The sequence below is a fragment of the Platalea leucorodia genome (genome assembly GCF_965183815.1).
Source record: "Platalea leucorodia genome assembly, chromosome: 1".
In the NCBI taxonomy this organism is placed as follows: Eukaryota; Metazoa; Chordata; class Aves; order Pelecaniformes; family Threskiornithidae; genus Platalea; species Platalea leucorodia.
The window spans coordinates 73,025,644-73,169,822 of NC_138823.1; the positions used below are offsets into that span (position 1 = coordinate 73,025,644).

The 144,179-nt window shown below is 40.0% G+C and overlaps 1 protein-coding gene across 4 annotated transcripts; it reads left to right on the forward strand.

Moving 5' to 3' along the window:
• The first annotated feature begins 6,862 nt into the window (after nt 1–6,862).
• On the forward strand, nt 6,863–97,715 carry GALNT1 (polypeptide N-acetylgalactosaminyltransferase 1). 4 transcript variants are annotated; one of them, XM_082323987.1, is made up of 13 exons: nt 6,864–7,317; nt 32,919–33,093; nt 51,362–51,590; nt 58,735–58,909; nt 72,742–72,908; nt 79,152–79,359; nt 80,972–81,142; nt 82,596–82,713; nt 83,656–83,836; nt 91,392–91,531; nt 92,673–92,771; nt 93,522–93,656; nt 96,590–97,715. In XM_082323987.1, exons 3-13 carry the CDS (start codon nt 51,452–51,454, stop codon nt 96,734–96,736), a joined length of 1,680 nt encoding a protein of 559 aa, XP_082180113.1. In that variant the 5' UTR covers nt 6,864–7,317; nt 32,919–33,093; nt 51,362–51,451; the 3' UTR covers nt 96,737–97,715. The 4 variants fall into 4 exon arrangements, with proteins under 4 accessions (XP_082180115.1, XP_082180113.1, XP_082180114.1 ...); XM_082323988.1 differs by lacking the exon at nt 6,864–7,317 and adding an exon at nt 9,387–9,430; XM_082323989.1 differs by lacking the exon at nt 32,919–33,093 and having other exon boundaries at nt 6,863–7,317.
• The last annotated feature ends 46,464 nt before the right edge of the window (nt 97,716–144,179 follow it).

The following is a 144,179-nucleotide window of genomic DNA, read 5'->3' on the forward strand; positions in this document are numbered from 1 at the left end:
ACCTTAATTGGGCAATAAAACTGGAATCTAGGTTATGGGTGGAGTCCTTTGGCTGGAAATAACATGTGGGAATGCTAATTAATGCACACTTTACTTTTTCTGGTAGGAACACCAGACTAATGGGAAAACCTACGAAATACTTATTAAGGGTTTGTCCTACTTGAAAAGTGAGTGGTAAGTAGTGTATTTTCATCACATCAATCCACTTCCTTTACCTGCCAGTAATTTCTTGTGATGCTTGTAACTAAAAAGAGAATGTTCCTGCATTCTTCTGCTGCTTGTGCTTCACAAGCCATATATGTAACAAATAGTGCTTTTCTAACACAACTGTTTATTAAGTTCCAATCACTGCCTCCACTAGAAACCTGCTGAAGGCAAATGGACTATTCAGTTGTCACTGAAGGCGTAATTTAATGATGCAGCGTATCTCTACACTGATGAATTCAGCCTTTTTATTGTGGTTAATCTATGATGTGTGGAGCAAACAGTACCTTTGTTTTGCAGACCTGACTGGGAAGCTCGCTTCCTCTCTTTTGCTCTTCTGTATATGATAAACAGAGCCTATTTATTGAAGGAGCCATCAAGGTACAAAGTTGAAGCCCTCTGGTGCCACTTTTACAGTCCCTTTTCAGAAGGTACCTCCTCCTTCAAGCAATTGGTTTCCAAGTGGCCTCTGGCATCCCCTACAAAATTGCCTTGTTTCACATTTGGCAAAAAATTATATTGCTGACCCACTGTGTTAACAGGGATGGTAAATAGTGAAGGATAAATGGAAGCATTTGGGTGAGAAATCTGTCACGGGCTTTTATGTGAAAACATTTAGTATCTGCTCTCGCTTTAATCACTTATTGTTTTTAAGTCAGTGACAAAAACATCCTGCTGAAATAGGAACACTGGGATCCCATCTGCAGGGAGAACGAATGGTGTTAGACAGGCCTTACTATCATGTAGACGCGACAGTATATCAGGCAAACATATTAGTTGCTAGTTTTACTGTTGTTTTTAAGGCTGCTTGAGAAAAGTTGCTTTAACCAGGCTTATGAACTTTCAAATGGCTACATAAAATTATATCTTGTCTTTGTTTATCCATAACATAAAGCTACTCTGGTAAAAATAAAATAGAAACTTCATCTTTTAGAGGTTTACTATACCTTTATGTTGCCCTCAGGCTGCTTCTATTTTTCTTGAGAGAAAGCTCATTCATATTTCTTCCAGAATAGGACCAGTCATTTTCACTTTCTAAAGGCTAGAGCTGTTTGTGATAAATCCTCAGTCCTTTCGGTCACATGTATGTTTGAATGAAGTGTAATAGTTATTTCTCTTTTGTGGTTAAAACATCCACATTTTGTAGTTGTGGATATTCTTGCTGGATCAAATGTTTTGTAATATATTGAAACATGTCGTTGCTGCGCCAGAAATATCCTAGAAACACAGTGCTCTTCTTTTTTCCTGTGACAGAACTTAGAAATAAGTATCAAAACAAATGATGACATATGGAATAACAACAGGCTATGTAAGAATGATGAATATGCTCCAGGTTTAATGTAGATGGAAATGGAAGCACTTTCATACCTGCCAAAACCTTTTAACAACATTTTGAAAACTGGTGTTTACATTCTTTGAAATGTTTATATCTAGAAGCAAACTCCTTCTTTGGCAAACTTGGTTTAAATCATCTTGGACCTCTGACAACCAAACTGACGAATATACCAATACGCTTTGATGTTGTCCTAAAGCTTGTTTTCAATAGGAGAGTTACAGAAGTAAAAATTAAGGACTGGGATTTGAGAAAGTAGCTCCTGATGAGGAACTAACACTCTGAAAATGTTGGCCTCTGGTGGTTTGGTCCAGTAGGCCCAATAGGAAAAGTTACAGTATCAGTCAAGATGGATTTTAGGAATATTATTATTTAGGAAAAAAAGAAAGTGCAAGTGTTGCCAATAGCGTTCTCTTTTACCGAACACTTTCTGTAGTGATTCACGGTCTGCTGCAACTCCTGACCTTTGTGTTGTACAATATGCAGCGTAGATGGCAGCAGCACGGTGTGGCTGCTATTCTGCTTGCACGTGGTACCAAATGATTCAATAACTATTAGGTCATCAAACTTGCAGGATATCTGTAGGGCTAGGCTTACCCCGTCCAGTTTTGCTGGCCCAGTCTCACTGTTTTTCTGTCCTTAACTTTCTCCTCAGATGCAGGATGGTGTCCTAGTTCCAGTCCAATACAGGGGAAGGACTGGGGTGAAGGAGGCCTGTTCTCCCTCTTACGCCTCCCCAGCAAGGGAGCAGAGCAGACAAGAGCCATGCCCTTGTGGGCTCAGGGAGCACCCGTGGGAAAGGAGAGTGCTGGGACCCGTGTGCCCTGGGAGATGAGAACGTGCTCTACCCTCCCCTCCAGGGTACCAGCACAGATCCCAGCTGTTCCCTCCTCCTGTCCTGACAAGCGAGGTGAGATCAGATCGGCCAGAGCGGGCGGGATGAAAGAAAGACAAGTTCTCGTGGTGCTCTCTCTTTCTTACTTGCCATTTTCCCAAACGGGTATTTTTACTGTTATCAAGAAAAAATGACCCAGTACAGCTGCAAATCAGTGGTATAGGTGAGGAGTACAGAGATTACCCACTCCTCTTTGCTCGGTTTGAGAAAATGAGCTTTGCCCATCTTTATTCACTGCATGTCACCGGAACAAATGGAGGACATAAAGCGCTTTGTTCTTGCCCAGGCTGGAGGGGAAAAAAAAAAGAAGTTGCATTTAATAGACAGAAGTCTTGGATTCTGGAGTAGAAGCTGTGCATGACTACCTCTCAGATGACACTCTAATTCAGGAAAAGTGGTGAAAGGACATCTGTTGGCAAATTGCCTTTTTGGGCTATTGAGAGCAGCAAGTTGAAAAACAGAAGAGATGAGGATACGTGGGATCCCAGCTGACCATAAGAAATCAAATTGCACTCTTTAAAAGAAAACTGATTACCAGACATATTAAGCTTTAATCTTATTTGCAGTTAGTAGCCCCAAAGAGAATGCTTTGTTGGAGACCTTCCAAGAACAGCTATTGCAGACAGTTTGTAAAACAAAGAAAATGTGATGGAAATAATGCAAATACAGTTCAACATTTGCTATAATAAAGTTAGTTTATGATGCCCTTTGTAACAACCTCAACAATAAATGCCAATTTCTTCATTGGCAATTAGGTCTGGTGGGAAAAACACTTCCCCAAAGTTGACGTGAAGACAATATTTGCATATTTCTTTCTTTTTACAAAGCGGATTGTATCTGGCATGTAAATATACTTTTTATTTCTACGGTTTTCTTTTAAAAACACCATTCAAACACCAAATGCGTGCAAAATGACCTCCGTTAAGGTACTGCTTGTTTGCGTTCGATTCAAATGGGACGCTGCTTCAGATTCCAAGGCAGCAAACTGCCAAACCCTGACACAGTGACCTGCCGCAGCTAGGGAACACGTTAATCCTGGTTCTGTGAGGATTCTTTGCCAAGGCTGCTCCTGGCCACCGTCCTCACAACGCGAAGCCACGCTGCTGACGTGAACGACGGTTACCCATATCCTGTCTGTGGGATCTGGCCCCGGCTGCCTCTCTTTACTTGTAGGGAGCCTGAACTTCAGTTCCTCATCTGCCCTGGGCCTGGCAGCGCTGGCGCTCATCTGGTCAGTTCACCTCGCTGCAGCTGCAGGTGGGCCGCACGTGGAGGAGGGAGACCTAGGCGGGCAACTGTGCCCATCGGTGCCTGCTACAGCAGGAGCTGCACGGGGGGTTCCCCTCTGCAGTGTAGTAGCTGTCTGCCCCCGACCTGGTGTTCTGTGGGGTTCTGGGCACATCAGAGGAGTGGCACAGCTTGGACAAACATGTAACCAAAGCAAGAAAAATGCCATTTTTTTTTGTTTCCCCCCTCCAGGCATTCTCCAGTATGTATGTTAGAATAACTTCAGAGTCTCAGGAAATCAGAAGGATAGCATTGACTATAATTAGAAACCATCACATAGATTTTTTAAATCTATTTATTTGTTCTCATGACTTGGAGATGTACATATTTTAAAAGATCCCTCCAATAATAATTTTACAAAGTTGACTTAGTAGTGCTCCACAATCCATAAACCTGAATCTCAATATACTTCTCTTAATACAAATGCCATAAACTTAGTCCTTAAATTATAGACTACATTTTTGAATGTACACTTACTCCAAAATTACATCTTTTTATCTACATGGTTTAGTGAATTCATATCACTTCTTAAAGTGTCTTTGGCTGTATCTAGACGTCTCACGCTGACTACTTCTTTTCATGAAATTGATAACGTTTTTGCTAAGTGAGTTTCCTGGACTCGGTTGCAATGCAATAGAACAGATAATTGAGGTGTCATAAAGACATGCCACCAGAGGGATTTGGGATACCTCCTACAGCATCATCAATCATAACGGAACGAGTGCTAAGCTGCTTGCATACGGTAAACTGCTTGCATACAATAGATCATTCTTGCTAAAACTTTTTAGCATAAATTGAAAACACACATTTTTGGCATAGGAAAGCCCAACACTTACATTATCTGCCTGTGTATAAACACACCCATATTCAATCCCCAGCCTATAAATGCTAAATGAAGGCAGCTCTATAGTTCTTGCGGTGGTGTGCATTACCTCTCACAGGGAAGCTGCCTGTCATAGTACGCAGTCCCTGATGAATGTATCAGCTGAGCAATACAGCAAAGCTCAAACATTTAAGTTGTTTAAGTGCACAAGGAATCCCATTCAGCTCATTGAAGGTGAACATACGCGCGAGTCCTGCGCTGGGTGAAGAATGCCTCCTTGTCCTACTGTTTACGCGTTGGCTACCTTGGTATTTTTACATGTATGTTTACTCTGTCACCTGACTACAATTTTAAGCATTTTTCAAAATGTTTTTTATTCAAACTATTTCAGTCAACATTAGTCAAAGCCACTTTCAGTCTAATCCTCAGCTTACCCTGGCTGGATTTCTCCTCTCCTCAGGAATCCATTGTCCACTTTTGACTCTCCCCGGTGAGGGGAGAACAGGCAGATGCCGTCCAAGTGCAACCACCGTGCTGCTGCCTGCGCTCTCCTGCTTAAAGAGGGGGGCCTGAAATACCTTCTATAATGCTTGCAAAAGTAGGCGAGTATACAGCTGTCAAAATACGCATACATCAAAATATACGGAGAAACAGGGTTCTGTATGCTCTCTACCTAGAAAACGAAGTACTTGTCCTCAGCAGATCCGTGGGGTTACAGAAGGATTCTGAACTCACTGGTCTGGTCTGAAGAAAAAGTATCCCAAATGAGTGGCTGGGTAACCTAAGCGCCTTTTAAAAAGGCCTGTTAGTTTTTGAGGGAGGCAAGAGCAAGTAGCACCTGCATTAAGTGGCAAAGAGAGTAAAAAATCAATCTTACGGTTAGACAAAAATACCACAGGCTAGTGGCAGCTGCGAGTGTGTGGTGGGTAAAGGACTAGAACTAGTCAGTGTCTGAACAGAAAGATCTTTAGAGAGAGAAATAAATGGAAGCACCAGCAAAATTCCCCACAAAATTGTGGGGCATCAGTATAAAAGTGTTCGGCACTCACCTAACTTTGCACACCTTCTTTTTTTCCTTGTTTAAATTCTATTTAGAATGTAGGGTTTCTGCAAGGAACTTGTTAAATGTTTATGAGCACAGCATGGTTTTTGGGTTCTGTAAACAAATCCCTCTTTAAAGTTATACATCATTCCAGAGACTTAAGATTCACTCGTCAAGGAAACCCAGTGTTTTCTTCACTGAAACTTTGCTGGTTAGACTTTTTAAAGAGGGGACATAAACTTTGATCTGTAAAATTTAAAAAGCTGAATTTAAGAGTAGGCGAAGATAAAACACTTCACAGAATTCAAGTGTCAAAATACATCTTGGCGGGGTTGCTGCAAGTGATTTCCTAGCTGTACTAAACAATCCCAGTGCGCAAACACCGTGACAGGGCAGACGCCGAACGCGTCGATGCTGCAGCGGGCCCCAGGCCCACGGCCCGCCGCCTTGCTCGGGGCCGCTGCCGGGAGGCGGCTGCTCACAGCGACCCAGCGCAACGTTTCCTTCCACCACCGGTCCCAAACTCGCACCCCGCCGGCGGCACGGCCAGCTACCGGCGGCACGGCCAGCTACCGGCAAGGAGCCGGGGCGGCCGCTGCTGGCGGCCCCGCTCCGACGGCGCAGGAGGGGCGGTTCGGGGGCCAGGCAGCTCCCTGGTCCTCACAGGCCGGGCCCGCTTCCAAGGCGCCGGTGGCCGCGGGGGTGCGGGGGCAGCAGGGACGGCAGAGGAACGCACCGCGCCGCCTAACTTACTCCGAACCCGCTAACGCCGAACCGCAGCCGCCGGCCGAGACGCCGGAGGCCGGTACGGGCGGCTTCCACCCGCCTGTTTGACTCGAACCGGCCAAAACGGACAGCTCCCCTCCCCCCCCCCCCCCCCCAAACACACACGCGACCCAGGGGCAGGCGGGGACCCAGCGCCCGCCAGCGTCGCCGCACCGGGGGCAGCAGCTCACACGCGCGCACACGCCCGCCCGCCCCGGGGCAGCGGAGCCCCCGCGCAGCGCCGTTGGGCCCGCGCGCGCGCCCGCCCCCCGCACATCCGGGGTAGCGGCGGGGCGGGGCGCGTGGGCGGCGCCGGTCGCCGCCCCTCTGCCTGCGCCCGCCCCCCGCGCCGCCGCCGCCGCCGCCGCCCCCGCCCCGCGCCGGTGATGGGGACGCGGCGCTGAGCAGGGCTCGGGCGGCAGCGGCGGCGCGCGGGAGAGCGGGCGGGGGCGCCGCCGGCGGTGCGCGGGGGCCGGGGCATGCCGAGCGGGCGCCGCCGGGGGGCTGCAGCGGCGGGCTCCCAGGCGCTGAGGGAGGCGGCGGCGGCGGCTCCTCCGCGGGGCTCCGTGTGATCGCGCCGCTGCGCCTGGAGCGCGGCTCCCGGCAGCCGCAGGAAGAGGGGGGCCGAGGCGGCGGCGGCGGCGCAGCGCTCCTTCCCCGGCCGCGGAGGCGCCGGTTCCCCGTGGCCGTAGCGGCAGCGGCCGCCGCCGGCAGCCCGGCTGCGCAACGGCAGCGGCGGCCGCGCCTCAACTTGGTGCGAGGCAGCGGCCGCCGCGACGAGCGAGCGGTGGGCGGCTCGTCCCCGTCCCCGCCGCCGCCCGGAGGATTTACCCTGCGGGACTCCTCTCCGCGGGCGCCCGCTGACAGGCGCAGCAGCGGCGGGGCCGGCGGCGCCCCTTGCCGCCCCTCAGCGGCCGGCCGCCCTCCCTCCCTCCGCCGGCCGCCCCGCAGCGACGGAGAGGGCCGAGGTGAGTGCGGGCTCCGGGCGCCTCGGGTTCCGCTCCCCCCCCCGCCCCGCTCCGGGGCTCGGGGAAAGGGAAACGCCGAGCGGAGGCAGCGCCGGGCTTCTCCCCTCTCCGGCCGCCGGCGGGGGAGCCGCCGCCTCGGCCGATCGCCGCTTCCTCTCCCGCCGGGCGGCCCCGCCGCGGTGCCTGCTCGGGGGCAGCCGCCGGGGGGGCGGGGGCAGGCCGCCTGCGTGCTGCCTCCCGGCCGCGCCCGAGTCGCTCCGTGGCGGGGCGGGGGGCGCTGGGGACGCCCTGCCGCTGCTTCCAGGGCCCGGGGGGAGCGGCTCGGTGTCGGCGGCCTCGGGGAGCCTGTGCGGGGGTGCGTGTGCGCGGGGGGTACCGGGGCAGCCCCCCGGCCCCACCTCTGCCCCGCTGTCACCTCGGGTTCGGTCGGTTGGTGGTTATTACGTAACATGTGACCGGTATTTTAGACTTTCTCTTATCTGCTGGGATCCGGATCAGCTTTATTTTATTTCCTATTAATTCATAAAGCTGAAGAGGGTCGGGGAAAGTCAGGCTCTCGTTCCGTGGCGTTGTCCAAGGCAACTTACTTTTCATGTGACTTTACTCGTGCTGGCAGCGGGTTACTACCTCCTGCCGCTCCAAGAAAGCAGAAGTGTGTGTCGTGTGTCCTCCGTCCCGCCCCCCTCCCCCCGGTTTGCTATCAAGTACGGCCAAGTTTCTTTAGGTCCTACTTGGTTTTAGCAATCTCTAGAACCCGCCACTTTGTAAACTTACGGGGTGAGATACTGAAATAGAAACTGATTTTTTTCGTGCAGCAGCTGCTGAGAGAAATAACTTTTATGGTAATGAACAGGAGTGATCCAGCCTCTTCTGTTTATATAAATGATGTTGGCACTACATGAACTGTAAATGAACAGAGCCAACAGCTGTGCAAACCAAAACTATGTAACTAACCGTGTATTTTCATACACTGCTACTCGCAACTTCGCTCCTTTGCAAAAGCAGTGAAGATCATGCTGCTCTGAACACTTGGAACACCACAGAACTCGTTTTTCTTGTAAATACAAAGGATTGCTTATATTGGAGAAAGCATTTAATTTTCTAGTGCCAGCTTCATCTTTTTCTGTGACTTGGAATATTGTCCGTGTCCTCCTGTGATGTTGGCCTTTTTTAAGTGGTATTGCTAGCACTTTGAATTTGAATTTGCTGCATTTTATCAGGCTTACCTTATCTGTAAAACATGAATGCACGTCACAGAGAAATGTTCCTCAAATGATTGTCGATAGGGAGATTGTGGCAGCGTGGTCATCTTCAGAAAAATGATGCAAATGACACCTGGCAAGGACGCCACATACAAGCCACCCTTGAGATCAAGGTGATAATGATAATAACACTTGGACTATTATTGGATGCTGCGTGAATGAGGATACCTTATTCCTCATATACCTTGTTCCTGTAGGAATAGGGCAATTCAAAGACACTAATGAAAGTCATGGAAATGTTTTAAAGATACATCGTGACAGCCGTTGCATATCTTGGTGGTGAGGTGGTACTGTTTCACTTTTACACAAAAATTCCGTGCCTCCCCCCCATCATCTCAAACTGAATTTGTTCAAACGAGTTCAGGAGTAAGCTATATAGAGAAAGAATGGAGGTAATTTAGAATAAATTTCAATGCCAAATTGCTGCTTTAACGAAATAGTACCCTGCTGTCCTCTCATTGTTGTATACATGTTGGTAAAATATATATTAGCTGTAAACTTGTTAAATATTTTTTTCTTCTACCACAGAAAGAGCGTGATGTTTGTCTTTGGGATGAGAGCAAAAAGTAGCTCCAGGGACACTCATCTAAAAATAGGGTACTTCCAAATACTTAAATCATTTGAATGCAATTTACATTATGTTTAGTTCAAGAGACAAGAGATTCTTGACAGATTTTGCATTTTATATTTTTAGTGATTTTTTTTTTTTTTTTTTTTTTAGTACACATGGTAAGTCTCAGACTATCCACCTGGCACGAAAGTTTGATTCACAGGACCTTTGGCTCTGCAGGCCTCCCCAGTCTGTGTCTTTAAGTGCCTTTTACGTAGAAGTGCAGGAACCATCCCTAGATGTAAGTTGACCTGTATTGGGAGCCTTCACTGCTTACAAGGGAAAGGACTAGCCTACAAATTGAAATAGAACTTTTTTTTTTGTATAAGATGCATTGAAACACCTTTTAGCAGTTGGAGTGGTGCTTCTGAGAAGGGTACTGTTTCATACTTATAAACCAATCACTTTATCAAGAATTTTGGAGTTCTTTTGTTTGTCTTAAATTATTAAGCAAAATCTGGAAGTCTGTAGTGCTGTCCTTTAGGCCAAGTTATAGTGTATGTTTTGCGTTCTAGTGTTGCTCTTCAGGATCCTGATTTTTAAAGTTTGTTTGGAAAGTGGTGGTTTTGGTGCGTGTCCGCCCCCTCTCAGGGCCAACATGGTGATTTTAGCATTGAAATTGTGGCAGCAGAGTTTATTTGGAGTTCATCTAGATGAATAGCTTGTGGCAGATACAAGAAGTGTTACAGGAGGCAGATGTTGAATACTTCTGTTATGGTATGGGTCTTATACCAATACTTAATAGAAGTAGACTTGAATCCTTAAATGTCATGTTCCTCATCCCAGTCCAGTTTTCTGTCTTCCTTTGACTACTGGCAGATTCTTTATTATAAAGACGCACTAGAAATTACTTGGACTATTTAATTATGCATTGTATCAAAAAAGCATACCTCTGAACTGTATGCTTCCCACTTTCACTGAGCAGCATCTTAATTTTTGGGGCATAAATTATTTCCCTTCTGTTTATGTTGTTTAGTCTACTTATAACTATGTATTTTTTCATGTCTCACTTTGTGATTCTTTGTTTTAACAGTATTAATTTCTAATTCTCTTTATACAAGTTTCTTCAGACACCTAATCTAATACTGCCTCATCCTTTTTCAGGTAGTGATTAACAATGAAGCAGTAGTTTTAAATGAAGATACCACAGTTTTGCTAGTGCTTGCCACTGCTGCTTTTGAATCCTGATACTTTTGATTTTCAACAGCTGCGTTCTCATTGAACAGAGATCTTCCTTGAGTTCCACAGGGATGCTTGCAATACTCTTGTTTATACTAGGTCTACTTAATTTCGAAGGTTGGTGACCATACTAATATTTCTGTCTTTTACTTTCAGTGACACTTCTTCTGCACTTATTAACATTGACTTTTATCTGCCCCAGTGTTACCTGTACATCATGGTTGATTAGCTCCCAGTTGGTTCCATTTTTGGTCTTCTGTACTTGACTAACCTACATAACTGTTAACTTTTCTGCTTTCTTTTCCAGATCGTTAATTAGTGCCTTTAAATGTTGCTTGCTTTAAGCATCCTGCTTTAAGCATCCTTGAAGCATCCTGCTGTTAACCTTTTGCCGTGTTGAAGTTTGACTACGCATTCACAGTCCAAGCTTCCTGTTTCTTAGCTAGGAATAAAACAAAATATTTAAAGCAAAATGTAACTGAAATCTGCAAAATAGATCCGCAGTGTTGTAATCATGGCTTTTACTCAACTTTTAGCACCAAATCTATTCTTGACAGTAGTATTCTAAATTTAACATTTCCAAATAAAATATTTTAACTGTATGCTTGTCATAAAAGCATTTTGACACCATCCTCCACTAATTCTGGCAAAGTATTTTTCCCTTTTACAGTCTTTCTAGTGAGCTTAGTCCATTATGTGAAATCAGCCCATCATAAAAATCAATGGAATTGATATACTTTTAGCTAATGTATTAAAGAGCCAGCTAACTGCTCTATTATTCACTTTTTGATTGCTTAAATGTGGTTTTACACTATGAAATATGAAGATTCTTAAGGGGCATTTACTTTCGGCTAAATTAGAAACTCATGACTTTGAGCACTGCATAAATAACTTGTGCATGTACTGTTGTAGTAACTCCCAGCTCATTGAGGCATTCTTACCGTCAGGTTCACATAAAGGTCTGGTTACAATCCACTAAAGAGAATTAACTTGAGTTCTAGAGCCCTGGACTATGCAGGTGGTTTGTAGCTTCTTGTAGGAAATATGACTTTGATTTATCCTGCCTTTGTTCAAAGGGCCAATGGAATGGAGCAGTCAAGGCAGAAAGGTGTGTTCAGCTGATGTCCTCAGTTGATGCTGAAAGCAAATGTGCTTGGAGACCTGGTCAGTTAAGAAAAAGTACCCTTGCCAAGGTAGTCTCCTTAGATTGTCTCTTGATATCACTTACTACCCTTGCTTCTGTGATCCAGGCCTTTATTTTCAATCATTAAAAAACCAGCCAACCAAACTACTTTTCTTTTTCTCCTCTTCTGCCTTTATGTGGTAGGTAATTATGGTGTGGAACTTGATTGTGAAGGGGCTCCAGAACTTTATTTTTTTTACCAAGATATTTGGTTTTGGTATTGGAGTGGTCAGCTTCATTTCTGTGGAATTAAAAAGCTGTCCTCAATAGTCAGAGCTTTGTAATGGTGCCTTTTCACGGGGATCAGTGTTCAATGACCACTGCAACTCTCATTGATCGTTTCAGCTCATGTATTTTTCCTTCGTTATCCGATCTTTTCCAGCGTTTGAGAGAGATATACAGGTAGGGATATTGAGCGCTATTTTTGTTTTGTAAACTGCTATTCTGCGTAATCCTTAAGACGTTTGTGTTTGTTCTCTTCTGAGAAGTTACTGGTAGTGAAGAACACGATGAAGCAGCAGCAGTTTGCTGCTGTGGCAGTTCAGACTGTGGGACCGGCTGATGTACAGCTGCTGTAAAATTCATTCCTAGTTAAGGAGGGAAGTGTTTTCATACTTTTTTTTTTTTGCCTTGTGCCATGCTGGTATCAACTTTCAGAAACTCTACTCTGTTAGAAAACTTATCCAAAAGATAAGCCAGTTCAGTGTTCTGCTGTGTAGCTGAAAGAGCGTTAGCATCCTTTGGAGGCAGAACGTGTGAACTGCTCTTCTGTTCCATAATGCTTATCTTGCTTTTTAAAACTTTGTCCTGTAAATTGCAAGCCAGTGTAATATTGTAAACGTTTTGGAAAGTCTACTTTATTATCACTAGTGCTAATATTGGTTAAGCTGTGCAAGTGGTAGAATCTCTAGGAATTTTTTTTGTGGGAGATTTCTTACTGTAGATAAACTCTTAGCATTTTTTGTAAAAATAGTATTTCTTTGCAATGGGGTGCAGTACTATTTTCATGTTGAGTTCCAGTATTTCTTCATGTAAGAGAATTCCTGATGTGTAAGTGAAGTCATATGACAAAATTTGTCATCCCAGTTATACGGAACAATTGAATCAGGATGATATTCAACATTCAAGTTGCCTGTGAAAACTTGTTACAGGCAAGTGAGAGGGTATGTCGTGTTCTTTGGCTTTTTTTTACAGTGCATCAGAATAGACTCCAGAGCTTCAGCTGGTACTTCCCAACAGCCACAGGAATTATGATAATATCACAGTGCATAAATATCTCGCATTAAGTAGTTCTATGGAAGACAGGAATACTAGCCTCATGTTACAGGCACAACATGACGAAGGCCAACAGAGCCTGAAGAACTTGAATCCAAATCTGTTTACTTTTCTATAGCCATGGGTCATGGTTATCTTATCTTTTTCCATGCCATATAAGCCTGCACTCTGTATGCTAGCAATGCTTTCATGCAAATTGTGGATGATAACCAGAATTACACTGAAAATTAAAAGGGAAGTGATAATGCCAGGATTCTTCCAGTGAGATGGAAACAAATTTTGGGGTTTTTTGGAGTGTTCTGTGAGGAACAAACCAGGGGATGGGGATATTGGTAATGGGTTGGAATCAATTGTCAGTGTGTAGAGAGAGATTTGGAAGCGCTCGTTACATATCTAAATGAAAAAGCTGACTGAAAAGCAGAATGAAAAAATCAATCAAATGACCAGGGACCTCTATAAAGAGAAAGAGGTATCTAGTACTGGTCTAATCAAACGTCTCCACAACAGTGTTCTAAAATGAGTTTAGTTAGGGTGGCCAGGATGAGCAAGGACTAAGACCAAGCATAAAGCTGTCTCTCACCCCAGCCAGAAGTGGGTGACAAGTGGATGTGCTTTCATGTGGCCAGTTCTTAACTTTGCTAGGTGATGCTTTTTTTTTTTTAAAAAAAAAAAAAAAAAAAAAAACAACAAAAAAAAACCTCCCCAAAAAACCACAAGTACAATAGGCTTCTGAATCTTCAAATTAGGTGTAGGTGAAAAAATAAGATTGGTCAGAGTTGTGCTTTCACTCTGTGTGACATTCATCAGTTTGATTACCATTATGAATAATTTAGCATTAAGAACCACCAGGGCTCTTATGTGCATATCCTGTTCATGATGTTTCTGCATTAAATACATTGCAGGGAGAACATTCACTGATGGGGCATTTTTTAAGTATCTTTAAGGACTCATTTAAGTTAAAATTAAACTAATGGATTTATTTAATTTTCAGTTCATTGTGTACTCAGGGTAATTGGGATTGATACAATTTTCAAACACAGAGGCTGAATCCTAATTCTAGATGCAAAACTCGGCTTTGACTATTGTCTCCAGACAGTACTTCTGCAAGAAATTACTTCCGTTTCTGCTGATTGGAATGCTACTTTGAATGTCCAGTTTGTGAGTTAGCGACTGTCATAAAGAAGTGAAGGATGCATTTCCACAGAACTTTTTTGTTTTTTTTAAGACCACTTGGTGGTTTTAAACTCTACTGTCTATAGTATCGTGTGAATTAAATTAACATCTGCTATCTTTATCTATGAAAAATGGTTGAAGACAGCATACCAGAGCAGTCCTGTTCCAAAGAGATACTTGGAATAACAGATATACTTAGAATAGCCAAAAAAACACCCCACCCCTGCAAGCAGTGTGTGACTTTGTTTACCCCTTTTCCAATATACTCTTCCAGTTTTTTCTTCAGGGCTTACTGATCAGGAGTTTAAGAAATATAGGTACTTAAATTAGTAATAGTTTAGTAAACTTGTTTTATTTTTCAGTTTTCAAATTCTGGAGATAGTGGAGACATGTACACATCATACTACAAATGTTAAGCTTCCTAAAGTGCAGCAGAGGTACTACAGTTTAAATACATTTATTTGAAATACATACTTAAAAAAAAAATAAAATGAAACTCACCCCCTTAAGGCCCTCTGCCTGCAAAGAGAGGTTTTAAAATTTAAGTCCTTTTTCAGGCTTACATTTCTAAATATTTGATTTTGTGGTTTATTTTCCTGAACTGAAAGTCTTAGAAACAGCATGAAAAATACAAAGTCATTCAATAACTTTAGGGAGTAGGAAAGTATAGTACTACCTTCAGGAGCTTTAATGCAGATTAAAAATTATACACTTTGTACCTTCTCACAAACTTTGAAAAGCCTTTAGGTTCTTATCACAACTTACTCCTTGCTCCAGTGCTGTTTGTGTATAAAAAGGGTTACAGATAGGATAGGAAAGTCCAGTAAGTTAAACTTGCATTTGCTTGAGACTTAGCATTAATCTAAGTATCTGGCCTCTTTAAAGAACAGACTGGTAGCCTTTTGGAAATGTGGTTTAAGATAGCTGTGGGAAAACAGCTCAGTGTTCCCTTCAACTTCTGCTGTGGTTTATTTGGGCACTGAAGTGAATAGGGAGAATAATGTGATGGGAAGGATGCACAGGAATTCTTTATTCTTTGTAAAAGCTCAAGGTCCCTGCTAAAGCAGAACAGAATGGGACAGCTTCTGGTATGTTAGATGGTGTATGCATCAAAAATGTTGTGGTTTTTTTTTTTTTCAGCTTCAAATTGGTTTTAACGTATAGCATCACAGGTTTTATGAACATTGGACTAAAATATTTTCATAGTGTATAGATCAACATCAGCCTTAAGGACTGCTTCAACTGTGCAGAGTTCCAGAAGTAAATGGTTGATAATCTAGCCTTCAAAATAACTCTAATGTGCTGAGAGCTTAAAAAGTATTGGTAGTATAGCTTTAGAAAAAATAGTGTTCATTATGGATCTTACATGCTCTAAAATCTGTATTTGATGTTTGGCTGTGAATAGATTCATTGAATTGCTGGGAGCTGCATTAATGTTTTCCCAAGTGTAAAATAATTTGTGTGTTTGTAGTTGAAATACTACTTTGTTGTTCAAAATGTTAAAGAATGAGGCAAAACTTGGTGCTGTGAGTGTCCAGTAACAGACTCCTGCAGAAAATATTAAACAATCCATCAGCTCTTGTAAAAGTGTAGTTGAAAGAAAGATACCTAAATGCAGTACAGCAGAATCAGAGTTACTCTGACAAAAGCATCTGAAAAAATCTTATATATTCAAAAGGCATATGGTACAGTTGTTAAAAGTTGAAGGCTATTTTTATTGTATTACAAATTCGAGTACAATTTCATAATATTATTCACATTATTCTGCTATAGTGTCATCTCATTGAATGAAAAACCATGTTTAAAAAACATGAACAATTCTAGGAGTCTAGTGAGTAACCAGAACTGGTTCAAACACTTTAAAGCAATGCTCACCTTGTGTATGCAGACTGAGCACAAAACTTTTTTCTCTATCGAAATATGTTTGTCAGGCTATATATCTAATTTTGCACTGCAGTTCTGAATCTTAAAAGCTTTATGTCTGCAGTAGTTAATTTTAAAAAATGTAAGGTAACCAATGCCCAAAAGAAACCAAGTAATGTTGTATATTCAATTTGTTAAATCTTTAAAAAAGAAACCCTTTAAAAAACAGAAAACCAAGTCCCTTGTTTCTGGAAGTTAATTTCTTTCCTTCCTTCCTCATGTTTCTTTCTTTTAATTCCTTTTGGATTTTGCAGCGTTGTCAAATCACATCTTTTATTTTGTCTTTCCATGTCCAGGAAAACTAATCACTCTTCTGCAACCAGTTAATGCTTGAAATCTGCTGTGTGCAAGAAACCAATTGTCCCAATCTCAGCTGTGGTCTGATTCACAGAAGTACAATAATATGTAATTTTCTTGCTTTGGATTATATCAAAGCTTTCTTATGCAGTTTTAGACTATCACGACTATTCCTTTTTTCCCCAAAAATTGTGCTTTCCCAAACACAGTAAGAACTTCTTAGAGCTGAAACAATTGTCTCTCTATATTTCATGAGTGTTATGTATACTTGAAAGACATCTAAGGACTCTTTTTAACCACATTTTCCTCTTTGTTGAAAACTTCATAAGATGTCTCAGCTTCTGCCAGGAAAACAATGCCTTTCATTTTATTATAGCATACCTCATGTTATTTGCCGTAGAGTTGAATAGCACTGAGTTGTGGTCACTAGTTTGCACTAATTCACTAGTTTGGATCACTAGTGTTTTTAAACAAAGAATGCACAATGGGATGGTTTTTGAAATGAGCGGGCTTTCTTTATTGTCACTTCTATGCAGAAGAGCTCAGACTTAAATAGCATGTAAGTCAGGCACTGATTTCCCGATCAAATGTTTGACCTTGGGATCCTTATAGCTAAGTTTTCAACTCTGAGGCTGTAAAAATATTTGATACCAACTTTCTTATAATCAAACCGTCTTTTGTTGTGGAGGCTAATGAAATTATGATTCATTACCGCTTCCGTCTGCAGGGATGAGCTGTACAGTCTATTTCTATGGAGCAGAAACAAGAACAATTTCTTGTTATTCTAAGAGACTGTGTTTCCTTCTGTATCTGTCACTTGTAAAATGCTGGCTAATTGTTAGTTTAAAACAACTCTTATCAATTACTGCTGTAGCGTACCAGCTTAAGAGTTTTCCATAATTTGTGATTTCTCCATTTCTTCCATTTGTTTGGGTGTGTAATCAGTGGTTGGCTGTATCATTAATTTTTATTCAGAAGGATGTGGTAATGATTCAAGAATGGGAGTGGAGAAATGTATCTGAAAGAAGTCAAAATAATAGAAATTGCTAGTAATTTGGGGTTTTTGATGTCTAGTTTGACATGTCTTAGAGACCTGGCTGTCTGAAAGTGAAGCTCAACCTTTTTCAGAAAATCATCACTTCTTTTAGTGTAACTCAAGTATTTCAGAAAAAAAAGAAAATTAACTATAAGTCAGCTTACTGAGAATGTTCATTTTATTGTACTGGTGCTTGGAGAGTGTTCAGAAAAGGCATGAGGTCTTGTTTTTTCCTTTGCATGTGAGTTCTTGACATAATTAATTTACTAGAGATATTTCAATGTATTTTGAATAACTTAATGAGTTCCTTTGTGTTTTAACAATGTATTAAACCATTACATAAACTGTTACATAAAAGGTAAACTAGGATATGTCGGGAGAGACAGACAATACCTCTTTTAGAGAAGAGTGATGACTGGCATCTTTGAAGTAAATTGAAATCTATTTATGGTTGGGCATATTGAAGAAGAAATGAACACAGTGACCCAAGTGACAAGCACTGTGTTTAAAGATTTCCAAATCTGAGTCTTGCGGTTTGGAGGAAAGGGGATTAGTTTGGCTCTTTGGTGGTAGCTGGAACTGCTACTGCTTTGGCATCATGAAACTTGTCATGGGCTGAGCAGTCGCTTTCAGATACAAAAAGGAGAAAGTTTAGCCAGTCTTATGCAAACAGTTTTGAAGAATTATCTTCCTTTTCCAAAAGGGATTTGTTTCAGATGGAGGAAAAAAGAAGTATTTATTTATAAAAGCTTGAATGCTTATGGAGGAATATTACTGGAAAACCTCCAAGCTTATGAAACCAACTGTATATGGACTAGGGAAATTTTGAGACTTCTATCTTAAAACTGTGCATATATTTGTATCTACTGTAAATGAAGGTTTTTAGAAGAAATACTGTTTTCTGTTCAGCTTCAAAAAGAACGCTTAATAGAGTTATAAATAAACATTTTTTTCATGGTTCTTTCAGGAGAGAGGGAAGCTAAAGACAAAACTTTAATACTGGAAAAGTTTGAAGGATACTTGGAAAAACTTGAAGGCTTTTTCTTTGGCTGTGTCTGTATGGATCAAATGTCCAGTCTTCAAGTGATGTGAGGGGCATTTCCCTGCCTGTACCAGTGCTGGCTGGCGTTCTGTTCTCTGCCTGCAGTTTGTCTGTTTTCTCATTGTATATCAAATATGGTAACATCATGCCCTGTAGTAGTCCTTGTTATAAAAGCTAATAGTGTTTTTAGGTGAATGCTTGCCCCAGCCAGGCAACAAAAATCACTTTGGCAGGAGAGGAAGAGTGGCCTTTTGAGACAGTTTGATCTCCTGCTCTGTTCACCTTCAGCCCTCCATCGCTCTTCCCCCATGCCCTCTCCCCCCTAGTTTGTAGGCTGTTTTTAGTCATACTCGATGGCCAAAAGTCCCCAAAATATTAAATTGGCACAAGTTTGGAGAAGATTGATGCTGCGGAAGAAGAAAGACAACTCAACAGCTCAATAGTTGCCTGTTCTTTTCTAGCCTGCCAGTTCACCATGTTTTTGACTGACCAGATGGCATACCTAAACCTTGGAACAAACCCTAGCAGGTGATACCTCTTGCTGATTTGGTAATTAAGAGACATAGGGAAGATATAATAGTATCATGTGGGGAATGGATATTTTAGGGGTGGAGGAATAACAGAGACCTTGTAAGGGGCAGCAGCAGCAAGGTGCTGAGGTTATTGCTGTTCACTGAAATCTATGGGAGATCCGGCCATGAGTTCTGCTTTCCACAAGGCAGGATAACTTGTTTTAGCAAGGGCTGCTTGCAGGTAGAATGTAATTTATTTCTAAGTATCGACATTCCATCAGATGTTTTTCAGTGTGCTGCTGCTCCTGCTGCAGCTGGTCCTTTTAAATTATAGAAAAGTAGCCAGCTGCTGCTACAGGGTAGTTTTTTAGAAGAACATAGTGGTAAAAGTTAAAACCACTTTGCTTGCATTAATGAGTAGTTGGTCATGTTTCTTCTCGCCGACACAAAGTTTCCACAGTTTGCTAATGAAGTTTTCAATCTGAATTTACTGAATTTTTTTTTTTTTTTAATCAGGAATAGTTTGAAATAGCTTATAAAGTGGCTGTTTTGTAAGTATGCCATCTCCTGTTCTTCTCTTGAAAAATAAAGAGGAGAACAGGAGAGCACACTTTGGACAAGATGAGAAGATTAATGTATTGTTCATACGTGTAAAGTACGTGAGCTGATGTAATTAGGGAGAGTGATAACCTAGTTTATTTACTTTCTGAATACTATGAGGAAAAGGAATGAAAAGCTCAAGTCACTGGTTTTGTGCTAATATTTTCTACACTAAAATCAAACTGGATACCTTACTGCGTTGGGAAAACAGAGGCTTATTTCTTAACTGTGACAGCTACTTGCACAGAAGGGTGGTATGAGAAAATTAATAAAGCAACTGTCTGCTCAGACTTTCTTCAAATTCTGTTGTTGGAAATTTAGTTATGACTTAGTTTCTTTGGTGGACATGTGTTCTACATTGTAATGTCACATAAACTATTAGGAAAGACTTCTTATACTACAAATAATAGTATAACTGTTAATAATAATATTCTCTCACTTTCCGGAATGAATGCCACTAAATGATATGATTTTTAAGAACTTGACTGTTACTAAAAGTGAAGTGTTAACATAAATGTGGACATATTTTTAACATTGTTGTCAGCTATACTTTCACTCCAGTTTTTACCTGAATTATCTGCTTTTTCTACATGTTATACGTAACATTATAACAACTTTCTTGGCATAAAAAAAGATAACCAATAAAAGAGTTGGTTGCTTCAAGTCTTGAAATGAATAAATCCTAAGAAAAATCATAGGTTGCCTTAAGGTGTATTGTAACTATTTTTCATTTGTCGCTAATGGTATCTGAATTATGTGTTTATGTTGATCTGCCTAATGGGAGTTGCTCTGTCTCTTCTTCCTTTTTTTTTTTTTTTTTTTAATTTTAGCATATTAACAAAAATTTGAAAATTACATGTAATATACGTTCTGTTACACTCAAACTTCCCTTCATTCTGGTAATGTTCATGGGCCATTGACATTCTTTTCAAAGCATTATAAGTAAATCAGTGGGTCACAATACTGAAATACTATACTGTTGGCTCCTCAGCTTGTAATTATTTTGGTAATTTTGTAAGCTGCAAATGATTAAAGGCTAGACCTCTGCTTAAAAAAAAAAAAATCTGACATTTTGTTGTCTCAACAAAAAAGACTTTGCTTTGTTGAAGGCTGTTTCAAAAGAAGTAGATTGAGGAAAATTGGGACTGGGTGGCATAAGTGATGTTGCCAAGCATCTTTTAACAATTAAAAGTAGTTGGGGTGGTCAGAATTAGAAGCTTTGGTAGCATCTGAACAGCTCTGAAATAAGAACTCTGGTACAAGATGCTGTTGGTGAGACTAAAGCTGTGATCTCCAGCCTTCCCTGGGCAGCTGCACTGAGCAATGTGAAGGAAGCAGTGGCATTCCCCTTTTCAGCTTTCTAATTTACTGCAGCTACAAACAGCACTGGAGAGTCTCCTAGTCAATGCTTTGCCTAAAGGCATGTGTTGGGGGCTCCAAGTATAGGCAGACAGGAACTGGGCAATAGAAAACCTGTAGGAGAAGGGAACAGAAGAGTTGGCAAGGGAGAATAAAATGTAAGTGTCTTGCTTTAGAAGGTAACAAAAATATTTGAATGGCTAAAGAGTATCTCACTTTCTTTTGTCAAATAATGACAGTTAGGGTTGTGTAGCAAGCTAATTAATAAGAGTTTGCAAATCCACAACTATTAAGAGAATGTAGAAGTGTTGACTGGGGAGAATCTACCTATCGGCAGGTGAAATTTTGACTAGCATGGTTAGCCTGTCCAGCCAATTTCAGGTAGGAAAAAAAATCAGTTTGACCTTCCTTCCTGCCCCTCTTGACTCTGACAAGAGTAAAATTTACTCATGACATAGGACTTAGTTTCCTTTTCGTGCTTGCTTGTGCTTTCTGGAAATGGAAACACAAAAATGGAAAAAAATGCTTTAAAATGCTAAAGACATTGATATAATTCGGGGTAAGAGGGTAAGCTGTGATTAGCAGGAAAATATTAGTGGGATCTTTGCAAGAAATGGGAGGAGTTTATATACCCCAGTAAAATGTAAAATAGGCATACTGTCTGCTTTCATTTACAGCATAGGGCACACCGTTACCGCCATGGGGTATGTTGGAATAATTGTTGAGGAGGTAGACAAGACAGTTGATGTATTTGGATAAGACGTGACGTCTCTTGAGCAAAAAATTATATGGTAGTCCAAATCAGATAGACAAGATAGTTATAAGAAGTTAAATTTACATGCTCTCTAAATTCTTGTAGTTTTTACATACGTGTCCTGAACATAGCACTGAACTTTAAGTCTTTTACAAACTTTTTTGCCATATTCATTCTTGATGAGTAAGCAGAATATTGTTGTTACGCTATGGAAAATCAAATTGAATTTTCCATTCTGTATATAATTTTTCCATAAATATGGAAGGTTGATAAGGCTTTTGCTGAAAGGATCACATTTAAGTCATCATCTTTTTATTTAGATTTTATTTAGAACTTACTTTCTGGAAGTGTGGAATGCTTTTTGGTGCAAATCTAAGAGCAATGCTGACAAATCAGTGGTTTGAGCATACTTGGTCTGTAGAACACTTCAGCTTGCAAAGCAAATAACTGTTCTCAGCATTTGCTGTTCTTTTAAAGCTGATGAAGCACTTGAGCTGCTGCTTATAAGTTGGTTCTTATTAATTTTATATCAAAGTAATTTGAAGCTAAATGTTCATGTATTATACCATGGAAATCCAGCTTAGGTATTTTGACAAATGGATGGTCTTCTGTTTTGGTGGGAGCGTCACAGTGGGGTAATTGCAAGGCCCAAGTTTTCAGTTGCAGAGGAAGGACTTAAAAATGCTTTTTCAGCTGGCACTGCTTCTCTAGCTTAGCTACTAATGATGAATCAGATTTGAGTCTTTAAAAAACATAGTACGTTTCCTAATGTATACAAAAAAGTTAATTGATACTTTCCACCTGAGCCAGTGTTAAGAAGGGGTTTGCTAAGGGTATGGCTTTGTCAAACAGTTGAGCTGAAATCTGAATGCGTTGGGAGGCTTTGTTTTGGCCTGTCATGAGGTGTGCAAAAGTGTTGAGAGCTTCCTGCTTGCTTTTCTTGATGTCAAGTTAAACATTTTGGGTTATGTGGTTTAAGACAGAGTAGTACATCCGAAGTTTTTTCCTATCTTTCTAAAGAAATAATTCAGTGTTAATTGAACAAAAGTGGTACATTCATATTCTTATCGCTTTTTATTTATCAGTATTTTTAAAAGGTGCCTTCTTTCATTTTGGTGCTTGCTGAAGTGTTCTGTAGTATAGCGTACCTGCTATCAAACAAAATGTTCAGATTTTATTCTTCTATAAGTCATAGTTATCTCTACATCCTGACCGTTCTTTCAACATAGCAAGAACCTAGCCTACTTGTTACACTATTTTATCTTTAGTAGCTTTGCTTTTAGGGGTTGATTAGAAACTTAAACATTCTGAATGTTTTCATAATGCTACCTAACTTTTGATGTACCCTAGGATGAGCTTCTATATGGAAGATTCCTGTTTCCTCCCTTTCTAGAATATTCAAAAAAGAATTATTCCTCAACCCTGAACCAGTCAGGTGTTTTAGGGAAGCAAGGGTTTAGACAAATGATGTCTTTCCAGTTATTGAAAGTGCTAAATAGTTGAATTTATATCTGAATAGCTGGTGGAGATTTCCAGTAGTGAAAGTTTCTCAGACCCTGAAGCAGCCTGCCAGGTATCAGGTTAATAAGCCTTCCCTCATGATGTTATGGTGTAATTCACAATGTTCCTGGTCTACAGCAGCTACTAAAGAGGTGTTTAAATTGAGATGGAAAACAGATACAGAATAACTGAAAAACAAACAATTAGAGAAAATAGGAGACATAATTAGTGTGTAACAGGCCTGTTGAGATTTATTGTAACAACAATGGCAAGTCTCAAAATTTAAGAATTAAGTTGTTAGCTTCATGAGCACAGCAGTCTGTCACTGCTGCTGAAATAAACAGTTTCAATAAAAAACAATAAACTGTTCCTGGCCGTTCTTTCCCTTCCTTAGGCATGTATTGTGAAATAGATTGCAAAATTTTCTGGATTGCAGTACATTTCTGTGCTAAATTAGCTCTAACCTGTACCCAAATGTGATGGCGTCAGAAAGGAGTGTTGGGATAGAAGCAAATGCTTAGGGACTAGGGCATGCGATTATGCATTCCTTGAGCTGCAGTGCTGATTTTCACTATTCTTGATTTTAGGCATGATGTATACGTAAACTGCGTACCTTGTTTCCTACGTACCGGAGTATCTTCTGGGTTTGCGGTTGTAAAAAGAAAGGCACTGCAAAGAGCTGACTGACTCAGCAGTTAGTAAACTAAGTGAAACAGGGTATTTCTAGGAAGAAACCTTAAGGTTTGCAGCATGATTCAGGAAACTGCCTGCTGGATCGCTGCATTAAAACGGTGTCATGATTTAACCCCAGCCAGCACCTAAGCACCACACAGCCGCTTGCTCACTCCCCCCTGGTGGGATGGGGGAGAGAATCGGAAGAGTAAAAGTGAGAAAACTCATGGGTTGAGATAAAGACAGTTCAATAGGTAAAGGAAAAGCTGCGCGTGCAAGCCAAGCAAAGCAAGGAATTCATTCACTACTTCCCACGGGCAGGCAGGTGTTCAGCCATCTCCAGGAAAGCAGGGCTCCATCCTGCGTAACGGTTACTTGGGAAGACAAACGCCATCGCTCTGAATGTCCCCCCCTTCCTTCTTCTTCCCCCAGCTTATATACTGAGCATGATGTCATATGGTATGGAATAGCCCTTGGGCCAGTCTGGGTCAGCCCCCCTGGCTGTGCCCCTTCCCAGCTTCTTGTGCACCTGGCAGAGCATGGGAAGCTGAAAAGTCCTTGACCAGTGTAAGCACTACTCAGCAACAACTAAAACATCAGTGTGTTACCAACGTTATTCCCATCCTAAATCCAAAACACAGCACTCTACCAGCTACTAAGAAGAAAATTTACTCTATACCACCTGAAACCAGGACAAACAGCAGTGCTTTTTTTAGAAAAGTTAATTCATTGGTTTATTGTCGCAGTTTCCTTGTCCTTGTTATGACAGTGTTAATAGCGCTCAGTATTCTGGTTCAACTACCTGTTACTGATTTTACAGAAAGGGACAAGAAAGAAGTTAGGATCCGTATTACTAACTGAATCCATTGTTTTGGAAACTTGATAACGTAATGTTTCCTGTGTTCCTTCGTGGTAAACAAAACTTCCTGAAATAGGGACCATTATCTCACCTGAAACCAGAAAATGTTTCCCTGCCTGTTTCTACTTAGAAGAATCGAAGAATTTTTTTTGTTTAAAGCGATCTTCCTACTCTTGCAAATGAGAAATGATAGTCATTTGTCAGCTCAGCCAAATTTCGGATACAGTTGCAAGCAGCAGATCTTTGCCTGGAGGCAGATGAAGATACCCGAAACGAGAATTTCTGTGGGAGGGTTAGTATTTGTGTATGAAGACATATGCTTGCTCAAGCAGTTTGTTGTTTTAGGGTATGTTTTCTTCTGTTGACACTGACAGACAATCTTACTGAAATGCTTCAAATCTGGCAGGAGGCAGCAAACCATTCCTTCTTCACTTCCATTTATTTCCCTTGCCACAAAGTTTTTGTTTTAAATAGAGCATTAATATTTTCAAAGAACTGAGTCCACAGGCCAGACTTTTTTAGAGGAGGTTCTATGTATTACTTCTATGGTCTAGGCTGTTATTTTTTCTAAGGGTTTACTTTTATGTGCTGTAAGCTTACTGTTCCCTGAGTTAAAGTCCTCCTAATAAGCAGTGCATTATTTTGGACTTTGGAGTTATGATATGCTTAACCTCTTAAACAGCTGTCTCTAATACTTCCATTACTTACTGGGGAGCTAATGCTGTAATGTGTGATGATATAAGGCTTCATAAAAGCTTGTGGACAAAAATACGATTTTCTCATTTCCCTCTTTGATTAAGAAGTGCTAATTATATCTTGCAAGAGAATACTTCCTATTTGATTTGTGAGGGTTTTTTATGGTTACATTTGGTTCCTAAGTTAGTAAATATATAAACAGCCTTTTTTAGCTCTGTATACAGCCATAAATTATTTGGTTTAGAGTAAGGACTCTATATTTCTTTTGCAATGAAGGTACAGAGCCCAATAGACAGTAGGCTGTCTCTTATGCCAGAGTGCTGGAAGAAACGATTTCTCGGTGTCTAAACAAGCATAATTAGATGTGTGGAGCAGTGGTTTTACTTTGGGAATTTTCTACCACTTAGCACTTTGTTTATTATCTTCATGAGAAAATATTATATCATTGAGATCCTTTGTAAATGTTGAGAAGCATTGTGTAAATTTGACATTTGCTTTTACAAATTTACCAGTTGATTTATTTCAAGTACTGCCTATTGTGAGTGGCAAGTGTTAGGATCTTGCTCTAGATACCTCCCCCTCTCACTTTTCTCACTTCAAGTAATATGCCTGAGTGCGCGCTATAATACTGTGTGTGTGATCTCCAAAAAAGCTAAGCCTTTGGTTAGAAATAGAACAATTCTGTAGTTCCCTTTCTCTACATATAGGACAGAGTTGCTGTAATTTTATTATCCCACAGTTGCCTGTTGCCACTTGCAAACAGATTTCTTGGCCTGTAGAAGGCTGAGGTGGTGATCTTTTAAGCACCATTAAAGCAGCATATTTGAATGTCTGTAATTTTGCATCCCTCTGATCATCTCTGAGGTAATGGGAAGTATTTGTAGTTATCTCACTCTCTGTGGTTCCATTAAAAATTATCAGTGGAAATGGAGAAACTGGGTATGACAATAACTCAGGTACATTTTTTTTCCTATACGCTGTTCTCGCACATCCTCCCCCTGTAAGCTTTCCTACTGTTTGGGCTTTTGGCATCAGATCAGAAAACAAGAGGTTACAGATTATTCGATTGAGTATTATACCTGAGAATATAGCAGTCAGCTTTCCTGAAGCGCTCTGCTCACTGTTGAAGAAAGCATTGATTATCATAGGGCATGCAATTTTACTGAAGGTTTATGAGGGCAGTTGTGATTGATTTTGATGTAGCTATGTATTTAACTATTTTGTATTCATAATCAAATATGATTTTTTTCCTCAGTAGGTCTGGGAACTTTTACTCTTTCCTAATGAGTCAGAGGAGACTAGAGAAGGTTAAATGGAAAGCATTGTCTTTCTCAGTTGAAGGGATCCTATGTTTGTTTGCCAGTGTTAATGTCATGTACGCTTTTTCTAGCAAAGAACAGTACTCTGAAAGTGGAAGTTGCGTCGTATTCATAACAACTAAATGAAGCAATCCACTTTGTGTACATATCTATGCACATGTACACATGCACACATCTATATAGGTAGCTGGAGTTAATGCCAGTTGGCATACTGCGAGGGGGCTGATGATTCTGCCTAGTTGCTGCTGCTTGGTTTAAGGCTGTTGCCATACTCGCTTTTTTTGAGGAAGATGACTACTTGAGCTGCTACAGTAAGCGATAATTATCTGATGTCTCCTGAGCTTCATGTGACTTGTGGTGAAGAGTTGTCAGTGAGGTCCAAAGTCAGTGCTTTGTATACAGGAAATGTGTCGTCTGTAGTGTCAGGGGCGTGCATCTGCTGCTGGTCCCACCCGAGCTCTTGCAAGTAGGGGGAGCGAAGGCAAGACTGGAGTTTGAAAGTGTTGTGGAATAGGATAGGAAGGTGGAGATTTTGAGAGGGAAGTAGAGCTCAGTCTTTACATTTTCAATAGCCCATTACAATAGAAATATCACTGAAAAACTAAATTACCCACTCTTTATAAACAAACAAAACAAACAAAAACTTGTATTTGACACTAAATCTTATTTGCGTGACTTCTGGGTTCCTTCATAGTGAATGCTTTGTCAACTGAAGGAGCTGAGAGGTGTCTAATGCATTTTGCACTGTGGCTCACATCCTCCATACGCATCCGTGCTGGTTGCTTTGCATGCTTGTGGAACAATGAGGGTAGTGTTTCCTGGTGGCTGAAGAGAAGGTGCAGAGGGTGTCTGCCAGCTCGCAGCAGTCAACACACAGCTCTTTGTTGATAGTCCCACTGAAGGCAAGCATGCCCGGGCCATTGATGCTCCGTGCTCGTACTTAAGGCTGATGCACGTTAATGCTATCAAAATAAACTGGTTTTGCTGATTGCTTTACTAGTGTTTTTGAATCACGATAGTTAAGAAAGACTTCTGTCGTCTTTATAGACCTGTAATGCTGCTCCTGATTTTGCAAATAATTTATTTGTCATTTGTCTTTCTGGGGAGCACTTGTGAGGTTATGAAAGATAGCTTTTTTCTTTTTTTGAGCTGTGCAATTCTGTGTAGGTACTGTTTGAATTATGAAAAAGGTATTTCTTGCAGTCCAAAGAGATTTAGTAATGATGCTGAATATGATAGTAGACACTTTACTGTTGAGAGCAGTAGACTGTCTTGTGTATTCATTTTTTTTGTGTGCTTTCCAGCAGTGTAGTACTCTCAAGCAAAGTGAAAATAAGCTTTGTTGTAGTCTTGATTTGGGGGTGGGGAGGAGGGGGGAAGCATTTTACAGTTGACTTCTAAAAATAATATTTACTTCAAGAAAACCCTATGGGTTCAGTCACTCTTTGTCCCTTCCATACACTGCTAGTGTTGGCTTGCATTGTTTTGAGTCAGTGTCCCCAGAAGACAGAAGAAGGCAGGCTGTGAGAGGAAGGTGCTGCTGCGTTGTTTGCATGGCTGTACTTGCCAGAATCATTGCTTGGTTGGTGAACAACCTCTTGGTAAAGGCCAAGAAGAGTAAGGGCATACACTTCAGATGTCAGCCTGATCGAAATAACTGTTACCTTGACATTTTTTTATATGTTTCAGGGAGATAGTATGATAGCAGTGTGTACTTTACACCTGTTAAACACATACCAGTGTTTATAGTTTTGCTGATTGTATTATAAATTATCCTTATGAATCTTACTTTTTTCCCTGACAAATTGCATGCAGGAAAAAATCTTTGGATTGTTTCCATTAAGAAAGATTTATTCAAATGATTATTTCCGTTGCTGTCTTTCTGTATAAGATAAAGCCATGGAGAATTATGGAATAAAACCGTGGTGGTTTTGTTGTATGCTCTGTTTTGTTTTGTTTTTTAAATGTATTGCTTGTCACTTCAAAACCAACAGGTAGAAGATGTGGTTTTCTCAGTGCTATAAATCTGTTTTCTCTGGGGTTTCATGGCAGGCTAATAATTTTCTATCCTTTTCATGATTTCTTGTTCACTCCCTTGCTCTGATGTTTCTGACCATGCATAGGGTCATACGACTGGACTGAGCTGGTAGAAAAATAAGCTGACGAAATGGAGTTGGCTGTATACTTTATGGCAGCTGTATGGTTTTGTGTATGTGTGGGGAGGTGTGTCACTGAATAAACAAATTGACTGTACAGACTGGGAAGATAATGCATGACTAAAAAAAAAATCGTACAGTCAGGCTATATTATATTTAGGAAGAGGTGAAAGTGGTAAGTGGGATAAAGAGTGACAATTAGGAATAGGTATTTCATTGTGCATAAGTAGCTCCGCATGATTGTTGCTGTTACTAACATTAAATGTGTCAGAAGGATGTTCTCTGAATAATGGGAATGCAAATATTGAGCCTGTTCAGCATAGACACTTGAATACGAGAGAATTATATTTTGCACTCTACAAACATTGTGGCTGTGAATCTGGTCAGCATACCAGAGTGGCTGGCTAAAGTTTGTTTAGGTTTAAATAAAAGCTGACAGTATTGGATGCCCCTGAAAATTTTCCAAAAAACCTTTCTTTGCTGTTCGGTGCCACTTACAAAAGCTAAAGCACCCACTGTGCAGAGGGTCTGGTGCAAGTGATGACAGAATATTTACCTGGTGGTAACAGAGTATAAAACAGGACAGTAAAAATTATTGGCAAGGGAGATCTTTGCCTAGAATCATCCTTATCTAACTTTCATCCTGTTAAATACTTGGAGTTGATGTGAGAACTTCTTATTAACAGAAGCTGCTTGGATTCCAAATTCCAAAATACCAGCTCAAACAACTTCATTTGAAGTCTATAGGCTATTTGTATGCACAGTTTAAAGCAGTAGCAGTCTTCGGTTTAAATTGTGTAGCAGTGTAACATGGTGTGGAGCATTGAAAGCTAATGCCTACTGGTAGCCTTAATCTAAGTACTCATAATTGCTATTGCGGCAGATGCTTTCTTGTTTTTGTTCACCTACATATTCTGTCATTGGTGTCCAGGTCTCCTGTCCACATCAGCAGTGCGTATAGGTTGTTATTTTTTTTCTGGGTTACTGAGGATTTACATCAAGAAAATGAAAAGGCACAGTGCATCTTCTTCACCTTGGTTTCTTTTGCCTGTTTCTGGCAAAAATGTCTTTTGTTTTGAGTCAGAACCACAAGAAAATCACCAGCCAGTTCTGTGTGCCTACTGTGCCTTAATTTTTGTTCTTCACAGGATATAATGGAGAACCCAGCTAGAGTAGAAACATACTGAAGAGATGTAGTGACAGGTAAGACAGTCCTCTCTTTGAACATGCAGTTTAGGGAAGCAGTTTTGGAAGCCTTATTGTGAAGATCAGAAATGCATGATCAAGCCAATCTGACTTCCTTTACAACAGGAAGCTTGTGGACTGGAGAAAGCCACATGTGGTACTCTTACAGAGCAAGCTAAGGAAACATGACCTAGATAAAAAAAAAAAAGCTATTTTAGGATGTGTGTAAAATCATTAGGTTAACAGTAGCCAGAGTTTTATTTTTCAGTAGTTCACTTTCAGCAAGGGAAAGCATGTTGTGCGGGATTTTGTGTAGTTGTTTCAGCTTATTGTTCTTCTTCGTGAACTGGGTAATGGAATAGCATATGGTTATGGAATCTGAAGACAAAAGGTGTTTGGGAGTAAATACAGGTACACAAAGCTGGGGTGGCAATTCAGAAGAATATTGAATGTTAGAAAGATGGCCTGAAAGAATAGGATGTGATTTAGAAAAATAAGTAAAATGCTTTATATTTAGGTCAAAAAAACATAAAAATAAAAGATGGAGAAAAACTGTTTACGTTGTTCCTGTCACCCCATTCCCCACCCTGATCTAGGATAAGCCATGGATCATAAAATGAAAGTTAACAACACAGCATTGTTCAGAAAGAAGAGGTGTGTGTATGTATTGGCATGAGTAAACAGTGGTATAATCTGGAGGACATGTAGAGTTGAACCTTCTGCTCTCTTCTGTATTGTAAGGTTAAAGTACTGTGTCAGTTTTGGCCATTGTACTTCAGGAAAGACGTAGGCACAGTTAATGTGCCTTAGGAGGGTAATGGTAATGACTGCCAATTTAGGAAAGATGGTATGTGCAGAAAGAATGGTTGAATTGGCATTTTTGTTACCCACAGAAAAGATCAAGGGAAATTACAAGCTTTTAAGCGTGTGGAAGTTCACTACAAAAAAAGCGAACATCTGCCCTTGGTAGATGTGCCTTGCTTACTAATGGCAACATGGACTATTCTCTGTGTCCCGCTCTCATTATTTGCTTTTTGTTTGTGTTTTATAAGAGCTATTTCTGTCCCGTGTCTGGACAGCACTGAACAAAGAGCATGTCATCTTAGGATCCTTTGAAGAAATATATAAATTAGCAAAATCACTAAAATATGGATCTTCATCTAACCAGATAGATGTATAGGTAGATACTTCAGTTAACTCTTGAGCAGATAGAAGAAAACTCACTCCCAGATTTGCCAGCTGCTTAGCCGGTAACAGACTAGTTGCCCTATCCGTAAAAATGGATCATGTTCTCTACGTCTGTGAGGCACTTGAGTTTTACTGAAGAAAAGTGATATAAAAAAAGCTAATTTAACATAAGCAACACTTGATTTTTTTTTTTGTGTATTGCATGTTACAGTGCAATGTGTAGAGCCTAGTCAGATATATCGTAGAAGTCTGTGTGTTTAACCTTGAAGGCTGTGACTAATTTGCTTTGATAAAGGCAGTGGGGTCTCTTCAGTATTATGTCATCATCTGTTAATATGTAATATTTTCAGAAAGATAATAATCGTGATTTATGTTGGGTGTCCTGCTGGGTATGTCTTGGGTCATCTTGTGAATTTGTATTTTTCTGGCCCTTTGAAACTTCCCTATTTTTTCAGATTTGGTAAAAACTGGTATTATTTCTGGGAGATCCTTACCCAGTTCTTTTAAAATTCAGACAGTAAGCCACTTGTGTGGATATAAAACTGCTTGCTACTCCTATTTTATCAGTATGCTTTATCAGTATTTTGGTAATCTATCCTCAAATGGAGAACAAAATTAGGAGTTGAGCCATTTTCCCTTTCTACTTTGATATGCAAAAAAAGGGAAACTGCCAAGTATTATACTTAACTTCACCTGCCTCAGTACTGGAGTAATAATTTGTTTCAGAATAAGCAGTTGACAAACATCTTTTCTATCACTGCCAATCTTGCTTTCTTTACCATGTATTTCCTCCATACTGTCATGTTATCATAGTGTCAGCATCTTATTTTTTTCTCCCTTGTACATAATTTTTCATCTGGACGGGCAATACATAAAGTTAACAGTTGAAACAGGTAGAGCAATAAACTTGAATAACTTAGTAGGCTCATATATAATATGGCAAATACAACACATAAGCTCATAATATTTGGCAAATATTACTTAAGTGTAGGCAAGGTACAATTGCATTAAAAATTGAAAAAATCTGCTTTCTTGTCTGTTCAGATATTTTGTTTACTTTTCAGCTACTTAGAATTTCCTTCGGATGTTGCTTTATTAACTGGATGAAGGAAGAGATTTGAAGTAATTCATTCAATATTGCTAAAATTTTAACAGATAACACTTGGAAAGGCTCAGGCATCATTTTTCAGGTGTCACCTTTTTTTAGAAGTGAAAAAACATTACTTCTTAAGCATCAGGCCTGTGTTAGTTTAATAACACTTTTTTTTTTTTTTTTTTTACAAAAGCTGTCATTATAAATGCTAATGTTTAACTTGTGGGCGAGAGATGAAGGACTGTAAAAAACACTACATCTATAAACTAGAATATGTATGGGAAAACTTAGTCCAAAAGAACGATCATCTGGGGAACTACTCATGTGAATGTGTGCCATTGAGGAGGCTGTTTTCTAGCCTTATGGAGAACAATTCATAGTTTGTTGTGCTAAGTGTTCATGATTGGATAGAGGGCGACATATATAGAACTCAAAAATAGATAACTGCTTATTTGGGAGGACAGGCAGTCCTCCCACTTAAATCATATCATCTGAAAGGCTAAAAAATTTTAATGACTTGTTCCACCTCTCCACTCTACCCTGCATATGTTGTTTTCCTCACAGGCTCAGTTCACTGCCTTTTTTTAGAAGCAGTCTTTTGGCTCCTTCTCCCTTGCACAGGATTTTGAAGTCTTAAATGCTGGAAAACTTTCCTCCCATTCCCCTTCCGCCTCAAGCTCTGCCACAATTGAGTGGGGAACTTACTTGAATTTCTGTTCTTCTTCTAGGAAAGCCTTAACACCTTGTGGATGGAAGACCTCTTGTGCTTCTGCGTTCATGTCAGAATGGCCTAGGCCAATCTGTTGCTCTATGGTTCCTACCACAGGCACTCTACAGCAATGTATTGGGATTTTGCCACTGGTGCTAGTGGACCATCCAGATGGCTGTAAACCCGCAGAGGAGGTTAGTACAAACTGCGATCCAGGAATTTTTGGCACATTGGTCGGGTCTGTCTGCTTTGGATGTATCTTAGAGCAAAGGGAGCACTTAAAGAGTGCACGTATGCAACTACTTTGTCATTGCATATTCCATATTTTTCTGTTCCTTCAGGGTCCTGGTGGACCAGTTCAGTTGTCTGCAGCTATTAAACAGGTGTCCATAAGAATCCCTTTAGATATTAGCACAAGTCTAACTTATCGGTTACTGTGGTTGTCTCTGGGTATTGGAAAGTATAATATCTAAGTGGGTAAAGCACCCCATTTTTAGCTCTCCTAAACTTCCCTTTAATCTCTCAGTATGATATCATCTTGAAAAGAGCAATCTAGGCCAATGAGCTGGAATTCATATCAATTTTCCATCCAGCTGAACTAAGAAAGCCTAGTTTTTATTTTCTGTGTTTCTACAGTAAACACAATTCTCTTAAAACATCCTTGTCAGACGAGAGATGACTTATTAAACTACCACTGTGCAGCCACTGGCTGCCCAATGAGGTGATTAACAACGAAGTTCTTGTCAAGCCTTCTCTCCGTGTGCATCTCCCACTTGCTACTGTTTTTTTAAGCTTGATTGATTGAAACAAAACAGAGAAGCAAAGTTTAATGGGACAGATGGGCAAAGACGTGGTAGGACAAGTCTGTTTCCTTTGGCAGAAAAGATTAACCAGTTCAGTTGTATTTAGTGTGTTAAATGTTGTCCTCCACTTGAGATCCTTGGTATTGACATTTTGTGCTTCTTTTTCACCTTGATTTTTCTGTCCTGCAAACCTGTTAGCACCTTGCATAAGGTTAGTTTTCACAGACTGAGAACTCATTGGGGCCAACTTTGAAGTTCAGGTTAAGTCAGGTAAAAAGGGAAAAGCCTGTTTCAGGCCTAAGTGGGTCCTTTTCTAGTCAACTCCAGGAGATCGTAATCTGGCATGTACTCTTCAGTTCAGTGCTTAAAAAGTATAGCTTGAACAAGCGTCAGTTTAGGGGAGAGGGAAAAATATATCCAAAATCACTACCAAATACTGTTAAGTAATAGTAGAGGCTACTCAGAATAAAAAAATTAGGGTAAAAAAAAAAAAGGCAGAACAAATTTTTTTATTTCTGGATTTACTGCTTATGGCTTTTCAAGCTGTAGATCCACTGATATTTCTTTTGCTGAAGCGCAGCCACCTCTTCTGTGGTTGTTGACTCTAACGGTGAGTTTAATGAAGTAACAGATTTGAGTGGAAATAACTGCTGTTGGGGGGGATGCCTGATTTGCCTGCATTCTTTGGTCTGGGTCTGCACTGAGAAACTGGTGTGGCTGAAAAGACACAATTGTTCTTGGTTATTTTTCAGTTGTATCAGTTTTCTGATTGAGTTTCTTCACTGCTGTGTAAATTTTTGCTGGCAAAGCGGAAGGCTGGCATGTTGGAATGAGAGAGAAGATGGAATAGCAACTACTTACCCAGTAGTGTGTTGATGAATCTTTAGCCATGATCTAACCATGTGGTATGACTTCTCAGGAGTGTTTACTCTCCCTTGTTGTAAAAATTCTAGTATCTTCAGAGAAGCTGAAAATCTTTCAGAAAGGTTACTGAAAAGTAATTTTAAATCAATCGGAGCACAGAATTTTAAAAGAGGCTTTAAAAGTATCTGATTTAATTTAAGTTTTAAAAAGTGATTGTATTACTCAAGTGCTGCGGTCTCCAATTAATATATAGCCGAATTTGCAAAACAGTTCCATCATGTTGCCTTTTTTAATGTTTTCTGACATCTTAACCTTTTTTACGGTGACCCGTTTCTCTCTTGGCTTCCAGTCAGCTATGAATTTTGAATTGTAAAAAAGCTTAAGCTGCTACCAGCTTTATACCTTCAAAAATGATGTGTCAAATTAAATACATTAGCTGGTTTTTACAAAGTGCCTGACAACTTCTGGAAAAAAATGGCAAAGTAATAAGCACCTGACTATCTGAAGAAACATAAGTAATTTAATGAAATTTAATACATCTCTGCCATACCTAATGTTATACTGATTGTTTCCTCTGTGCAACTATGCAGAAAATTGTTAGCATCAATCTTACAGGTAACTGGAAAAAAAAGGTGAACTCTTTCAAGAAATAATCTTTCTGCCTTAAATTACATATCACATTCTTCAGATTTCTCTGGACTGCTGTGCAGTGCAACAAATAACAAATTCTAAATTTATTTATTTTTTTCCCCCTTACTGATGCAATGCCTATATCTTGAGATGGCTTTATTTAAATTTGCCAAACCGTTTTCATGTTAGGATGAAAACTTACAAGTTAAGCCAGGTGGAAAACCTTTTTTGGAATCACTAGCTGCAAGAGCATAGTCTTGAAATTTAACATGTGAGTGAATCTGCTGTTTTTCTTCTAGAGAATTAAGAAATAAAATCCAGCAACATTGGAAAAGCATTTATTACAGAATGCTGAAAGTATAGCATTGTCCTGTGAAAAATGACTTCATTTAAGTACTTTCCATGATCTAAGTAAAAGCTAATTTTTCGCAGTTTTATTGATTTTTGTTTGTTTTTCTAGCACTTTTTCACAAAGGAGCTCAAACCATTATAGGTTTGTTGTTGTTTTAAAAAGTACAGATTTTTGAACATGTTAACAAAACAGGATTGCTGTTTTCTATAGAATTCAACTTACCATTTCCATACTACTGCTTTTGATCAAATGTGAACTTGAATGTAAGTATTTTTTATTTTTTGATGAAGTCGAAAGTTGGGAAGAGTGCTCAGTGGTTCTGTTTAACCTTTGGAAATCCAAACTGGAATTTCCTGCACAAATGCTGTGATTATACTGACTTGATAGGGCTACCCAAGAGCTTCTTTAAATTTATATCCACCTGTTTGATGTAGACCTTTTTCTTCATATTACATTTTCTCTCATTAGTAATGGTATGCTTTTTATAATGGTGTGTCCAGAGTGCAGAAGAAAGTTCATTCTGAAAAACTATAAAACCAAGATATTCTTTGTGACACTTGGCTAGATTTAAATACAACATGTTCTTGGTCTGTGTTCATACTTTGTATTTTTAAGTTTCAGCAAACCAAGTTTAACTAGTGGTTTATTTTTTTTTTCCTTAATTTTTTGGAAGTACTACTCTAGTGAATATAAAGAAGTTTAAAATATTTACTGTAGTATTGGAGATGAGTCTGAGAAAAGTCTTCAATGTAGCCAGCATTTAGTTTGTCTCGAAATACTGGCAAATGAAGTCTTGGTTTCTAAATATTTTTTTATAAGGTTGTCTAAGATATCTGGTTTGGGGCAGGGGGAGAGGACGAAGCTGTTCACAATGAAATTAACAGACTTGATTTCTTATCCTTTTTAGTCTTTGAGGTTTTTTTGTATAGTCTTAGTATTCTGCAATTAAAAGTGATTTTGTTCTGCTGACTGGCCATATATTGTCTTTTTTTGTTTGCCATCAAATTTCTGCCAGTCTTTCATGAATATTCAGTTGGGTGTTTTGTTTGTCTACCAATCTAGCTTTTCCACGTATTCATATTTCCAGGGACTGCTAATGTGAAAACAGTTTCATTTATTTGCATTAGGACTGGCATATGACCTATGTGGGTCAAACTGAGTTCTTTCCCCTCCATTTAATGGAACATGGAAGCTCTGTCTGCTGATAACTTCTAATGAGCTAGGTGTATGTCCATAGTAAATTACAATTTTTGTGCTTAGGTCCATCATTTATAAGTGTGTAGTTTTACAGTTACAGAAAGACCTATTTGGTGGATAGGTGCATACTGCGTGCTTCAGGTTTTTTGAATCATATGGGCAGCTGTATATTTCTTAGACAGGTGGGGTCGTAACTTCTCCTCCTCCTTCCTCCTCCTTTTGTTAAATAGTCTTGATTCCAGCAGCAACAGAAAACCACTTTTTTATCCTGTCTCTGCTTCACCTCTTACCTTCATTTTTGTTTGTATGGTGGCAACCTAGGAGGTGTAGATGTAAGAGCAGTGGGGGAAGGAGAGTGCATCTGCTTGCGTAGAGCAGAATCGGTCAGAGCTGCTGCCTGCCTGAGAGTTAAGAACAGTTTGCTTGCTTGAATATCAAAGGTGAAAATGCAGTGAAAAGGAAAGGGAGATTAGACTTTTGTGAGAATATCCCAAAATGTGAAACTAGCCTTTGCAAGAGTTCAAAATAGACAGTATTGATACTTCTGTAAATTCTCTTGTACTGTCAGTCATCAGAGGTGCTTAAGCATATAAACCTCTGTAGCTCACCTGAAGTCTGAATTCTAGAGTTTAAGCTCTGGTCCTGTGGAAATATTAGTATCAGTGCTGAAGACCAAGATGCCATGGGGACAAAGTAAGTATCCAGGACTCTAGTCCTGAAGAAGAGCCATTGCTATATTGGACTGTTTGCAAACTATTATAGCAACTTCTCCTTTTCAGTTTCTTCTTTCCTTGTTCAGTCTTGAAAATGATCCCAAGTTCTAGAGAATTTCCAGAACTCTGCTTTATTAGCCCACCTATTTAGCTTTTTATCTGATAGTTCTTTTTTTCTTGTTTACCTATCCAAAGTAGAACCCAAAATGCAAACATTGCCTACTTCAGAAATAGACTTTATGTGGACAAATTTGTGGGTCCTTGAAGAAAATCTCATGGTTGTTCTTTTTATACCATGTGTACATTTGCATGGGTGGAAATAAAGAAGTTAAAGCATAGTATTTCTCAAGTTTGTCTTGTCAGAGATCTCTGGGAAGTCAGAATTAAGAAAAACTAAATCTAAAGCAAGGGAGTACAAGTAAGAGGGAAAGTGAAGGATGGATGTAAAGAATCTTATCCTTAGTGCAATACTGTGCGTGTTAATTAAATATAAAACAGTTGTTAGCAGCAGAAGTTACCTGCTGAGCAGACAGCTTTATGATGTGAAAACAGATTTCATGTGTGAACGCATGCTTAAGAGCTATATGGCCTGTCTGTATAAATACAGACATTTGCTTTCTATGTAGAATTTTTATTTGCGTATGAATATAGCAAAGCGGCACAAGTTTTTGTGAGAAACATTGCACTAATTTAATAAATTAGAATTTTCTTGTTTCCCCAGGTGTGGTGGGGGGTGTGTGCTGTTTTTCATTTTTTTTTTAAACTATCTGCAGCATCACTGTTAAAGGGATGGGAAGTAACACTTGTTAACAAAAACTTTGAATTCTTTACCATTCTTCATTTTACTTGAGCTAATATAACCCACCATGTGTTAAATGATTGTCATCCTCATTTTGTCAAATTATATTTTCTAATTCTTTAAGTCTTCATGTTTAGTCACATGCATTATCCTATTCAGCAGATTTTAACTTGATATCTGCCTGTATTTGATTAGTCAGCAAGTTCTTCAGTTACTCTAGGCAGAATTCAGCCAGCTTCTCTAGGATAAACACCCTAGGCCCCAGCACGTACCATCAATTTTTTCTTTACCTATATTGTTTTCCAAGTTTTTGTTCTAGAACACTTAATTTTTTGGAATATTTTCAACATATATTGAAGGCAGAGGAAAAAATGTTCTTTGAATGTATTTGGTATTTCTTCACGTTCCCCTTCTTGATTTTTAATCTACACTAGAAAGTTTTCAGGGTTAGAGGTTTCTGCAGTTACTCACATAAGGATGGCTGAATGTGTTCACTGCAATTTACCCTATGTTTCCAGAAATCTCCTTTATAATCTTTTTTTCTAATTAGCTGACTCTGTTTTTCTTTAATACAAATTCTTGCCCATTAGTGATTCATCCTTAATGATGACTATTTGCCTATGTAATTTTCTGCCATCTTTAAAAGTGTTTGAAGAATTAGTGAACAATTTTATTCTACTCTAGCTTTTGGCTTTGATACGGATCTAAAGAATAATCAGAAGCTTTATGGAGGTTGGATATTTTGGAACATTTGAGACTTAGCTTGCAAGATTTAGCAGTTTCTCCTAACATATGAGGAAGGTTTCAAGATTGTCTTGTAAAAGACTTATTCACTTGATTGTTCATAGTCTGCTTAGGTCTTTGTCTATGAAAAATGTGTAACTAGCTTGGTGACAGTGAATTCTTCTGACCCTTAAGTAGTCAAAGATTTATCCTTGAAATTTGTGATTCTTTAATACTGACACCCGAGTTGCTAGTTTTCTTCTCTTCTAACTTCTATCTTAATAGCAGGGTAGAGAGTAAATTCCAACCTCCTTTGTCTGTGTTCATCAGTGTTTTCAAGAACAATCTGCTTATTTCCTCAAAATACTTCAAAAGCAAATGCAACGTGATGTTTGTAACTGTTGACACGTGCAGACTGAAGGAAGTATCATCTGCAGAAAATTCTGTTGAGTATTTGAGACATCTGTATGAAGAGTGATCTATTGGTAAGGATAGTATTCATTTTAGTTCAGTCTCGGCTGGTAAAAACTGAGTTTGCAGTTTGACATTTTAATGTAGAACTTTTAAAAAATTTGGAAGTAAATTTGATTTTCTGGACTATGCAGAAACATTATAAAGGAAGATGGAAAATATGAGCATTGTGAATGTGGAACAGTTTACTGTGTTTTCACTTCCACATAGTCTAATCTAGTGCATATGACTTCTTAAAGAAGATTTCTCGCAATAGTAAATGTAATTTTCTTTTTCATCAGGAATTTTAGCTTTAAAAGAAGTCCTGTCAGCTAGCCTTTTCTACTTATAGCTCATCTTGCACCTGTCAGATGATTTAAAATAGTCTTTGGAATGTGTGACTTGTTGATTATTAGAAATTCTTGACTGCTTGCATGCATTTGGTCTAAGTGAACATACGCCTTGTAAGGCCAAGTGATGCTGCTTTTGGCTAGAAGCCTTCATGCTGTGTTACATCATGTCGCAAGCCTGAGTATCTAAAATATGTGGAGGTGTTTACACGTTTTTGTTGCAGACAGCAAATAGTATACTAATAGCCTAATCTCTACTACTGTGACACTATCCCATTGTAATATAAATTTTGGGTAGTTCAGCTTTTTATTTCTTAATAGAGTCTTGGAATAGGCATTCAGCTCTGATAGGGAAGCTAAAATTACTCAGTTTAAAAAAAAAAAAATCTTTCTTCTGAGTAATGGTGAATTTGCAAGGTCTGTAGCTCACATGACAAAATTGTTGTTCTTGAGGAAATGGAGGTCTTCGCTTAGAACACTGGTGCTGATGTGACCTGGATTTTCCTCTTCCAGCCCTGTAGTGTAGGGATTGGAAGACCAGCTAGCACAGCTCTTCAGGGATTTATTAAAGATTGGAGTCAGTTTATAGCTCTGGGATGCTGATTGGCAGGAGTGTTGCTGTACTGAAAAAGCTAGCCGCTGGGTCACCGACTGTGAATCTTCCAAAAAGAAAAAACAAAGATAATCCCACCTCAGCCTTCTAGGCCTCTGAAGGGTAGCAGAAGGCTCAAATAGGTCTTATTAATGCATCTTCAGCCATTAATTGTTGTATGTCAGTGATTTATGAGCTTGATGCATTGCTAGCACTGACATTAAAATCCTCTCTTGCTGCTGTTTATAACAAAAGCTTTTCACTCATGAATTGCTCATTGTCTTCACGCTGCCTGTGATACTTGCTGATGGAAATACTGTCTGTATTCTCTAGCTGGCTGTTACTCAAGTCAAGCACACTCAGTAGCCCTCCTGGAGTGTGTATGTGAAGTAGCTATGGCTTTAAAGAGGCATGTTTGCTCTCTGTCAGCATCTGAGGTGTCAGTAGCCCAATTTAAGACTGGAGTTGTTTCAGGAAAAGAAATAACTGTCTGTCAGCTTACAGGGCCCCAAAAATGATGAGAGGGATGGAACACCTCTGCTATGAGGAAAGGCTGAAAGAGCTGGGGTTGTTCAGCCTGGAGAAGAGAAGGCTGCGGGGAGACCTTATTGCAGGCTTTCCATACTTAAAGGGGGCTTATAAGAAAGATGGGGACAGACTTTTTAGCAGAGCCTGTTGCGATAGGACAAGGGGTAATGGTTTTAAACTAAAGGAGGGTAGATTTAGACTAGATATAAGGAAGAAATTTTTTACAGTGAGGGTGGTGAAACACTGGAACAGGTTGCCCAGAGAGGTGGTAGATGCCCCATCTCAAGGCCAGGCTAGATGGGGCTCTGAGCAACCTGATCGCGTTGAAGATGTCCCTGCCCATTGCAGGGGGGATGGACTAGATGACGTTTAAAGGTCCCTTCCATCCCAAAGCATTCTATGATTCTATGAAATCTGCTTTCCTAAAAAGATTGTCTACTCTGTAGCTGTCAGGAGAAGCAATATCTGCTGTTCAATATAAGAAGGAAAAGATTTGAATAATGGCGGTTTGAACTTACCTGCCAGTACTGTAATACCCAATAACTTAATGCCTATGCAAAAACTTTCTGCTATTGACTTCACTATATATCTGTGTATTCATTTTGTTATATGTTGTAATTAAATTGAATGAATGATGTATTCCTAATATTTGAAGCAGTACTGTAAAAAGATGTATAGTTTTTTTTTGTATAGGATTGGTAATATTAAGTAATATATACTGATTGTTCACTGGGCATAATAGAAGTGTATTTTAAATCTTAAAGCAGTTGACAGAATGGAGATGTCTGAAGGTTCCTGAATAAGCCTGTCTATTTTTTAGATAATTTTCATTTAACCTGGAGAGCAGACAGAAAAATGAAATTGTTGCCTCAGTCATTTGAATGCTACTTTAAAGTCATGGAATAGGAGTCCAGTCAATCTCAGCTGTTTATATGACAGTGGTAGTCTTTGTACTTTTATTGTATTCCTGGTTTCCAAATTTTAGCTATCCTCTTGAGCTCTTGTAATACTTACAGTGATATACTGATAGGGAATATTTTGTCTCCCTCCTGGATCAATTTATTCTTTTTCTTGTATAGCAAAAATTGTTGTAAAAAAGAATGTAAATCCAAAATCTGTGGATTAAATTGGCTTTGAACTTTTATTATTTGATTAAAATATTGCTCATCTGGTCTTTTGAAACCTTACCCATAGCAGTTTCTTCCTGCAAGCAAGATAGGGCTTTCTTGAAGTCAGTCTAAAAAGTATTGGCTACAGCTGGGGAAAAAAAGTGACTTAACAAAGCCTTTCAAACACTTTCATTTGAGGAGTTCTGTAAATGATCTTTTATTTTATTCTAAAAAACAATCTATTGGGAGAATTTGGCATTAGGGGAATCCATGAGTGTGGATATTTGGTGGTTTTTGTTTTGTTTTGTGGTTTTTTTTCCTTCTAAAAGACCAACTTAAAAACAAACAAACAAAAAACCAACAGAAATCCCACCCCAAACACTGAGCTGGCATAGAGGAGTTTTATGACAAAGATCTGGCATCTGCGTTTGCTTCTGGAAGCAATTAATTCAGGCTTTTTCATTTGGGTTCATTACTCTTCTATGAATTCCAGGCTGGAAGAGTGAGAGTAGGAAGGATGGCTTGGATCACTGTGTCCAGTCCCCTGCAGTGGTCTGTTGCAAATCCACAGGGTTCTGCTTTGAAACATCTTCTTTGACAAATATATAGCTCTCCCTCTGCCCTTCCCTTGTGAAATACTGGTGCATCATACAATGGTTTCTGGGTTTATATCTAAGGAGAATACTTAAATGATGCATCTAAAAATCTCATTGCCCTTTTATCCATGACTTGGTGACAGTGGCAGCTCACAGTGTCACCCTTATGAGCCTTTGCTTTATTGAAACTCTTCAGCTGATAGTGAAGTTACATACTCCAATGCATGCTATCGAACGTATTTTATTAAATGTCGTCTAGATTCTGTTATTCCAGTCCACAAAACCATCTTTCTTTCTACCTTATCACTTGTTCCTTTTTAATGGCAATAGGTCTTAAGATTGCCCATTTAGATTTAGCACCAAGATTACTAAAGAAAATAGTTGCCAGATTATCGAAGGTGCATTCTTGTCAGCCTACTAAGTTTTTTGTTTTGTTTTGTTTTTATAAGCCTTTACAGTCTTTCTTGTAATCTAAAAATTTTTTTTGTATCAATCCTGATCTTTCTCACCTTAAATAACAATTTTCCTTGTGGGAGCAACATTTAAAATTTTTTGCCCTAGCTGACAGCAGTAACTTTGAAGTCAGTTATGGATTGAATGAAATTTACGCTGTTCTAATTTTATCAAAATTGTATTGCTTTTTATTCAACTTCTGATCTACTTAGATCCGTGATCATTCACTCAGTCTGTTCTAGAAACATTAGAAACATTTGCAATATTTATATACTATATACTATACTAATTATTACATTAATATATCCTATGTTAATGCAGTACTAATATACTTTATCAAGCTAAACATATATGTCTGGACAACTTGCTGTCCTTCTGAATATCCTTGCATTTATGCCTGTTTCAGGTAGTATGTGTAGTAAATCGCCAGTTTTCTGCTATCACACTTTGAAGTTTCAGATGGCGGTTCTTCCTGGGCCCTACAGAAAGGGTTATACAGGCCATCCTGGTTTTAGCAGAGTAGGTAATCTCAGTTGGTTTTATTTCTTCTTGGGTTTGATAATTTCCATGTCCTTGTCCCTGTTGCAATTAATTGTCACTTATTTCATCTTCATTAAATGGAGGTAAAATATATTTTTGGGCCATAGTAGGTAGTAATTAATCTGAAAATGATCATTTTTGTTTGAATAGTGCTGATTAGAAAGAGAATCAGGAAGGACTGTGTAGTAGTGGGAACTGCTTGAAAGTGTTGACCAAATGCTTGCTTTATTTCTTGGAAAATTTTTAAGAGATTTAATCAAGATAGTATGTGCTGCTTACAAACTCATTTGAGAAACCGTTAAGCACTAATTTGCAAAATTATAAACTGTTTTCAGAAGTTAAATGATTGTAGTTAAGATGTTTCTGAAAAGTAAGGGTACCAAAATAGCAATGCCTTTAAAATTAATTTTCTTGCGGTAACTGAAAGAGCTTGGTTTTGAAAGTGTTTCTACTCAGTTTAGAAATGTTATTTCCTTACTATGTATCTGTAGAAGTAATTAGAACTCATCATAAAAGTTTAGCTGTTAAGTAAAGAATATTCAGATAAGAAGGTCCCTTCCAACCCAAACTATTCTACGATTCCAAATCTAATCTGTTCAAGTGCACAGTGACTTAGTCCCATATAGTTATAAACAGTTCGACAAAATTGTGGGTGGAGTATATACCTGTTGTTCCATTTTTGGCATTGCTTTTCTATGTGGTGAGCCGGATTTTCATCTCACAAGAGCTTCTACTTTTACAAACGTATTTATGTATGCTAATTTATCTGTAGGAAAGCCCTTATGAACCAATAACTTCTGCTTTTGTGTATGAAGCTCATCCTTGTTTTTCAAGTGTAGTCAGCTATTCCTGTGTTTCTGTTTTATTCTTCCTTCATTCCAAGGCCTACCAGTTTTAGAAATGTAACCAATAGGGTTTTTTTCAAATGGTCAATTTAAAAAATTGACTTATGAATTGAAAATTCACTTTTGATGAATTAAAATGTAGTCTTCCTACACAGAGCAAGAAGAATAGAAAGTGATTTTTACTGACCTACATTTCCCAGATTTTTCTGAAGAGTAGATTTGTTTTTAATGGATTGTTCTCATACTGCTCAGATTAGTATGATCTGTTTTCTCTCATCACTTTTTCAGAACTTACTGTTGCTGAATTATACCGAACAGATGACTTTTGAATAGTAAAACCTTTCAAAATCTGTCAAACAAGTGTAGCCCAAGGAAGAGTACTTCTCATGTTAGCTTCTGAGCAGAAGAGTGTACTGGCATCCTTGAGCTCATGAATATTTTTTTTTTTTTTTTTTTGCCTGATGAAATTTCCCAGATGTGTTTATGTTTCTGTGAAGAAGACACAGAATACACCTGTCTTCCACAGGTGATGGTTGACCCTCTGATGTGAATGTTTGGGGTTTTTTTTATTTGCTTTTATAACATTGAAACTAGGTAATACTTTGTTTATCCTCAAACTGACCTATTTACTGATGAGCTGATGGTAATGAGCTCTCTGCAAACAAGCACTAAAAACAATTTAACAGAGCGTGGGCCTGTAAAAAGAAAAAAAAATACATCAGCACAGTAGCAAAAGTAGTTCTGAAACATGAGTCTAGTGTTGGCGTCACTTCTGTTTTCAAATATAGACATACTCAACTGGATAGGCCTCATTAATAGTTCAGCGATACGGAGTTTTAGACAGTGCTCATATTGACAACTTGCATTTACTTCATTTTTTAGAAGTTTGCTCAAAAATCCATACATATGCCTAATATGTTAGAGTATGCTAGTCTCTTCTTCCTCATTACTAAATAGACTGAGAAGCTGAAAATTCAATTTTGTGTAGGCCATCAATCTTTCCTTAAATGCTGTTCAGTTAATCACTTTCCATTTGGTTTAAATTGATATTAATAGCTTAGAAGTAACAAATGTTGTGTCAGGATTTTGATGAGCCCTTATTTTGTGCCAAGTTCTGTTTATTCACATCTGAAAGTCTGGAAAACAAACTTTACATTGGCTTTGTCTGTTCAGGTGCCGCATCCAGTGTAGAATCCTGATTTAGCTGAATAATGGCAATGAAGTCCTTTTTGTCAAGTCTGTTACAAAGTCGTATTGAAGACTAATCACTGGTATAAACAAAGATGAAGCTGGTACAAAGATAAAAATGACTGAGTAGTCATGTGTCTTACTGAAAAGAGTAAGAATTCTTTCCTATGCCAGCTGTGTTGGTAAAAGGTGGTAAAGCGAACAATGCAGTTTATATGAGCAGTAGTTTTAAAGATGACCTTTTTCTATAGTGTCTTAATAGTGTCTTAATACTCCTTTTTCTTCCGTGGTGCAAGGTTTTGTTATCTATTATCTGGTATTTTGAAGGGAGGAAAAATACCTGGGTTTGCAAAAATTTTCAGTTTTATTACATTACTCAGTAGCAAAGGCAATTATTAAACCTATGCGTTTTGAGATTATTGCTCTGGTTGCTGTACTTGTTTATAGGTGCAGTTGACTTTCTTTGCTGAAAGGACACACTGCTTATTCATGTTAAAGTTACTGTCAGGCTCCAAATGTTTCTTTCTGCAGAGCAGCTTCCTAGCCTGTTGACACCCAGCCTATATGGATAGTAAGGTTATTCCATGCTGGGTACGGGACTTTGTACTTGCATTTATTGAACTTCTTGAGGTTTTCAACCTGCGTGTTTTTCTAGTCCTTGGATGTCCCTTGGATTGGCCACCCAGGGCCATTCCAAGGTACTGTTTCAGGGTGTCATCTGCATGCTCCACCCCCAGTTGGGTGTCACCAGCAACCTTGCTGAGCGCGCATTTGGTCCCATCCTCCAGATTCTCAGTAAAGACACTAACCAGTATCAGCTCCAGTTTTGAGCTCTGAAGGGCACCATTGGTGAATCTCTGTCAGCTGGACTTTGTACTGCTGGTCAAAGCCCATAGAGCGTGGTGGTCCAGCTAGCAGTCCACCCACCTGGTAGCTCACTTCTTCAGGTCATGTCTCACTCAGTCCTGACAAAGTACTCTGTAAGGCTGTCTCAGTCCCTGTTAAAGTCAAGGTAAACAACATTCACTCCTCTTCCCTTGCTCACCAAACCTGTCCTCTCCTTAAAACAAGGTCCCAGGTTGGTCAAATGTGATATGCCCTTGGTGAATCTGTACTGTGTGTTCCCAGTTGCCCTTTTGGTGGTGTGTGGTTTTGTTTTGGGTTTTTTTTTGTGTGTGTATGTAGGTTCCAGGAGCATTTTTTCCATAATCTTTGCAGAGACTGAAGTGAGACTGGCGAGCAGATAGTTCTCCAGATCCTCATTTTCCGTCTTGATGATAGCTTTCTTCCTAATCCTGAGGCAACTCTCTGGATCACCATGACCTTTCAGAGATGATGGAGAATGACCCTGCAATAAGATCGGTCTGCTCCTTCAGCACCCTCAGGTGCCTCTCATCTGGTGCCACGGAGTTGCACATGTCCAAGTGGCTTAAGAGATACCTGACTCAATCTGTTTGCACTGCATGTGAAGTTTCACTTCCACAGATTCTGCCACTAGACTCTGATCTGGGACACCCAATAACAAAGGAGGCAAAAAAGGCACTGAGTATCTTAGCCTCTTCCACACTCGTTGTCACCAGGTCTGCTGCCCCACTGAGCAGTGGACCTGTGTTATTCTCAGTCTGTCTTTTGCCAGTATCCTTACAGTTCCCTTTCTTGTTGCTGCTCTTGTTTCTTTTGAACTTGAACTCCAGGGTTCCCCGAGTACCTCCCCACATGCTCAGGGGATGGGGTGGTCTATATTCCTCCAAAGCAGCTCTCCTTTGGCCTTCTGTGTATTTTGCAGAAGTAGTGCAAGAGCCTCTCCGTGATGCTGCTTGCCTCACTTTGTTACACAGATCTTGGCCAGCAGCCCTCATTCCTCAAAGTGGGTCCTATGGTCTTAGTAGCCTGTCTTTGACACCAGCCATGCAGCCAGGTGTTGATAAGCTGTGTGCACTCCTGCCTGAATCTTGCCCTCCCACTGGAGCAATTGAGGAGAGCAGTGTCTGGGTCCCATGCCTGCTACACTCTAACCCCACCCCACTCTGCAGTCACTGCTCATATGCTCAGGTTGACACCTGGCAGTATCGTTGATTCATACATGAATGAATAGCCAAGGGGTGGTTGTCTAAGAGCTAAACTCAGGCAGACTCCTCAGTCTTTCAGCAGCATCCCAGGCAGTATACACAAGTCACTAATTTCCTGGATTTGGCCCTTGCTCAGCCCCCCATCTTGGGAGTCTCCATCCACTCATCCTTTGAGTGCAATGCCTAGCTGTCTCTTCTTCTTTGCATCATGGGGCACAGTCTCATGGCACTGCAAGGTCTCTGTGAAGACCTGTCTATTTACTGTTCACCCTTGCTCCTGCTGTACCAGTCTGCCCGCTTTGTCCTGTAGCTCCTTCCACTGAAGAAGCAGCACCTCAGGCAGAGCACCCCTCCCACGGGTGAGGCCACCGCCACCACTCCAGCACCAGCGAGAAATACCCAGCATTTCTTACAGCCCAAGCCCTAGATGGTGGAATCCTCTTCCAGAGGTCTGTCTGGGTCAAGGCTCTGCTATGCTAAGAGCAATTGCTTCAGCAGAGTTTCTGGGCCCCTCTGCTTCACTGCTGTGCTGCCTGAGTTCTGCTGGTAAGCAGATAGCAGAAGTGTTGTCGTACACTGTGTTTTTACCACTGGTTTTAATTCATGAGATGGTGAACTGCCCAAGGGAGAGAGAGCTTTTGTCTAAAGGTACAGGGAAGGGCCTTATTGCTGGTACCTGGTATGGGTTGAACTTTGCATTGCTGTCTGTTGAACACTTCCCTGAACCCTCAAAGGATTCAAAGGGTTCACAAAGTGTCTCTCTGACATTTCACTGAACTCTCAAAGGAATTTTCTTGCATTAGAAGCAGATACAGTGCCGGCCTATGCATTTTAAAACACTTGATATAGTTGGTATTTTTATGGACAGAAAGCCTAGATAACAGTTCTGCTCCTGGTGTCTTGCTAATTTGAGGACCCCTAAGCACTGTGGTCCTGGGTGTTTTACACTTTCTTTTGTAGCCTAGTATCTCATGAGTCTGAACTTCAAGAAGTCTGAGATTATAAGAATTTATTTAGGTTTCTTTTAAAACATGTTATTTTCAATTAACATTTGTTTTCTTTAAGTACAAGCAGGGTGATGGTATGACTTGATTCTTTGCCAGATCATTTCTATGGTGTCCCGAATTAGAGCAAAAGAAGAAACCTATCGTATGGAGAGTTTAAGTACAGTTGCACACTATACAGATGGAATCTGTCTGACATGGTATTTGTTTCTGCCAGCGGTTAATAGTGTCTATCTAGGGAAGAGAGCAGGGGAAATTGTAATGATACTTCCTCGCTGTACTCTCCTAGCATGCAATGACTTGAGGGTCACAGTCAGGGACTCTCTGAAGTAGGGGTGAGGACTTGGTATTTAATAGCTGATGAATAGACTTGCAGCACTGGCAGTGTACTGTGGCAGGCAGTTCCCCTGCATAACTATACATTGTGGGGAATACCTTCCTTTTGTTTGTTAACCTTGTGCTGCTAAATTCACTTGATGACTGCCAATACAAGCAGTAGGAGCAACAGGCAACGGTTGTTCTCTATTTACCATCTCCATGCAGCTTTTGATTTTATAGACCTGCCAGTTGATTTAGGTTACATCTTTTCCAGCCAGGAAGAATGCTACTCTCTTCACTTTCATCTTATAATGAAGCTATTCCTTGTTGTCATCCTTCTGCCCTTCTCACCTGTCCTTTCTAATCCTTCTATATCCTTTTTGAAATGACAAGACTGGATGTTCATACAGCGCTCAAGATGAGAAAGCAGATACTGTGTAATGGCATAGTGATGGTTTGGTTTTCGTTCTTCTCTCAGTAGTCTGTAACAAATTATTTTTTTTTTACTGCTGCTGATCACCAAGCCGATGGTTTTATAGAGCTTTATAGTGCAACTCCAAGATCCAGAGTTCAGGCCCATCCTTGTGTCTATTTAAAAAAACAAACAAACAAACAAACAAAAAAAAACCAACCAAACAAAAAAAAACACCAAACAAACAAAAAAAACCCAAACAACCCCTAGGATTTTTTTTTTCTCAACATACCTCACTTAATGTTTCGTTGTGGTAATGTCATCTGCTATTTTGTCATCGAGTTGTTAATTACAGATACTTTTGCAGTTCTTCATTTTATATGGTCATCCCTGTATACCAAGACTACATAGATGCAAACTGAGATTATCCCAAACAAAACTCTTTCTTGGCATTTGATGCACACCTATGCAGGAAGCCGAGGGCTCTGCACCCTTCTAGCCTTGTCCAAGTGGAAGGCTACAGGTTCCTACATGGCTATGCCATCCAAACCAATGCCACTTAAGTGTATAGGGATGGATGGAGACATGAATGTCTCTGCTGCCAATAAGAAATAAGCTGTATTTAGAAGAGGGATGTTATAGTATCCTCCCTCAAGAAGGGGGAGAGGAAGGGCAGGAATCAAATTATGACAGTGAAATACTAAAGGAAGGGTAGTCTTAATGATACGGTGGGGTGTGTGTGAGGTTTTTGCATAATCATGGCTTATGATTAAAGTTCTTTCCAATAAATTCTTCAGTTTAGGCTGAAAGCATGGAAGAGAAACTGTGCATATCTCAATTTTAACATTCTAGTGTGTTTTTGAAGAGTCTGATTTTCCGTTTATTTTATAAGTTAAGAATATCTGCAATTCTGTTTTAAACTAGTAAGCTGTTCTCACTGGGAAATACTTTGTGAGTACTTTGTGTTGAAATACATCATCACTGGTGGGGAACCTGTTGGTAAAAAAAAAAAAAAAAAAAATTGAAAAAATCAGAATTTAGCGTAAGTGAGCAAACTCAAAGCTATTCTTGATTCTGCCCTACCCAATTGTCAGCCATGGAAATAAGCAGTCCTTGTAACAAAATGGGCTTGTAATTTGAGTAGGACAAAAGCGAATTTTGAAGGTTGGCATTCTAAAATTTTAATGTATACATATTGAAAAATGTGTAAAAGTTTGCTCTATAATAAAGCATTAAACTATTAAAATCACTTTAAGCATCGAAATTATTAGTTTTCACTTTAAGCATCAAAATTATTCAAACCTTTAGCTTTGAATGCCTAGTAAGTGATCACAGTGGCTTGTGTGTATTTTCTTCTCTTTGCTTACTGTTTAACTTTATGAAAAGGGATGTTTATTTTTGGTTTGCTGAAAGCAAAGCATTTGTCTTTGTGATGAAGGTGTAATGTGCCATTGGACTTTACGTGAAATACAGGCATTTGTAGACTAGCGTTCCTAGTGATGGGTGGGAGCATGAGGAATATTACCCATGGGCTTCATGCAGCACAGATTGATACCTTGCTTCCTGAGATGTTCCTGGTTTTCATTCATTTAGCTTGTTCCGATTTCCAGAGGGTCCAGAGAGTTGCTTTTCATTTCATTAGATGTGCCTACCCTCTTCTCCAGTGCCTCTGCAGAGCACTCTGTTCTGGTCACTCATTGTAATGTTTCAGGTGATGAATGTTAACATAGTAGAAGACTGGAGTAATGCTGCTTTAATTGACCCTGTTCCCTTAATCTCACTGGTGTGCATAGAGCATTCATTTTGATACATACAGCATTTGGTAATTAAATTGTTACCTTTAAAATGTAGTTAAAGTTTCTGCTTTTAGCTGCTCTCCTTAGGTAACTTTTTGTGACTTGTTTCTTTTTTTTTTTTTTTTTTCCAGATATAGAACGGGGTCTCTCAAACTGGATTAAAGAAGCCTGTTGATATTTTTATTTATACTTTTTTATTTTTGTATTTGACTTAAAGTGCCATGAAAAAATTTGCATATTGCAAGGTGGTCCTTGCCACCTCTTTGGTTTGGGTCCTTCTGGATATGTTTCTATTGCTGTACTTCAGTGAATGCAACAAATGTGATGAGAAAAAAGAACGAGGCCTGCCTGCTGGAGATGGTAAGGTTTCTGCCTGAGTAGTCTTTAAAATACGCTCATTTAAAATTGCTCTCCTTTTTAACATTTGATTTCCCCCCCCCCCCCCAGTATAGCATTACATCAGAATTTAGGTGTTGCAGAATGTTCAATGTTTCCTTGAATGACTAGGGAATAAGCATGTTGATGTATGTTGCAGACTTAAATGCTTAATATGTAGAATTTTAAGCACCAATGTATATAAAAAATAATAAAACTATGCAACAAGCAGTTCAGGAATGTAAGCTATGTTAATATTGTGTAAAACATGTTCTAAGTTTCCACCAGTGAGGAAGCAAAGGCACTGTTAACTTCACTAGACTTGGTGGTAAAACAAACCAAACCAATAACCAGGCTTACTTGTCCCCCTGCCCCTGGAAAAACAAACAAACAAACCCCCAACCAAACCCAAACAACCAAAACACCCTCACGCCCCCAAAAAATCACCAAAAAAACTCACCTAAGCCAAAATTTGCCCAGTGACTATAGCAATAAGGGACAGAGAATGTTGTAATGAAAATAAATTTATGAAAATAAGTAGAATAAACTTGGATGTAAAAGTGACAAATATGAATGCTTATGTATGTAACTTTTCCTTTGAAGTGAGAGGTGTATTATTCAATACTAAAGCTCTTTCGGTAAGCTTTCAGTTTCATTACTGACATTTTAGGTTTTGGGTACTAGTTAGATGAACTGAATGTGGTTGTTTGAAAGCCAGTACCGTTCATGTTGCCAACTTTATTTTAGGGAGGCCATCATAGCTGATCACATGGGAGAAAGGGTTGGTGCAGGGAGAATTCTCATCCCTGCAATGTCTCAGCACAGGCATTTAGAGCTGCAGGCAGCTGCTGCCTCCGGTTCATTTGTGAAACGTCTAATTTTGTAGTACGGTGTCTCCCATCAGAAAGGCTGTATCTGTATGTTTCACTGCTGCTATAGGAAACCTATGCAGTGATGCTCAATGTTAAGTCCAATCAGCCAACTGTACTCAAGATTGATTAATGGTTTCCATCATGAAAAACTTTTTCACCTATTGACATCTGGTATGGACAACTTTGACCTCCCTGGGAAATTTTCTGGAATGTTTTAAGAACAATGTTGCTCTGTTACAGAATAACACTGGGGAGATCTTTAGGAAATGTTAGTTTTGTTCTGTTTTGTGTTTTTTTTTTCCCCATGATGAAAACAGGCCAATAAATCTCCACAGAGAACAAGAATGTATAGGAACGTAGAATTTCTGTGCTTAGTACCTCTGAACTGTTGTTTCCACAACTGCATGCAAACATTTTAAAGAGGTTCTAGTTCATCTGAATTTTGCAGAAGGGACTTAAATTTTCAGTTGCTTGCATTTCATCGTTTGGGTTTCTTTTTCAGTAAGTGGAAAAGAAAGTGACAAGAAAATGAATTAGGGTTATGTAGAAAGTATGTATTTTGTAGGAACTCGGTCTTTTTTTTTTTTTTTTTTTCTTCAGAGGCTGGAAAATTTTTTGAGGATAAGATGATGACTGATATTGTGATGTTAAGGAATGGATCCAGTTTTTGCATTCCCACAAAGCTTTTACACGATGCTAAGCAGATAATTTATGCCAGGCTGCTTTAGAGCTGTCTTGCAAACAGGATTTTTTTTGCTGTTGGCAAACAGCAGTTGAAGTCAATATATATCAAACTTGGTTTGATATATTGATGATGTTGGAAGTTCAGATGACTTTACACATAAAGTCATTGGGGGATCCTTCAGGTGAGGGAAAATCTGCAGTTTTTAAAGATTAGTATTGTGTATGTATTCCCTATGCAACATTAGTTTACTTAGTTGAGTACAGTCTTCATTCTGGCCTTTCCCCAACCTTTGTGTGTGTGTTAAAATCTTTTTAATATCTTCTTGGTTTGTAAACAAACCAACCAACCAACCTACCAACTTTGTATATAGTTTTGTACATTTTTCTTGGCTTTTTTAAACAGCTGACTTGTAGTAAGGTATGTGGAGAAATATGTCTGCTAGAAACCGTGGTTGTAACTGACACTGTGACTCTTCCTTTTAACCTAGTTGCATGCCTGATCTTAGATATTCTCACTTGTTCCAGTAGTTTACTGATTTGGAGTCTGTCGTGGATTTATTCCCACTCAGAATGCCTAGAATCTCCTCAGATAACATTGAGGCTATTTTTTCTGTGAAGCTTTTAGAAAAATCTGCTTTTTCACTTAACTTTTTTCCCCCTATTCATTTCCATAATTGATTTAGTTTTCTTGGTTCAGCATAAATTATGTAAGTGTTCTGAATTTAATAGTCTCTTTGTCCATGTCACTCTGGTATATAGCTTCTCTTTGCAATTTGTGGAAGAATTCCGTGGCATTTAATGAACCTACTTGACATATGAGTAAGTTTTTCTGAAGAATTTGTAAGTTTATTTTAGGCTGTGCTTGCCTAGTTGGAAAAATTAGTCTTCAGATATTTCACCTGGAGCAAAGGATTTTGAGGATATTTTTGGACAGTCCAGGCCTTCATGAAGTCAGAAGGATGTTTTCCTTAGGTTTTTAATACAGAAAATGGAGGGAGTTTCTTTTTCAGGATGACACTTAGAGCAATGGTCTAAATTGCCTTTGGGAAAAAAATCTTTCTCCTTGGTATTGATGGCATACGATACTACCATCTTAAATCATGAGCTTCAGCTTATGTGTCTAGTGTTGGATTGTTATGTATACCGGTGTTATATTTTACAAATTGCTCAAAATAAGAAATAATAAAGGAAGGTGAATCTGTGGAAAAATTGTGAACATGATTATGGGGAACTGTAAGATGAGTGGGATAAAGGTCTTTGTGTCCGCTATCATAGATATTGAGGGTTGGTAGTTGAAATGATGCGAGTGTGGAGGTGGGGGGACAAAAGGTGAAGTGGAAAAGGGACAGGCGCTTACCAGCCTGTAAGTAAGAGAGCTGGGGTGGAGATGTTTGGGAAAAGGGGGCCTGGCATGATGTCTGGGTAGTGTGGGACTGGGGAACTAAAGTGATACCAGAGGAGGGGTAGCTGGAATCTAGTGACTGTAATTGTGTGGGATGATTTGGCCATAGGCTTAAGCCTTTGCCCACCCCCTCCACCATGGTGGAAGAAGACAGCCGTAGCTTCAGGAGGTAGCCTGGGGAAGTGGGATCAGAACACACAGCAGTGTTGATTCCAGCATCCATCCGTGGGAGCTGGGAGGGAGCCTGTGCTTGTCCTGGCTGATACTGCTGCTCTTTCTGCTCCCCACCGTGACCACTCCAGAGAGGGGGGAGGAGGTCAGGGGGAAGCTCTCTCCAGTGCTCAGCTCTGAGGTTCTCACCTATTCTGAGCTACTCAGCTGACCTGGATGGCGTGCACCTCTTGCCCAAACTCTCACAGCTGTTCTTTCTACTGGCACATCTGGGTGGTGGTTCCCTTTTTGTAATTATGTTCATCATTTAAATTCACAAAGAGTAATAGCTGATGGTGGAAGGCTGTTGCTGTAAGTTTAAAGGTTGTTATGAGTTGGGAAGAGAATCACTGAACCTTAATAAGCATCATCTGTGGTATGTAGTAGATTTTTCCAAACCTGAAATTCATAGGGTATCTAGTTGAGCACTGTTGTTTCCAAACGAGGATTTGGCATTGCAATTTAGATTTCACAGCCTGGAATAGAACTTACTGATAAGTGTAAACAAGTTCTAGACTTAAAGAAAGGGTTCAAACCGTTCTCTAACAATGCAGAAAGGGACCATTCCTGTAAACAAAAAATGCCGAGGTAGTACTGTGGTTCTACTAATAAATATTTTTTTTTTTTTGTGTAGCTCTGTCTTATTTCTGTAAGAATCTTGTATGTCAGCTCTGAGGTCTTGACTTAAATGAAGATCAAATGAGTCCTTCCTTACCCCCAGTTATAGGCTTCTTAAAGGTATGACTGGAAAGGAACTTCCAGCTTTGGCACTGATGCGGTTTCTAAATAAACTTCCAAACTCATCCTTTTTCCCTTTTTTTCCCTCAAGGGGTATTCCAGTTGTGTAATAATTAGAAGCCCTGCAAAAAAAAAAAAAAAAAAAAAATCTTTCAGACCTAGGGTTGATTTTGCAAGAGTCTTGTGATCTCAGCTACTTGCTATTTACAATCTTTCCTTGGGGCAATGACAAATTTAAACTAGAACCAGTCATTTTTGTCAAGTGCCAGTTGAGGCCTTGTGTTCTGAATTTTGAATTCTTTGGTAAAGATGGAATATCTAAGTTGTGACTTGGTTCTGAATGTTATCATCTGCATAAAAAATTCCTAAGAAGAAAAGTGAGCAGGTTCAAGATATAAAACACAGATTTAATATTTGAAAATAGGAACTGTTCATCATAAATCAGTCTTGTTCTATTAGGGCTAAGGTATGTGTAAGAGACAAAACTCACCTGAACTTTTACCTGTCAGAACAACTTTCTTGTAAATGTGGTGGTTCCTCCAAAGGTGACTGGACTTGGTGTTTTGGTCAGCTTGCCATTGTTGTGGCCCGTAAAGACATGTCAGGGAAGAATCCATCCCTCTCTCTGGCTTTAGAGTGGTCTTAGATTTTGAAGTATCTGTTTTTCATCAGGCATGTTGCCTGGTAAAAAGGAATTTGTAGTCCATAGTCCATAAAGAGTTCCTGACTCTTAACAAAGATCTGGAAGAGATCAAGCCCTCTTTGAAACTAATGGTTTACTGATACAAATGAGAAATGTCTGGGAAAACATTACTAGATTTCCTGTTGGATCAGGTGATTATTAAGTCATTAATTTAGCTCTGAAACTTGTATCTGTAAATTAAATTACTGTTTGTTAGAAGCATGTCATCAGTATGTGCCTGTAGTCCTTCAAAGGAAGTATCTTTTTCATAGTTAACTGACAAAAGAGCACTGCAGTTTGAATTTTTAACAATGTCTATTAGTCGTTTTGGGAGAATATTGTTGGTTTGTGTTGATATGAAAACTACATGCTTTTGTGGGAAAACAGATTACTGTAAATGCAGAAACCTGAGAGAAGATGGTTTACTCTTCTTGGAAAGTCATCTCTGTGCTTGCACGCCAAGCTTGCCTGTCTTTGCATTTAGTGAGTTCTATAAAATATCTGTGGATCTAGATAGCTGTTGCTGGATTTTTCTGCAGGAGAAGGGAGTACTTTATTTAGGTAAAATGTGTAATCAAGTAGTATATATTTGCTAATGAAATTTAAAAACTCAACTGATGAATTAGTGGAATTTGTACACCTCGATCCAGCTCACTGATGTACTAAACTAGCATCTAACAGCAAGATCTGCAGATGTGAAAGATGAGTTTTCAGTTAATTTAGCTATTCAGTTTAACTGGTTTAGTGCAAGTTAAGAAACAACTGGAAGTATAGATGAAGCATGAAAGTATTTTGTCTTCTAAATAGCAAATATGGTAGGATAAGACATTCATTCTTGAGAATGCTGAAAAACATGGTGAATAATTATTTTTTTTAGCATATAACTATTTTCTGATAGCTTTTGTTTCATCATTTTATGTATGTTGAACACACACGTAATCATTTTCTGTCCAAGTGAACCTATATACTAATTGCTGTGCACTTAATAAAAATAGTTATGGTAGCCTATGTAATAGAACCAAGCTGAATATATAAAATTAAGCCCAAATAATTGCCTTATGGTATACCATAATCTAATGTTGATTACCCCCCAAAGGGCACAAATTCTAGTTTAAAAGGTTATGCAATTGCAAATCAGCCAGTTTTGATGTGGGTTCAATCATACTTTCTTAGGAGGCAAAGATGCAAAGCAAACTGCTTACTCATTTTAGCCCGTGGTTAAAACAAGCGCATAAATCGGTCTGCTCAGGATCTGCTTGGACACACTGATTCTACCAATTTTTAGTGTGTGAGTGGCTGGCTGGCAGCTTCTAATATTATATAGCTCAACTTCCAGTCAAGGAGAGTTTGGTGAAAAGAAAGCATCTCTGTGGTGGGAGGATTTTCTGTGCAAAATGTTACTGCGTTAATGCAACTAATGCAGTTGCTTCAGGTACTTGAAAATGAAAGTTTCTCAAGGAACATGTTGTGCTTGTAACCGATTAGTGCTAAATGCAAACTAGCAAAATGTTTCACTTATTAGTAAGTACGTATTTTAAGTCTTAGCCTTCCATCTTTGCTGAAACACTTGGGCTTTTTTTTTTTTTTAAGATTTTATTTTTATTCTTTACATGGCTATCTGCTCTTGGCATAAGCTATAATTACACAGTGCTGTCCTAGATGCAAATTGAAGATAATTTGAAGTAAGGCTTATTACTGAGGGCTTTGGTACCTTTATTTTAAAATACTTCCTCTGTTTAGGTCTTAAATTACTATTTTTTTAATTAAATTTGTACTGAATTTGTAAAGTAGTAATGTATTTCAAATTCAGTATTGAAGCATTTAAAACATTTCAGTTCAGGAGAAAAGTAAATGGGTATTTGTAAAGAAAGAAAGGGCTTTTTCAATGTTTTGTTTTTTCACTTTTTTGTTTAAAAAACCAAATAATTCAAGAGTCTGGATTCCTTTTTCTCCTTCCTCTCTCGCTCATCAGTTTGATCAGATATTTCATATTTAAGATTTCTTTGGTTTAAACATGTCAAGTGTTTCTGTTTCGAGTACTAATGTTAAACTCCAAAACATAATTATGTTGACTAAAAATAATGTTTGTAAAACCAAGATAAATTATTTCTAAACTGCAAATGCCAATGTCATTCTGTCAAAATGAGAATGTGGAAATAAATGTAAAGTTACAATTTTACTTTAGTTTAATCTTTACTAAAATCCCTGTAAAAGAAAATTCAACTTTTCCTGAAAAGCTTGTGTGTGCAAGAACAGTCTGGGATATAAATGTCTGTTGTTCCAGAGCTTTAACAGTAAAGTGAATTAGGACATGATGATGGATAGATATAAATGCTTACTGTTTTTTCAAATGAATTGTGGCATCTAAGAGTAGCACTTAACTACTTCTGTTAAACTCCCTAATACAAAGATTTGTTTTCACTTCCAAAGCCTTGTGGGTTTAGAAGTGTGTTAAACAGGAACACTCCTACAGTGTAAAATAAAGTATAAACAAACAAAAGCAAGTATAAAAGTAGTTACCGACATTTTATTTATTCTCAGTTCCAGAACCCATACAGAAACCACATGAAGGACCTGGAGAGATGGGGAAGCCTGTGGTCATTCCGAAAGAGGAGCAAGAAAAAATGAAAGAAATGTTTAAAATAAATCAATTTAATTTAATGGCAAGTGAAATGATTGCACTCAACAGATCTTTACCTGATGTCAGGCTAGAAGGGTAAGTGCTTTATGTTGTATTAAAAATGTACTCTAATTAAATGAAGAATGTGCAAAGAGTGACCCAAAACAAGAGTTCAGTTCTGTAAGATACTACTGTTGAAGTGAAAAGTAGGAGGATTTCCTGTCTATATGATACTGATTTGTAAAATAAGATTGAACAGCAGAAACCAGTTTTCTTCAGTGTTATTTAATTTTGAATCTGATTACAAGTATTAAGCCTGTTCGGGGAATAGAAATTAATTTGGTTGAGGGAAAACAAAGTTAACTTAAGACTTGGCATTTCACGAAAAAATTGCTTATTTGAAAAATTCATCCACTACTTGTAATGAGACAGACTAAAATTCTGCATTATATGAAGTAGAAAAGATTTGATGATGAGAAAGAAATACTTTAAAAATTTCTTACCTCATGAAATGTGCAAAGCCTCATTTAGATTACATTATAATGTTTTCTAATATCCATCTGGTTTGTTTTTGGTCTTGCCTCTGAACTATTGATCCTTCCAGAGCTATTTGAGTTATAAGTAATTAAAAAGAAAATTATAGCCTTTTTTTGAATAAAACTAAGATTGCTTTACTCTCCTGAGGCTACTCTGGAAGGGTAGCTGATGACCCCTCTTGTTTATGAAAGGGACTCTCAAGTTAAAGCTCATGAAACAAGATTTTCCGTATCAATTATCTGCATTCTTTTGCAAGAATCAGATGCTATAGAAAACCCATTTCTTGAGAAGCTCTGCTGTTGCTTCTGTATACATGAGGCCTAGCTGCTGGATTAATTTGTTTTCATTTCCTACCTCAGAAGAATGAGATGAAGTTCTGACCGCTTTTCATTTTTAATGAGTGATAAAGGGCTGGTTTGTAGGTACCTTCATCTACTGTAATGAATGTGATCCTATGTAGCATGTGAGTTCCTGGCAGTGCTGGTGTTCTTAATAATTGAGCTATATATTTTTCAAAATAGGATTTCATAAGTTTGAATTAATGTAACTTTTCAATTGATTTTCAGATATATTATTAGTCAGATTTTATGGTCATTACTTGCCTGTTTCTCAGTATAGTGGAAGAATGCAAATCATGAACTTGCAGGATTTTCTTTCAAAACTGACAGATGTTGTTTGGGGGGTTATATCCTTTTCTCTCGTGTTATTGCTCTGATCGTGATTGTAACTTGGCAATGGGATCTCTTGGCATTTATGCAGACTCATATGTAGTGTTTGCCCCTTTTATCACACTCTCTATAGGATAAGAAATTGCCTCACTGTAAAGTGGTGACTTCCACTGTTTAAGAACTTGCAGTTAGCATTCTCAACTTGTTTTAGCTGCAAGGAAAATCATGTTTTGCTAGAGACTATTGTCAAAGCTGGGATGCTAATTTGGGGTGATTTCCGTATGGTTTTTCTGGAGGAGGTGAATGGAAGGAATTAACAAAACTTTGAGGAAATGATAGTTACAACAGTTGGTTATTTGAAAGGTAAATGTGAGTAATGTTTCATTATAACCCTGGGAGTATGAAAGAAACTAATATCATCTGTTCATCAGCATTCATATTGGAAAACTTGCATGTATATATTCTACCATTTTTATAGTGTAAGTACAAAGATAAGAAAATAAATTTGTGTATCTAAAAAGTTGACTTAATCGTAAGCTTTGTGAAGTCTAGACCTTGAATTAACCAAAAATGGAAAGAGAAATTGTTATAAACTATTAAAAATTTATTACCTAAGCATCACTCAAGCTTTTGCAGACAAATGAAATTACAATTTTAAAATCAAGTTGAGCTATGGGAATTTTTTGTCTTGCACACTTGGCCATGCTCTGCAGTTAGTATTTCGCAGTAAGATATGCATTATAAATTTAGTAATGTTAAATTTGTTTCTCTTTTCCATTTGTATGGACACAAGTACTGTCCCTATACTATCTGTGTGAAAGTTGAATCTTAGAATGAAATTTTAGGTAAGGTCTCAGGGCAAAGTTGGATTTTCTGTTTTTGTAAATTGCTGCCAACAATTTTAACACTTATTTGCTGTATGCATTTTTAGTAGATTTTGAGAGAAAAATGGTCCCTAAAATGCTCTTCCTTTTGTCATCTTTTCCATGTGGACTCTATAAGGTTACGCTAATTAAGAAGCTGGGGAGTCTGCTAACATTTTTGCCAGCAAATTTGAGAACAATACTGTGTTTACAATGCAAGGGTATCTTAATCTGTATGTGTGGATTAACATTACTTTCCAAGAACACTGTAGCCATTTTCAGAATTGTGAAAACTATAAATATACTCCAGTGTTGTATGTATGTCTTAGGAAAATAATTATCTGATTACTCAAAATATTCACATCATCAGAAACACTTTCTGCAGCGTTAGTGGAGTTGCTTCTGTTGTAATTTGTTCTATCTATATCCGTGCTAATATGGAAATAGTTTGGGGAGAAGGAGAATGGGTAATTTCTAATTGTTCTTTACCACATTTATGTGCTTACAGCACAGCTGCCAGTAGCACTTTCAATCAAGGTTTTGAAAAAGTGGGATATGTTCAAAGGCACACTTAGCTGTTCAACCATGTAATTATTTTCTTCACAGGTTTTGTGGCTTGCTTCCTTTAATGTGGTGTGGGGGGAAGATGTGACTATTTCAAGTCCTATAATTCTTCGGCGTGTCAGTTCTTCTGAAGTACAGAAGTCTGTAAAAGTTTTCCCTAATGGTTAATCATTCAAAAGCTGGTGGAATTAGGTGTGCCAGGACCAATTTGCCACATGTATTTAATGGGGGTGGCATAACCTGGCAGCTGGAGAGCAGCTTTTGAAGTAGTCTACATTATCCTTCGCATCCATTTCTGGTTCTGCAAAAACCTCCTGTCACCCGTGCGAAGGCAAGCACGTTTGTGTACTTGCTCTGTCCTCGAGGCAGCGGATACCTTCATGGGTTACGTGTTCTCTCTTGCACATCTGCCTCCGGGTGCTCATACATGAATCTCTACAGATGACCCACTTGGGCATCATGTTTATGTTTTGGCCAAGGAATTTTGTTTCCTTACTAGCACAACAAAAATGTGAGCTGTTTTTAATAACTTCTAGGCATTTCTCCAGCTCAGGGAGCTCCTCGGTACAAGACATCTACAGCAGTTGAAATCTGTGTTCTGCTGAGCTGTGCCCCAGCCGTATTAACAGGTTTATATTTATTATTTGGCACAAAATTACTGAGGCACATAGATGGCTTTAAAATCATTGACATATGCCTGAATTGCTAGTCATTTTGTGTCTGCAAATTGTTTGTTGTCCTAACAAAATGATTTGCTTAACTGAAAAAACTAAACCAGAAGTAGTTTTTTTTAGTCTGGATACTTCTCTGAATCTGGACTGGGACATGTTAGTGTAACTAACTAATATAACTGACAGTGACACAAACTCTGGAGGGATGTTGTTGTGGGGGAGCAAGAAGCTTGGTTTTAAGCTGTTAATAGAATAATTCTTGTAAGCACATCGTATTCTGGTCTGTGAATCAGTCATCAAAGTGGGAGTTGATTCACGGTTGCCAGGAAAATATGCAGCTGTGGGCTTGACATGACAGCAAAGAGTAAAAGATGGGTGATTAGGAACACTAGAGTCTTGCCTTGATTTTGCTGAAGATGAGGGAGGCAGTGAATAAAATAGGTGTCAATGACCGAAATAGGTGTTCGGCTGTGCCTGTGTGTCTTAGACCAGTATTGAGGCTGGAAAGTGGCGTGGTTAAATGTGTGAACTTTTTGTGTCGTATGACTTGGTTTTGTTCTCAATGGTGTTTGAGGCAACTTGGAAGCTGATTTGTAAAGTGAAGAATGAGTACTGTGTTCCAAGGCTGAGCTTTCCAGGCTGTAGTCATTATTTAATAATTTGTGGAATATAAAAAACACTTAAGGAGACATTTGGGTCCCTGCTGTGAGAGTTAAAACCCAATTCTGACTTTTTTTACACTAGAAAAGAGCATCTTAAAATGCTCGTCTTTTCCAGGTACAAGTGGTCAAGGCTGGAAACAACAGAGGCATAGCTGGGACAGAATAATGTCGTTCATGTAAGCTCTGGTCCCAACGGGAGCTTGTGATGCAGCACTAGGAGGGTGTCGTGTTTTGCAGGTTGCGATTTCCTGGAAAGGAGATGGGCTTCCCCAAGCAGACCTGCAGCAAGGAGGCACGTGGATAACTTTGAGCTACCTTAGCAACCCTTTCTCCAAGGCTGCAGGTTCTGTAGAACTTGGCATAAAAGGTCTTTCTTGTCATTTTGTTTCTTAGTTGGTATAATTTTGCCAGAGTTAAGGGTATCGGACATCTTATTATACCTCAGTTAGTTCTGTGTAACATTTGGGATCTTTTACCTGTCCTCTTCTCAAACTGTCTGTATTCAGGAAATAGGTATGTTGACTTTTGAGTGGTATATGTAGTGTTAGGGTATAACCAGAGTTTTTAGCCAGATGGCCCTACATATTTGAGTGAACTGGGTCTAAATTAATATGAGCTATGACTTCCACTTAATAGAAAAATAAGATGCAGATCTCTAAGAACTCAATGTTTAACTAGTACAGTAATGTGGTCAGTTTAAGTTATTATTGAAGGCGCTTTAGCTGAATCAAACTACCCTGCCCAGTTCCTGCTGCCAAGCTTACTTTCACAATCGGGAGGAAGCAGACAATTTTTTTTTTTTTTTCTGGCGTTAAAAGCCGTTCTTCTAAGTCTAACTTACATGAATGTTGTGGAGTTTATAGCAATTATACTGGGCTCCTTTCTGAGTAAGTCCTTCACATGACTAATTCTGTAATCTCTTTGCTTAGAAAGAACTGTATTTAGATTTAGACTTGAAATTTAGGCACTTTTAATTATATGATACAATATAATGATTTTCACTTACGGGACTGAAATCTGGTTTTCCTGTGTGTGCTTTAAAAATGTATTGTTGGTTTGAAGCCTGAAATACACTTGTGAGAATACACTGGAATTTGGATTTTTAACTTCTCAAAACAAATTGATTTGCTGTATACTTTAAGATACTACAGTTCAATCATAATAAGACATATTAATAAAATTTACACAATCCATGTGTGAGGAAAATAGTTTGAGTAAACCTGTTAATGGTAAAACTAGTAAAGGCACACATGCAAGAGCATGCTCTTAGAACTCAAATGTGTGACTTTTTTTTTTTTTTTTTTTAAATGGCAGCACTTAAAATATTTACTGCTATGTGAGGCTTGTGAAGGTGTTCTGTCTTTGCTTTTCATTATTTCAATTCAGCAGAAGAGCTAAGGGGGGGTAGTTTTATACTACATATAATCTGGTGTAAATGTGGACTGCAGCCAAAAGAAGTCTTCTCACTGCTTCTGTTGATACTGATCTGATGATTGTGTGGCCTTGGTGTTCAGTGATTGGGTGGAGGATTGTGCACCAAAAAGGGGAAAAAAGTATATTTTGTTGAATCAGCAAACTAAAGCAACACACCCAGCAGCTGTATGATTACCAGATCTAGTGCAAAGAAGGGGATGGGACAGAACTGCAATGGTGAAAAGTGGGATTATTGCTTTTGGCAGCAGCCCACAGTTGCACCAGAAACATATTGGGATAGTATTGGAACATGGGCAGGGGGGAAGCTTTCTTACAGAAAGCGTGTATTAAAATCCCTATAAGGTCCTGGGGATTTAATAGCTCCATAAATTGTGATATGCTTTGTGAACTTTTGGTATTAATTTAGCTCAGGTCATAGTGATGTAAAAGATAATAAAAAAGAGCAAAGTTGTCAGTATAGGTAGTGGAAGACTTCAGAAGTTTTATTCAATGTTTTGTTACAAGCTAGAAATCCAGGCTGTTAATTAACCTGGCATCTGTAAAAGAAATCTGCTGATCTGATGACCAGCAATGTAACTTGCAGCAATGTCATGCTGGAAGTCTGAAAGCATGTGAGGTATTAAAGACTTTACAGTTCTTTCAAGCAGGAATATTTTTTTATCTGGCTTTTGTGGTGCATATAGCTTGTTACTGACCCACTGTAGAATCAACATTTGGAAATGTTCTTGTTCATGTTGACTTAATGAGTTAGCTGGAAGAAATTTCTTATAAATCTTTTTCCTAGAGAAAGTTTAGAGGGGAAAAAAGTCACTTTAAAAATCAGCTTGCTTCCTGTAAACCTTTTTTTATATATAGACATATCTATGCATACATATATACGTGTGTGTCTGTCTATACACACAAACACTTGGCAATCTCATTCTTAGTTTTGAGTGTCTTCCATTTTGGATGAGCAGCCATATCCTGAACTTTATTCAAATCGATAGGTCAAGTATGGAAAATAATTTGGCTAGAGAACCTAAGGTTCAATTTCAGTCTTTGAGGACAGAATTGTTTTTGCTTCTGTCAAGAGGTGCTTTCCTGTGATCACTCTCAGGATAAGGAAAATAGTCAATTGCAGCTAATTATTTTTGTGAAATTCTGCTTGAATTCTGTAACCACAATGGTTTTAAGGACCATTTTGGATTTTGTTTCCAGGGTCTAAAGAAGATTTCTACTTGACTCATGAGATAATGCGACCTTTCTTATATCCAAATCTTTGAGATCAGAAGAAAGGAAAATTTCATACTCTTGATGTCAGGTAAATTATGTCATACTATTGAAGGCAGACATTAAGCAGGCTGGATGGAAATGTTTAAATAAGAATAAGGGATTTCCCTGCATTCAGGTCATCTATTCAGAAAGATTAATTGGAGTTGTGATATGAATTATAGAAATGAAGACCTCTTTCTAAACTGAATTGTTCTGATTTGATTGCAAGAAGCACCTTCAGGGGTAGCATGAAGTTTTGTTCCAACCTTATCTGCAGTGCTTTCTCTTTGGCCACAAGTTAAAACTGTGGTTGTATGCAAAGTCTGTGCATTGAAAAGTGGTTTGGCATGTTACGACATTCAGTGATTCTATCTTTCTCAGAAGTATTGCTTTTAGCCCTTTTAGCTGTGGTGCTTGTGTGTGAAAATGATATCTTTATCCAGCTTGATTGTCTTCAATTTGAGGGCTTGGGGTATTCTTAAAATGTATTTCGGAGGCAGATTTATTAACATCCTTGTTCATAATGATATCATGAGGCTGCTGCTCATATCCAGGAAAGACTAAGCCAGTGTTTACCAGAAACACACCACTTGACTTGAGTGCTGGTGGTTCTTGCTATAGTGTTTTGATGCTTTCTCTGCCACCCCTGCTACAGGGCGTTATCCTCTGATAGAGATGTAGGTCAGACTTAGCAGCTTCAGGGTGACTCTGAGACTTGTTTCAAAACTGTTTTCATCCAATGATTTAAGTAGAGAGGAGTTTTCACGCTGGGCATAGCTGTGCCTCAGCTTTATTACATTAAGTTTACTGCGGACTATAACTTTTGACAAACAGACAGGTAGACAATGAAGTACTGACATTTTACACCACTGCAGCAATATTCATCAGATATCAGTAATTAAAGCCTAAGGTTTCATGAGAGGAGTTCAGATTTTCCGACTTTCTTCTCTGTCGATCTGGCATTAACTTTGGTAACCTCAATAGAAAATAAATGTGTATTTTCAAGTCTAAGGATACTGATGCTTACTTTCAGAGGTTCCAGTATATTTTAATACTGAAGAGTATATTGTTTGTACTGCATCAGTAATATTAAACAGGTTTATTACAGGGGCTGTGCTGTGCAGCATTTCCTCAAAACTTCAGCTCTAACGTGATTTTCAGCAAGACTTGGATTATTCCTTTGTCAAATTTGAAGTTCTGGGGTGCAGCTTATTTATAACTGCAGCTTTTATTTATAACTGTTGTTTGTAGCATGCAAGATAAAAGATTGTACTAAATTTGTAAGATGACTAAATAAGTTTCCTCCCCTTCCCCAATCTGTTGCTAGTACAGCTTTCAAAAAATGCATCGGCACTGCATTATAATACTGCACATATGAGCTCCAGTTTTAGCTGTGCTGGGATTTCCCAACTGATTTGTTTAGTGCACAGGAGACACTTTTGCTTGTGTTCCGTCTCTGTCCTTTATCAGAGTGCTCTGGGTTGTGTGCACTGGGCTAGAAAACAGGCATTGCATGCATGTTTTGCTGCTGTTAATGTGTTTGAGCCACTGCAAATAATTGGTCATGCCTTGTTCCTATGAAAAGCTGGTGGAATCTGGGAATACAACTGATATCAGGTATAGTGATGTGGCTGAAGTTAGCATTTAAGTCTATTGATTTTTGTGTTTAGGTAGGCATGAGTAGCCTTGTTTTGAAAATTTCATATTTTGAAAAAAATACTCTGATGTTACTTGTCCTCTCATTGCCCCTCTGTGGAGAATAACCTGTTGGCAGCATCAGAAGAGGTAGAGATCTGCCCTGTATTATTTAGAAATTTAGCATGTATTTCTAATGTAAAATATAAATGACATCTTTCTTGAAAATGACCTAAATATTTTTTTCATATTTTGCCTCAGTGAATAAAGTTTTCCTCAGTGTCTCACTGCATAAACATTATGGTAGTGTATAATTGATTTCCCACAAGACCTCTATCTTGTTTGTGGCTTTTTTGGGGGGTGTGATTCTTTAGCCTATGAAACAAAAGTATGTAAGAGCTATCAGGATATTAAATCCTGTTTTATTACATTACTTTCAGAAATGATTTAGCATGACTTTAAAGGGTGTGCAAACAGATCACTGCTAACATTGTAAATATTTGTCTTTCAAGATACGACAATATTACACATGTAGCACTCAATCTTGCATTTTAGGAGTAATTTCTTGGTAAATTGATCCACGAATACAATTTCATAGTATTGGTAAAATGCCAAGTGCTATTCTGTAATAAGATGGCTGCACAGTTGCATCTTTTTAAGGTAATATTTGAAGTGTCTGTGAAAGTCCCAGCAGTAGACTGAAAGAGGTGACATTAGGATAGCGAAGGGCAGTGTCCCGAGTTCCTGGTGCCTCCCTGTCTCTGGTGCTGATGGTTAGAGTGGGTAAGCCTTGTTGATCTCGGAGTTGGGCACTGAGCAGAGCAGATAGGTATTCAAATGAAGGATCTTGTAAGATCACCTAGTAGATTTCTTCTGTCCCTGCAGTGGTGAAGTAAGTTTTTCTCATTCCTTCGCTGGCATGGAAAAGAGAGAGGCTTCCAGTTCTGCCAGATGAGAAGGAGGGTTGAGAATACATGGTTGTGCTGACATAGGAAGTGCAAGATGAAGAGTTGTCGTCTTTCCTTGCAAGAACGTGCTGAAGCAGCATTTAAACTCTGAGATTTAATAGCTTAATTTTATTTGGACAGAATTGCTATACTTGATGTCTCTTATAGGTTATTTTTATAATGTCTCCTGTGGACTATTTGTACCCTGGGCTGAAAGAGAAAAGAGGAAAGCAGTTTATTCAGAGCTTTTCAGGTGCATTTGAAGTAGCATCGGGTAGTTTTCGAGTGGCTATACATAATCCATTTAATAAAATTCTCCTTGAGATTTTTTTTTCCAAACATGTCTCTCTAAAATCTGCAGAGCTTGTATATAAGATTCAGTTAACATCTTCACAAAAAGTCACAATAATTGAGAAGCATAACACAACTCATAGTTGCTTTTGGCCTTCCATTTTAAAAGCTTTTGTAATGGATCTAAAACTTTGAAATCGGGCAACAGCATGTTAGAGACAACAGCTTGTATTTATTTTGCCGTCACTGTTCTTATTTAGCAATGTTATACACACATACGCTAGGATACGTCCTCCTTCTTTCGCTTGTAGTGCATTAAGCCTAAATTCAAGTTATGAAGGATTTGGACCTGTTACACTGCCTTGTGCTCTTGGGGAGGTATGTAACCATGTAGTTATAAGGGACCAGGCCAAAGTATTTTGAATACATGGTGCAAAATTGCAAAAAGGAGAAATTCTGTGAAGAATGTATATGAGCATCGTACAGAGGTCGGAGCAGAGTCATGTTTTTATAGTCCTGTGGTTTCTTTGTAAAACAACTTTTAAAAGTATAGCTTATAAACATATTTTTTTTCTGAAATCTGATTTTGATGGGGCGTTAAAGATCTTGAACAACTTTAATTTTACTTCCTAATTAATTTTCCATTTTATTTCCTAATTACATGAAGGCAAGAAATCAAATATTAGGGAAGAATACAAGGCTAATGCAGCTGAAGTTGGGGATTTTAGTGCATGAGAAGGAGACTTGCTATAAAATAAACATTACTGTTTTGAGCATTGGAATGTGTACATCAAGAAACGTGGACTAATTAGGCTTTTGGTCTTGATCATATTTTAACAATTTGGCCTATTCTTTTTCTGTGTCTTTAGGTAATAGGGCATTAAGTCTCTGCTTGCATTTAAAATGTCTGACATTTTTGGGGAGTTTCCATAGTCTAAATAATATATGGAATCACATTAGCCAAGAGTGTGCATGATGAATGCCATAGATTAAGGAAAGGATGATGCATTCCATGTGAAGTAGGCGTTCTCAGCTGCTGTTTGGAGTCCTCATTAAATTACTGGAGATGGTATGACTTCCTAATATTATGCACTCAATTTTAAAACTGTTTGAGGCATAATCCAACAAAAGGAACATAATGTATTAGTAGTGAATTAAAATTCAAATTGTCCTTAATTCATACCCTGTGTGTCATACCCCTCATGGTTATATTCTGCTACTAATGTTGCGTAACTGTTGGTTGAAACTAATGCTGTGTTTTAAATTCTGTAGTAATCCTTTTCTGGGTAATTTGTTTTCAAACAAAAGACAAAAAGGATTCTTAAATTAAATGTTTGTTAGTAAGGAAAAAATGAGGTTTACGTAGAAGGCTAATGCTCTAATCACAGGTGTCAAGTGTTCTATTTTATTTGTTCCATGTTCTGCAGCAATACGTTCCTGGGGGGGAAGGAGTGTATGTCACTATTTTCAAAATTAAAACCAGGGTTTTTTTAATTTGTATGTATTCACAAAAATTTGTACAGATATAGCTAAAAGGTGTATATATAGAAAGGCAGGCGAAAGGAGTATTAAAAATCGGATATCGTGCTATTAATCCTCTCCTTTATCCTGCCTGCATCAATGAATCTTTCCAGAATAACTTCACACTAAGCGCTTTATTAAGAATAGCATTCAAAAATTTCCAAGCCAGTTTTGTTAAGAAACACCCTTGTGTTACCTATGGCAGTCTCTTACATATTGGTAAACAAGCCAGTCTAGGGTCATTCTTAAATTGTTACCCCAGAAAGGGTTGGTCTCTGGGGGTGAGAATAGGCAAGTCTCGTTATGGAAAGGAGGATGTTCACCTTCTGCAGGACAGGGCAGTGGGAATGCCTTGTAGGGAGAGGGCTGTCCCAAAAAATTCCTGTATACCTTCCTCTTAGTGCTGAAATGTTCCCCTTCAAAGACAGATCTTAAATGTTTTGATATGTTCATACTTTGGACAGCGTAATGGTTTATAAACATAGTAGTCCTTGATCACTTGGCTGTCTTTTTTGTTGTACCAATTCATTGATTTGAGCTCAGTAAAATAAAATCTTCTGTAAAATTGAGAAGAAAAAAAAAAAAAAAAAACCACCAAACAAACAAACAAACAAAACCCCACACAAACAAAAAAAAAGGCAAGACTGGAGATGAGAAATTTAGTATTACAATAGTGGATCCTGTGGCCACCCCAGCAAGATACTGCTGGTGAATGACACGTTGTTATTGCTTTTCAGAGAACTGCTACCAGGCTTCTCTCAACCTTTTTGCAAATATTCTGCCAAAAAGTAAAGGAACAATTGGTGGATACATATTACTACTGCAGCTGAAGGCCTACAATCAGATGCTTATTTTCTGGTCTAGGGAGCAGTGCAGCAGAAGGAATAAAACATTGAGAATCTGGTTTTAAAATAGCAAAAGAGGCTGAACAAGTGGCAAACATGGGGGAAAATTTTTTTGGCTTATGATTGAATTTTTCACCTGAAATTCATAGCATTTTTGTGAGGAGCTACTTAATTTTCAAGCGATACCACAGAAATAACTTCATCAGTTAGCATGCTTTGCAAGTTTTTTTGTATGTGAATTAAATCAGAAAACATAGGGATATATGGCTGCTTTCCCTGAAGATTTTATGATGTTCACTTCAGTGTGGTGAATAATTAAATTTGGCCATAATTGTATAATAAGTAAGTATAATATTGAAGACAGACAGTGCCTGATCCTACTGCCTCAATTCTCAGAAAGGAAACATGGTTCCACAGAAGCTCTTCCAGATATTTCTTCAGCTGTACCTGGACTTACTCATCTTTTCTGGGATCTCGTTGCACATTGGGCTTTTGTCACCACCTCAGAGCTGAAATGCCTATGTGTTACAAGAGCTGCTCTCACTTAGAAGAGCTCTGGCTAACCAAGTTATCCAGCAAATAAAATATTCATGCTGGGAGCCCAGTTTTGGCTGACATTCCTGGTGTCACCGGTTTTTCCAAAGGAAGGGAAAAAGGGTGGGGATAGATGCTGACACCACGATCCTGTATTGGCAGGTTGTTCCTTCAGTATTGTGTTTATATGTTTAGGGTAGAGGATGTGCACTATGTACTTCTCAAGCCCCCAGACAGGGCCACTGCTGTTAATGTGATAGTCACAAATCCTTCTTAGCATATTTTAATAGCATTTAGATCAGGTTACATTACAGTGAATTGACTCAATAATTTGGGATCTAATAAAAGCTTTTTTGTTGGAATGAAGCTCCATTGAATGTTTCTTTTTCCGCTTCAGTGTTTTCCTTGTGTTTGAGATCTGCATATGTCTCTCTAGCTTTGATTCTTAAAGGATTTAGTACTATCAAATCTTATGTAAGTTTCTGTATGTGATTTTGAATATGCAAGAGGAACAGATCTGTGCAGAGAACACTTAAATTTGCATGGTTATTTTTTAGAGCAGAATTGTATTTTCAGAATTGTTAAGAATATGTATAGCATATTGATTTTTCTAGGAGATACTGAAAATATCACTTGTTTTAAAATAGTATTACGGAATGTAAGATGTTGGCTGCATGCGGAGGTACTTGGAGCATATGCCATATTTTGCATAAATGTCCTATATATGCTGTTAGGAGAGCTAAACCTGTGGTCTTCCGTGCTAAATTTGGAATGTGAAAATAATTATTTTTTAATTTGATGAGCCTTTATAGCACTTCCAACATGTATACAATGAGGAGGAAAAAAACCCCACCCTCTTTGTGTAATATAAACACATTAAATTATGAAATATACTTAACTCACCAGTACTATAGGTAGCATACATGTAGTCTTGGCTTTTTCCAAACATCAGCTGTGTCCAGAATTCTTCACCTCTTTTAGTAATTATTTGGTTGTGTTCTAGTTATACTTTTTATTGCATTTACTTGCTAGTTTAAGTTTGCCATTTTTTACCTTGTGTCTCTCTCTTCCTTCCCCCTCTGTCCCCATTACAGTACTAGGGTTTCCCCCTTGCCCTCTGAGGGAATGGAGGCCTAAATTACAGGCTTGGATTAGTGTATCTGGACATGCTACTCTTCACAGAACAGGAGTAGTGGAAATAAATAACATTATCATCTGTTAACTGTCTGTTAGCAGTATGGATGTCTCTTTCATTTTTAGAATTTGTTATTGAATTGAGATTGTTTGTTCTTAGTGGTAGGCTGGAATATACAGGTGTATACATAAAAGTTTTTTAGATAAAAATATAAATCTGTGCACTGTTTGCTCTTTTGTCATACGTTGCATACAATTGATATATCATGAATGTTAGTATTGATACTCAGAAATAAACCTCAAAATTGCAGTTCTAACTGAAGGCTTAACCTTTACAAATACATGCCTGCCTTTTGTTTGTTTGTTTATAGGTGTAAAACGAAGGTGTACGCAGACAACCTTCCCACGACAAGCGTTGTCATTGTTTTTCACAATGAGGCTTGGAGCACACTTCTTCGAACTGTTCATAGTGTGATAAACCGGTCACCACGACACATGCTGGAAGAAATCGTCCTTGTCGATGATGCCAGTGAAAGAGGTAATGATAAAGTCGATGCCTTAGCTTGCTGCTCTTTTTACATCAAAAACTGAGACAGGCTTTCTACGGGCTTAGCTCTCAGCAAAACACAGGAGCTGGGGCAGGGGAGGGCAGAGGGAGCAATGCCCATTTTGAAATACAGGTGGGTCATTCTCCACTGAAAATGAGCTTAAGTTTATCTATCTGTTTACTTTCAGTTGACAGTGTAGAGTTTGTTTGCTAGTGGGTTTATCCTATTACAGCTTTCATGTTTTGCGTTTAGAATTTTAACACATTCCTAAAGCTTGAGGGCATTTAATACTTGAATCACCTGGTGAATAATAGCAAAGGCAACTCTGTTCCTCACACTCATCCAAATTTACTATTAGTACCACTATTAAACTTGGTGCCCAGAGGGATTAATTTTGATTATTCAGTTCCTGGGAAGCTGAAATTCAGTGTCTATGCTGTAAGAGATTCCACTTCTTAATAATTAGTGCTCCAGATGAAAACTCCATGCTACAGAATGAAATCAATAGACAAAATTTCAAGCTGATTTTTTTTTCTTAAAATAAAATAACTTTATTTAGATTTTACTCTTTTCATATTTTTTGTGAATTACAATAGAGTAGAAATAAAAAAAATATTCTAGATGATAATTGATGTTTCATTTCGGTTAATAGTTGGTATTTGTCTTGTTCCTTGCTTAATCTTCCTTGGTGGTATGGGTTATAAAATATAACTTGAGGGATATTTTTTTTTTCTTGTTTTTGTAAATGGAGATGAGAAGGTATTATGGGTTTTTTCATCTAAAACTTTCCTATGTTTTTATATTGAATCACACTTTTTTCTGTATTTCTACATTGAAAACTTTCCACTAGGACTAATACCTAGTAGCCCACTAGAAAAAAGTCTTGGCAGCCACCAGTTGTAGGCCGTCATCTGTATCAGCAGGAATTCCTATGCTTTAGTCATGGAAGGGTTTTACACCCAGCATGCTGACATCTCTGCCTGATGCTTCTGATTCCAGTGCTGCAAAATCCATATTCTGCTGCTTATGGTAATAACAACTTCAGAGTAAGATGGGTGACTGTTGTCCAAACAACAAGATCTATTCAAACAAGATCTATGTATGAAGACAGACACTGGATTTCAGATCGTATGGTCTAAGTAGCATTATGGTGCATGGATTACAATGGTTAACAGGAGGTTTTATGATAGTTAGTAACCATTACAATGGTTAACAGGAGTTTTTGTAGCTGAAGAACTTTAGGAGTGGGTTTTTGCACTTCATATCTAATGTGGTAGAAAGTATAACGAGTTTCTTCTTCAGGTTTCATATATGTATGAGGCCTTAGCATATTAACTGACCTATTCCAAGCTATGTAGGTCTAGAGTACAGCTGGTTGTGCAGTAGCTGAGTAGACTAAAGAAGGATCGTATCAGCTAACTGAGTTCTGACCAGCCTGTTTTCCTAAGGAAACATAGCTCATCCACTCAAGTTGTGTTTGCACTTGTATCAATCTGTGTTCATTTCCTCTCTCGGGCACCCTGCTTACTTTTGCTTTCTCACCTGATACTAACTTTTAACTGCTTCAGCCAATTTCAGGGCAGTTTGGAAGAAGGGACAGAGGCCTTAAATACAATTACTCTCTGGCAGCAGAGGAGGAATGCCCACGCAAAGGGCAAAGCCAACACATAAATGTGTTCCAGATTAGATGAGTGGTGTGATTAACTTTTGCTTTTAGAAAGGCACAAGATCAAATTTTCACCGTTTTCACTTGTGGGGAATTTGTAATTGCGCTCCACAATTTCTTGTAGTTTTTCAACCTTTATATAAAAATTCCAGGTTTTTTTGGTTATAATGTGTGTGAAACTGCTTGCCTCTCTTAGCATTGTTCCCCGGGAACAATGCTCTTTTTGACACGGATGCTGATATTTGGATTCTGAGTGCCTATACTAGGTTATTGTACAGGTATATGCTTCCTTAATGGAACAGAGATAGTACATTTGTTTTGGTTAGTTAGCTTTTGTGCACAGGCTCTTGCTAGGAAAACAAAGTTTATTGCAAGTGTGCTCTGTTTCCTTTGTCAAAACAGTCCTTGGCACTAATTCAAATCACTGCTAATGATTAATTGTGACAGGTCAGCTTACAATATGACCTAGAAATAAAGAGCAAGCTAATACTAAAATAATGTAGACATAATATTTCTTATGCCTTGCCTCTTCAATTTCTGTTTCAGAAAAAAACAGTTTTAACATAGCGATAGCCATGTTATCAGTATGAAGTAGAATTATAGTCCAGTTAAAAAGGATGTGGTTTTCTATGGGTAACTTTTCTGTTTCCGGGTTTGGGTTAGGTAATAAAAGCAAGGTAACTTAATTCCAGGCTGAAAGTATAGCATTTCAGACTTTTTTGGGTGATGTTATTGAACCTGTTCCAATATTTAGTGTTAAAATCTGTGATCTTCATTTCAGATCACTCAGGCATCTTTTATTTGTAGTTATTTTCAACAATTACTGAAAGGTTTGTTTTGTTTTGTTTTCCAAAAAACTTGTTATGATTTCAGCAAGCATGTTTTTATATTAAACAAAACAGAAGGGTATGATGCCTGAAAATTTGAAGGGTTTAGCATATGCTACTTAGGCATTCTGTTTGTGTTGAACTAAAACAGCAGACTTTTCCCAAAACCAAAAATGTTTAGCCTGAGTAGTGTGTTTTGAATTTTAGCATCAGAGTCAATTTAATTGGAATAAAGTAAGCATTCAGTCTGCCTGAAGCACACTTTGTACCTGCTAGTGTCATGCTCTTAGAAGAATGAATTTGCATAATATCACACGCTTGTTTACACCAAGAAGAAAAGCTTTGGAGGGACGAGACATATCTGTAACATTGTTCTCTAGTTACTGATCAGAATCGCATGTTTTAAGTATTGATCTTGGGTAACTATTTAAAAAAAAAAAGTTAACAGGAGAAATCAGGATTAGTCAGTACTTGAAACTAGGTCAGCAATGAATGGCTAAGCATGGTAGGCAGACTGCATCAGGATAGAATACACTCACACAAGTTAGTTATACAGATCAAAGCAATGTAACCAAAACTAAATTCCTGCCAATAATGTCTTATAAAAGTATTCACACTTCTTAAAACTGTGTTTGCATGCTTATGTGTAATAAATCTGTGTTTTATTGTAGTTTAATTAAAAAAAAAAGATTGTTTGAAACTTAATTTTTCATTTGTATGAATATAAATGTGACTAATAGAATTGACAAAGTATTTTTCAACTTACGCACTTACTTGACTGGAACTGAATATATTTGCTTTTTTGGCTTTCTTAGTTCTGCTACTGCTACAGAAGATTCTCTTTAAACTGTCCATGGTCTTATGTAAAATTATGCACCCTTTTGATACAGAAAAAGTTTGAAAGGAATATCCAGCAGAAAGAGTTAAATGAAACTAAAGTTATACCTCTGAAAATACATGAATTATTATTGTTCCCAAGTAGAAGTATGTGTTTTGTTCTTTGGTTTTTTGGTGTGTTTTTTTGTTGTTGGTTTTTTTTTTTTTTTTAATATTATTAAAACCTCACTCTCTGTTTGAAGTGTATGAGGCAATGCTAAAAATTTACTCAGCTGTCATCCTGGGTCACTTGTAAACAACTGGCTCTGTAATGCATAAAATTTTTCGTTTGAGTGTTTAATATAGGATTTAGTGTAAATATGGCCAATAGGTTTGTATAGAAAATCATCTCTACAGCTTGCTTCTGGCATTGCCTGTAGGCCAAAATGTATTGCATGCATTAAAAGACTATTCAAACACTCTTCTTTAAAGAAAAAAGCAAGTCTCTCCTTACAAGAAACTACCAGTTTCTGGATGGGTGACTAGCCCAAAACCCTAGAGTCTTGCTACTTGAACTAAGGGAGCAGGTTGTGAGGGAGGTGTATTGCTCTAAGAGACAGTGCTCTGAAGGGAAAACATGCTGCTTAGATTTGAGCATTTAACCCTAACTGCTGGTAGCAGAGGAACACCAGAAATCTTGATGCCTGAGTTATTGTCCATGCTTTTGTAGGGATGAGACATTTTTGCTTATTTTGCTGAAACTCTAGTAATATTTTAAGGGCACCGTTACTGAATGTCTGGCACAATATTTTGTTTCTGGGAATACTGCCGTTCATAAGAATATTTTTATGGACATGGTTAAACATGGGAGAAGGACTGTTCTTAACCCTATTCCCTCCATAGTGAACACACTGCACACATCCCTGATTGTTTCTTAGAGAAAAAAATTTGAAAAATACCTGAAAAGATAAATCGAAATTTGAAATACTTTACAAAAAACATGTAGGTAGAACTTAAGATTTTTATATGCAGTATGTTGGCCATGACTTTCTGTAATGTAACCGTCGGTTTTATGCTAGTTCTTGACTCGCTGCAGTTGTGTTATTGGAATCTTTCTCTCTCTTCCTCCTGGCAGAATTTTACCATTCTGTTAATGTAACTGTGCATTCAAGGACCAATGTCACAGCCCATATTCATTTGGCTTTAAGTGGTTAGAACTACTTTAAAAGCTTATTGGCACTGCACCTGAAATGTGCAGAGGAACATGGTGATTTGTGTGACTTGCTCATGAGATAGTTAGCATAGAGAGAAATGCTTCACTGTTTTATTCTGTTTGTGTATATCATGGAAGCCATGTACATTAAAACTATAAATGTTACCATGATACTAGTTCTTTTAAATTAGTGGCTTTGGAAAGCTACACTGTAAAGGAGATGACACTGTATTTGCTGCAGATTCAGTCAGCCAAATGATCTCTGTTTGTGCTCAACCCCAAAAGGCCTGCAAAATGTTCAGACATGCACACTTGGTTTGTACTAATAAACATTTATTCATTTGAGTCTCTGTTAATATGCAAAATAAGAATTGACTTGCTCTGAGTTTCTCTGGAGACAAATATTTAAGATCTATCAACCTCTTAGGCTCTTTTAGCACAGTTCAGCTTTCGAGATGTGTCAGAACTTACTTCTGTGGGTTTTACTGACAGCCCAACAATGCACAGAAAAAAACGAGGAGGCAATTAGAACTCATTCATCTGGAGCAGCGGTAAGGAACGGTAATCACTCGCAGGTCAGCCCTGCCTCTTGAGGTTTACAAAACAGCTGCTAAGACTTCATGCAGCGCTTTTTTTTTCCCCCTCCTCCAGTGTCATGCTTATTCTTGTATGAGGTACTTGCTATCTTATGCTGAATCCTACTACAGGCTTTGCACTGTTGTAGTACAAATCCCATGTGCTTTGAGTGTATAATCTAATATATTCTGTAGCTGTGTTATAAGACTATTTTGCCTTTTTTACAGATTTGAAATCTGCAAGTTATTGCAGAAGTCTGTTTCTGTGACTGTCAATTGCATTCTCCCTCAGTTCTTTGTCCTTTGGCATCATCCATCATAGTCTAATTTTTCATGATGGACAAAAACTGTGCCTGGCAATGGGAAATTTGTTAGTTTGGCAGCTCTTTGTAATGCAAGTAATTTTGAGTCTCTAGGCATATGCTAGTCAGTTATTGCTGTTCTATTTTGAATAATTTGTTCCTCAGCTAAGCTGAGGTTTGCAGGTGTTACAGATATTAATTTATGTATGCTTGATTTTGTATTTATTTTTGTTTCTAGGTGTTATAGTGATAATTTAATAGAAAAAATATTAGCCAGAAAAATCTAGAGAAAACACAATTGAAAAATGGATTTGATCGTATTTTAAACTGCTTGCAAAGAAATTATCTGTAAGTTAAATTCCTGTAGGAGGTAATCCATTATGATCAGCTAGTCAGATCATTTTCTGTATTTTCTTGGTAGAGAAGTGTTATTTCCAAGAACACACGTATATTTTTGAAAGTAAGAGTCACATCTGCTGCATAATAAAAACTTGCCTATCTGATCTGGTTTCTGTGTAAGCATTCTACACTCTCTTCATTTTTGTGTTTCCCATAATGAAGAAATGAAGAGGAGGAAGAACTTCCTGCTCTAGCAAGTGAAACACATGGAGATGTGGAAAGGCATATTGTGAAGTGTAGAATAAGCAGCAGAGGAAACTACCTGAGAAAGTAGGAAAAGGGTAGAAAAGAAAGGGGGAAATGTCTCTGAATTCAAGTCTCTTCATCAAAAAAACAAAAAAAACCCCAACCAACCAACCAAACAAACAAAAACCACCAAACCCAAACAAAAACTATGTAACTGACAGTTTCCATGGTTTTGATCATTCTTTGCAGACTTCTTGAAAAGACCGCTGGAGAATTATGTGAAAAAATTAAAAGTACCTGTTCATGTGATTCGAATGGAACAGCGTTCTGGATTGATTAGAGCCAGATTGAAGGGGGCTGCTGCTTCTAAAGGCCAGGTCATCACCTTCTTAGATGCTCATTGTGAATGTACAGTAGGCTGGCTTGAACCTCTGCTGGCAAGGATCAAAGCTGACAGGTAATTATCCATCTACTGGTCTGTGTTGTTTTTTTCAGTTGTTAAGAAATGTTCCAAGTATTACAATATAGCCTACAAGCAAATATCTACTTTCTGAAGGGCTGGATAAATTCTCATTGGTGTAAGCATAAAAGGCTAATTCAGTACAACTTTTTAAAAGTAAAACTTGGCTTAAAGTGAAGCTTATATTGGGATGCATGGGATAATATGTTAAATAGCAGGAGACCTGAGCATGAATGGAGTTGAGAGTGCAGTGGAATTTGAGGTCTTCTGTCTGCAGCCTGGCCTATTCCTTCATGAATTTGGGAAGAGATTCTTGAGGAAGAAATGGAGCCCTGATCTCATGTAACACCAACACTGTGAGCAAGAACTGTCAGGTTTACTGTTTTCAGGTTCTCATTGTGATTTCTTTATTTCGTAACGTATTTGTATTGTGGAATTCTGTGCTATGACTTGGTCTTCTGGGATGTATTTTCTAAAGTTAGAATAGTTAATGGAGTCATACTGGTCTACACTGCAGTAACATAGCTTTATATTTCTATCGTAAGTCAATACTCACAACACTTACATCTATGATAGTGAGATGGAAATTGTATTGAGGAAAAAAAAACACAAGTGAGAGAATGGTCTGCTTTATAAAACATTCATACATCTGAGCAGTAACTTGTAGTTGCACACTAGTCTGTTAGTAAACAGCATATTAAATAGACTAGATATTAAGTACAGTGTTACAGATCTCTGTTTTGTTCTTATGGTTATAGATAAAAATCACTTTTAAAATTTAACGTTACAAAATATAGCATTACATGATGAAAAAGGTACAAGTAATAAAGAATCCTTGTTCAGAACTGTGCTAAGATGTAATACTAACCTTTAAGTTATCATTAATATACTTTTTGTGAGACTACAGTACATAAATTGTTATCATTTGTGCAAATGGCTCAACTAAGTAAGTCCTTTAAATTTTGTTACAACCCCTGAGTCTTTTTAAGGAGCTTTCTGAGAGAGGAAGCCTGCTTGAGGATGGTTACTTAAGTGTCTTTAAGATGATTAGAATTAGTTTCTGTGAGTATGTCTTAATAAAGTCAGGACAGTGGACAAGGAGGCCTCTTTCTGTCAACTCTGGTGCAGTAGTTATACTTTGTTAACAGTGACTATCACTTCTTAGTCCTAAGGGTGCACAAGAATACTTCCCTAGAGCTAATACCAAGCTTTAATTTCAAAACATGCAAGTTACTTTGACCCCTTAAGTAGAAAAGAAAAACTTTTTTTTTGTATGCAATCACTGTGTAGCACTGAGAAAGCTGTGATCAATTTTTCCATTTGCAGAGGGATGAATATTTATTACTGGTAATAATGCAGATACTCTTTAAAAAAAGACCTAGTATTACCAAAATTGTATCAGAAAAACACATTTTCCTTTAGATGAATTAGCTCTAATTAGCAAGACAGAATTTGAATATGTTTCATGGTAATAATCTATTGAGTACTGTTGTTAAGAGGTGGCATTATGAAAGTTTAAACTGTATGTGTTAACAAAATTTAAAAAAACCCAAACAAACACCTGTTTTGACACCTTAGTTAATAGGTTTTGGTTCTTTCCTTTTTCTAGGAGAACAGTAGTGTGTCCCATCATCGATGTAATTAGCGATGACACCTTCGAATATATGGCAGGTTCCGACATGACCTATGGTGGATTCAACTGGAAGTTGAATTTTCGTTGGTATCCTGTTCCTCAGAGAGAGATGGATCGACGGAAAGGCGATCGAACCCTTCCTGTTAGGTAATTAGAAATTATTAAATTGGTTAAAATGTTTACCTGATGTTTACTCATATCCTTTCTAGGCTAATCCTGTAAGTACTTAATGAATTGTGTTGTAGCATTATTTTTGTCTGGTTGAAGGAACAGCATAAAAGTTTTTACATGGATAGGTTGTTGGTAACTTCTGGTAGCAATGAAGGAAGCAATCAGCTTGTCACTTTAGAAATATTTTTATGTCAATTACTGGAGAATTACTAGCTTTTAACTAGTTTTTATACTGATGCACGGGTTTTTATTGAAGCTCATTTTTATCTGGTTTTATTGAACCTTATTTTTATCTTTTATTCTAACAAAGTAAACAATATTTTGAAAAGATGCATCGATTTTTGGCATATATGTGTGTATATATTTGTATGTGTGCATACATATATAAACTTAACATCTTCAAAGTGCATGGATGGGAGGTGAATGTCATATAGATGTTATGACAAAGGTAATGAGAAACACAGGTAACTTGTGTGTAATGTGTACTTTTTAACAATTGCAAACTTACATTTTCTGGCCTTGCTGTTCTGAAAAGTGGGCAATGTTTACTTACCATAAAGTTGAGGATGTGGCCTTTACTCTTGTTTGTTTGTTTTTCATTTAAGAAATCCAGAGGTCTTCTTGGGATGTGGCTAATTGTATTGTGGCCCCCCCTGCCCCCCTTTCCTTTCAGGGGAAAAAAGCCACATAAATTTTTGGTTAGATTGTGACCTAGCTTATATTTTATCTGTCTTTCAGAAAAAGCCCAAAGTGTTTCAGGAAAATGACTAGTGATAGAAAATCATTTATGCAAAAAGTGTAAATAATTTGTATACTTGAGCTACAAAGTTATATTGTCAGCCTAATATATAATTTACCTATTGTGTATTTGTTGACTATAAAAATTGAAGTTTGGGAGATGTTGCTAAAGTTAGGAGAAACTAGCACAATTTCATTTTTTTTCTACCAATAAGGAATTTGTAAAGAAAATCTGGATGTAACCCTGACTGGACAATTTGCTTGTATGAAGCACTAATAGTGAAAGCAAGCAGGCTACTTCATGGCCTCCCATAACTTTTTCAAGAACAGTTGCAGAAGTATAAATTCCCTGTAAGAAATTGGTTTCTTTTTTATAAGTTACCAACATTGGAGGCAGAAGTCTTTCTCAGGAATGGCAGCAGCTTTCTAGGGGCTGTTTCTCTACCCAGACTCCAATTTGAAGTGAGAAAATAAGGAGAACTGTCACTAACTGGTTCCATCTCTGGAAAAATTTGAACTTGCAAGTACATCAATGGTAACTGAATTTGGACGGAAGCCTACTGAGAAGGAACACGTTAGGAACTTGGGAAATAAAAAGCCAGTTTGTCAGTGTAAGTGTGAAATGTATTTAAGTATATGTTTTCATAGTGACTGAGGCTTATTTTTGTCTTCTTTTTCCCCCCCCTGCCAGGACACCTACAATGGCAGGAGGTCTTTTTTCAATTGACAGAGATTACTTTCAGGAGATAGGAACATACGATGCTGGAATGGATATTTGGGGTGGAGAAAACTTAGAAATTTCTTTCAGGGTAGGTAAAACTCTTCTCTTTTCAGTGTGCTGTTACTCAGGGTAGTGCATCCTGAGTTCTGTAAAATACAGATCTGCTGCCTGCATCAGTGTCCTCTCCTGCTGCAGTTAGCACTTCGCTTCCCGTCAAGTTCCTCCACTGGAGATATGCAAAGACTGTATCTGTCAGTGAAAAGTGCATGGTGAATAGTTGGCAGAGCCTTGTGATTAAAAGATTGGGACGGTCATTCTGAAGAATGAATGCATGTAGGTTAAAAGGAGTTCAGTTAGAAAAGCTAATTGGAGAGCATAAGTTAAGGGTGATGTCATCAGTGTATGGTTTAATGTGTCAATGAAATGTGAGCACCTCTGTTACAAACTCTCTTCTTGCTGTTTTCTAACTTAATGATTGCATGTGTTTGTTTGGATGTGCTTTCACTTTAATTCCTACCAAATAGCACTATTTCGTTTTGGCTTACTTATCAGCTAAGGGTATATAGATAAATACTTCTGAAGTAGTTCAGCTTTCTGAATCTGCCATTTTTAGAAGTCCACAGTAAAACTTGAAAGTATTTTCAGAAACCTTACTTGGGAAGTGAATGGGATTTTTTACATGGAGATTCTATTTTATAATGGATTTTTTTTGGACAGATGATTGCCTGTTACTTCCCCATGATTCATGTGAGCCTTTTCCTTCCTTCGCTGTCAGCTTGCCCAGTTCTCTAAAGTAGTCTCTTGCTGATGCGTTATTGCTGTGAGGCTGGACATACTCTTTCTTATGCTACCTTAGGCTTGTGAGTATCTGAGCAGAAAAGAGGCATACATTTCTCTTCCATGCAGTATGTATTTATTCTAGACCTCAATTAATGTTGTTTCTCCAACTTGAACAGAAGCAAGTGATTAACATTTTGAAACTTTTTTTTAACGGCTGGAAGCTATCCAATAATTGTTCTATCACTTTCAGATTTGGCAGTGTGGTGGCACTTTGGAAATTGTTACTTGTTCACATGTTGGGCATGTGTTCAGAAAAGCAACACCATACACTTTTCCAGGAGGTACAGGGCAGATAATCAACAAAAATAACAGACGACTTGCAGAAGTCTGGATGGATGAATTCAAAAACTTTTTTTACATCATTTCCCCAGGTGAGCAGGTCTTTGGTTATGAGAAATACCTATTAAGAATTAAAATGTTATTACTCCTAGGAAAGAACATGAGCATTTAAATAAAAATGTTATTGCTTTGAAGTTCGTAAGACAAAGCTCATACAAGATGTACAAAAAGGAAGGTTGTAATTGAAAAATAATTTTGTTAGCCAGAGATGTGCCCTGAAGTCTTTTTTTCTTTTTTTTTCTTTTTAAACATGCACGTGATTTATGAATGAGCTTCCTGTGCAAGATAATTAAAGCTCAGTGGAATGTCAAAGAGCTCAACTGTAGTGCTGAAAACTAGCCATCCAAATTCATCTCGTAATGTGCTGGAGTTTGGCCTGTAGGTGTTCCAGGTTGAATGTATCAGAAGTGATTTAAATGAAACCTTGTGGCAGGAGTGGCAAAAGTTAACATCTTCTGTCTTGGTAGAGTTTGCACTTCGCTATCCAGAGTACAGGGGCAAGTTGCCAATATACTTGACTGTGATAATATTTATTGTGTTTCTTAAAATGATTGTTAACAAAACAAGAGGATGTAAAATATGAGAGCAAATTTCCTATGAACTCAAACTTTCTGGGGGAAAAAAAATCAGGAAAAGAAACGAAGCCTGGGAAATACTGAATTATTACTTTGCATTGCAGGATACTTTTGTTGTTGTTGTTTTAAAAAAAAAAAAAAAAGACAGACAAACTTTAGCTATAGACATCTTCTCTAAATGCTCGAGACGTTAGAGACATTCGACTTCAAATACTAAGAGGTAGTTCTATATGTCACATCTGCTTTTCCAAAGACATATCTTTAAAACTAGTATTTTCTTATGACTTGCTTATTAAACCTGCATTAGTATTGAAATTTAAAAGCTGTAATACAATGTAGTGTGAGTCTGAACAGTGTCAAATTTTAGATTACAGCTTTTAAGAATACTTGTGAGAACAAATGACTGTGGATTTATGGTGATTTTTTTGTCTTAAGAGAGTGCATTACTCAAATAAGACTGTGTAGGATTTTTTTAATTTAAAAATAAATAATTCTTGCTGCTACTCAAAGCTTTTTAGGTGAAATCAGAAGCTACCAGCTTATGGCTACTGCCCTCTGTAGTTATTAATGAAGCATTATGGATTCAAACATGACATGTATATATATAACATTCAGAAAAATTGTATATACATAGAATCATAGATCCTAGGTATCTCCATCCTTCCTGCAATGGGAGAAAGCATTCCTACCAGTTGTGAAACATTTCACACATAGAATCGTAGAATACCAGGTTGGAAGGGACCTCAAGGATCATCTGGTCCAACCTTCCTAGGCAAGAGCACAGTCCAGACGAGATGGCCCAGCACCCTGTCCAGCTGAGTCTCAAAAGTGTCCAGTGTAGCGGAGTCAACCACTTCCCTGGGGAGATTATTTCAACGATTGACTGTTCTCATTGTGAAAAATTTACCTCTCGTGTCCAGTCGGAATCTGCCTGGGAGTAACTTGTACCCATTGCCCCTTGTCCTCACCACGTGACTCCTTGTAAAAAGGGAGTCACCATCTTCTTTGTAGCTCCCCTTTAAGTACTGGTGCATGGTGATGAGATCCCCTCTAAGCCTCCTTTTCTCAAGGCTGAACAAGCCCAGTTCTCTCAGCCTATCCCCATACGGCAGGCTGCATAGGTGCAATCATTTTTGGTTAAGATTGCTTTTATGCTTCCACATCAAACTAGATTTTAAAATGTACTAAGAAGCTGGAATAGGTAACTATAAGAATAACCAAATTCGTAAAAACAAGTGTAAATTACTGAACACCATGATAAGGCTCTATTACTTCACAGATAATTTCTATGGTCCTTCCATTTCATGTGTTAACCGTAAGCTACAAAAGGAGTTAAACTGTTTGAATTTTGTAGTATTGTTGTTTTGATAGGACTTTCTTTCATAGCTTTGCAGTATTGTGGAATATGCATGCGTTCTCCTGTTGGAGAAAAGGTATGAAATAATTTAAAATAGAATAACGTAAAAATTTTGAAATGGTGACAGTAAATATCTATAACTGCGTTGTATATTTTCTTTCTTTATGGCTCATTTAGCCATATTCTGTTTTTCCAGGTATCCTTCTAATATAAAAATTTAAATGTTTAGTTCTTGCAGAGTGATGGTGTAGTGATCCTCTGGCAGAGTACAGTATGCGGCCTGTGAAACTCTTTGCTAGTACAGCGTGTACTTTCAATATTACTCTGACAGTGTCAGGAGTTCTTGCAAGGAGCGAGGTGAGGATTTTTAAGCTGATGCTGGTTTGCAAGCCTGAGTGCAGATGAGTGATTAAAACAGGCAATCCTCTGTGCACTCAGTTTTTTTTCTCGTTAGTTGACATGGATGAGAAAATTGGATTTTGAAGGAGGTAATATACTGACAGGCATCATTGAGCCTAGCTAACAAGAAATTTGTTTCCTCCTTTATATCCGTTCTCTTCTGCTCCCCTAAGATAGTGAATCACAGAGGGATTGGTCCAGGAAAGCAAACCTAAGATTCCCAGGTAGCTTGCCCACTTCATGTAATCTGTGCTGTCTGGGAAAAAAAAAAAGGCTTACTGCTTGAATGATAGGAACTCAAGAGACTTTTTACTATTGATGTAATGTAGTTAAATGGAAAGCTGCCCTCTTGAGAAGTAAGCCTGTAATCCTTTTTTCTTTAATAAGTACAGCCTAGTAGAAATTGTTACTTGTCTGTTTTAAGCTTTCATACATTTTAGAAGCCATTTCTCTGCTTAGGAGTGGCTAGGTACAGATGAAGGTTGGGCAGGAAAGTGCTGCAGCAGCTGCTGCTCAGCCGAAATCAAGCCTATCTCACTGCATGCAACAGCTATTCTCCCTGGCAGTAAGGGCACTAGCTGTAGCCTTTTCTCATTAGCTGACAATTTTCCTCACAGTCATGCCTTAGAGCAGGGCCCTGTTTCCCAGCCCCTTTCCTCTTAGGCTTTCAGAAAACAGATCCAGCAAGTGCAGGTGAATAGTCTGATTCCTGGCTCCGGTCGTTCTGTTTTGTGGTCTCTGCCACTTCTTTATTTCTAGTGCTGGCCCTTTATCACTTTCTCCAGTCTAAAATACTAGGACTGGGTTGTCCATGGTGAGGCTTCATGAGATGGCGATGTCAGTCTAACAGCTTGCTGTGAGAAGAGTGCCTTGCTTTTTGTGGCAGGTGATAGGGCTTCACCTCCCCTCACTCATTGGTGGTTCATATATGTCAACTGATTCGACTTGCTGAACTTGTCAGCATTATTTGCCCTGTGGGCTGGCTCTTTACTGGTTAAGTTAGCACCTGTGTCAGCACAGGAGGTGCAGCAGGAATCCAAAGCTGAGCAAGGGAAAGTTGCCCCTTTCCGCAGCAGCAGCTGCAAAGCATTAGGCTGGCTTACCACAGCTACCTTCCCCTAACCCTCTCCTAACTACTAATTAATGGTAAACTAACAGTTGTAGAATTTGTTGGTATCCTTAATCTAAAGGTGAAGCATGGATACTTTCAGACTGTGGTTTCCCTGTGCTGCATGGGAGCCTGGGTTCCAGCTCCTACATGCGCACCCCTGCTCCTTGTCCAGCATGCATCCTTGTCATTCAGCAGCTTCTCACATCCCAGCTGGGGAGCTGAAGACATCTTGAAAAGCAGCTCCGGTGAGCTTGGGTAGAGCCTTGTCTAGCTTGTATGGAAATTAATTTTATTGTTGACCAAAAGTTTGCCCCAGAAAGTATCTTCCATTGCACTGGGGCTAAGTGGACAGGCAGAAGGCCTGAAAAGAATTACTTGCGCAAGAGCCATCTAGACAGAGACATAGATGTTATCCTGAAAACTGGATCGGTAGGCCTAATTTCTAATTGCTGCGTGCACTTGTCTCTAGCCAAGCATGGTAAGTCAAGGTTTAGTATGTACAGACTGGAAATAGATAACCTTTTTATTTATGGTTGATAAGGAGGACAGAGAAGGGACTGAGTCCATATCTTGCAGTGTAGCTAAGCCTATGTTTAAAATATGTACTGAGCAATTCCATGTGTTCTTCTTTTCAGCTAGTATTCCCTATTAGTATTAACTGGGAATGCAAATAATGTAGCTATTCAAATAGGTTTTAAATGGTTATTGCTTATCGAGTTTCATAATACTAAATAAAAACAAGTTCTATGATTTTGAACAGAAGACTAGTTTTAGATGAAACAGTTTTCATACTGTGCTTTGGAAAAGGATTGAGCAATTTATAATCATGATGACAACATGCTGCTTTTTTTTTTTTTTTTCCCAAAGCAGTTTAGCATAAATATATTGCCACACATTGAACTTCAGCTCTTTTGAAATTTTGAGGATGGCAGCGCTGTTGCAACATGGCTGATGGGAAGTTTAAATACAAGGTGGCAAAAGAAAATTAAACTGAAGAAGTGGTATTCTGCTGATAGACATCATTATATGTATGTTTTGTAAAGGTATAAGGACAGACCGTTCTATATTACTAATCAGAGGAGTCTGGTACTGCATACCAAACTTCTTCAAGAATAGTGACAACACAAGCAAGTGCTGAGATGAATCTTACCTTTGTACAAAAGAACTGGTGATGGTGTGGTTGGATGATTTGATGTGGGGTTTTTTGCCTTACCAGGATTTATTTTTGAGTATATCTTTAAGCATGTGTGGGGGAAAAAAAGCATGTGATTGTCCCACAGCAAACAGCAAGCTGTGTGACAAATAGAACCATCAGGAAGGTCCAGGCTTTTACTGTAATTAGGGTTTGGGGCGGGGGGGCTGGGGAAAAAAATATTTATATATTGAATGGGCAAGCAAAGACAACAGTAGCAAGTACTGTTAAATACTGTTTTTGATTTTTTGTATTAATTTTTTCTAATGAACCAAACCCAGATATTTGAAAGAACAATTAGTGGACATGATTGTCTTCCTCATGATGCACATACATGTAGAGTCTGCCGTAATTGTCTTCTGGGAGGAAGATTTGATCTAATTCTTGTTTTGTGGTGGTTTTTTGGGGGGTTTTTTTTGGTGGTTTTTTTTTGGTTTGTTTTGGTTTTTTAGCTGAGCTTTTAAAAACAAGTACAAAAGCACTAGAAGGTATATGTCACTGTTGTGTGTATATAAATTTTACCAGTCAGTGGAGAAAATAATGATTTAGACATGTACTTAGTTTTTGATATGCTTTATACTTTGCAGTTTTCCTAGTTTGCTTCCATTTTTTTCCCCAAAAGAACTGTTACTCATAAGTAACTGTTGCTGTACTCTATAGTGCAAATGCGCAGGAACACTCAAGCTAGTTTTGAGTAATACAGATAAGGTACCAGAAACCTAGGAAACAGAGTAATTCAGCCTTAGAGGACACCCCTAAGGCAACTGTTCTGCTGTTCAGTGCATCTGCTAACCTGGTGCTAACTGTATTCTATGTGGCAGTTTATGGTTTGGTGCAGACCTAATTTCAGAGAGGATTTTTTAAAAATATTTCAGACTAAAAATGGTTAAATGGAATATAATACACACCTTTTATTTCATTGTAATGGAGGGAAAAATCAGCTGCGACTTTTCTTTCTACATGGTGACATTTAAAGCTACTTCAAAAACCAGCACGCTTGTATGCTATCAAGTATCACTTTGCATTTAATTCTTTATGGTTGTGACTTTAATTCTTATTGCCATTCAGTGATGTGACAAAGCCTTAACAGTGTTGTTTTCTGAAGGTCAGTGTAGCAAACTCTGATAAATGAGTTTTGAGTATTTTATGGTTGTTGTGAGGATGACATGACAACTGTTTCATCCATCAGCTGCTTTTCCATCACTGAAAAACTAACTCCATACTTAGCTGTGGTTGGTACAGTCTTTCTCTTCTTACTTCATCATCTTTTGAGAGAGTGCTCCTTTTGGTGTAGAGCAAATATTTGCTTTGGTGAAGATAGGGCAGTGTTTTGGGGTTCTTTCGTTTGTCTTGTGTTTTTTGGTTTTGGGATTTCTCTTGTGACTGGAAAGCCCAGACTGAAGTTTTCTGGGATTCTAGTCCAAGAGATTTTTAAATTTCATTCACACTATTCAAAATTTCATTAAAAACAAGCTTTCCTTTGCTTTCATTCCCTTACCAGTATAGTTCTCCTAGTTCTCCAGCATCTTTGTTAAAGTCTTTAGGTTTGTTTTGGATTTGTTTTGTTTGTTTGTTTGGTGGGGTTTGTTTTGGTTTTGTTCATTTTGTTTTGGTTTTTTTTAAGCCTAAAAGCCTGGCTAGCATTTTTTCTTTCTGGAATATTGAAATTACTAATGTTTTTATTGATGTTTACAAACATTTAGCTGAAATTATGCAGTTACTTGTCTTAACTGAGTAGAAATACACCATCTGCTGGCAGGTCGATTTAATAACACAGTATGCCAACTTAGAACTGTCACAAACTGTTTCAAAAGGTCAACAATTTCGGAGGTAATTCGCAGTCCTCTAAGTGGAGGGATTTCTGAAAAACGTATGCACCTGGAGGTCTATAGTGTGGTGGCCAGTTGAGCCATATTTGTGGTCTGTGAGGGGAATTTGAATTGCTACGACTTGGTTTTGTTCTTCTTTGGTTTGGGCTTTTGTTTGGTTTGGGGTTTTTTTTTTTGTAGTGTATTATTTCTGGCCTCTGTGGTATGGAGTGTAGTGTGGAAAATATAAAAAGAATGTGATGCCTGAAAACTAGAAATTATCCTACCCTTAATTATTTAGTATTATTGGAATATTAATGACAATAGTGCTTAATTCTGGTGAGGCAAAAATTTCTACTGATCATTTATACCCTCCTCAACCCATCTGCTGATGGGACTTGCACAAATTAATTTTCAGAAGGAATTAAAACAACCATAAAGGAGTAGGAAGATAGAGGAAGAATGAGCACTTTGATAAATGAGGAGCAAAGGAGAAAAAAGGCAAGCAAAATACCACAAAAAAATTATAACAGTCCTAATGGTGAACATACTTCCTGCAAATGCTGCAGTTATATTGAACAAATACTGAATTATTAAAGGATTCGTTCCCTGTATGAAGGCTGCTTTCTGACTGTTTCTTTGTGCAGTTAGATAGATGATGAAGGGTCCAGCAGGTGGTACCTGGCTTACAGAATGAAATTAAAATGGAATTCTCCTTGCTCCACAGAAGGAGACTGCTATGTTATGCTGCATAGATATGCACCCCAGTTGCCACTGGGGATAGAATGGCATTAGTGACTGTAACGGTTTCAGCCTTTCTCCTCTAATAACTTAGTAAGCAACTGCATTCAAATTGTTCCACAAACCACAGGTAAGAAATTGTCATGTGTAGCACTGATGTAGTGATTCCATCTTTTGTATAATTATCTGGAAAAAGAAGACACAGGTAGTGACTGATGTGTCCTCTCTGAGAATATAAGCAAAATAATGCTATATTAAAAAAAGTCATTTCTTTGTGTAGAGATGACTTTCTAAAGAGAAAGTCTTTCATGCACGCAGTGTAGTATACCGATGATTTTTGTATTAAGTGGAATTATATAACGCTTAATAGCAGCCATTGAATAGAATTTTCTTTGTTTCTGCAGGAGTTACTAAAGTTGATTATGGGGACATATCGTCACGACTTGGACTGAGACGCAAGCTCCAGTGCAAGCCTTTCTCCTGGTACCTGGAGAATGTTTATCCTGATTCCCAGATTCCACGCCATTACTTTTCTCTGGGAGAGGTAAGATTTTATCCTACATATTTATCTACCGTATGTAAAGTACATTGCGCAGTAAGTTGTTCGTATTCTGAACTGAGTAGTGCAAGCAAGTTATCTCCAGCAAAGTTCAAGTATCTTGCATCTGCGTTCCTGTCATCTGTAAAATGATACATCTGTCTTCTCAGTGGGGCAGAAAACTGAACTTTGGTATACAGTACTTCAAATGTTTTCCCTTTTTTACTACTGTACTAAATATCACATAGAAGGGCTTTAGAAATATTCCTTCAGAAATGTATAGTTATGGATAACTTCGTGTATAACGTTCTCTGTGTAGAGTATGAGCAGAGTTTTGCTTAAAAAAACTAGACCAGCTGAAACAAGGACTTTGCCTAAAAACTGCTCTGAACTTCACCCACAGAACTGTCATCAGTGACCAGCAAATTTCAGTGATCCCTAAGCCTTGCTGGGCATTTCTCTGTTTTTTCTTTAAGGTTTCTTAAGTGACTGTAGAGGTAGTACAGATGATGCTGTCCTAAATAAGCAGGTACCTACTCTCCCCTACAAGTCATGTTGAGCCAAACATTAAGCCTGTTGTAGGGTGATTTTTGTACTGTTTTTAAAAGAAACACTTTTAACAAAATGGAGCAGGCACTCATGCTTCTGCATGACTATCAGGAGACTTGATACTCATGCCTGGAGACTTGATATTCATGCCTGCTTACTATATAGTAATACAGGGATTTAGTCTGTAACTCAAGAAGTGAGGAAATTAAACCCAGTCACCTGTGATTTCAAAGGTAGTTAAACCCACCGCGCCTAGGAGAGTGCTTTAAAACTTCTGAAGGTTTTGGCCTGAAGACTCAATGGTGTCCATTCCGTTGTAGCTGAGTCTTTGAGCAAAAAGAATCCCCAAGATGGAAGAATCCCCAAAAGAAAGCAAAGAAACAAACATGGTTTCTGTAACCTGATAGCTTGAACGTTTGCTTGGGAGTTTGAGTCTTGGACAGTGGTCTCTCCTTGTAGTACAGTTCCTATGTTTTAGATTTCATTCGCATAACCTCTGGTGTATAGCAGGGAGAACTGGTGCTGGTGTGGTTTGATATGGACCTAGTTCTCTTCTAAAAATAACCACCTTTGGTGATGTGCTCTTTTTCACTCTCAGATAAGAAACGTGGAGACAAATCAATGTCTGGATAACATGGCAAGAAAAGAAAATGAAAAAGTTGGAATCTTTAACTGCCATGGAATGGGTGGCAATCAGGTGACAATTTTTTTTTTTTAAATGATCTTAATGTATTGAATTATTTGGAACACTACTTCTTGTCAGGACAATTCTTCGCTTCTTTCAGTAGTTATCTTTAAAATGTACTTAAGTTGTAAAGTTTAGGAAACTCTAATTGAAGAAGATGCCTGTAAGAGGAAATGCATGACAAGATTTGTTGGTGGTTGTCATTTGTAGGTTTTTGAGGCCTGATTGCAATGTTTTTTTAGATCAACTTTCAAGCCAAAAATGAAATGAGGGGAGGAGGAAACATCTATAAGCTAGACTTTACCTTCTGTAGGTTCTCTGGAATTGTCTTCTGGTTAGACGTCCTGATTGGCATTGTTACTTTAAAAAAAAATGCGTGTACCTGAAATGCTGTTTTTAATGTACAGTTTTCTGGGTGTCAGTTCTGGAATTTATTTTATACCTGTTTTTTTGTTCTACTTTGTTAATAATTCTTGATTAATTCTTTTCCAATATGCAGAGATTACCTGTGTTGGGGATCTTCCTGTTTCTACACAGGAAGCAGTCTGCAATTCAAAACAATGTCAATTTTGACCAAAGAGCTTGTTCATATAGTGTTTATATTTATTCCCTTAAAAAAAAAAATCTTTCTATTGATGCTGAAGAGAAAAGAAGAAAAAAATTTAGTGGATATTAATGAAGAAATGCACAAATGTTCCCCATGCCCGTGGAATCTTTTAGTTCAACTTTTTTTTCAGGTCCTCTCATTCTTTTTCTGTCTAGGTTTTCTCATATACTGCCAACAAAGAAATTCGAACAGATGATTTGTGTTTAGATGTATCGAAACTTAATGGCCCAGTAACAATGCTCAAGTGCCACCATCTAAAAGGAAATCAGCTTTGGGAATATGATCCAGTGGTAAGTCTTCTAATGACTTGTGACATTAGAATGAGACAACCTGGGTTTTTACGTGAGCCTACAGAGCAACATATTCCAGCGTGGGACCACTGTTTGACAGTCAAAACAGGAAACAAAGTCAGGATTATGTTCCCTGTGTTATTAATTCATGGTGTAGTCGCTCAATGAGCATCTGTATTGATTTAATTACCTAGTGAGTTTTGGGGGAGCTTTTAGAAGAATGCTTTCAATGTGCTTTTGGATCCTCTGGAGAAAGATAGTCTGCTAGTGTAGTGTTGTGTTACAATGAGATCAACAATGGAGAAAGCATTCCAGGTATCTACTGGACCAGTAAAAGATAATGCTAACCATCTTGTGACAAATTTGGCACCTGGTGTCTTATCTTGCACAAGGTTAAAAGGAAATACTTTTCTAATTAAAAAATCAGCATCCCAAAATTATAAGGAAGATTTTACATTTCTAATCACGGTATGTTTAAGGTAGAGATACTTAAAACAGCTTTATTTTAATCATTCTCTTTCTTGTACATAATGTTAAAATTTATTTTGAAGTTCATGTGTTGAACTGCCAGATCTAGAAATCATTGGCTGTTGATCCATTCATGATTAATTTGACAGCAAGCTCTAGAAACAATTTTGTGATTGAGTAGTGCAGTGAAGAACTCTGACTTATGGCATGGCTAGTTAGAAAAAAAATAGTTCTCAAGCTTGTTAATTTAAAATCAGTTGTTGCAAAGGACAGTTGCTAGACAATTTGTGGAAGAAGAATCTTGCCAGTATAATCATGATGACTAATTTATAAAGAGAATATGTAGATATTTGGGATATTGCCACTAAAAAGTCATTTCACTGATTCAAAAAAAAAAAGGGGGTATTTCTAACTAAATAGACTTGCTAGAGATTTTAGTAGCTGAGGGGTTAACAAAATCTACAGCTTTTAAGACTAAAAGAAAACAGTTATGAATGATTTTTTTTTTTTTAATTAGGTTGGCAGTTAATGTGGAAGGCAGTGGATCTCTACTAGGATTTCTGCATATGGCTAGCAACTGCTGATAGGAGACTGAAGAAAGCTGTTGAAGGCTTTCAGGATTAATTAATTGAAATGATTAAATTTGAGTCTTGGGAACCATTCATTCTTATTTTTCATGTAGTTAGTTTACCTGACTTAAATAAATAAGATGAGCAATATTACTACATGCAGTTATTCACCAAACAGCAAGTGCTTTTTGTTTTGTTTCTACCTTATCAATGGTAAGAACATTGCATCTTTAGACACCTAATTGCAATAATCTGTCTTGGGTATCCATAGTACAGTGGCAGGAAATGCAGCTTCCGAAGATCTCTTCTCTACGAGGATAGTGCTGAGGTAGATGGAGTGGTGTATGGAAAATTGCATAAGTAAGATTAGTAGGAATTGGAAAAGATATATATGTATGTGAATTCGTAAACAACTTTTTTTTTTTTTCATAGAATCATAGAATCGTTTAGGTTGGAAAAGACCCTTAAGATCATCGAGCCCAACCATTAACCTAGCACTGCCAAGTCCACCACTAAACCATGTCCCTAAGCACCACAGCTACACAGTCTTTTAAATACCTCCAGGGATGGGGACTCAACCACCTCCCTGGGCAGCCTGTTCCAGTGCCTGACTACCCTTTCAGTGAAGAAGTTTTTCCTAATATCCAACCTAAACCTCCCCTGGCGCAGCTTGAGGCCATTTCCTCTTGTCCTATCACTTTTTACTAGGGAGAAGAGACCAACCCCCACCTCGCTACAACCTCCTTTCAGGTAGTTGTAGAGAGCAATAAGGTCGCCCCTCAGCCTCCTCTTCTCCAGACTAAACAACCCCAGTTCCCTCAGCCTCTTCTCATAAGACTTGTTCTCTAGACCCTTCACCAACTTTGTTGCCCTTCTGTGGACACACTCCAGCACCTCGATGTTCTTCTTGTAGTGAGGGGCCCAAAACTGAACACAGTACTTGAGGTGCAGCCTCACCAGTGCCGACTATAGGGGCACTATCACCTCCCTGCTCCTGCTGGCCACACTATTTCTGATGCAAGCCAGGATGCTGTTGGCCTTCTTGGCTACCTGAGCACACTGCTGGCTCATGTTCAGCCACCTGTTGACCAACACCCCCAGGTCCTTTTCTGCCAGGCAGCTCTCCAGCCACTCCTCCCCCAGCCTGTAGCGTTGCATGGGGTTGTTGTGACCCAAGTGCAGGACCCAGCACTTGGCCTTGTTGAACCTCATACACTTGGCCTTGGTGCATCAATCCAGCCTGTCCAGATCCCTCTGCTGAGCCTTCCTACTGCCCAACTTGGTGTTTTCTGCAAACTTACTGAGGGTGCACTCAAGCCCCTCATCCGGATCATTGATAAAGATACTAAACAGAACTGGCCCCAGTACTGAGCCCTGGGGAACACCACTGGCCACCAACTGGATTTAACTCCATTTATCACAACTTTTAAAAGAACATACTTCTTAAAAATAACATAGTACTAAAAGAACATAGTATAAGGTCTGTTTTGTGTCCCCAACTGAGAAAAAAAACATACTTTTGAATACATATTCAATGTGTTCATTCTGATCTGATCAAAACTACCATTATAACAAGTATATCTTACCAAACTTTAATTTCTAACTCATCAAAGGTCCTTAGCTGTATAGTCCTATCTAAAGAGTGGTGGATATTGCTTGAACATCATTTAAAAGTTCGAACTGTTCTGTTTTTCATGAAGCAATGTTTTTAGTATCTACAACATCAAGTAGCATATTTAAGTGTTCTTTAGGATTGGGATCTGGAGTCAGTAACCAAGGAGTCTTGTCTAGTTCCTACTTACCTATGGAAGAATTTTAATGGCTACTAGAGACTTTTTGGCTAGCTTATGCCTGGTGATTTTTGTAAAACTAATTTATTTTTATTTTGTCTTCAAGAAATTAACCCTGTTGCATGTGAACAGTAACCAGTGCCTGGACAAAGCCACCGAAGAGGACAGCCAGGTACCCAGCATCAGAGACTGCAATGGCAGCCGCTCCCAGCAGTGGCTGCTTCGCAATGTCACCCTTCCAGAAATATTCTGAGAGGTTCTAAAGAAAAGCAAGGATTGACTGGGCTACCTCGGCTGATACTTTGGCTACACTGTTAAGTAGCAACAGAAGAAACTTCTGCTCAGCAGAATCCACAGTTCGTCAGCTGTTAGAACTCCTGCAGCTTCTCAGTAGCTGTGAACAAGCCTTCCTGTATAAGGATGTGAAACTACCACACATACTAGTGAAACTGCACCCACTGATGTTTACAAGATTGAAAGAGTTTCTTCCAGCAAATAATTTAAAGAACATTTGGACAGTGGAAACATAATCAATGAAGTAGTCTCTCTGAAGAGCTGCATATCGTTGTAGTTTGCTTGCACATCAGTAACCTCTGCTGAAAGTGCTGTTGTAATGAAGAAAGTTTCAAGAATTTTTTTTCCTGGTTAGCAGTGGTAACCAGACTACTAAATATAGATCCACAAATAAATGAAAGAGAAGGCTGGAAACCAGATTGAGTAACATGAAATAAGAATTCTGTGGTTTAAAAACAAAAAGTAAACAGGGTTTAATGGAAACTAAATCAGAACTATGAAAAGTACAATTTGTTATAGTGAAGTATCAAATTTATATGTAGATTTTATACCTCAGTGGGGGAAAATAACCAAGTCAAAAGGCAATTGTTTCTCTTTTTCAATTGTGTGATAGCCCATAAATACTTTTTTTTTTTTTTTTTTTGGCGGGTCTAAAATTATTTTGGGTGCAAACAAAATGAGCATAAGAATAAACTTAGCTCTTGAATGTCAGATCAACTTTTTTCTTTTTTTTTTATTTCTTTACTGTTGGAATTGTATCTTTTTATTACTGTCTGAAAACTGGAGGTTAACATGCTGTCTAACTTTTTTTTTTTTGTCCAGACCTGCCGTTTCAGTTTATACTTGGGTCAGTCAGCTTATGGACTTTCATGGCCAAACAAAAGATTTAAGTACACTTTGAAATTAAGTTAACTTGACAGAATATGCTTAGCACCCAAGACTCATACTACTGTACTACAGTTTTATTTTCATAGCAATAAATCTTTTGTTCCTTGTTTGATTTCAGTCATCAGAAAGCCAGAAGAAAAGACACATGTTTTGGGTAGCAGGGGATCAGCAAAACTGAAGGTTTTCTGGAATCCTTTTTCACTTCATATTCAGATGTGCTTCATTGTCAAGTGCATATTTAGATTAGACTCTGAATTGTAATGTTGATCTGCTGCTTTTTTCTAATAAAACCTGAAGAAAAATAGCTAAATTGGCATGGTTTTTAAAGTTAACATAGCCAAAAGCAATATGACTATGTCATTACATTGGTCTACATTTTTTAACTGAATTGCTTTGTTTTGTTAAGAAAAATCTGTGTGGGCTGATCCTGAAAATGAGCCACTGAACACTCAGAGTATACATTGAATTTTCTTTTGGAAAGAAAAACGAGATTTGCTTAATGAAGAGGATATTTTTATGATAAATGTCATTGTTTGGCCAACTGTCCTGTAAAGCAAATTAAACCTAGACTCATGCAACAGTTGTGTGGAATTGTATTTGGCTGTTATGGCTGTTTTAGATTTGCTATTTCAAGTTGCTTTAGTCCACGTTATCTCCGTTATTTCTGCAGCAGTACACAAGAGTTCATACACAAAGCAGGGGAAGTGTTAACAAATTGCAGTGATGTTGCTACTTTAAAAACACATAGGATCAGTTGATCTGGGATTAATATCAGATAAAGCATCTAAATATATAACTGTCTGTCATTGACCCCTCTTTTTGGATAGCCCTGCAAATCTTACGAGGTCGAAGTGGATTTATGAAAGTAATGGTATAGTACATTTATCAGAAAGATACTGAAATGTACCCAAATGACTTTAAAAAAAAAAAAAAAAACCAAACAAACCAACAATGCTGTCTTAGTGGTTATATGAGAAGACTTATTCCTTTGGTACAGTCAGTGAAGAGGATGGGATGGGTGACAGTGTCATCATTTGTAATTGATACATTTTCTTACTCCTTAGATCCTCTGTGGTCCTTTCTGCTTTTATACTGTTTCTGAAGTGCAGTTTGTCATTGTCTGATACTGCATGTTAGCCCACTGAAATACTATTTGCAGCTGTGTTACAAGTGCATGATGGTTTGGATCATGTTTTGGATTTTATTTTAGTTTACTTTAGCAAACTAGCTTTGGTTTTTGTGAGGGGTGGGTAAAAATGAGGTTATGTATTAGTTCAGAAACAAGTTCCCAAACTCAAAATACATCCCTTTAAATACATTGCCAGTGAAGAGGCTCCTAAGTAAGAGGTGGGTAACCTGTTGTGGAATAAGAAGCAGGAGCATCAGAAGTACAGTGTAAAAGTCCTGTAAGTTTTTAAAATTTCTTAATGTAGTCTTTCAGATTTCATAAGTATGTGGCACATCACTGAACACACAAAAATGAATACACTTCCACTTTGTATTTTTAACTCTTATGATTATCGCTGTGATATCCTGTTAACAAAATGTAAGTGCCATGGCTTGTAATGTAACTAAACCTGGAAGGAGGCCTCAGTGTTACTGTGATTTTGACCATTATTAATTCAACAAATGATTTTAATATGTTGGTCAAAGAAAACTGCAGTAAAAATCATCGCACAACTGAAAATCCACGCACTAAGTTGTCAGCTTCAGATAGCTGAAGTAGCAGTCCGATTTCCAGCCTATACCTTACCAATCCTTACCTGCAAAGGTAGCCCTCTTCCCTGCTGAATATGGGGAGGGGAAGCAGCAGACTGGAGAGTGTCTGCAACCTCTAGGTTTTTGGCTCGAAACCCCTTAGCTCAGCCAGTCCCATGGTGGGGTAATTGGTGGTGGTTGACTGGCGGTGGGCTGTGCTAAGCTTGCCCATCTTGCCATGGCACATGCTTGGCACTTGTACTGTCCTGATGGACAGCACAGGGCTTCTGCAAAGATTGCCTGTCCCTCTACTAATGTGCATTTCAAATACTTTGTTGTATTAAGCACCTTTCAAAGACAGCCACAGAATAGCTCCCTCCCCACGGTTTTCTTGTAGCTTCTCTTAACCACAAATGTGGTGGCTGTTGTCAGAGCTCCCTGCTGAAAGTGAGCTTCCTCCGTGACTCTTAGCTGCAGTCTCCCCGTGGTGGTCTTCCACTGACGGGCATGGTACCTGTATGGCCGAGATTTGAGCAGGAATATTAGTTGACTCTATCCTTTCAGAGTTACAGGCGTACTTAATTCCTTTCCATCTAATCTGTCTTCCCATACTGAAGTCTGCAGTTGGAATTTTTAGAACCTCTGTAGCTATTTTTATTTAACCTGTTTTGGGAAAAACAAAAAACAAAAAAAAACAAAAAAAACCAAACAAACAAAAAAAAAAAACCAGCAGCATTGTGGTTTTTCTTACTGTGTAACATACCTGTGTTATTAGGCATATGAATAATTTCTAGAAATCCCTCTCTGCTTTCCAGTGCCTCTGCATTTATGGCTGCTTTGTTCACATCAGGTGTAGGAGGGGAAAAAAAAAAAAAAAAAAAAACCAACAACAAAACACTACTGCCTTATTTGACATTGATAGCAGATACAAGCAGAGTAAGTGGAAAAAATCAGTAGTCATATTTTGAAGAGAATCATTAAACTCTTTTTGTCCTTCTGTTCTGCGCTCAGTATGTTTAGCATAAATTTCCTATGCGTGCTCTAAAGACAGTGTTCTGTTCTCCATCTCTTCTCATTTGCCTGTGTCAGGACATTTATTGAGAAACACCAGTGCCTTTTAACTGAGTTGAACTGTCTTGCGTATTATGGTACAAACTTTAGATAACTACACTGTGCCAGGTCTGATTAGGTCATCTTCAGTGTGGTTAGATGCTGAAAGTCACAAAACAGATATCTGTGTGTACGTACAACTGTGAGCGCCTTTGCCTTGTTCTGCCGGTTTGTTTTATCAGTATGAAATTAAGTTGTATTTTGGTAGATTTATTTTTATGGTAGTACTATTCATAAAGGGCTTAGCGGTAGCTTTTCATTATATCACAGCAATGGACGTAATCCGAGACATGTACTATGGGCAAAAGCGAATCTGTATGTTACAAGTTAGCAGCAAAAGTAAGATAATCTTTCTAATTCTTACTCTGCAGAATGCTGCTTAGTTGCTCTATTTAAGTAATGTAACATGTTGAGAGAGATGAGCAAAACCTTGGCAGATTTGTTCTGCCATATTTTCCCCTCCAAGGTAAGTAAGGAGATGCAAGTGTGCTTCGGAAGATTGAGTAATAGTTACTCAAAGCTAGTTACTCCTTCACTTGAAAGTATGGAGGAATTGTTAATGTAGTGAAGAAATACTGGGAAATTCAGTTGTTACAGAATAGATTTTAATAGCTTTTGGCACCTTGCATCTTATTTGAACTTCATTGTAATACTAGAGACTTAGGGTCAGACAGGCATATGTCAGGTTAAAAAAAAAAAAAAAAAACACAAACTTGCACAACATCAGAGTGCTGTTTGCTCTCAGGTCTGTAAGAACATTTACAATCATCTTAAAGCAAATGGTTCCCAAGTTTGTGTCTGATAACTGAGAATTGAACAAATAAACATAGTTGTGATATTATGTGAAGATGGTGCACATGGTGTACAGTGCTTTGAATAACAAAATAGTACTTTCTGTGTAATTAAAAATCTTTTAATGTAGAAAACAAAAGCAGCCCAATAGCTAGTAGATTGTCTAGAGACTAGAAATTATGACATTGAGACGAAAACTTACTACGCTGCTCACTACTTGTCTTTTTTGAATCTTGCAGAATGCATTTCTAGCATTCTGCTTGCATTTCATGCAGTGTCAACTGATCCTTACCATGCTGAGCCGTTCAGGCAGGTGATGCTGGGCCGTATCAAAACCAAACTCTGAGATGAGAGCAAGCTGCTACTTCTGACAATAAACCCAGTAATTGCCATGTCATCAGTACAGGGCATAGATAGTAACCCGCCTCTGAAATGATCATTACTGGTTTCCTTGCCTCTGAAGCAACTAGCAAGACACGCAGAAGAACGTCCTTTCATTCAGTTTTAAATGCATCACCTTTCTTTCAGTAGATGGATGTCCTTTAGGAGTTCTCAAATAACCTTGATATTATTCATGCTTTGTATTTGTACTCTTCAAAAAAAGCCCTTTGGTCTCACCTCTGGTGGAGTTCTGTCTCACTTTTATCACCTTTCTCTGAGTTGTCTTTTTTTTATTCTTTCAAAGATTGGATTATGGTGTTTAAGGTACTGATGAGTTCATATATTGCCTTTAAAAATGTGCATTATTTCTATGTTATCCATTATGCATTCTAATAGTGCTTAGGTAAATGTTTTCCTGAAGTGATCCTCAGTGGCATTTTAGTCTTCTGAACATTTACCTTCTAATACAAGACTCTAGAGGTAATTCTTTGTTCCATTTTGCATTAAGTTGAATTTATAGATTTTTTGCTTTCTTTCCTTGTATGCTGTTTAATCGCCTAGCTTTGGTTATTTTGCTGTCTTAAATAACTTGGACTTCTTTCGCAGTACTTAATGATACTGGTTCAGTCACAAGTTTCTGACATTCCCACTTCTGCTGTTCTCTTGGGTTGGAATGGACCTCTGCAGGTCATCTGGTCCAAACGCCTGCAAAAGCAGGGCTGACTTCAAAGTTAGATCATGTTGCTCAGTCGAAGCAACAGTCGAGTTCTTAGTATCTTGAAGGATATGACCTTCAGGCCAGCCTGTTTGTATTTGACACCTCTCATGGTGAGGAATTTCTGTTTCTTTTTCCCCTAATGCCTAATCAGAATTTCCTTTCCTGCAACTTGTCTGTTGCCTCCCATCTTTTCACCGTGTATTTCAAAGTTGGTCATAAATCTTTACTGTTCAGATACTGTGTCCGCTATGGCACTTCCCTGTTTCTGGGACCATAACCAGTTGACCATGTATAGTTTGTATACTGAAAGTGAACTGCTAATAGGAAGGAGGCTAAACCAGTGTTTTAAGAGACTTCACCACTGCTTCCTCTAAATTCTAGAAATACGCCTTTCCTACAAACTTGACTTTGGCAAAGGCAGGCACCTATCCTGTGATGTGGTCCAAGAAAAACTGTTGGGTCCGTGTCCAGTCCACAGGAAGTGGGAAAGAAGCCCAGCCTTCACTGCTGCAGCGACTTCAGCGTTGGAAATATTCAGACCAAAGAATTTGAGAATAAGTTGTGTAGTTGCCTTGGCTGCATGATGAGATCTGGATTGTTTCAGACCAGAAACCCTGTTTCAAGTTCAGTGAAAACAGGAAGAATTTTCTAGCTGCTGTTTTCTGTCATGGTTTTGATGTATATGAATTGATTCATCAGTGTATCCAGGTCTCTAATGGATCTTTTTGGTCTGAAAATATTTTCAGGTAGCTAACCAGATTAGCAAAGTGGTAGTTTCGGATTTATGCCACTTAGATGGACACAGCTCAAATGACCAATTCTTATGGTAAGTATTCTGGGATTTTGGGATGTAACAGCTGTCACTATAGGGGATTGCTGTGGAATGGTAAGTGATGGCTTGTTGAATGCCAATGAACCCTTCGCTTGCAATTTCTCCTGTAGTCTTTTAAGTCAGGGAAGTGCTGGGAGTGGAAAGTGTCATTTCCATTGCCAGGGTAAAGAACCTCTTCCCATGTGAAATGAAAAAAGAAATGTATCCTTGAGGCAGGGAGATCAAGTTGCACATGTAATTCCGTTCAGATGTGGCTGTACTAATATGATGAATGAACTGGAGGCAAATCTCAAAACCAAAAATCTCTCTCATTCCCAGATGCTGAAAACCACAGGAACCAACTCTGTATTACCCATATTTATGGCTTGCTTGAATGTAGTAGCTCTCAAAAATTACGCTTTGTAGTCAAAGCCAATCATTCTTCTGATCTGGCCTGGGTCTTTTTGTGATCTTGAATGTGAATTACTGAAAGAAAAAGCAAAGAATTATTTAAGTACAGTTTGTGCATATGTGCGTATTTATGTGAAGTAGTTTAGACAAAACCCATGAAACCACTTCAACCAATTATAACTGAAGTTCAGCCCCACAGTAAGAGTGTGTACACCCGATCACTTGAGAGGCTGTTTTACTTCTGTATTATCTGTTGTAGGCATGCTTAGCCCTGCCTGTCATGGTTGGTGCGTAAGATGCAGTCAGTGCCATCTCAAGCCTGCTCAGTCAGGTCCCTGGCGCAATGAAATGCTTCATTGTTCTCCTTCCTTTCCATGGTTCTGGTCTGCTAGGAGGCTTCGTGTGCCATTTCCACTTGTCTGCTTTGTGTTCTTGCCTTGAAAAGTGCATTTCGGCCCTGTGCAGCAGTGCTGAAAGACATCTTGAGGGAAATTGTATCTTCTTCTGAGTCATGGGTTTTGTAGAAACTAGACCCCGAAGGTATGGGTTTTTTTGTTTTGTTTTTCTGGCTAAGGACTTGCCAGAGACTGGATCTCTTGAATATGTCACAATCAGTCCCCTAAGACATGCTTTCGTTTTCTGATGCTTCAGTCCAATTGGATCAGTGATCTTCCAGCCTCATGAAAGCTTAAGAGGCCATTTGAGTATAATCCATTAACTCAGTTGGTTCCTGCAGTCAGATTAATGACAAATGTCAGGGGTGATCTTAAGTAATCGCTGACATCACTAGAAAGAAATTCATTGTTTCCTTCAAGTTCCCCAAAATTCCCGCCCCTCCCTCCCCCCCCAGCACTTTGTCAATAGAGAAGGGATTTTTTTGGCTTTGTAAGGACAGTAACTGGAGAACTCTTCAACTGTGCTCAGGCATAGGCATTTTAGAGCTACTGCCTCACCCCAGCGCACCTGGTCTGCTCTGTAGTTGGTGTTGGAAGCCACTTGCCTGTGAGCACCTCTCTGCTCCTGCCACCACCGTCCTGCCACTGTGCAACACATCATGGGCAGGTAGCGTGTCCACCTTCCCTTCACCTAATCCCACAACACATGCCTGAAGATTGCACACCTGGCTTGCAACAGCTTGGGTGGGTGGATGGTTTAGTTTTGAGGTTGCAAACTACTGACCGAAACGTTTTCTTTTTTGGTGGTTAAACTGGTTTGATACTTGGTAAGGTGGGAACCTCTGTCCCATTTTTGCCTGGCTGGCTAGTTAAAGGTGCTTCCATATGAAGCATTTACTTAGAGTAGAACCAGCTTGTTGGCTTATAAGGGGAGAGAAGGCCACATTATTCTGAACAGTGAACGCTTGATGCATAGTGTTTCATCAGTATCTGCTGGCATGTTACATGCAGCTGCCAACATGGTCTAACCAGCTGGTATAATATCCACAACATAGCAAAATATTGTGTTTTGGTGTAGAAGCAGTTGACCACTGATATATTGGTGCACTGAGCCTCAGATTTGCTTGTGGCTCATTTACTGCATACTTTGAATATTCTGGTGAATGGGCTGAATTAGTTCAAGTTCCCATATCTCATGTAGGAAACATCAGAGGAATGTGTAATGGACTTTCTTCCAGACACGGGGCCATTTGAGTCTGCCTGTTAATTGTGTGTTTGACTTGGGCATCAACAAGACACATTGATTGTTCTCGTCCTGTTAGTGATGTGTGGGAAGGTCCATTAGACGTGATTCTGGCTGTAGGACCGGAAAGGCTGACATACGAGTTTCCTTCATTTTTCGAAGAAATGACAGAACTAGACTCGTTGTAATGATGGCAATGTGGTAATAATCAATGTGGTTTGGTGGGGACTGTAGTGATAGTGGGAATGTCTTTATCGCCTTCTCAAAACTGTTCAGTGATCCTGTCCCTTCTCCCAGACCTCCTGATGGAGAACTGTGGAGCACTGTGCCCAACGGTTCTCCTGTGCTTGATCTTGGGCGTAGGTGCAAGGTGGCTCTTGTAGGAGCATACTTCTCTTCTGCCTTGCAAGATATTCTCATCAATGGCAAACAGGATTACACAGTGTATACCTATGTATGATTTTCAGAGTGTTGTTCTTACAGTCCTTAATATTGCTGGGTAGAGCAGTGGGAACTGGAGGAGACTGGTTTGTCCTTCAGTTTTGCGGACATTGTATTGTAAGGGGGTTTGGGTTTGTTTTGTGGGGTTTGGGTTTTTTGTTTACTTTGCTGTGTTCACGTTCCATAATATTACAGCTCCATAAAGAAGCTAGATGAATCCTACCCGTCCCCTGACGGAACTTGTCTGTGAAGGTGTCTGCAGGGACAAATTCTGCCAGAAATACAGAGCAGATAAACACACTTTTGGATAATAACTCCCCTGCCCTGCACCAACCTTTACCCAAGCTTTGTTGAGATACAGTAGTTCAGCTCAAATTTCTTCCTGTCGTAATCTGAGGTCCGCTTTAATTGTGATAGTAGGTACCTGGCTTTTTCAGTAAACTGCTCACCTCGAATGCTGTGCTTCACGGTATTACCACAGACAGCTTTGCCTTTGTCAATGGTATGAGGTTCTTTAGAGAAGCCCACCCAAGGTTGTCTGTTATATTAGTTGACAAAGCTAGGGGAATGGTCACCTCTGTATATACACCGTGTCCTCCTCCTTTGCGGAGTACTTCACTACAGTTGGGGTTATATCAAGTGTTCTTTCTGCCACTTCTCAGGTAGATGATGTGAGCACCTAGGGCTAACGCGTCATCAGTAAGGTGTTTGTGAAGTTGCTGTTTGTGAGAAGAAACCCTATGACAAGTAGTTATCAATGCGTCGGGCACTTCATGTTAACACTATAGGTGACTCCATACATCTTTCTTTTGATAATAGAATAGTTAAAAGCCCACAACTGGAATTAATTCATATGTGTGTTCTCATTTTCCTCCCTCCTTTCCCTTTCCATAAGAGTCCTTACAGTTTGTGGCTATCAGTCAAGTGGCTGAGAAGGACCTTAGATGGTGCTAGGCACATCTGTGCCCCAAATAATAAGAGCAGAAGAGTTATTTTCCCCGCTATGGATACTAGAAAAAAAAGAGTTGTGGTATATGCACAACCAAGATGCAACTGTGCCAGTAGACTGCGACTTGGAGAACTCCAGTTGGAGCTAATCTCACTTTTATGCAAACTTGTGTATGATTTTTTTTTTTTGAAGTGATGAAATAACCCTTGACTTCTGACTATCTTGATTATTCAGAGCATGAAGCTTATTGAAAACTAAGCTGTTGCAAAAGGCTAATGAAGTGATTGTTCCTGCATCCTGTGTATGTAGCTTGATGACTGTAAATTTCAGCTTAGTTTTTTTAGGATGTGCCTGGACTAGGAATGTTAACTAGCTAGAATAGATTTGATACAGCTGTATATAATCAAGGAGAGAAGGAATAGGAGCTCATATTCTACCTGAAGGGGTTTGGATTAAAGGGTAATGGGGTAAATGTGACTTGGAACAGACTTGTTCCTTGCTGGCACTTTAAAAAAAGAAAAAAAGAAACAAACAAACAAACATAACCAGAAACCAGCCAAAAAAAGCCAGCCTTGCTAGTGACCATACTATGTTTTAATAATTTCTCACAGTTAGGGGGATAATAAAATAACTCAGTGAACAACTGAATATGTTGCTTCTCTGAATTTCTCAAAGATTAATTTCTAATGCTTCTCTACTTAGTGAAAGCATGATTTTTTTCTTTTAAAGTCCAAGATAGTGTATCATCTTAACTAGTTTTTGCTGTATATGCAACCACTCTAAATGGGAAAAGTTTAGGGTCAGCACAGGGGCAAGTTATGCTTTCCTGGGAGTTTTTCTGTTGGTTCAAGTAACTTTACAATAAATACATATGGCTGACTCCTAGGGAAGACAAATTATTTTTCTTTTCAGTTAGGAGAGCCAAAAATCGTATCCGGATCACTACTGGAAAAAGAGATGTCTTCACAAGTGTTTAGCTAAACTTAAACCTGTTATTTTACGATCCTTCCTCTGAAACAGGTGACTGAGCTCACGTGCTTCTTACAGGCAGGTAACTAATGCCCGTCACCCCCGTGAGGAGCTACCAGCTCGGTGGGAAAGGCCAGCTCTGCATGTTGCTGCTGCAGAGATGCGCAGGGCACTTGCTTTGGGCTGCAGCTGCTGAGCACAGCCCAGGGATCTGGGCTCCAGAGTGTTGTGGTATGCACAGAGGCAGGTTATTGACAGACAAGAGCAGAGGCCTGTTAAAACATGATGACAACTGGAAACAAAACATGAAACACTGTGAACGGAAGAAACATCCCTCTGAAGATCTGCTCATCGTGACTTCTTGTCACTCTCATGGCATCACTCGTGTCTGCTTCACAGGAGGGACTTCTGGATACCCTGAAAGAGGTGGGCATGCGGAGGCTGGGGCAGTGTCTTTCTAAGGATCAAAGCATCACCAGCCTCAGGACTGGAATTTCAGTAACAGGGGCTTTCTCTGAAGCACAACAGTGGTGGTTGTGTCAGAATGGCCATCGTAGTTGCTCTGTGCCCTGTTCAATTTTCATTTGCAAAAGGGATAGTCCACAAAAGCCATCCTTCTCATTGAAGGTCATCTTTCTCTCCCGTTTTCCTCTCATCTGTAGAATAGGTTAATTTTCAAAGAAAAGGAAGCTTTGCTTAACAGCCAAAGGAAAAACAACAGTTCGATTCCTTTTTTGTGGGAAAGGAGGGTGCAGGCAGGGGGAAGCAGAGAATCTAAGACACTGTGTTTAGTCTTAAATGTTTCCACTGAATTGCACAGAAAACCTAGGCAGGGAGGATTCTGCAGCTGTCAGCATGAGTACCTAGTTCATGCGAAGAAAAAAATAATACATAAAGCAATTTTTTAAAGAAAAAAAGAAAACACTTCCATGGCTGAATATTTTGAAATGTTTACCCTTAAAGAAGAACACACAACACATCATTTTGCAAAGAATTGGCAAAGTATTTTGAAGATGATGACAGCTAAAGAGCTCACTTTTTCCTTTTTGGGTCTAGTCCCATTTTCTTGGCATTGCAACATGTCTTTTCACGCTTTCTCCACCCTCAGCCCCCCTTTCCCCCTTGTCTTGAGTGCCAAAAATGTAACTCTGTGGTTACATCAGAGGCTTAATCTTGGGGCAGAGCAGGAGACAAGCAGGTGTGGTGTCTTGCTGCTCTTCCATTGCTCTGTGCTTTCCTCGGTTGTAATTATTCTTGCAATTCTGTCTCCCACTGTTTACAGTTACAGGCAGTTGCTTCATGTGGCTTTTCACTCACCAAATCAGAGCAACCACCCACGCTTCTCTTTCTGATCTCAAACCAGGGACCAAAGACACCATTAAATTTCAAAACCTTCCCTACACTGGGTACATCTCTCTGACATTATCTGGTCTCTGCTTTCCCTCCCCATTGCAAGAGTATTGTGTATCTAAAGCCAGAGCCCTGTTCAGAGGGAAGATCCATATCCGTGGTTTCATTTGACTGCCTTTTGACTGAATCGCTCTGGCAGACGCAGTTAAACCATCGCTAATGCTGGCCCTGGCGTGCGGTGGCTGCCGCTGGCTGCCTGGCTCCTGCTGTCCTTGCCACCTCCCACAAGGGACCCCGCCTTCGCCTCGGATCACTTGGCTGCTCTTGGTGTAAATGGCTTCTGCTGCACCTATCCGTAAGGTGCGACCCTTTTCAAAGTGACAGCTTAAAGCTAGTGGCAAAGACAAAATAGATTGATGCCAGCGTTGGTTCCAGATGGCGTATAAAGTGCCTGCAAGCATTTTGATTTTTGACACTGTTTTAAAGGTGCAAAAAAAAACCAAAGTGCTCTTCTGGTTTGGTGCTATGAAGGGTGCTAGTGATTTCACTGGTGGCTGTTACCATCAGCATGTTTTTTGTCCAGCTTTGTAGTACCTGTGAAGAGCGAACCTGGGCCAGACAAAACCAGGTCTCTTTCTTTAGCAATCTCCTCTCTTGTGAGTTGCATTGCGAGTTTCTCCCAAGATGTTCAGTCTTGTTTTCCTCTGTGTAATGAAAACCTTTCAGAAAACTTCTGGGCATTGCAAGCAAAATCTTTTGCATAGCAGCAAGTGATCAAATCTAGAGAAAACCATTTTACGATTGTTTTAAAAGGATTTGAAGTGTTTGTATTAGACTGATTTTTGGCATACCCTTTTTTGTTGTTAAAGCCAGGAGCATCAACTACTATGAGTACAACTGTGCAAGGCCAGAGGCAGCTATAAAAACATAGGAAAGAAATAAAACCTCTTTCCTGTGCCTAATAATGTTGTAAATTCTGTGATCCGAAATTTTAGGATCTTGTAGGGTTAGCAGTAATTACCAGCTGTCCTGTCAAGCTTTGTCATAAGTGGTTTAAAATGCTTGGGTAAGCATGGAATTACCCCCGTCCAAAGTACTCAGCTCCAGTTCCTTTCCAAAAAGCAGAGGAATATAAAGAATGAGAATGCAAATCTTTCCAGCTCGTATCAAACAGCTTTCTAGATGACACGGAAACTGTTTGCAGCTGGGCATGTAAAACCAATGTGCAATTGGCACCACATTTTGATCCAGAGCACAATGGTTAAAATTTTCAGGACAGTTATCCATAACTTCTATCTAGTTTGCTGGTTTTGCTTTGACAGACAGCAAGTGCCCTAATTTAAAGAGTAGCAGTGGCTCCAGTTATTAATTTGCACTGCTGATAAGTGGTCTCTCCTGTTCTTGTCTGGGTAAGTAAATTGGAAGTATTCATGATGGCTGGGGTTTGTTTTTGTTTTTGTTTTTTTGCCAGGGGCAGGGTAGGAATGCAAGAGCTACAACTTTCCTGTGCTTTTAAAAAAGTTGTCTGCTTCTTTGCTTTTCTGTTTAGCTACATAGGGCTATTTTCGAACTTCAGTCCGAAAGATCAGGGTGTGTGCAAGTATTGCACTTTAACCCGAAGTCTTGTTTGTTCTAAACTAAAGAAGAAATCTGCAGAATCTTATGTGATTTTCACCTTGCTTTTCAGGATGAAAATAGTGGTCATTCCTGGGAATATTCCTTTCTGTGCTTATATTTTACTGTACCTCAAGAACTGGCTTAGAATTGACTTGATCTTTCGTATTGCTCAGCTGAAGAAGGCAAGTAAGTTTTCAATTATTTCCAATAAACTAAGAATGCTGAAGAGAGAGGAGTGGGGGATGACTGGAATAAAATAACATGGCCTGCTTTTAACTTAGGAATAATAACACTGCTCTGAACCTGTAAGCAAAGACTAAATAAAGCCCTCAGAAGAGAACATTGGTTTTCCACAATGATACAATAGGACTTCTGTCCTGGTGCACGGCTCTACCAGAAAAGTTTTTCTGGGCTATAAATGTCATCCTCTGACAACTGCTCCATGTGCCAAGGAGTTAAGGGTGGGGGAAAACTGACTCAGACCAGACTTTAAGTTAGATCAGGCTTTTGTTGCAGAAAGTTCCTGAACTGCATTCAGATGATACCAGAGTTCAAAGGGGAAAAGCGAGGGGGAAGGAGCAGAGCACGTGCCGTGCCATCAGCCTCCAGCGCATTTGATGCCACATCGAGAAGCGTGAGTCTTCGGTCTTCGTGGTTCTGTTTTCTTAAATGCCAATTTGTGGATTTAGTATGCTAGCTGTTACTTAAGTAAGTTGTTTAAAATAATTAGGTTTCAGAGTCCATTACTCAGTTTGTTTTTTTTTTTTTTTTAACTCATGTTTGCTTCACATAATGATCATCATCTGTTTGAAATTAAGGATTCGTATGGAAATAATCTAGAGTGCAATGGCTGTGTTCTTATTTGGATGTATTTCTGTTTGTTTTGTTTTGTTGGTTTTTTTTAATATTATACATCTAGTACCGGCTTTTAAAAAAAAAAAAAAAAAAAAAATTACGGGAGTATTTGTGTTACTTCAGTCTCAAGAGCCACTCACAGAATAGTTAACTTCCCAGTAAAAGTCTGACCCCCAGCTACCGAATAAACTTGCATTATTGTTCCTCTGTTCTATAAGCAGCGCTTTCAGCAAACTTTTCCTTCACCTATTTGCATTGTGCCGACAGCAGCGGTTTGCTGCCTGTGAGCCTCCTGAGCTCTGTCAGGCAGTGTTTCCATCAGACTGGTTTGGCATGAGGGGTCTGGCGGGGGAGCGTATCAGTATTGTCTCCTAATAGGCAGGGTGGGTTAGCTGACCCTTTTCTCCTTCCTTGCTCTGTCTTCTGTGTTTTCTTATAAGGCAGAAAATATTGTACAACGCAAAGGTAAGGTGTAAGCATAATTGTTATCTCAGGGCTTTGAAGGAGGGGTAGGCAGGCTCCTGATGATGGTGCTCCCCATAGTGCACCCATCTTTCCTCAGCTACACTCAACTTAGCAGAGTGCTGCAGTACAACACAAGCTCCCAAGCTTGCATCTAGGTTTACTATAGGTGTTCACATAAGTTTAGAGCTGCTTTGCGTGGCTGCCTGGGCTTGCAGCTGAAACGTCCTTATCTGTTTATTCTAGCGCTCTTCTGACCTGAGGCACTTGTTTAATCTGCTCTGGCTGTTGCATGAGGCCTTCCAGGGGAGTAGGAGTCCTGTCCTCAGCTTCTCTTGACGTCCTTCTGCCCCGATGCTGGGGATGGCGTTAGCTCTTATCTCGCAACACGCGTTCCTCTGGAGTGGCAAGCTGGTGTGTTGACTGCTGTCTGAAGTCACTGATATCCCCAGCAGATGTGGGCCTCTGTGGCAGAAAGTTGAGGTGGGACCTAGAATCAAATATCAGAGAGCTTCCTGTGGAGTTTTATCTACCTCTTTTATATATATCTGTAAGAACCCTTCTCCTCTGATACCAGCTTTCAGCATCACAGCCACCCCCTTCTTGATCTGAAAACACTTTGTTTACCAGAAACCTGTGTTATATTGTACTTCAAATTTAGCTGTACTAGACACAGTTTATCTCAACATCCATTATCAGTTGCTGCTTCATTATTTAATACAGTTCTTGTTTTATGAAACTTGCCTTGGTTTGTGTTTGCTCTGGCTCTTTCCTGGGGTGCCAGTTGTCACTGTTTGCTTCCCAATATTTTTAACTAAATCAAGTGGTCATCCTAGGAGGAAAATATTTGGAGGATGAAGCTCTGTAAGATGCAATTTTACCATTGACTTAACTTAATCAGGTCTTTGGGGTTTATATATTTAAATGCTTGGAATTCTGCCTCCTTGCTGCAGCGATGAACAAGTATTCCTATAGTTACTTTATCCTTAAAGGTAAGGAGCTGTTTTCCCAAACACTGCTACAAGTATTTTCTTCTTCATTAATATTGATGGTGGTTCACTCACCAGTGTGTGAAGTTTCCTGTCTCCTCTTACCAGACAGACTCCTCACAATAAACCCTGGACTCCCTGACAAATTTTCACTGCTTGGAACTTCTTTTTCCATTTAATACTGTTGTTTCTGGCAACTGACTTGTGACTGTGTAACAGTGTCCAATTGAAAGTTAATAATCTCATTTGCTTTTCAGAGTGCTTTGCAGCAGGCTATGGACAGATTGTCAATTCCCCTTAGCTAGCAGTGCTTGAGGTGATCATTTCTGTCTACTGCTTGCTTGCCAAAAATGAGGTAATCCATTGCATGTCTTTTTTTTTTTTTTTTTTTTTTTTCTTCCCCTTTCCACTCCATGTGGTGATATTGTCTTGACCTGTGGAGCTCACCACAGCTTGCTTGACTGGTTTTAAGCTCAGCAAGGCTTCTTGTTGCAGGTTTTTGGAGGCAGACAGTCCTGACCGCAACATCAGAGTCCGAGCTTCATTTTAGGTTCTGTTCAATCTTCAGAAATTGAATCAAGTTACCCAGGGATACATACAGGTCTCCTGGTAATCTCTCTAGGGCCGCTGCTTTGGGTTCCCGCTGCAGTCTGATTTCTTTTCAGGCCCTGACAGTGTCAGGGAGGCTGGTCATGATTGTCCCTGGATCAGTCACAAACTCAAAACCACATAGTACTGCTCATCTTCTCATTGCAGACCCTTCCTATTATCTTCCTCAGCCTGACTCATCTGACAGCTGCTAAACATATCACGTACATCACTTTGCCAAATGAGGTCCTCTTCATTGCTGCTTGCAAGTTCTACTTCATTCAGGGTGAAATGCTGCTTAAATATTTCCATTCCAGAGGGACTCTCTATATACTCAATACCATGGCATTCAACTCTTTCATTCTTCCAGGTGTGTGTAAACCCAAACTATTCTTTTCGTCAGATCTTCTTAGGGTCTGATGCTTGAGAACGGCACGGGGCAGAAGGTGCTTGGAAACATGCCTTCAGTGCCCAGCCAGTGGGTCCCAGGGCACCCGAGTACTAGAAAGTGCATGTCTGCCTGCTGGGCCCCCTTGCTTAATTCAGACCTCCAGCAGCTAAGCCTTGTGGACTCACACTTCCACTCACACTCACTAAGCTTGTGGACTCACACTTCCCTTCGGCCACTGTATGTGCATGGGTTCAGCTGCTACTTTCTGACAGGAATTGGTTCACCCTATGAATATGATGGAAACATTATTTATTTTGCAAATTCCAAAACTGCTTTTGTGTGCAATAAAGCCTAACAAGTAGTCGTGGTGACAAATGGCTGGAGAACACTTTTTTAGTATAAGCTTCTTCTGTGTGTGTATTAAATATGCCTATATGCATATATAAAAATAATGAAAATATTTTAATGTGTGTCTATATGGTATTTCTGGTGGGGTATTTTACAGAGGGATTAGGGTTCTAAATGTTTTCCATTTAGAAAAAGAAAATTGAATCACTGTCGATATTTATTGATGGGAATCGTATGCTTGTAAGTAAAGTTGTTTTAAGGGTGTAGACAAATGGCCTGCAAAATGACGTATATCCAAATAGGCAAACTGCTGTGTGTACACTGAATGCATTTGACATGTTTAGTTGCAGTCTTCATTAGTCCACTGTATATGTTGCATTGATTAAATGGACACCTTCATGTTTGGTTCCTGTTCCACACACATGCAAGCGAACACATGTGCATGCAAGCAGATGGAACATAATCTTTTTGTCATTTACTTTGCTATTTTACTGTTGATCAACGCTCTGCGTGTAGTTGATTCATCTGTAGATTTTAGCAATGACATTTTATGTGTTTGGCAAAGTGAGGTGCATTGTTTTGAAGAGCCAGCTGTCCTCTGTGGCTAGCTGGCCCGGTTGTGACCAGCGGCTGGGTGCTGCAGAGTCCAGCTGGGCACCAGCACAGCAGCCGGGCCAGGGAGCAAACAGCCCTCTGCTTGTGGGCTGGGCTGCTTTGCTGAGCAACGTATGTCTTCCAGCAGCTGAAATTCACCCATCACAGACCCTTATCTCTAAGAGTGTATTTATCCACCAAGTTTGACAGTATTTTTTTTGTCTGTCCAGATACACCTAAGTTTTTTCAAGAAGATAACAGATTAATAAAATCTGGTCTATTGTACCTGAGGAATACAAGGCAGGAACTTCATTTCTCAAAGTCTGGGTTAAGACAGTGTGATATCAGTGGTGAGCTCTGAAAAATCATCAGTGTTTGGAGAGAAAACCTGCTCCTGTATTTTACGTAGAGATACTGAGGGGAAAAAAGGTGAGGGAGCTTGATGGGTCCTCTGGGGTCTAGCAGCAATAAAGGATTTTATAGATGAACAGACCTATTTGCAGCATGGGAGTCCTATTTGTGTTCCCCAAGCTTCGTTTACATTGTGTGCAACTTGCAGTAAATGAATTGCCTTACCAAGGGATAAATATGGGTCTCCTGGCAGTCTCTCTAGGTAGTCCCTGTTAATAAAAGCCCCAAGGAGGCTCCTTGCTCCGATGCCCTTCACCCTGCCCTTGCTCTCCTTCTCCATGCTCTGGCATTGGCAGCTGCTACCATGCAATTGATTTGTTGGTGGGATATAAGGAGCCAGGAGGTGAGAGCACCCTGGAGTGAAGGCAGAGGGATGGCCTGCAGGCTTAACACTTTGCTTGACCTGGTAACACTTTTCTCTCTTTCTGTGGAGATAATGTCAAGTCAGGAATGATGTTATAACTTTTTAAGGACCATTTATAATTCTGACAAAATCAGAAAAGCAAAGTCCTGGGTTAAATCAGGTTTGTTTGGATATTAGTTTCTCAGTGTTTGTTCTCTTTCTCTACATGTTTAAATTCAGATGTTTACTGGTTCAAACTGAAATCAAATCTTTCCTTTGTTGTCTTTCCTGACTGATTACATCAACATTACGACCTTAGAAGACATGCTGCCTATTGGAGGTAGGCACTGGACCTGGATGGCCTTTTCATCCTTATTGTGCCCCGAAGCCCTGGAGCTGCTGCTGCTGCTTCTGGTTATGTGCCAGAGACAAGCACACGTGTCGTACATCGCATTGCCGTTATTAGGGTGGTGTTGCCAGGGCCCAGCAGAAAGACTTCTAGCTCAAAGAGCAGTTGTTGAAAGCTATTGGGGAAAAAATTAAAATGAGAGAATCACCTGGTGTCTTCAATGTTGTGTGATTGCAGGAATGTGGAAAGAGGAATCCTTAATTAAATGCTTTCAGAAGTCTTAATGAAATCAGATGTCTAATCCTGGAGGTAGAGCTTCTTTTAACTAGATAAGGCATATTGGCCTCACATGAAGAGAATGAGCTTAGTTGAAAATCATCTCTGGTTTCACATTAAATGAAGGTCTCCAGAGATGGCAAGGCTTTTGAATAATAACAACACTCAAAGTTATCAATAGCTTTTTTGAAAGTGCAGTTGTATTATTAAAACGCAGTTTGGATTCTATTGCCTCCATCAAGGCAAGGTCCATGAGTAGGAATATATGCATGTCAACAGGTGAAGCGGGTGGTTTTCTCAAATGCACATCATCTGTTTCGTGCAGACTGTACGTATTAACGTATGTGACTGTCAATGTGCATTTCTGTTTAGCTAATGTGCAGCCCCCACATTTTCTTTCCTTTCCTCCTCCCTAAACAGCCTCCATGAATCTTACTTTTGTTCTTTGAATGTTGGCAACAGTAAGTTATAAGGGAAAAATGTCCTTTCTTTGTTTTTCTTTTGTCCTCCTCTTTCAGGCCTTAATTTGCAAATTCTTCACCCTGCCTGCTGTTCCTCCACTTGACTGGAAGTCCACACTGGTGTAGCCTGGCAAGTATTTGAGCAAGTCCTTCAGCGGGAAAGATGCATAAAAACTGGGAAACAAACTGGGAAAAAGTGCTTGTAGGAATAGAAAAAAGGACAGACATACTGGGAGCAGGTATGGTGCCATACTTTGAGTTCAGTTTTGTTTAAATGGGGCCAGACTTGTAGTTCACGTCTTCTGAACCAGTACTGTGCAGCACACTGGAAGTAATATAATATCCATATATCACATGGATATCTGTATCAGCCAATATTGCACTCATGTTTATGGATAAAAGTGACCATTGTCATACATGGGTGGGATTAATGCATTCTGTCTTTTTTTTCAGCTGAAGTAGTTCAGAACTTGGTTTGGAAGGATCCCGTTTCTCCACAGGGTGTGGGTGGTGGCAGAGCACAAGACATCACAGAGGAGCAGCGACACGTTGTGCATCTTTCATGTCTGTATTCTACTGATTAGCTGTTGTTAAAACCAAACCAAAATGAAAAAGCTCCTGAAGTCAGGAGCAGTGTTGGCTTGTGTGTGTGCAGCTCCCTTGCTTCCTGCCTTCAGCTCTTAGCAGATCAAAGGAATAGCCTCTATGTTTCTCCATTCATGCCCCCATCTTGTAGGCGGTGTCTGAAGGGGCAGGCTGTATCTGTGGAAATACAGTTATTGGAAAGAGAGACTCAGATAGAATTCATGTGGACGAAATTGCATTAAGAGAATATAGAACACCTAACTGCCCTGGTATGGTGTGATGGAGAGACAGAAAGCTTCATAAAGTTTGAATTTTGCTCAGTTTTTACGGTGGAAGAAGGAGATGTGCTCCAGAGCTGACCTTCAGCCGGGTACCTCCGAGGGCATGAAGGCATATGGGATCTCTTGTCTGAGCAAGAAGGGAGCAGAGGTTAGAAGCGAGCACCAGACATGAGCTCATGTTTTTGTAAATGAAGTGGAGAGGAATAACCATAAAGCTGGGAGGAGTCGATGTTACAACACAGGCTTCTAAAAAGCAGTTGTTAGTCACAGCAAGTCTGTCTAAGGAAGTAAAATGAGGAAAAGACTCTTGGCTTGCGGATAGAAAATGTCTGTTGCCACAGATGTAACCCTTTTTTAATTTAGCAATTCATACCCTTTTGCCTCCACCCCTCACCCCCAACAAAACCCATGGATCCAAATCTCCATCAAAGGAGTAGAAAGTTGCGGCTCAGCCTTGCTGCTTCTGAGGCTTTGAAATAGGGACTGAGTGTCCAGGATGCCGTAATGCACAACCACATCAAAAAGCTGTGATGATATGAACAGATTCTTTCTGTCTAGGTTTCTAGGTAAGTATGTACACCAGGGTTTATCTAGCATGGGACTGAGCAGCAGCCTGTTTTGACCTGTTCATTCATCTCCTAAGAAATTCCTCAGAAAGTATCTTGGCTTCTGAGCAAAGGGGGAGTTTGTGTAATTTGAACCTTAAAGAGGAATGATGGTATTGCTCCCACACAAATGCATCGTTGTGGTAAGGAGGTGAGGTGGTTTTTAGCCAATCATTAATACTAACTTATGCAAAAAAAAAAGTTGGAATGAAGCGAACAGGTTTTTTTCAGAAGTCACAAGTTCATGTGACGTAAAAGGTGTCTGTGTCTTGGTAAAAGGTTATTGCTTCTGGAACTAAATATCAATACAATTTTACATGTACCCAGTACCTGTGATTACTGTTTCAGAACAGCTGAGAAGTAACTATTGCTGTCTCTACCTCTCAAAACCAAAGTTAATCTATAGGAATCTAAACAGACTTGGTGACGCAAGACATCATTAACTGGGACACACCAGTCAATTTAGCAGAATCACGAGGGTGATTACTTGTGTTGCAATGAGAAACAGGCTTTGTAAGTGGATTAAGTGTACAATTTTAGCTCTGATTCTTGAGATATAATGCTCATATGCATTCCTTCAAGCCTCCTCTCAGATCTCCTTACCAACATATGTTGGTGGCAAATTGTAGACTGGCACACATAAATTAGACCTAGAAAATTCCTGCAAGCATCACAGGCTCTGGGATAGCAGAAGTGAAGCCAGTAGTTCCCAATGAACCTACCTGAATTACTGAAGACTCAGTTGCTTCCTAAGTGTCTGAGACTCTTGAGTGAGCAGAGCGTAATGTACCATGGTCCTTAGGTATGGGGTTATCAAGAAGTTTTTGGAGGTTTTACCTGCAGTGTTTCTCAGTGTCCTCTTGCTGCCAGACATCCCTTTTCCCATCAGCAACCTGGGGCTTCTGTCTCACCAGTAGTTGCAAGGTGCAATGTTTCCCTTGTGTGCTATCTTTGACGTTATCAGCTGACATACAGGGCATGATCTAGGCTCTTTACTGTGACTAGTATTACCCTTCCAACTGAAAACTGGCATAGGAGAGAGGTAGTAAACCGTCATAAGTGACCCCTTCCTTCAGTTTTGTTCATTCTCTGTGACAGGCTCAACTCAAACCAGATGAATAAGCTATAATGTGATTTGGCATTTTGCTGGAAAAGCTGAGTATGTGGGGTTTTTTTATTGTAGTCTGAATTTCCCACTGTTTAAAAATATGTGATATAAAGGCAGGGAAGTTAGGGGATATTTTGCAGATACTTATAAATGAGAACATTGATCTTGAGAGTGTCCCAAACAATCCTCTAAATCCAGAAAAAAAAAGCTCGGATAAATCTTGATGCAGCTCAATGAATCCCAGTTTGTTCATGGCTCTTTCCCAAGTGATGAGTTTTTTTGTCTGCCTGTCCTAAAATTTGGAGGTCATGACACTGTGTTTTTAGGATCTTGACAGAAAAATGTGTGGCTCCACAATATTCCGTTACAATGAAGTGCACTGTGGAGTGTCAACAACATATTTATTGTATTTTGGTAAGCAATATCTAGTAATGTTCCGAGCACCAGGATGGCAACGCTGCGTTTTGTTCTGCTGAGCTAAAGCGCAGTCAAAGCAGCCAGCTGGCATCCAAAACAGCACGAGGAGAACAACCCGCTGTAAGAAACATGCAGCAGTAAACTTGCCTTGACTTGACTGATCAGAGTTTGTAAACAGGACAAACTCTGCCGATGAAGTGTATAGATAAAGGAATTGCAAAATATTAGGAGTGGATGTTGAGAAATGTGCTACGTGTGTCTGTGCATCAGCTGTGCTTGGGAAACAAGTGGCCTGTAGAGGACCCCAGCCCTGATGGCTGGGTACCGCACCCAGATTTGCCACAGAGGTCAAGCGTGAATAACCCTGGCCAGTAGATAGGAGAGCTGGGATCCAAAGCCAAGGTGTACAAGACGTCCCAGGCCACATCTAGCCTGCCAGCCATAATCTTAACCAGCTTCATAATGTACCTTTAGGAAATTAAAATTATTTTTTTTTAAATAATTGACTTAAATGCACTTGCAATAAATCTGCAAATCTACCTGCTTCTTAAGCTTGGCCTGTTAGGCTTGCACCATTAATTTCAGAGCTAGCTGTAAACTAATGAGGTAAATCACCCAGTTGGTCTCATGTGACTGCAGGGACCACCCTGACACAGTGGCTACCTTTGTTACTTTCCCTGGTACCTATACAATAGCGGAGCTCGGAAGTCTGGCTTGGGTATCTCTACATTGCACACAGTCTGCAGCATGATGCTGTGTGTATTGATATGTGTTCAGAAAGCAAATTGTAATTGTGATTTATGTGGTAAATCATATGAAATCTAATTATGCAAACATGTTAGAAAATGTATACCGTTCGAAGAAAAATGTTTTATTTATATTGTGATTTGGGAGATGTACGTGTTGTCTCTATGTATGCATTCTAATGCCAGGTGCTACAAGGTGCTAGTGTATGAGATTCTCTTTAAACTGTGTGTTACTCAACAAATAGTGGGTAATTAGGCAAGACGTGATATGCAAAGAAGAATTAAGCTTTTGCATGCAGTGGCTGTAATGCTGAGAACCACAGGCTTGTCTGTGACTAGAAGAACATACAGACACCAGACTGAGATTTTCATTGCCAAAACTTAAAATCAGTATCATTGCTCATAAAGAGCTTGTTTCTTTAAATGAGAGTTGAAATCCCTAATTGTAAACTCCTATTTATAACTGAAGCTTTAGAGGACATCATGGGAACCACAGGGCAGTGAGTCTGACTCCCAGCAGTGGTAAGATGATAGAGCTGATAGTAAGGAATAAGAGCATTGGGCAGGTAGATATAAACACAGCCAGTGGGAAGCAGTCAGCATGGCTTTTTTAAAGGGAAACCCTACCTGACCAGCCTCCTGGAGTCCCATGGGGTTGTCACTAAGTATTAGGGGTAATGGTTTTAAAGTAAAAGAGGGTAGATTCAGACTAGATATAAGGAAAAAGTTTTTCACAATGAGGGTGGTGAAACACTGGAACAGGTTGCCCAGTGAGGTGGTAGATGCCCCATCCTTCGACACATTCAAGGCCAGGCTGGATGGGGCTCTGAGCAACCTGATCTAGTTGTAGATGTCCCAGCCCATTGCAGGGGGTTGGACTAGATGACCTTTAAAGGTCCCTCCCATCCCAAAGCATTCTAGGATTCTATGTGGATAAGTGGAGTCCAGAAGAGGGGGGAATGTATGTGGATTTCCAAACAGCATTAGGCAAGGGTTCACAGCAGAGGCTACTAAAGAAACTACCTTGCTGTGGGACTGAAGGAAAGGGGTTTTTTTAATATTTTTTTTTTTAATGGACAGAAAGCTGGTTAGCAGATGAGATGCTCTGATATGCACTCCATTCAAATATCCAATGCTTTGAAAATGGAATAGAGTCTGGTCCAAGTCCACAATGAAAATTCACATTTTAGCTTTCCTGTGAGACAAAATACTTTAAACATTGTGTGGAACAGGCTTCTGGGTGAGCAACCACGGTGTTCAACATCACCGATAACAAGCCTGTTGCCTGTTCCTTCCAGGGTTTAAAAGGGCCCATACAGTCAGCAGGAAATTGATGGCCCATGGGTGAGCAGAAGCCAAGTGCATAAAAGGAATGGGTTTAGGTTGCTGGCCCCTCACAGCTGACACTGATCAGGCCACCCAGACCAGCCCATCTATGAAACAGGGATGAGACACTTGCAACTGAGCTACCAGTTAAAAAGAAGGTGTAAGGAAGAGAACACCACAATTTCCTTTCTTTTATGCCTTCTTCTTCTATATCCTCAAAAAAACCTGCCTGACCATTATTTAGACTCTCATTCCTGTCTGGCAAATAACATTAATAAAAATATTTCTGAGGTAGGAAAAGGTGTGTGAAACTTCAGCCCTGAGGAAAGACATTATGTGCAAGCAGAAATTACTTTCTGCATTGGAGATGTTTGTTCAGGCCTAATGGTATTCACTGGTCCCATGAAACAAAGCAGGGAGAAAGAGCAAAGCTGAGCGAATTCAATGCAAGCTTTGCCTATAGGTGTGGGGTTTTTTTTCCTTTGCTCAGAGTTGAATATGATCTATTTTCTTTTATTTGCTCTAGAATAACAATGATCCTCTGCTCCCCCAGCAGTAAACATTGCAGCCTGTGAACACCAGGCTTCAGCAAGCAAACTTTCAAAAATCCCTTTGCAGGGTAAATGTCAGGCTCTTGTTCAATTAATTATTTTTTTTTAAAAAAGTGAATTCACATGCAGCAGTGACCTTTAGCTGTGCTGCACGCACACTCCTGCTTTTCATGATCTCATTTGATGTTTCAGGTGGTGGCCTAATACAGGGGACTGCTGTTGTGAATAGCAGCAGCAGAGATGCCTGCAATGCTGGCGGTGGGGAGAGGTACTTCCTTCACCCCACTGGTTTGGGGGGCAAGGAAGGGAGGTCAGTGAGAGCCCCGGAATTCAGATGGAGAGATCTACTCTCCCTCCCCAGGCTCAGACCTCACCACCTGAGACCGGCGGGGGCCACCTTGGCCTTGGTCAGAGTCACCTGGGTTCGGGGGGGTGGGGGTGGTGGTGGTGAAATGGCTGATCCCACCTGGCATCTTGCCCCTCTTCTCACTGCTGGCATCCTCTGTCACCAGTAAATGAGACACAGCTGGGACTCGTACACTGAAAGGAGACAAAAAATCTGATGCGGTTTGGAGTACTGTAAATGAGACTGTGCCGTCCTGACCTCTCCATCTGGCATATTTTGTTGTCTCACCTGGTGTTACATCCACATTCAAATGAGAAAATAACAATTCCTCTTCACAGGTGGACTGAAAACAGCTTTGTTGACATGAGGCATACATGTGCATCCCAAGGGAGCAAGCAGGCAGCTGAGGAGCCCTGCAGTTTTGTGAGGTGTCTCACAAAGGTGCGGATTTGTGGGTCCTGAGAAAATACACCCAACAGCAACAAGAACGTTCACCTGAAAAAAGCCTGATGGACTGAAATTAATGATGTGAAACGCTAGTGATGGGGTCTGAAGTAATTGCAGAGATGTTTAGCACTGCTTGCTTGCTCTGCAAGACAAGAAATAATCATCCCCACCATGCACCACAGCTCAACTCTGAAACTTAAAAAAAATTGTACCTCCTTAGAAGGAGCAAAAGATATTTTTTTTTTTTTTTTTTTTTTTGTCCTAAAGCTACTTCAACGGGTGATAACATTAAAAAGCACATCCTTTGAGAGATGCGTGGAAGACCACCATTCAACAAGAGAAAGCGAGTGAATCAAGGCTGGAAACTGGAGTGCCGGAGTGAGGAGCACCCTGTTACACACGCAGGGAAGCAGTGGACCTCCATCCTACTACCACGCACGGGCTGGACACCCAGCAGCATTATTTAAGTCCGTTGGAGTTTTGCGCAGCATAAATCCTTACTTGGTTTGTTGAACTTCCCAGCTGCTACCAGCTTCATGTTTTGGTTTTCTTTCGCCACCAGACAATGATTTTTGTGTAGCTACCTTACTTCAGAAAATAGAGTGAAATGTTATGAAAACCCTTACCTTCTGTTTTCTGGGGTATTATTGTATTTTCTAAGAAAAGCTCAAATGTGAGGTTTGATATAAAATAATTTTTGCCTTCTCCACTTTCCATAATTCCAATGCTCTATGTTGTTTATATTATAGACACAGATCCTAGTACTTAACTGTGCAAGCAAAAAACAGAGGAAGAACATCCGGATGCATATATGCCCTTTGATTTTCATTTAGCCCTAGTGCTCGGCTCTTCCTTGCTTGTGGCATGTATATTCTGATATTGCTTAATCCACTTACTTAAAAAAAAAAAAATAATGTACATATATTAGAAACTGTAGTTACCCTACTTCTTGCCACTTGTACTGAAGAGAAAAAGGAAAAACAAATACACATGCTTTAGCTGAAAGCTCAGATTCTTTCTTCCTTCCCTTCCCATGCTAGTGAAAAAAGCAAAATTTACAGCAGCAGAACAGCTGGCAAAAGGTCTTCCAGTTGATCAGCTACACATTGTATGTATGCATATGTCCCAGATACACTAAGTCTATTTGTGTTTTTGAAGGATCCTCAGTATAGGATCCTTCAATGTTTACTTGTAACCTATTCCTGTTTAAGATTGGAGTAACTTGATTCAGATTCAGGCTTGCTATTATGCTTAACGATATGCTAAAAAGGCAATGTTTTCATTTGTATTAGACTTATGCCCAAATTTGGGTTTGACAGCTCGGGACTTGAGTCTGCCATCCGCTGGAGTAAGAGGACACCTGTATATATTAGCAGCATGACCATAATCTTGGCTCCTGAGTTAGGTTCTCTTCGCTATAAGAACTGCTGGTTTTCTTGCAGATGACTGTAATGGAGGGCAGCTGAGGAGTGCTAAGGACCTCAAAGCAGATGTCTGTAAGAAAACTTCAAGCTTGCATGCACAGTAATTTCCAACTTACTGCACCTGATGACAGCATCCACTCTTCCACTGCTTTTGTGGTTCTGCAACATCATCAAGGGGTCAAAGTAACTGTTTTACCAGCTATTAAAGACGATGATGGAGAAGGCTTGTGACCAGTACTTCCTCTGAATATTATTTAATTGAAGAACAGGGAAGATTCTTGCAGTAAGAGATACTTAATATGCAGAGCATTGGTGCCTGGGACCATTTCCTGTCATTAGCCTTCCTGGAAGCACTTTCCGTGACTAATGTACCCTTTTATACAGAGTGGGGTCATGCAGTTTGTACCCCCGGGCTACAAGCACCTGGTTTCTGAAGCAATGCCGCAGCAGCTGCTGCCAGCACGACAAAGCGGGGCCGAGGTGGCAAGGCTGAAGGGATGTGAGGTCCATCTCCTCAGTGGCCTCGCAGGAGGGGGAAAAAAAATAAAACACAAACTCATAAGCAGTGACAAGAAACCAAATGGCCTACGGAAAATGCCTGGTTTATATCCATCTTTCTGGAAACAGGGCACATTTCCTAGAAGCTGATGCCAACAGGAAGCCAAAAGGTGTCTCAGCCTCAGAGGCAAGACCTGGCTCCCCCCTCATCCCTGCAGGTGTGTTCATCTGGGTCTGACTGCTGAAGCATGCGAGCAAGAAAAAACAAGCTCCTATTGTCTGCCAAGTGTTTAATCTAGACATTAGTACAATATTTTGGTTTTCTGTGGTCTCAGTGTGACATTCAAAGCCTATAGTGCCCTCAGGAGACTATGCAGACCCTGAGTTAGCACCCCAATACACCTTTTCCTGGTGTTTTTGTATGGCAGAACCTCAAATGCTTAGTGCAGTGTAATCCCTAGCCTAAGTTTTCTCCTGAATGGACTACTCCTTGGTCTCCCTTCAGAAACGCTGTTAAGGTCATTCATTTAAATGCAAAGAGATAATTCTCCCTTTTTTGCCTGTTGAGGCTAACAGAAAAGCATGGCTCTACCATTGATATACATAGTCTTGAAAGGCAAAGGTCTTGTGTCTGGGTTACTCCTCTTGGGTGCTACAGGTGCAGTGCTGGAGTGCTGCTGGTTATTCATCTGAGTCTTTCAGTCAGTGCCAGTAAAAGCACTTTTCTTCAGGTCAGAACACATTAAAATTCAGCTTCCTTAGCTGGTCACTGGGGTTGTGCTTATGCATGAAGATTAAATACTGATGTGGATATGGAAGGAAAGAGGTCCTGGACAGAATAAAACTAATCGTGGAGCAAAGACTGAATGTCTACAGTGCATTGCTTGCTCCCCTGTGATGCTTTCTTGAAACCGTCCTCAGCAAAGAGGCTGCGAAAATGCCAGCTCAGTCTAGAAGCAGGGAGTAATACTGGTCTCGGTTAACTATGCAGACTTGGAGAAGAAGGACAAGAAGCCAGACATGACATTATGATAAACTGAATGTAATAAGGGTTTCCAGTGGTATTAATATTAGATGATAATGTCTGAGCGCAGCTGGTAATTAGACAGGACAGCTGCCAAGGTCAGTCATTAGTAATGTTGATCTGTTCACTCGAAAACCAGAAAAGAAGTATTGCAGATGTTTCTCTGTCACTTTTGTTTTGGCTGTAATGGACATAATAGCTCTTCTCCTCCATTGCAGGTAAAAAGTTCACCCCCCTGCATAACAGACTTGGATTGTTTGAGTTGCCACAGGATGTTCTTATTTCTTACTTGTTGTGTTTGGCCTAGGGCTGTAAATCACAAATACCAGGCTGCGTAATTCTGACTTTTATTACATTAATGTATTTTAAGAGCAGAAAATCTATAGGCTCTTGGCTCAGTGCAGCAGAAACAAAGCATGGTGGGAACTCTGTGGTCAGGAACGTTCTCAGAAATATGCTTTTTGATGCAAAGGTGACCTCAGGATAATCTTTGCTCAGCTTTTGGGCTGGGGAAGGAAGGACATCTCAACCTCTCAGCTCAGGTGTGAGCTGCGACATAGGTTCTGGGTGGAGGAATTCATTCCCTGAGCATAATGAGGGGGGGGAAGAGTAAAAAACCTGGTGTTAACCCCAGTGCTGAGACCAGCTTGCAGATGCAGGATCCAGTTTGTGCAGAATTATTGCAATGCTCATCATAGCATATCAGCAATGGCACAGCTGAGACAGTAGTTGAAGGCTCCTAGCTTCCCAGCCTGGTGTCTTTTCTACTGGACCCAGGTAGCAACACAAGCTCTACCTGCAGTCTCTTCAGGGGGGGGAAAAAAAAAAAAAAAATCACCCAAGTGTAGGCATTGGTAGCCTGGCTTAGCTCACTTAGCCCCAGTGAGCTCCTGATCTGTGCTCTGCTTCTCAGCGAATATCTGTATCCACAAGCAGTTCACATGGCTGCACAAAGAAAGGGGATAAAGCATGAGCTTTTGTGCTGCTGCAGTCTGCAGGGGTGGGCTGGGGAACAGGCTTGAATCCAGGGGTGCGAAATAATGACCAGGTAGCTGAAAATCGTCTCTGTCCTGCATGCTCTGCACTAGGACTCCAGTTCCTGCTCTTGTTAACATGTGTTACTGCTTTTTGGATGCCAGTGCGGACCAGCGGGACTTGACTGCAGCTGGTCTTCAAAGGTCTGCAGAGGTGAGGCCGTGAGGGACAACACCCTGGGAGGCTCTTTCCCAGTGTCCCTTTTTAACGAGACAAGATGGAGGGACTACATGTAGGGGTAATAGCCATCTCTGTTTCCTCAGTCTCTTTCTAGGTGTCAAGCTATCTTAAATAAACCTCAGGTGTTTCAGGAAGCTCCCCTCCAGCCACACTGAGCATCGATGATGCCACAGCATGCAAAATTGGTCTTCATGTCTGAAAAATCCATCAGACTTGTGGCTGGCTGCCAGAAAAACCTGTGTTTGGTGGGTATAACCGTGAGTGAACTCACTAATGATCATGAGCTTCTCCGTGAGCCTGTTGTTTTCCATTCTGCTTTTGCACAGCTCACATCTTCAGGCTATTTTAATTGGGGGGGGGGGGAGGGAAGGGAGAGAAACCAGATTGATAAGCACTTGGTTGCAGAGCCAGGACTGCAGCATCCATTTAGGGTGGCCTCTAGGCTAGCAGACTCTATATTGCTCTTCTTGGTGAAAAAAAACTTCCCCATGTGAATAGTCTAACCTGAGAGAGGACTGTCAGTGGTGTTTAATGGGCTGTGGTATACCTATAAAGTTGCCAGTGAGAACAAATATTTGCAGGAGAGGTGTTCAATGAGCATCCATATTTTCAAAGGCATAAAAAATGAATTTCTCTTTTTTTTTTTTTTTTTTTTTTTTTAATTGCTTCTGACTATCCTACCCCGGATTCACTGCTCTCCTTCAACTGTGAAATTGTGCTGAAGAGTCCTGAACATAACAGAGTTGTGTTATTGCTCTTGATCCTTCTCGTTCATAAGTACCCTGCCTGCTCAGGAATGCCTCAGGTAAGGGGTGCTGAACTGCTGGGGCAATTATGTCGCTAGGATATGTTTTAACCTATCTTTTAGCTATCATATGCTGGGAGAATTACACTAAACCAGGTCATGATAGAGAAGTTGCAAAATGGAAGTTGAGATAAGAGAGACCTGCTTTGGTAAAAGTGAAAGTGGAGAGGGAGGGATGCAAGAGAGAGGGAGATTTGAACTTCATCTCCAGGTTCAGCCTCTAAAGAGGAGAGGTAGTGGAAGCTAATGCAGTGAAATGAGCTGTAACAAAGCCATGCCAGGAATTATTCAGCTGTTCACAAGAATTTTAGAAGAACTATAATTGGGAACTGATGTGAATATCTAAGAAAATGTCACTTGACTGGAAGACTTGCAAAGAGGGAGGAAATAAAAGAAAATGATGGAAAAACTGCATTACATGTCACCCTCTTAGGCACACTCTGAAAGAGTTCCCCACTCCCCACTTAGACCCGTTGGCACGCTATTGTGTCGCATTGTGTATTTCTGTGTGGGGTGCTTCTCCTTGAAAGAGATTAAAATGATGGGAAAGCTGGCTTGTCACATTAAATAACATCACATGCTTTTCTGTTGGGGAGGGAAAAAAAAGGAAGAAATACTCTGCTGAGTTCCAAGAAAATAACCGCTGAGGAAATGAGTGCAGTGGCTCGAGTCTTGTCCCTGGAAAGTAACAGCCATGCCAGCGTGGGGAAATGCTCTTGGTATTCTGACAAGGGTCATAGATAGGCTTGAATTTCTTCTGCATGCTGTTTGCTGGTGACCTGCAGACTTGACTGTCCATGCCACGGAGCTCTCTGGCTGTCTGTAATGATTTTCCAGTTCAAAAGTTGTTTTTCTTTTTCTAAAATCTGAAACGTATTTAAAAATATCAGGACTGTTGACCACCGTTTCTGCTCTTGTTTACTAATATCCACTTTTCCTCCAAATTCCCTGCCTACCATCCTTCTCTGGAAATAAGTTCTCCTGAAAGCACCTCGTCACTCTCTGCTCCCTCACCGTTACCCTCCACAGCCAGAGAGCACCACTGGATCGGGTCCTCTAGGCCCCTTGACATTCTCCTCAGCACTTGCAGGAGTATTGCCCTTTGGATGACCTGCAGGTTCCCCATCTCTTTAATGTAGGGTAAGCATTTTTGTAGAAACACCAGGAAACCACCCGCTGCATGTAGGAACATAAGATCCACGAGGGCCATTGGGCCCACTGTATGTTTGGGTAGGGGAGGAGGACCGGGACCAGGTTTGCTTTGAGGTTTACCCGAGTGAAAAATCCTCCTTTCTCACAAAGGGAGATGACGACAGCTTTCTGTTATGAAAAGGGCTCTGATTTCAGTTACACGGAATTTCTCAGTAGCTTCACTGTGCTCCTTCTCATCTCAGATCTGCTACAACCAGGAACTTGAAAAACAGGGTAATATGGGTTTTGCTTGGTTTAGTTCCTGAAGCTATATTGGGGGAAAGGTGTCTCAAGACACTGCAGTAAAATACCGAGTTGTCAGAAATATATATTTTACATATAGAGAGAGTATAACATATATAATACTATATATAAAAAAATACCTATATGTTAGTAATATATATCATATTTTAATAACAATCTAAACATTGTTACGCACCTGTCATGATGTTTAGGTGATTTTATAGGGAACTCTTTAGGCAAACATTTTTAAAGGCCTGATGAAACAGAAATGCCAATTTTTATCCATAAAATGTAGTGATTTTGATAAAAATTTCCTAGCTTGTTTCGTAAAAGAATGCTTCATATACAGTAAGCATAAGAAAATTCCTGCCTTGGAGCATTGCATCTAAACAACGAAACACTAAGTCCTCTTGTGTTTTTCCCTCACCTCCATGTCTTCACTACAGAGCTGGGAGACACTTGCCAGCTTTGAAAGAAGAAAAAAAAAGTAAATCCACTCTCTTGCTGCTAATTCTAGAGAATGACGTCCTATAGTAAAGTTTTAAGATTTCTGCCTGATATCTCCTAATTCTGTCTTGGAATGTGTATTGGATTTTTTTTTTTTTTTTAGATTTTGATTATTTTTTATTTTTTTGTGTTTGGTTTGGTGCTGTTTCTAGTCAGTGAACCATCATCTCTAAAGACATGCCTCCATCAGGCTGTGTTGGGGCACAGTTACCATAAAATGTGCATGCAAGCATGGGACCTCGGGTGAGGCTCTGTTTTCAGCTGCTGGTGTTAGTTTACATAGCAGCCAGTGTATCTCTATAGCCTCCACGCAAGGCTGGTAGAGCACTTTGCTTGGTTGAGCCCAGGCAGTAATTCCCAGCTGCTGTGTCAGAGGGGGGCTGGGCAGGGGTCCCCTGCACCCCACCACGTGCCCCTTGAGCACAGAGGGAGGGTGGAGAGGTTATGGGAGGTGATGTGGGCTGTCATCACTGTGGGCACTTTGCTCCCAAAGAGAGAAGCCTAGTCAAAGCGTGCTGAAGAATAAATTAATGTGTAAAAGACCCAGAGACATAATTTATTCAGGGAAGCTTGTACTGCAAAAAGAAAGCAGTGGGGCAGGTCAGCATTAGCAGCCAGCTTCATGCATCTTCTTAGCAGAAGGTTTTGGCATCTACGTTTTTCTCCCAGCCCTCTCTCCCATTCAGAAGGAAACATGAAGCAATGCAGATGACTTGTGACTTATTCCTGCTACAGAGAATGAGTGTTGCTTTTGAGTCTGGGAGGGAGTGGGTCTTGCATCTTCTCTGTATCTGAGCAGGTCTCATATCTCCTTCAGCCACACAACTGTGTTGTTTTTCTCCCCCTCACTTAAGGAGCTCACAGAGGCAGACTCTGGGTCTATTTGTGCTTTTGTCTTTGGTCTCAATTATTTATCGATCTAATAGTTAACATTCATTTGGATGACACTTTATTAATGAAAGGCTGCCTGCTCTAGTAAAGGTCTAATGGTATTTTAAAGCTCTTCTTCCCAGAGCAGAGCTTTGCCTGTGAACAGTTAACCAAAGTTTTCCCCAGTCTCTCTAGCGTGTCACTAGTCACTGCTACTTTCCCTTGCAGGGAAGGCTGCTTTTTGGCTGATCTGAGATGCAAGGGGCAAAATCAAACTAAAATATCTGCTCCATGTTTAAGTTAAATAATGGTGCTGCTGCTACTCTGAATTCAGTAGCGTTCCCTGAAATAATTTCCTGGCAAAGGGTTTGGCAGACTTTACTTTCCAACTCATACAAATATGAGGTGTTCTTGCTGCTTCGGAGTGATTGAATGGAGGAGTTTGCATGCTGTGGTGTGTTTTTGATTTCCTTTTTACTTTATCCCTGCATTTTTTTCCCCAAAAAACATTATAGAACATTATGAATTCACTTGAAAAGCACTGTGGGGTGTTTTTTCCCTGTTGTATTATACAAAGTTATACCATCAAATGTTACCCTTCAGTGGGACTCTTTCTTAGCTGGCTGCATGGCAGTACAATTGAGAGCTTGGCAAACGATAGCAAGTAATCTTTGATGGCACCATAATGTTTGATAAAGCTTGTATTAGGATAAAATAGTTTTCAGCTGGGTTTAACTGCAATACAAAGTGGAAAAAAAAAATTGATGCATGACCAAACTTTGTTCTTGTGGCATCGTATCTGCTGGAGGTAGAAACTGGTCAGTGTTAAGTGCTACTGTATTGTCTCCCTCTAGCAATACATTATATGCTATTACAAACCAAAGAGCAGAGTTCATACTTGTCTGTTGAAGTTTCACACAGCCCTAGCAATTAATTCAGTTACTTCATATTCTTGTTAAAATACCTGGTGTCGTGGAGGGGGGAGCCTGGGGCTGCAGGTTTCACCTGCGGAGGAGGGCGAGAAGCCCATTTTGGGGAGAGCAGGGACAGTGGTCTGGGCTCAGGGGGCAATGGGGAGCTGCGAGGTGCTGATGGTGGGTGCAGCAGGCTGTTTGTTGGCATCTGGATGGCTTCACTCAGTAGGTGTCTTGGAGAAGGAAACCCGCAAACAGAGGGTGGAGGGGGGATCTTTTTGCAGTTCATGTCCCATCTTCTGCAGTGGGGCCATGGGAAGGAAAGAAATGGGCCTCGTGTTGTGTTGTGGTGTCTCCTCCTGACCTCTGCTCTTTCTGGTAATATGAGAACTGGTAACAATGGATGAAGAGAAGGCTGAGGTACTCAACAACTTTTTTGCCTCAGTCTTCACTGGCAACTTCTCTTCCTACACCTCTTGAGTAGACAGATGGCAAGACGGGGACTGTGGGAGTGAAGTCCCTCCCACTGTAGGAGAAGATCAGGTTCGTGACCACCTGAGGAACCTGAACATACATAAGTCTATGGGACCTGACGAGATGCATCCCAGAGTCCTGAGGGAATTGGTTGATGTAGTTGCCAAGCCACTCTCCATGATATTTGAAAAGTCATGGCAGTCAGGTGAAGTCCCTGGGGACTGGAAAAAGGGAAACATTGCACCCGGTTTTAAAAAGGGTAGAAAGGAAGACCCTGGGAACTACCGACCTGTCAGCCTCACCCTGTGCCTGGGAAGATCATGGAACAGATCCTCCTAGAAGCTATGCTAAGGCACATGGAGGACAGGGAGGTGATTTGAGACAGGTAGCATGGCTTCACCAAGGGCAAGTCCTGTCTGACCAACCTAATGGCCTTCTATGATGGAGCAACTACATCAGTGGACAAGGCAAGAGCTGCTGATGTCATCTATCTGGACTTCTGTAAGGCCTTTGACACGGTCCCCCACAATATCCTTCTCTCTAAATTGGAGAGCTATGGATTTGTTGGGTGGACTGTTTGGTGGATGAGGAATTGGCTGGATGATCACATCCAGAGGGTAGTGGTCAATGGTTCAGTGTCCAGATGGAGGCTGATGACAAGTGGTGTCCCTCAGGGGTCCATATTGGGACCAGTACTGTTTAATATCTTTATCAATGACATAGCCAGTGGGATTGAGTGCACCCTCAGCAAGTTTGCAGACAACACCAGGCTGAGCGGTGTGGTTGACACACCTGAGGGATGGGATGCCATCCAGAGGGACCTGGACAAGGTCAAGAAGTGGACCTGTGTGAACTTTATGAGGTTCAACAAGGCCAAGTGCAAGGTCCTGCACCTGGATCAGGGCAATCCCCGGTATCAGTACATGCTGGGGGATGAAGGGATTGAGAGCATCCCTGAGGAGAAGGACTTGGGGGTACTGGTGGATGAAAAGCTGGACATGAGCCAGCAATGTGCGGTCACAGCCCAGAAAGCCAACCGTATCCTGGGCTACATCAAAAGAAGCGTGGCCAGCAGGCTGAGGGAGGTGATTCTGTCCCTCTACTCTCCTCTGGTGAGACCCCGCCTGGAGCACTGCGTCCAGCTCTGGAGCCCTCAGCACAGGAAAGACATGGACCTGTTGGAGTGGGTCCAGAGGTGGGCCCCAAAAATGATCAGAGGGCTGGAGCACCTCTGCTATGAAGACCGGCTGAAGGAGTTGGGGTTGTTCAGCCTGCGGAAGAGAAGGCTGTGGGGAGACTTAAAGTACTTAAAGGGGGCTTATAAGAAAGATGGGGACAGACTTTTTAGCAGGGCCTGTTGCGATAGGACACAAGGGGTAATGGTTTTAAACTAAAGGAGGGTAGATTTAGACTAGATATAAGGAAGAAATTTTTTACAGTGAGGGTGGTGAAACACTGGAACGGGTTGCCCAGAGAGGTGGTAGATGCCTCATCCCTGGAAACATTCAAGGTGAGGGTGGATGGGGCTCCGAGCAACCTGATCGCGTTGAAGATGTCCCTGCTCATTGGAAGGGGGTTTGGACTAGATGACCTCTAAAGCTCACTTCCAACCCAAACTATTCTATGATAAAACCTGCCTCTTGCCAGTACCGGCCCAGTCAGATGCCGCTCTGCGTTACAGTGGGCACCTTGCTGTAGCAGACAAAGACATGCCTATGAACACCCATAGAAAAACACTGAAAATAGCTGGAAGTGTCCCAGGAAAAACAGATGAAGTGAACTTGCAGACATGCGGGAAACAGTAAAAGAGGATTGACTGTATTTATCTAAGGTATGAAAAGAGCCATTGTTCCCAAACAAAAAGGTAACCTGAGGAAGATGCAGCTGACAAGGAGGAGCAAGTTGAACAGACTCTCCGCTTATTTATGTCACACCAAAATGTGCCAGGGGCTTTGCAAGCAAATAAAAGGTAGGGCCCTGATGCGAATAGCTAACAGTTTAAGACTAGAGCAAACAGTGCGAGTTTGCAGGTAGCAGTCTCCAGGTTAGAGAAAGGGGAGAGGAGATTAAAGAGGAGATAATCTGCACTCCCCAGGGTGTAGGCACATGGACTAGCCAGATCAGGTAGTTCAGCTACGGCAATAAATCTGTCTGCCGGCAATAAATCTGTCTGCCGGCTATCTGGGTTAATGCGTGCATTTTTTTGGATGAGTACTGCCTTCGCTGCTGGAGCAACGTGACCCTTGAGCACCCCTGCTTACAGGGTGCTCTGGAGGTAAGACAGCTCTGTGCTCTGATTTTCTTGATGAGAAAATGCTGTAGACCCTGCCCCTGCGGGAGCCTGGAGCAGTGCAGAAAACTTTAAGGTCTCAGCCCTGAGTCTCTGATCTAGAAATGCTTCCCATCACCTTATTTTTGTAAGAATGTCTGCACTAGACCCAAGTTCACATTAACCCCATTTCACCTTGTTCATCAAGGAATCCAAAGCAATGGTGCGAAAGCTGCAAAATATAATTCATTTACAGACATGCCAGCAACTCTTCAGCCAGGATCTTTGCCTGGATTGTACCCCTATTTCCACTTATTAGCTTTTTTCCCCTGTGTTTTTTTATGATTTTTGATTGCAAAGTAAGTTTGAACTTGTAGCCGAGACCAATCTTCTCGTGATTTTAGCTAGAGTCTCAAGTGATCCATGAAGACGGGTCATCCAGGAGGATCACAGGCAGGACAATGATGTCTGTTTCAGCTGACCTGATGTAATGGTACAAGCACTAACCTGTAATGCATGTTCAATATCCTGCAGCAGAGAGATTTTTATGCTGCTGCAGTTAAATCAATAAACTTGGTAAGTTAGGCTAGTACAGATATTTTTAATCGGAGTCCCCACAGGTCCAATGTCTAATCAGAACTACAAACTCTTCAGAGGAGTTTTCTTTGCAAATAGGGTTATGTGTAATCAATAGCTCGGTATGTGGATGTGCACAAATACTCATTTAGTAATTCTGGCCCATGAATGCATTCATTAACCTGACCGCCTGGTGTTATCCCAGCCTCCCTCCCCTCTTCACAAACAGGAAAAAGGAATGCATTCATTGATTACACTGCTTTAATTTATTTGCCTGGCTCTAATCTCTGCTCAAGATAAGACTACTGAGAACTGTCAAATTGCATGCTTTGGAGAACTGAAAAGGCCATTTCCTCTCTATTTCCTACATTATATGATAATGCAAGATATATGGTAGCATTCTCCCTCTCCCTGCAAACCATCAGTTAATGGATATAGCTTTTAGCATCACTGTTTTGTGCTAGTATGTCACATCATTTATGCACAGAGAAATTAAATAAATATTTAATACTGGTGGAACACAATTGAACTTTGAGTAAACAAACAGAATGAATTACCTACTGGCCCGTCTCTTTGGGAAAGGCTGGCCCTGATTTAATAAAAACATACTGGCCCTGTTTAACGTATGTCATTTTGATGTTGAAGGTTTATTTAATTATGGTGGTTTTAATTCTGTCTCCTGTGAGTTATTTTTATTCCCCCCCCCCCCCCCCCCCCCTTAGTCCAATATTGCCTCTCAGTGACAGATTGCTTGGTGTGCTTGTTGCTTACTTGTGAGAGCAGGAAAATCTTTGCAGCAAAATTGTCCTTTGGCTGGTGTTGGAGGTGGTCTCTGTTATCAAACACTACAGGAACTGTTGGTTAAGCAGCTACTGGCTTTCACTTGAAGCAGCTTTTATTTGTTTTTATTTCAGCAGAGGGGAAGGAAGACAGAGCACCGCTGGTGCTGCAGGTGCGGAGCTGTAGGCAAGCACTGATCTAGTAATTTGCTGCGCTTCTGTGCTAGAGTGTGGTGTGGTGCCCTCTCCAGGGACGATGGCACTGCCAGGCCAGCCCAAGGCTGACACTATAGGGGATAAACAGGGAAGGAGATGAGGTGCAAGAGGGGAAGAGAGGTGTCAGTAAAGAGGAGAGGAAGAGATGGGAATATGCTGGGGGAGAGAGGAACAAGCAGCAGCGAAGGCAGCAGGTAGGGAAGGAGGACTAATCCTCCACGACCTCGATACTCCCAACAGCACGGATTACCCTGGGGCGCTGACCTTGGCACCCATGTGGCTCCAGACACCTGGAGATGAACATGTGGAGGCAACGCTGTGCTGTGCCCTTTCTTGAGGTGCGATTTGACACGTGTTTCGTCATGCCAGCTAGAGAGCTTCCACCTTCCACCCTGCCCGCACTATGTAACAGCTCCAACTGATGTTGTGCCTTGCCTTATTCCTGCTAAAACATTTTCCTGACTTGTCCACAGATGGGTATTGTCCCTCACCTCCCTTGAAGCTGGGGTCTTCCTAAGGCAGGGCTGAAGATGAGCCCCAAGGGGTCCTAGTCTGGGTCTGTGTGGGGCTTGGTGCATGGTGGAGACACAACACTGTTCCCCAACCTACTTTTCTGTCCACTTTTTGCAGATGCCTCCCATTGTTAGGCTTGTTTTTTGCCCACAAGGATCTGAAATACAGGTGATGGGCCAGAGAGATGATTCTCCTTTTCCTCTGGGATGGTTTATATCCAACCCAGCTAGGGTCAGTCATGAATGAAACTTGTAACCCCACTGTTGCGTTTCGTCTCTGGAAGCGACGGTGGGGATGGCTCTTTCCAAAGCGGTGGAACAGCGCTGCACATCGTGCTGGTGGGACCTGGGAGCCTTTCATCAGGGGGGTCCATCTGGAGAATTAATGGGAGGTCCTGCTTAACCTTGCACCCCAGGGAGGAGACTTTCTGTGCTGAACTGGTGAAGAAAAAGGGTGAGGAAGCTGACACACCCACAGGACCTTTTGCCTTAACCCACTGGGTCATGAACTTCACAGGGCTCGGACAAGTTGTGGGGTTTCATTCCTGATTGACTTCAGTGCTTGGATAAGAGTATCTACAGGCAGAGAGGTGCTAAGCTACTGTGATTTGGGGGATTTATTTGTCAAACATCTGTGTCCTGGGTATTTCTCATCAACTGTAAAGTAACATCAACAGCCCTAAATTTATTGTGGGGTTTTTTTAAGGGGAAAAAAAAAATATCAAAGTGGAAATAATGTCTCCCTGCCAGCACTTGCTGTGTTCAGACCGGGTGCATGATTTTGAATGTAGTGATGCCTATGGTATGTGACATGCTCTCATATCCTCAGAACAGCTGTGTGCACTGGCGAAACACAGCTTCCTCCTGAATGCTGGCAGAAAGGAAGGGGGAAAGAGAGGGGGAGTGTTGCAAACACCATTTACTTATCTGGGGGATGAGCTCATCCTCTTCTGTGCAAATGGGAATTGAGAGGGTTCATTAAAAAAAATAATTCGTTTAGTCATTTCTGAAAGGTAGAGAAAGCACTGCTCTCTCCTGGTAATGGGCTTAGAGGAAGAGGAGGAGAAGGCTGCATTGCTAATATTCTGCAAGCCTGTAAACATCTCCCTGCTTTGTAAATGCTGCCTCTTCTTTTAGAGCAAAACCTGCAAAAATCCCATATTACTGAGTTTATAGCCTCCTGGCCCAGGTGTGTGACCTCTGGTCAGCAATTTCCACTGCCAGTTAAATGATAGATACCACCTGCATTTGGGAACCAGTGCCACCCACCATCACCTAGACACTTAACTAAGGAAGGAAAATGTTTGGTCTATGAAGTAGCCCCTCTATTTCCCTCTAATTACAGCAACTCTATGTTGGACAGATGGCCAACTCTCTGCATTATGTCAAGGAAGTTCTGCTTATTTGTCTGTGCACCGAGCTTTATTATAGCACTTCCAGACACATTTATTTTAAGTTAACTTATACTACTCTGGAGCTGCATCAGAATAAGACACTCCTTCACAGCATCACCTGCTCACTTGCACTGTCTAGAAAAACCTTTCTGCTGCTCTTCAAGCAGACTTTGCTTGATGTTTTACTCCCATCTAGTGCTTTTTATTAAAACTGCTGGTGCTCTGCTTCTGACACAGGACTAGACTAGGCTGGGATGGGCAAATGTTACCTTGTCTCTTACCCAGGGGTTCACCAAATTTCTTTCCAGCTGGCTATGAAAATCCCCAGCTCTTTGTCACTCCCTCCTCCTGGGGAGGGTGGAGATGCAGGAAGGAGGGAGATCCCTGCAGACTTTTGCTCCTGTCTTTCATGGACAGACATTTCTTTCATGATTGATAGTTTCCTTGTCATAGGAAGCCTGAAAGTTATACTTGTTTGAAGTAGGCTTCTTAAATACGTTCTTGTTGGTATTGATGGGAATGGGAAGGCTGCTATATGAAATACAGCTTTGTTTTCTTATGTTCAGTGGTGCCTGCTCAGTGTATGTAAACCCTGATAAAAACTAGTGACAAAAAGTAATTTGCGAGGAAACCAGATGAAACTCGCCATGTTTCTGGCCCCATATCACTTGCAAAATCCCAGCCAGGTTCTTCCAAGTGTTATTAAAAGTGGTGAGCCTTCAGGCCCATGCAGCCCAAAATGGACGTTGAGGGTCTCAACTGTCTTGAGAGCATGTGTTTATCGGTGTTTGAAACTCCGCTGTGAGTTTCCCCCAGCTGTCCTGCAGAGGCTCTGAGATGCTTCAGCCCTGGAAGATGGCAGGACACTCCTAGGATGGATGGTTACACCATAGGGGAAACGTTCAGAGGTGGACCTGCAGACCAACTCAACCTGAACATACACCCTGCATGCCTGCATGGCTCCAGGCAGCTGGGGAGCCCTGGGCTGAGTGGGGTTGGCAGTGAGCTCCACCAGCACTGCTGGCTGCTGGGTCCTGGGGAAGTTAGTCTGTCTGCATGTGGCTCTAGTTCAGCACTTATGTATATAAAAAAACCTGAACTCCCCCAGGGAGTACCTGTGGGCCAAAGCTGGGTCTTCCTCCTTGGGACAGTGTGCTGTGCCCAGGTTTTCCTCCACAGAATCACACTGTGCCAACAGCAGTTGTACCCCAGTGCCTCCCTGGGGAAGTCTAGAAGCAGGTGGCCATCCCTGGGCAGTGAGGCACTAGCATGGTCCCAGTTGTGTGTCGGTGGAGATGGTTAGCACTCCTTTCCTCCTCTCCTGCCCTGCATGGGTGGGGAAGAGACAGGCTTAGCATAGGGGCCTGACTTGGCTGCCCTGCTCGTCCTTCGGATGCTGGTCTCCTGCCCTGCCAGGCGTGCAGGAGGACTTTACCCCTAACTGGGCAAGGTTGAAAGCATCAATCTGTGGCCTGTGGCGGTGCTTCACCACCTTCCTCCGTTTGCAGAGCCCACACATTTTGCACAGGAGGTGCAGGCTTCTGTTTAAACCTACTGGTTTTCCTTAGGTACCTTTCACAGTCCCTCTCAGAAGTCACCTCTGGAGGCTTACACACCTGCAGCAGCCAGGCTGGCAATGAGTGCCCACAGCACGTGTCCCTGCTAACGAGTTGTCTCCATAAAAGTGGCCCCTTGCCAGTCTCGCTGGATTTCAGCGGATGGGCACCATTGCTCTGGGCAGGGTAAATGGTGTCACTGAGGAAGACTGTGGTCTAGAGGGACCAGCTCCCATGGATTTACAATGAAATTTGGCCTCCTAAATTTGTCAATGACTGAGGAACAATATACATTTCTGAAAGTTTGATCCCAGGACTTTCCTTTTCCTTTCCTGTTGCCAGGCTGCGATTTTTTTTTTTTTTCCATTGACTTTATGCCTCTTCATTCCTTCTAATCGAAATTCTAACCCAGCTGCCTCTCTAAACTAATTTATACGATGAATGTTTTAGGAGCGTGATGAGGAAGTGTGGGGAATCTTATGCTTGTGATTGAATATTTACAGGCATAATACAGGCTTCAAGCCAGCTTTGAGTGTTTGGCAGCCCATGCCTGACTGAGGACATAAGAGCTCAGGTAGGATGGCTGACTCTTATTAAAATTCAATGAAGGTCCTTAGTTTGCTTTTACCTCGTGAATTTTCTATGGGTGGCATATGACCCAGAATGGTACGATAGTGTAAATATGAAATTCTAGTGCATGGGTTTTGGAGGTGTGCAATGCAGGCAAATGGGCTATTTGGTCCTTATCGTAACTGTAGTTTGCTCTCTTGATACAACCATTAGTACATTAATTAAAAGGACATTACAGGAGGCGATTGTGTGGAGGGAAAACTGGCAGTTAAGCCAGACTCCTCAGATGGAGGTGCTGTGTTTCGAAGCAAAACAGCCTTCTGTGGGTTAGTGCTAATCTGGTGGGGATCCTGTACAAATCCCATCTTGACTGTACTGCCAAAGTATTGACATCTCTCTGGCCCAAATCCCTCCCATCTCTGTCCTCTCCCAGCATTTCTTTTCATCTCCAGCATGATTTCATGGAGCAGGCTGAACATGGGATAATGTGGTGTCTCCACATTTCTCTGACATCTCTCCCCATGGCAACTGATAAATCTACTGCTCTCCCCCTTGCTGAGGTTTCAGTCATGCTGAACATAAATGATTCCTCATTTTACACCCATCACTGAACCTGACTGAGATGTTTTGTTCTTCCTCCCAAGTTTCTGCAGGCTGTCTCTCTCTGTGTCCCCTGTGCTGCTCACACCACCACTTGTTCCAGCTTGGATTGATCCAGCCTGTGTTTCTTGCTTAGCTGGCATTTATTGCCCAAAACACTGGTCTCTGCTCAATGCTTTGGCCACCTCTGGCACCATCAAAGACCCCTACTGCTACCAAAAATTCAAGCTCACTTCCACCTTGGTGTGCTGCCACTCAATTGTCCCTATCTTTCCTCCTCATCTTTCTTCTGCTGCTGCTGCTTTGTGAGTAATCAAGTCCCTTTCCCTAAATGCTCCCTATTTTCCTCCTCCACATCCTTCCTGAATTCCCATTTCTTTTGTCTTCCAGAGGGGTGCACCCAGCTCTGGTTTTTCTTCCCTTTTCTCCCAGTGAATATCTAGACAAAGCTGTTTTGCTCTCTCCACAGTATGACGTGGCTTGCTTGTCTTTTGCTTTTACCCTTCTTTCCCTCTCTTCATGGTCAGTTTAACCACATCCATGAAACCTCAACTGTATTCCATCTAGGAGCAGAGACCGTATTGCTTAAAAGCTATAAAACTCTGTGTTTTTTAGTAGTAGCAAAGATAATTTTTGTAAGAGGGTGATGAGACTGCAAAATCAGAGTTTTTCCAACAGCAGAAAGTGCACAAAGGCAGGCAAAATGTTAAGCGATGTTTATAGGCAGATAAATATCAAATACAATGCACTGATTAATATTCCAGTGGGATGGACTTTGATAAACTGGCATGCCATTCTGCAGGTTTTATTTTTAACAGATGGGAAAGAAAAACAACATTTGGTCTAGAGCCTCTGTCTGTCTGAATGAGGTTTTGCTCATTTTGGGGGCTGCAGCTATTCTAAACATGGCAACCTGATTTAATTAGCTGACTAGGATCCTGCTTTGTCAGTGGGGTTTTTTTTGTTGTTTTGATGGGGGTTTTTGTTGATTTTTTTGTGTCTAAATGCACTCTAGCAAAACTGACAGTACTCAGAGCTCCCAGACTGCTCTGGCCAAGTTTCCATCTGAAATGTGCAAACAGAATAGCTGATGAAATAATAGACATGTTCATGCTTGAAACCTTTCTCTTTCCTTTTTCAGGGCAAATTGAATATCTATTGATTCATCGTTTCTACCAGATGGGGAGCACAGCAGTAGTTCCTCTGTGTTTTCGAAAGCAGTAGCTATCCCAGAGTTTGCTTTGGTTGACAAGTTATTTTCCCTCTGATTTGGATCTGTCTCTAATGTGTGCTTTTGGGGTATTGATTGCACCAGCAGACAAGCTCTGATTATGGTTCTTGCATGGCTGCCAAGGTCCTGCAGTGCGCAGGGAAACTGTTTTAGTCTCTTCCCCTTGAAAGCCCAAGACTTCTTAGGGATGGGATAAAAAGCATGAGGTCCATTAAGCAAAGAAGAAAATCCTGATGCCTAGGAGAGATGCAAAGGCAGTCAGACTAGACAGTGATACTATGTCCTTTGTGCATATTTAAATGTGGCACCATAAAAGGGCCCAAGCCAAGTTAATCCAAAATGTTTTAGGACTGCCTTGCCAAGAAAGATCTGTTGTCTTAAATACAAATTCCAATTACAGCACAAATCCAGCATTATGAGGTTTTGTTTTCAAGCATGTTGTGCTGAGCTAAGCTTATAGGAGAGAAGACAAGGGAATTAACCTAGGTTTATTAATTTTATATGACATTAATATTTGCAATATCAGCATTTCCCCAACTAAACCATGTGGTTGCCCACAGAGTGTTGAACCAAAGGAATTGTTCTGGGAACTCGGCTGGCCGGTTCTCCCAAGGCTTATGTCATACATGTCCCTGACCAACTGTCCTTTCTGTTGGCTGGTTTCAATCTCATTTGAAAGGGACATAAAAGTCCCCAAAAAGCAAAGTCCCTGTTGATGGTCTAGGGGGAGCCAATGAGAAAAAGACAGGAAGGTGTCAGCTCTTCCTGAATCTCTTTGTCAGCAATTGGCGGTGCCTCCGCGTGCGTGTTGGCTGGCTGACCTGCTTACAAGTGTTTTCAAATTGGCCACCACAGATGCTTCCCTTTCTTGTTGCTATCAAAGGCAAATGAAAGTAGGCAGTAGAAGTTATTGCACCTAGGAGGAGGAGAAAGTTTATGGGACATGTCACAAATCCATGGGAAAGAAAGTTTCATTAGTTCTGCTGCTCGCAGAACAGTTTGGGTATTTAGTTGCTTTTTTCTTTAAAAAAAAAAAAAATCTGAATTGTTCTGTTTGTCTGTTTTCTGGTTAATTTGTTCAGGGTTAAAAGTTGTTAGAAAAGTCAAGCAAAGCAGGAGAATTTTTTTCACCATTTTTCCCCTCTGCATATTGCAGATAGCTCCCCTCTCCCTTGAAGTGTTCATGACAGAGAAAGCAAGCCAACAGGTTGATGGCTGAGGAAGAGGTCTTCTGCAGGGATTGGAGCCATGTATGTGAAGAATAGTAAGAGTTACAACAGTGCTGAACCTGGGGAGAAGGTCACAGCAGCACCAGGGCCATGTGGTTAATTTAAATCATCTAATAATTTCAGTTGCAGCCGTGCTGCCCGCCATTGGTTTTTTAATGCACTTGAAGATTATCATTGCATATATTTACATATATTTACGCATGTACATAAGTGTATGCCTTCTTTCCTGAACATGGGAGGCATTTATTGCCTAGACTCATGCTTGACAGCAAATGCATCTCAAATCCATTGCCAGCTTCGGTGTATGGGTGATTTCCTTCTAGTTATACGCCATGTAATACACTCACTGTCAAGTGGCAGAGGTACCCCCTTAGCTCCAGTACAAAATCCTTTCTGTGCAGAGCAGCTTTATGCAGGGCAAGGGGCCGTGCACGTGCCAATACGTTTCTGCATAGCCAGACTCCTGATTTTCTGTCTTTTTAAAAACCTGAGGATCTCCTCCTACCTGTGCACAAACCAGGATGGGAAAAATGTTTTGGGCTCAAATACTAACTCCTGGGAGTTAGGACAGAGCAACATAATATAACTGTAACTTGGTCCTCTGTATGCACAGTAATGTAGACTTTAATTAAAATATCATGTTCTGTTATTTTTTCTGCAGATGACTGCCTCAGTAGATGCCCAAGAGAACACCAGAAGAAACTAATGAAATGGAGCGGGACTGTGTAGTGAAGGTGTTTGTTGTCTGGAGTCTTTGCTTGCTGGGGAAGTCTGGAAATGCATAATGAATGAGGCAGGATACTGCAGACAGTTATAAAACGGTCTCAGAGGGGAGGCTCAATGCCTTTGTGGAGAACTAGGTTCTGTATCTTAGCCACAAACTTGGTTTCTATCCCTTAAACTGAAAAGTTGACCACAAAGTGCATGTTTCTCAGTTTCTGCGTGTCCAAGGTAAAGCAGATGAGACTTTCTTTTGGAGAGGAGATAACTGCAGAGGCAGTTGGTGGGAGCTTTGTCTAGATAATAAGCTATAAGAAAGCTCAGTACTCTGGA

Bases quoted from the DNA above. Each gene is read 5' to 3' on its own strand.
- GALNT1 (XM_082323989.1), top strand. From the start codon at position 51,452: ATGAAAAAATTTGCATATTGCAAGGTGGTCCTTGCCACCTCTTTGGTT. The intron at 58,910-72,741 runs GTAAGTGCTTTA...GTTTGTTTATAG, and splicing joins CCTGATGTCAGGCTAGAAGG to GTGTAAAACGAAGGTGTACG. The intron at 92,772-93,521 runs GTGACAATTTTT...TTTTCTGTCTAG, and splicing joins ATGGAATGGGTGGCAATCAG to GTTTTCTCATATACTGCCAA.